At 45.4% G+C, this 143852-nt stretch overlaps 2 protein-coding genes and 1 long non-coding RNA gene across 6 annotated transcripts; 2 read left to right on the plus strand and 1 right to left on the minus strand.

The window, feature by feature from the left end:
- The first annotated feature begins 2895 nt into the window (after positions 1-2895).
- On the plus strand, positions 2896-31386 carry LOC123332753. Its single transcript, XR_006549756.2, has 3 exons — positions 2896-3468; positions 5257-5395; positions 31343-31386. It is a non-coding gene; the product is annotated as an uncharacterized LOC123332753 (long non-coding RNA).
- Positions 31387-32610: 1224 nt separating this feature from the next.
- On the minus strand, positions 32611-67592 carry SCARA3 (scavenger receptor class A member 3). Of its 4 annotated transcripts, none has more exons than XM_044939733.2 (7): positions 67291-67592; positions 64519-64664; positions 51397-51495; positions 49765-49884; positions 44722-44820; positions 42627-43670; positions 32611-34346 (listed from the first exon to the last, which is right to left on the minus strand). In XM_044939733.2, exons 2-7 carry the CDS (start codon positions 64577-64579, stop codon positions 33895-33897), a joined length of 1875 nt encoding a protein of 624 aa, XP_044795668.1. In that variant the 5' UTR covers positions 64580-64664; positions 67291-67592; the 3' UTR covers positions 32611-33894. The 4 variants fall into 4 exon arrangements, with proteins under 4 accessions (XP_044795668.1, XP_044795669.1, XP_006060319.2 ...); XM_044939734.2 differs by lacking the exon at positions 64519-64664 and adding an exon at positions 57692-57796 and having other exon boundaries at positions 67291-67584; XM_006060257.4 differs by lacking the exon at positions 64519-64664 and having other exon boundaries at positions 67291-67584.
- Positions 67593-83821: 16229 nt separating this feature from the next.
- On the plus strand, positions 83822-101336 carry CLU (clusterin). Its single transcript, XM_006060260.4, has 9 exons — positions 83822-83979; positions 88014-88130; positions 89410-89558; positions 91877-92047; positions 94079-94487; positions 96174-96275; positions 99736-99965; positions 100677-100846; positions 101081-101336. Exons 2-9 carry the CDS (start codon positions 88052-88054, stop codon positions 101088-101090), a joined length of 1320 nt encoding a protein of 439 aa, XP_006060322.1. The 5' UTR covers positions 83822-83979; positions 88014-88051; the 3' UTR covers positions 101091-101336.
- The last annotated feature ends 42516 nt before the right edge of the window (positions 101337-143852 follow it).

A 143852-nucleotide genomic window follows, 5' to 3' on the forward strand; every position in this document is an offset into this window, starting at 1 on the left:
AATTGCTTAACACATGCAGAAGATCCAAAAGGTGAAAAAAAAATAAACAGAAACATAGGTCTCCTGGCTACCTCTGTCACCTACTTCCCCACTACCTCTTTTCAGAGGAACTCCAATTATCAGACTTCTTTGGTTCCTTCCAAAGAGTTTGCAGCGTTTAAAAACTGCTATGTAAATATTGACATTTTTCATACAAATACCACACTCTACATGTTTTTTTGAACTATGCTTTTTACAAATTTTAACTTTTTGATTAAAAAAAAAATTATTCCTTAGTTGCAGCATGCAGGATCTAGTCCCTGACCAGGGATCGAACCCAGGCCCTCTGCAATGGGAGTGTGCAGTCTTAGCCAGTGGACCACCAGGGAAGTCCCTGGAAATTATTCCTTACCAGTTCATAGAGAACTGCCTATTATTTCTTAAAAGCCACCTAATTGTCTAGCTTCTAGATGTATCATAGTTTAACTAGTTTCCTATTATTGGGAGTTCAGGTTAATTTCCTATCTTTTGCTATTATATACTGCATACTGGGCAGTAAATATCCTTGAACATACATTACTCTGTGTATGTGTGTATATGTGTGTGTGTCTGATATGTATGTCTGGTGTGTGTGTGAGGGAATGGGGAGGACCTAAGAGTGGAGGTGGAAGATCAAAGGATATGTATGTTTTGAAATATGGAGAATGTTTGTTCCCTTCTTGAGATGCATGCTGGCTGATCACTTGTGAAGCCATCTGACTGATGGTAGAAAACAGATCAGAGATACCATTATATTAATCCATGCCCTTTGTTTCAGCTCGTCCAACAATCCTGTGAGGTGCGGAGGCAAGTCGTTCCTATATTTTGTCCAAGAAAGTGGAGTTCAGCAAGGTGCCAGCAATCCCATAGTAACCCAGTAACTTCAGATCAGTCTCTCGGGTACCCTAGCAATAGGAAAGGTTGCAAGTCTCTGGAGAAAGGATAGAGACACTAGGGCTTTAGAACTATGCATCCTTCATGATAAATAACCTAAATCAGCTTTCTGGTCCAAACTGGTCTTAGGCATGGGTGGGGGTCATCTGCCGGGTCCAGCTCAGCTTGAGCAAAGCTAAGAGAGCACACTGGGCCTGCTCCTGCCCCACCAGGTTCTGCAATGTCTTGGTGTCATGAGACAACCTCAAGGCTGGGTCACCCCCAAATACAGGATTCCCCAGATTCTAGAGCATTTGGGTATCTTTTGAGTGTCCAAACACCCACACCCAACCGCAAGAGGACTTTTGTTCTTTTTTTTTTTTAATTTTTATTGGAGTATGCAAAGATGGGCTTGATAAAGGACAGAAATGGTATGGACCTAACAGAAGCAGAAGATATTAAGAAGAGGTGGCAAGAATACACAGAAGAACTGTACAAAAAAGATCTTCACGACCAAGATAATCACGATGGTATGATCACTCACCTAGAGCCAGACATCCTGGAATGTGAAGTCAAGTGGGCCTTAGAAAGCATCACTATGAACAAAGCTAGTGGAGGTGATGGAATTCCAGTTGAGCTCTTTCAAATCCTGAAAGATGATGCTGTGAAAGTGCTGCACTCAATATGCCAGCAAATTTGGAAAACTCAGCAGTGGCCACAGGACTGGAAAAGGGCAGTTTTCATTCCAATCCTAAAGCAAGGCAATGCCAAAGAATGCTCAAACTACTGCACAATTGCACTCATCTCACACGCTAGTAAAGTAATGCTCAAAATTCTCCAAGCCAGGCTTCAGCAATATGTGAACTGTGAACTTCCAGATGTTCAAGCTGGTTTTAGAAAAGGCAGAGGAACCAGAGACCAAATTGCCAACATCCTCTGGATCATAGAAAAAGCAAGAGAGTTCCAGAAAAACAGCTATGTCTGCTTTATTGACTATGCCAAAGCCTTTGACTGTGTGGATCACAATAAACTGTGGAAAATTCTGAAAGAGATGGGAATACCAGATCACCTGACCTGCCTCTTGAGAAATTTGTATGCAGGTCAGGAAGCAACAGTTAGAACTGGACATGGAACAACAGACTGGTTCCAAATGGGAAAAGGAGTACGTCAAGGCTGTATATTGTCACCCTGCTTATTTAACTTCTATGCAGAGTACATCATGAGAAACGCTGGACTGGAAGAAGCACAAGCTGGAATCAAGATTGCTGGGAGAAATATCAAGAACCTCAGATATGCAGATGAAACCACCCTTATGGCAGAAAGTGAAGAGGAACTCAAAAGCCTCTTGATGAGAGTGAAAGAGGAGAGTGAAAAAGTTGGCTTAAAACTCAACATTCAGAAAACGAAGATCATGGCATCTGGTCCCCTCACTTTATGGGAAATAGATGGGGAAACAGTGGAAACAGTGTCAGACTTTATTTTGGGGGGCTCCAAAATCACTGCAGATGGTGATTGCAGCCATGAAATTAAAAGACACTTACTCCTTGGAAGGAAAGTTATGACCAACCTAGATAGCATATTCAAAAGCAGAGACATTACTTTGCCAACAAAGGTTCGTTTAGTCAAGGCTATGGTTTTTCCAGTGGTTACATATGGATGTGAGAGTTGGACTGTGAAGAAGGCTGAGCGCCGAAGAATTGATGCTTTTGAACTGCGGTGTTGGAGAAGACTCTTGAGAGTCCCTTGGACTGCAAGGAGATCCAACCAGCATTGTAAAGGAGATCAGCCCTGGGTGTTCATTGGAAGGACTGAGGCTAAAGCTGAAACTCGAATACTTTGGCCACCTCACGTGAAGAGTTGACTCACAGGAAAAGACTTCGATGGTGGGAGGGATTGGGGGCAGGAGGAGAAGGGGACGACAGAGGATGAGATGGCTGGATGGCATCACTGGCTTGATGGATGTGAGTTTGAGTGAACTCCGGGAGTTGGTGATGGACAGGGAGGCCCGGCATGCTGCAATTCATGGGGTCACAAAGAGTCGGACACGACTTATCGACTGAACTGAACGTAAGGAAGGGCTTCGGAGCTGCCAAGGAAAGCCTCTTAAACTACAGAGTTCCCCACACCCCTTTTTAAAAACTTGTGAACTATACCATACGTTCAGACAAGTACAAAAACACACATTTACAGTTTAAAACTAAAATTAATACCAGCACTCATGGAACCGTCACGAGGCAAAGACATACAATATTGCCAGTGCTCCAGAAGTCCGCCCTTGTGCCCCTCCCCCGCCCCCCACACTTGTCTATATCTTGTGTGGAAATTCAGGTAAGCGCTTTCCTGCTAAACAAACCTGAGAAACACTGAGATGTTTTTCCAGAATGCCCCGCCCCGCATACTCGAAGCATCCAATCACACACGGTCTTCTTGCGAGATGGTGACGCTCCAAGCCCTCCCCCCACACTCACAGCATCCAATCACACACGGTCTTCTTGCGAGATGATGATGCTCCAGAACTTAGCTCGTATCCGACCCTGCCTCCTAGTCCACTGATGGGTTAGGAAGAAGTGTTTGTAGGTAAGACAAAAAAAAAAAAAGCTTCCCAGATAGACTGTATGGTGAGGGAGAAGTGGTTTTCTATGGTAAATCTTCCCTTTGCATTTTTTTTTTTTTTTGGAAACTATTTTTTTGATTGATTGATTGGTTTTCGGCCACTATGGATGACTTTGACAGTTTTTTTTTTTTTTTTTCCTTTATCCTGTGTCTTTTCTCTCCCTTTCCTTCCCTCCTTCCTCGTCATATGTGATCAGCCATCAGGAGTACAACACAACATCCACTCTTGTAGATGAAAATACTTTTAGAGTGCAAACCGCACATAGGTCACTGATTACAGATACAGTGACTGGTCACAGAATCCAGTTCAGGCCATCATTTTTAGTTAGAATTCCTGAAGGACAGGGACATTCAATAAGTATTTTTTTTTTTAATTTTATTTTATTTTTAAACTTTACATAACTATTAGTTTTGCCAAATATCAAAATGAATCCGCCACAGGTATACATGTGTTCCCCATCCTGAACCCTCCTCCCTCCTCCCTCCCCATTCCATCCCTCTGGGTCGTCCCAGTGCACCAGCCCCAAGCATCCAGTATCCTGCATCGAACCTGGACTGGCAACTCGTTTCATACATGATATTTTACATGTTTCAATGCCATTCTCCCAAATCTTCCCAACCTCTCCCTCTCCCACAGAGTCCATAAGACTGTTCTTTAAATGATTGAAAGTTTCCTGAGTTGCTGTATCATTCCGGATGCACTCAGAAGCAGAAATCACACCGATTATTCAGATAGAATTTAATATAAGGAAGTGTGGACTGGTATAAAGTGGTCCATCAGAGAAAAGGCAAGAAGAGAACCCAAAGGTGTCACGAGGCAGCAACTTTAGAAAGCAGGGCTGGTGAACAAAGGGTCTAGACTGAATTACTGAAACGCAGAAACTTAAAGGAAGGGCCCATGAGGCTGAAACGCAGATGTTTGAAGAAAGGGCAGGGGGCTCGGCTCAGCTGACCTGGTATCTCCAAGCTCAGAGAAAAGGATCAAGATCTGTGAGAAGGGCCACCAGTTAGTTATCTGGTATCAGTGTTTCCAACAGGAGAGGGGAGGGGAATGCAATCAGGCTGTTTCTGTGTTGGACAAACTTTGAACTGGATTCAGCTGCTGTTACTGGTGAAGAAGGGAGATTCAAGAATGAAAGCTCACAGGAAGCAGATGGGGAGGAGAGAGTCTTTTCTCCTTCTCCAGACTTCCATTTCTGTCTAGTGACCCCTCTCTCTGGGCAGAGTATAACTGGAAATCAGGTGAGGAAGCGAGTCCTGGCATTACACAGCAGGCGTTGAGCAGAGTGCAGAGTTTGAAACAAAAAGACAACAGCTTAATAACTGATTCAGTAGGTCTGACAGGTAACTCAGAACTGACTCTCCTGAGACCACTGTGTGATGGTTTAGTCACTCAGTCATGTTGGACTCTTTGTGACCCCATGAACTGTAGCCTACTAGGCTCCTCTGTCCATGGGATTTCCCAGGCAAGAATGCTGGAGTGGGTTACCATGCCTTTCTCCAGAGGATCTTTCCAACCCAGGGGTCGAATCTGGGCCTCCTGTATTGCAGTCTCTTGCCGTCTCCCCCTACCCCATTCTCTCTCCCTCTTTCTCTTCCTCCCTTCCCAGAAAAAACGTGTTTTGTTCATTAATGTGCAGAAAAATTGTGGGGGAAGCTGCTTTGCAGAGAGGGAGTGTGGCTCTATTCAGGGATAATGACATTGAGATCAGGCTCTGAGTTTCTGCTGTCTTATGATGGCTTCTTTCCTAGGCAGGATCTTCTTGCATTTTCAGGCAAATGGCCCCAGCCACTCCAGGCTCTTCAGTCTTCTGACCTTCTGCTACCCCATAAAGAGAAAGTGCCTCTTTTCTCATATGTTCAGCAAAAGTCTGGGTGCTGATGCTGTTTGGTGAGTAAGTCCTGCCTGGGTAACATGTCCATTCCTGCAGAGGGTGTGTCCAGAGTAGTGGTATTCTCACTGGTCACACCTGAGTCACTGGTCCACTCTGGGGGGAAGGCGGGTGGTGTGGTCAACCCTATTTGAACCACATGGAGTGATTAAAGGTGTTTATCCAAAGGAAAATAGGGTGTTGTTACCTGAACAAGAGGCAGTGCATGCTCGGTAAACTAACACAACAGCTATATGCTCTCGGCAGCAGGGGTGCTGAATTTGCAGGTTGAAGCCACAGAGACCAGCAGGAAAGGAATTCTGGGAGAAAGAGATGGTAAAAGCATCAGTCTTGGAGGTGGGCTGGAGACAGTTTATCTAGCAGCCTGGGCCTCCATGATGGCTCATGAGGCCCCATAATGTCCAAGGAGGAGAAGGGCCTCTTGCCCTCTGTATTCTTTTTAAAATAACATTTTCATCATCATCACCATCACCATTATTTGTCTTTTAAGTTTTTATTAGCAAAGATTTTCTATTACTCAGCTGTAAAAAAGAAGGAAATAATGCCATTTGCAGCAACATGGATGGACCTAGAGATTATCATACCCAAGTAAAGTAAGTCAGACAGAGAAAGACAAATATCATATCATATCAGTTCAGTTCAGTTCAGTTCAGTCACTCAGTCGTGTCCGACTCTTTGTGACCCCATGAATTGCAGCATGCCGGGCCTCCCTGTCTATCACTAACTCCCAGAATTCACCCAGACTCACGTCCATCGAGTCAGTGATGCCATCCAGCCATCTCATTCTCTGTTGTCCCCTTCTCCTCCTGCCCCCAATCCCCCCCAGCATCAGAGTCTTTTCCATTGAGTCAACTCTTCGCATGAGGGGGCCAAAGTACTGGAGTTTCAGCTTTAGCATCATTCCTTCCAAAGAAATCCCGGGGCTGATCTCCTTCAGAATGGACTGGTTGGATCTCCTTGCAGTCCAAGGGACTCTCAAGAGTCTTCTCCAACACCACAGTTCAAAGGCATCAATTCTTCGGCACTCAGCCTTCTTCACAGTCCAACTCTCACATCCATACCTGACCACTGGAAAAACCATAGCCTTGACTAGACAGACCTTTGTTGGCAAAGTAATGTCTCTGCTTTTGAATATGCTATCTAGGTTGGTCATAACTTTTCTTCCAAGGAGTAAGCGTCTTTTAATTTCATGGCTGCAGTCACCATCTGCAGTGATTTTGGAGCCCCAGAAAATAAAAATCTGACACTGTTTCCCCATCTATTTCCCATGAAGTGATGGGACCGGATGTCATGATCTTAGTTTTCTGAATGTTGAGTTTTAAGCCAACTTTTTCACTCTCCTCTTTCACCTTCATCAAGAGGCTTTTTAGTTCCTCTTCACTTTCTGCCATAAGGTATTGCTTATATATGGAATCCAAAAACATGATACAGATGAACTTATTTACAAAACACAAATAGACTCATAAACATAGAAAGCAAACTCATGGTTCCCAGAGGGGAACTGGAGTAGGGGGAGGTGTAAATTAGGAGTCTGAGGTTAAAATATGCACATTCCTAAAAAAAAAAATGATAATCAACAAGGACCTACTGTGCAGCATGGGGAACTATACTCAGTATCTTGTACTAACCTATAATGCAAAAGAATCTTAAAAAAGATTTATATGTATGGATAATTTTAACTGAATCACTTTGCTGTAAACCTGAAACTGACGCAACATTGGAAATCAACACTATTTCAAGAAAAAATTTTTAAAAAATTAAAAAAAGAGAAAATTTCCAACATACACAAAGGTAAAGTGAATAGTGAACTCCATGTTCCCATCACCCAGTTTTCCAATTATCAAGTGTTTTCCCAATAGTGTTTGATTTGTCATATCCCATGGAGTATTTTAAAAACGTATTTATTTATTTGTTTGGCTGCTCCAGGTCTTAGTTGCAGCACACAAGATCTTCAGTCTTCATTGGGACATAAGACTCTTTGTGGCAGCATGTGGGATCCAGTTCCCCAACTAGGGATCGAACACAGGCCCCCTGCATTGGGAGCACAGAGTCTTAGCTATTGGACCAAAGGGAAGGCCCTCACATGGAGTATTTTAAAGCAAATCCAAGACATTAGATCATTTCACCTCTAAATATTTCAGATGTGTACCCCTGAAGAAAACCATAATCACAATATGTTATCACAAGTAATAGTTTCTTAAATGGTCTAATCGTAAATCTATGTTAAAATTTCTATGATTAAAAAAAAATGTCTTTATAAGTTGGTTAGTTTGAATTAAAATCTGAAGTCCATGCATTGCATTTGGTTGCTATGTCTCTTGAGTTTCTCTTTTCATTACACTTTGACTTGAAGATGAATTTGAAGTCTTTTTAAATCTGTAACATTTCCTCTTTGCTTTACTTTTCTTGAGCCATCTGTTGAAGAAGCTGAGTCATTCTGGCTTTGACTGGCCCGACATGTCAAGATGATGCAGATAATATTAACATGTGTCTTTAGAGCTATTGTATGTAATGTGGGAGATGGACCTAAAGGCTTGATTTTAATAAGGGTCAATTTTTCCCCTTTTCTTTCTACCTTTCTTGTTTTTTTTTTTTCTTTTTTGACAAGTTTATTTTATAGGCGGAACTATGTACTTTCTATTGCCTCGTATCAGGAGGTGTGTAATATCTGATTCTCCTAAAGGGAATAATTTCTTTTATTAAAATTTGTATTGGAGTATAGTTGATTTACAATGTTGTATTTGTTTCAAGTGTACAGCACAGCGAATCAGTTGAACGTATATTAAAGGGAATACTTTCAATGCAATCTTTATGAAAGATTTTGCTGTAGACTTTTCAGGGTAGATACTATCTTTTAGGTATAAAAGTTCCCTTTTATTCCTAGTTTGATAAGATTTCTTAAGTCAGGAATGGATGCTTAACTTACTAAACGCTTTTTCTGCATCTGTTTATCTATGTTCTTTTCTGGTTTTGGTAACAAGATTTTCTCTCCTCCTAGGATAAATTGAGGAATTCTCCCTATTTTTTCTGTTCTCTGTAAGAGTTTGAGTTGGATTAGAATTGCATGTTCTTTGAATGTTTTCATTGAATTTGCCTCTAAGTCTTTCTGCGTGGGCTGAGTGTTTTCTTTGGGGGGGGGTATTTTAAACCACTGAATCAATTTCTTGAATGGTTTCTGAATATTCAGGCTTTTGACTTCATAAGTCAGTTTTGGTGAGTTGCACTTTTCTATGAATTTGTTTGTTCCATCTAAGTTTTCAGATTTATTGGCATCAAATGTTCATGATACCTCCTCTTTATGTCACCTTCTTCATTCCTAATATTCTTTATTTATGTCTTCTTCCATTTTCCTTGATCAATATTGCCTAGTGTTTATCAGTTTAATTAGTCTTTTAAAAGATCTTCACTATTCAACTGTCTTTTTGCAATTTCATTAATTATTGCCCTTTATTATTTCTTTCTCTCAGGTGGCAAAAGTGATAAAGAACCCGCCTGCCAGTGCAGGAGACACAAGAGATATGGGTTCGATCCCTGGGTTGGGAGCATCCCCTGGAGAAAAAAACAGCAACCCACTCCAGCATTCTTGCCTGGAGAATCCCACGGACAGGGGAGCCTGGCGGGCTGCAGTCCATGGGGTTGCCAAAAGCTGGACACAATTGAGTGCATAACACACTCTTTATGTGTATTTCTGTGTACATCTTCAAACTTTTTAAATTGGACACCTGACTCATTAATTTTAGCCTGTCTTTTTTTTCTATTTTTAATATATGTTTAAGACGATTCATTTTCTCCCCAAGTATGCCTCAGCTACACTCCTCAACTTCTGAGACTTAGTCTTTTTATTATCAAATAATTTTAAAATAGTTTATTTCAGTCCAGTCTTTATTATACTTCTTTTTTTGACTCAGGTTTTATAAGTGAATTTCTACTTTTGTATGATTTTTTAAAAAATGAGTGTCAATTTACATTCAGTGAAAAGCACAGACCATGTGTATGTAAGTTTTACCAAATCCATAAATCTGTATAGATTACACATCTATCAATATATAGACCATGGCCGTGACAGCAAAAAGTTGCCTTATGCTTTTCGCATCAATACGTGCTCTTCCTCTACACAACATAAGGCAGCAACCCTTCTCATCTTTTAGCATCATACAGCAGCTTTACCTCTTCTAAAATTTACCATAAATGGAATCACACTGTATGGATTTTTTTTTGGTGTCTAACTTTTTTCTTCAATATAGCCTTTTTTTTAGTGTTCCTATGATGTTGCTTGTAGTTTTGTTTGTTTGTTTGTTTTGCTTTCCTTTCCTCCTTGTCTTAGTCCTCATCCCACGCCCTCTCTCCACTCCTTCTTTTGAGTGGTTTATATTCCATTGCATGAAAATACCACAATTTATTTATCCATTCCCCTGTTAGTGGATATTTGGGCTGTTTCCAGTTTTCAGCAATTATGATGAAGGCTGCTATGAATGTTTTTGTGTAAGTCTTTTTGTGGAATATGTTTTTATTTCTCTTGGGTAAATATCTAGGGATGGAGGTGTTGAGTCATAGAGTAAGTGCTTGTTTGCCCTTACAGGAAACTGCCAGTTTCCCAGAGATGTTCTTCCATGTTCACACTCCCACCAGGAACACCCTCACTAACACTGGATGCTCTAAGTCTTTTTATTTTTAAAAATGTATTTATTTATTTATATGTTTGGCTGCGCTGGGTCTTCGTTGCGGCATGTAGGCTTTCTCTGGTTGTAGCGAGCGGGGGCCACTCTTTGTTGCGGTGCTTGGGCTTCTCATTGCAGTGGCTTCTCTTTTCGCCGATCACGGGCTCTAGGGTGCGAGCGCTCAGTAGTTGTGGTACACGGGCTTAGTTGCAATGCAGCGTGTGGAATCTTCCCAGACCAGGGATGGAACCTGTGTCTCCTGCATTGGCAGGCAGATTCTTATCCACTGTACCATCAGGGAAGTCCCAGGCTTTTTAATTATTTTAGTGAGCAAGGTGTGGTATTCTAGTTATTTTTTGTAATCAGTTTTATTGATGTATGATTTGCATACAATAAAATGCATACATTTTTAAGTATATAATTTGATGAGTTTCAACAAATGTCTACAACTGTATCACCACCAACCCTAATAAAGATATACAATATTTCCATCACCTCACAAAATTCCTTCATGCTCCTTTTCAGCCAATTACACTCTATTTCTGCTCCAGATAACACTACACTGATTCCTGTAGCCTGCCAGGCTCTTCTGTCCGTGGAATTCTTCAGGCAAGAATACTGGAGTGGGTAACCATTCCCTTCTCCAGGGGATCTTCCCTACCCAGGGATCTAACCAGGGTCTCCTGATTTGCAGGCAGATCCTTTACCATCTGAGCCACCAGGGAAGCCCCAAGCTTATTCCTACCACTTTTGATTTGTTTTGCCAATTCTAGAATTTCATATAAATGGACGCATACATGAGATACTCTCCCTCTCTTTTTTGGTATGGCTTCTTTCACCCAGCATAATTATCTTCTTTTTTTTAATTGCTGAATGGCATTCCATTGTATGGATGAACCACAACTTGTTTATCCAGTCTCCTGAGAGTGGATATTTTGTTTGTTTTTACTTTTTGCCCTTCATAAATAAACCCTTTTATGAATGTTCTTGTGCAAATGCTTTTTGGATATATGTTTTTATTTCTCTTGGATAAATTCCTAGGAGTGGAATGACTGCACCATACAATAGGTATATGTTTAACCTTTTAAGGAACTATCAAACTGTATTTCAAAGAGATTGTATCATTTTATATTGCCATCCTAACAATTGACATGGCCTGTCTTTTTAATTTTAGCTATTCTAACAGGCATGTAGTGATATCTCATGGTGGGTTTACTTTGTTTTTTCCTAATCACTAATCATGTTGATCATTTTTTCATGAACTAATGTCTTTTGTGAAGTGTCTGTGCAGGCATTTCACCTATTTTTATGGGTTGTTTATCTTCTTGGTACTGAGTTACAAGAGATATGCATATATTTTTAAATTATTTGTCAAATATTTTCTTCCAATGTGTAACATGCCTTATTATTTACTTAACTGGCTCTATTAATGTGAGATTTTAATTTTATGAAACCTACTTTATTAGATTTTTCTTTTATGGCTAATGTAATTCTTTGGCACTCCAAGATCATGAAGGTTATTTTCCTACATTTTATTCTAGAAGCTCTATAATTTTAGTTTTGATCTTTAGATCTTGATCCTCTTGAATTAATTTTTGTATATAATATGAAGTAGGGGTGAAGATACATATTTTTTTCCATTTAGATATTCAACTGTTCCAGTACCATTGTTGAAGAATCTTTCTTTTTCTCATTGGTTTCTTTTGGTGCCTTTGCAAAAAAAAAACAACTCAGTTGACCATTTAATATTGAACTTTTTCTTGACTACTCTTGTTCTATTTGTCTGTCTATCTTTGTGCCAATACCATACTGTTTTGACTACTATATGTTCATAGTAACCACTGAAATCAGGCAATGTAAGCCCTCCAAATTAGTTTTTTTTCCCAATAATTTTTTCTCTTATTTTTTTGCTATTCTATGTTATTTATATTTCCTTGTATCTTTTAGCATCAGCTGCTAATTTGTTTGGGATTGCATTGACTGCATATCAATTCAGGAAGAATGTATGATATTGAGTCTTCCAATCTGTGAACATGTAATCTCTACATTTATTCTGGTCTTTTAAAATTTCTGTGAGCAACATTTTATAATTTTATATGTAGATATTTTATACATATTTTGTTAAATTTATTCCCAAATATTTTGTGTTCTTTGGTGCTCTCATAAGAGGTTTGTTAAATATCACTTTTCAATTTTTGGTAATTAGTCTATAGAGATACAACTGATTTTTATATATTGACCTTGTTACTGTGCCCTGATAAGCTTTTTTTTTTTTTTAGTAAAAGTAAAGGTTTTTCTTTTTTTTTGTAAATTCCTTAGGCATTTCTATAGATAGCATTGTTATGCTTATAAACAGAGACAATTTTGCTTCTTTTCTAATCTTTATATTTCCTTTGCTTATCTTATTTCACTGGCTAGGACTTTCAATTAAATGTTGAATGCAAGTGGTGAAGGTCTACACTCATGTCTTGTTTTTGATTTTAGAAAGGAAGCACTTGGTCTTTCACCTTTATGTATGTTGTTAGTTGAAGGATTTCCATTAGACTTAATCAAAATTTGAAGTTTCCTTTGAGTCCTGTTCTGCCAAGGGTTTTAATTTTAAATTGTTTTTGGATTTCAACAATTGTTTTTGCATCCACTGAGATGATCAAATGATTTTTCCTCCTTTTTTCTGTATGTATGATGAACTATATTAGTAGATTTTCAAATGTTGAACTTATTAGCATTACTGTGATAAACCTCACTTAGTCATGATAAATTACCTTCTTTATATATGACTAGATTTGATTTTCTAGTACTGCTAGTTCAATTTAAATTTTTTTGCATTTAAATTCATTAAATAAAGGAGAAATATTGGTCTATGATTTCATCTCCTTACAATACTTTATTGCTTCTCTCCTCTTTTGAAAAAGTCTGTGTAAGATTGATATTTATTCCTTAAATGTTTGAAATAAATACAGAAGAAACCATCTAAGCCCAGAGTATTCTTTAGATAAAAATTTAAACTATGAATCCAATTTTTAAAAATATATATAGTGCTATGGAGTTTTTTTTATTATTTTATATTAGTTTCTGTGGTTTTTGTCTTTCAAAGGATTCTTCCGTTTCACCTAGACTCTTGAATTTAGTGGTATAACCATGCTCAAAATATTCCTTTATTATCCTTCACTGTCTGTAGGATCCATAGTACAGCCCCTCTTTCATTCCTAAAACTCTTCATCAGTTTAACTAAGAGTTTATCAATTTTATTTATATTTCAAAGAACCAACTTTTGACCATGTTGATTTTCCTTATTGTTTGTTTCTTATTTTATTGATTTTTGACTTTAATCTTTATTGTTTTCCTGAAATGTCCTATGCTTTTACATTTCTTTTTCTAGCCTCTTAAGCCAGAGACATAAATCAATGATTTAAAAAGCTTTTTTTCTATCTTAATATAGTCATTTAAAGCTCTGAATTTCCTGCTAAGCACTGCTTTATCTGCATCCAACAAATGTTGGTGTGTTTGTGATTATAATATCAGTTCAGGATGCAGTGTTCTCATGTCATTGGGTCCAACTGGTGGATGAAAAGTGAAAATGAAAGTCACTCAGTCATATCCAACTCTTTGCAACCCCATGGACTATACAGTCAATGGAATTCTCCAGGCCAGAATACTGGAGTGGGTAGCCTTTCCCTTCTCCAGGGGAGCTTCACCAACCCAGGGATCGAACCCAGGTCTCCCGCATTGCGGGAAGATTCTTTACTAGCTGAGCCACAAGGGAAGCCCAAGAACCCTGGAGTGGGTAGCCTATCCCTTCTCCAGGGGATCTTCCCAACCCAGGAATTGAGCCAGAGTCTCCTGAATTGCAGGTGGATTCTTTACCAACTGAGCTATGAGTAGTATTGTTCAAATCTTCTATATTCTTACTGCTTTTCTTCTTATTCTTTTAAGGAATGTTAAAAGAGATAAGGATAAGAATAAAAGCTTTTTCTTTTAGGCTTTGGTGCTGTGGCTTTAAAGTGAGCTTACGATTAACCTACAGATGCCTGTGGATTATTGCCATGTGTATTCCAACCAACCACTCAGGGGAAACTGTGCAGATTTCTAGGGCTCCTTCTTTGCTCAGCTACCTCCTGCCCAGTACTCCTGTCTGGTACCCAACTCCAAGCTGCCTTGACAACCCCAAACCCTGACCTCTATTTCATCCACCCTATGGAACTACTGCTGCCCGTTTGGGCCCTCTTCTCTGGGGGGGTGGTTTGGAAAGCGTTCTGGGCAGGAAGCCTCAGTGAATCTGCAGCTCACCCTCCTGTACTGAGCATAGTACATGCAAGTAAGTAAGTGCTAGCACGTACAAACAGCTAGCAGCAGCTTGGAAATGTTGAATGAGTGAACAAATTCAGTGGGATGCCCACTCTGCCGATTCAGTTTCTAAATGTTTCTATGTCTGGAAGAAGGTTGCTCTGCGAAGCTGAGGTAAGAACAAGATGGATGATGGGGAGCAAGGAAATTCCAGTTTATAAACTTTGGAGTCAGGCTTTTGGGGGGAATTTAGAGGTTTTGACAGTTTAGAAAAAGAAGCAATTGTCAGGTTATAAATCTGGATACAATTATCATGTGCAGATTCTTTCTTCCTTTCATTTAAGGGAGCTCTGCCTCGTCACAAGGAACAACTTCAGAAACAGTAGAGTTGGTTTAGGGCAATGGTGTTCAAGTATTTTTTTTTTTAATTTTTTTTTTTTTAAAAAGGAAACTTTAAAAAAATATATAAATTTATTTTTTTTAATTGGAGGCTAATTACTTTACAATATTGTATTGGTTTTGCTATAAATTAACATGAATCTGCCACGGCTGTACATGTGTTCCCCATCCTGAACACCCCTCCCACCTCCCTCCCCATACCATGCCTCTGGGTCATCCCAGTGCACCAGCCCCAAGCATGCTGTATCATGCATCAAACCTGGACTGGCAATTCGTTTCATATATGATATACATGTTTCAGTGCCATTTTCCCAAATCATCTCACCCTCGCCCTCTCCCACAGAGTCCAAAAGACTGTTCTATACATCTGTGTCTCTCTTGCTGTCTCGCATACAGGGTTATCGTTACCATCGTTCTAAATTCCATATATATGCATTAGTATACTGTATTGGTGTTTTTCTTTCTGGCTTACTTCACTCTGTATAATAGGCTCCAGTTTCATCCACCTCATTAGAACTGATTCGAATGTATTCTTTTTAATGGCTGAGTAATACTCCATTGTGTATATGTACCACAGCTTTCTTACCCACTCGTCTGCTGATGGAAATCTAGGTTGCTTCCATTTCCTGGCTGTTATAAACAATACTGCGATGAACATTGGGGTACACGTGTCTCTTTCAAGTCTGGTTTCCTTGGTGTGTATGCCCTGCAGTGGGATTGCTGGGTTGTGTGGCAGTTCCATTTCCAGTCTAAGGAATCGCCACACTTTTCTCCATAGTGGCTGTACTAGTTTGCATTCCCACCAACAGTGTAAGAGGGTTCCCTTTTCTCCACACCCTCTACAGCATTTATTGCTTGTAGACTTTCGGATAGCAGCCATTCTGACTGGTGTGAAATGGTACCTCATTGTGGTTTTGATTTTCATTTCTCTGATGAGTGATGTTGGGCATCTTTTCGTGTGTTTGTTAGCCATCTGTATGTCTTCTTTGGAGAAATGTCTATTTAGTTCTTTGGCCCATTTTTTGATTGGGTCATTTATTTTTCTGGAATTGAGCTGCAGGAGTTGCTTGTGTATTTTTTGAGATTAATTCTTTGTCAGTTGCTTCATTTGCTATTATTTTCTCCCATTCTGAAGGCTGTCTTTTCACCTTGCTTATAGTTTCCTTTGTTGTGCAGAAGCTTTTAAGTTTAATTAGGTCCCATTTGTTTATTTTTGCTTTTATATCCAATATTCTGGGAGGTGGGTCATAGAGAATCCTGCTGTGATTTATGTCGAAGAGTGTTTTGCCTATGTTGTCCTCTAGGAGTTTTATAGTTTCTGGTCTTACGTTTAGATCTTTAATCCATTTTGAGTTTATTTTTGGGTATGGTGTTAAAAAGTGTTCTAGTTTTATTCTTTTACAAGTGGTTGACCAGTTTTCCCAGAACCACTTGTTAAAGAGATTGTCTTTTCTCCATTGCATATTCTTGCCTCCTTTGTCAAAGATAAGATGTCCATAGGTGCATGGGTTTATCTCTGGGCTTTCTGTTTTGTTCCATTGATCTATATTTCTGTCTTTGTGCCAGTACCATACTGTCTTGATGACTGTAGCTTTGTAGTAGAGCCTGAAGTCAGGCAGATTGATTCCTCCAGTTCCATTCTTCTTTCTCAAGATAGCTTTGGCTATTTGAGGTTTTTTTGTATTGCCATACAAATTGTGAAATTATTTGTTCTAGCTCTGTGAAAAATACCCTTGGTAGCTTGATAGGGATTGCATTGAATCTATAGATTGCTTTGGGTAGTATACTCATTTTCACTATATTGATTCTTCCAATCCATGAACACGGTATATTTCTCCATCTATTAGTGTCCTCTTTGATTTCTTTCACCAGTGCTTTATAGTTTTCTATATATAGATCTTTTGTTTCTTTAGGTAGATATATTCCTAAGTATTTTATTCTTTTCGTTGCAATGGTGAATGGAATTGTTTCCTTAATTTCTCTTTCTATTTTCTCATTATTAGTGTAAAGGAATGCAATGGATTTCTGTCTGTTGATTTTATATCCTGCAACTTTACTATATTCATTGATTAGCTCTAGTAATTTTCTGGTGGAGTCTTTAGGGTTTTCTCTGTAGAGGAACATGTCATCTGCAAACAGTGAGTGTTTTACTTCTTATTTTCCAATTTGGATTCCTTTTATTTATTTTTCTCCTCTGATTGCTGTGGCCAAAACTTCCAAAACCATGTTGAATAGTAGTGGTGAAAGTGGGCACCCTTGTCTTGTTCCTGACTTTAGGGGAAATACTTCCAGTTTTTCACCATTGAGGATAATGTTTGCTGTGGGTTTGTCATACATAGCTTTTATTATGTTGAGGTATGTTCCCTCTATTCCTGATTTCTGGAGAGTTTTTATTATAAATGGATGTTGAATTTTGTCAAAGGCTTTCTCTGCATCTATTGAGATAATCATATGGCTTTTATTTTTCAATTTGTTAGTGTGGTGTATTACATTGATTGATTTGCAGATGTTGAAGAATCCTTGCATCCCTGGGATAAAGCCCACTTGGTCATGGTGTATGATTTTTTTAATATGTTGTTGGAGTCTGATTGCTAGAATTTTGTTAAGGATTTTTGCATCTATGTTCATCAGTGATATTGGCCTGTACTTTTCTTTTTTTGTGGCATATTTGTCAGGTTTTGGTATTAGGGTGATGGTGGCCTCATAGAATGAGTTTGGAAGTTTACCTTCCCCTGCTATTTTCTGAAAGAGTTTGAGTAGGATAGGTGTTAGCTCTTCTCTAAATTTTTGGTAGAAATCAGTGTGAAGCCGTCTGGACCTGGGCTTTTGTTTGCTGGAAGATTTCTGATTACAGTTTCAATTTCCAGGCTTGTGATGGGTCTGTTAAGATTTTCTATTTCTTCCTGGTCCAGTTTTGAAAAGTTGTACTTTTCTAAGAATTTGTCCATTTCTTCCAAGTTGTCCATTTTATTGGCATATAATTGCTGATAGTAGTCTCTTATAATCCTTTGTATTTCTGTGTTGTCTGTTGTGATCTCTCCATTTTCATTTCTAATTTTATTGATTTGATTTTTCTCCCTTTGTTTCTTGATGAGTCTGGCTAATGGTTTATCAATTTTATTTATCCTCTCAAAGAACCAGCTTTTGGCTTTGTTGATTTTTGCTATGGTCTCTTTTGTTTCTTTTGCATTTATTTCTGCCCTAATTTTTAAGATTTCTTTCCTTCTACTAACCCTGGGGTTCTTCATTTCTTTATTTTCTAGTTGCTTTAGGTGTAGAGTTAGGTTATTTATTTGACTTTTTTCTTGTTTCTTGAGGTAAGCCTGTATTGCTATGAACCTTCCCCTTAGCACTGCTTTTACAGTGTCCCACAGGTTTTGGTCACATGGACTACAGCCTTGTCTAACTCAATGAAGCCATACTGTGTGGGGCCACCCAAGACGGGCAGGCCATGGTGGAGAGGTCTGACAGAATGTGGTCCACTGGAGTATGGAATGGCAAACTACTTCAGTATTCTTGCCTTGAGAACCCCATGAACAGTATGAAAAGGCAAAATGATAGGATACCGAAAGAGGAACTCCCCAGGTCGGTAGATGCCCAATATGCTACTGGAGATCAGTGGAGAAATAACTCCAGAAAGAATGAAGGGATGGAGCCAAAGCAAAAACAATACCCAGTTGTGGATGTGACTGGTGATAGAAGCAATGTCCGATGCTATAAAGAGCAATATTGCATAGGAACCTGGAATGTTAGGTCCATGAATCAAGGCAAACTGGAAGTAGTCAAACAGGAGGTGGCAAGAGTGAACATCATTCTAGGAATCAGAGAACTAAAATGGACTGGAATGGGTGAATTTAATTCAGATGACCATTATATCTACTACTGTGGGCAGGAATCCCTTAGAAGAAATGGAGTAGCCATCATGGTCAACAAGAGTCTGAAATGCAGTATTTGGATGCAATCTCAAAAACGACAGAATGATGTCTGTTTGTTTCCAAAGCAAACCACTCAGTATCACAGTAATCCAAGTCTATGCCCCAACCAGTAATGCTGAAGAAGCTGAAGTTGAACGGTTCTATGAAGACCTACAAGACCTTTTAGAACTAAACCCAAAAAAGATGTCCTTTTCATTATAGGGGACTGGAATGCAAAAGTAGGAAGTCAAGAGATACCTGGGGTAACAGGCAAATTTGGCCTTGGAATATGGAATGAAGCAGGGCAAAGGCTAATAGAGTTTTGCCAAGAAAATGCACTGGTCATAGCAAACACCCTCTTCCAACAACACAAGAGATGACTCTACACATGGACATCACCAGATGGTCAACACCGAAATCAGATTGATTATATTCTTTGCAGCCAAAGATGGAGAAGCTCTATACAGTCAGCAAAAACAAGACTGGGAGCTGACTGTGGCTCAGATCATGAGCTCCTTATTGCCAAATTCAGACTTAAATTGAAGAAAGTAGGGAAAACCACTAGACCATTCAGGTTTGACCTAAATCAAATCCCTTATGATTATATAGTGGAAGTGAGAAATAGATTTAAGGGACTAGATCTGATAGAGTGCCCGATGAACTATGGATGGAGGTTCATGACATTGTACAGGAGACAGGGATCAAGACCATCCCCAAGAAAAAGAAATGCAAAAAAGCAAAATGGCTGTCTGGGGAGGCTTTACAAATAGCTGTGAAAAGAAGAGAAGCGAAAAGCAAAGGAGAAAAAGATATAAAGCATCTGAATTCCGAGTTCCAAAGAATATAAAGGAAAGATAAGAAAGCCTTCTTCAGCGATCAATGCAAAGAAATAGAGGAAAACAACAGAATGGGAAAGACTAGAGATCTCTTCAAGAAAATTAGAGATACCAGGGGAACATTTCATGCAAAGATGGGCTCGATAAAGGACAGAAATGGTATGGACCTAACAGAAGCAGAAGCTATTAAGAAGAGCTGGCAAGAATACACAGAACTATTAAAAAAAGATCTCATGACCCCAGATAATGATGGTGTGATCACTGACCTAGAGCCAGACATCCTGGAATGTGAAGTCAAGTGGGCCTTAGAAAGCATCACTACGAACAAATCTAGTGGAGGTGATGGAGTTCCAGTTGAGCTCTTTCAAATCCTGAAAGATGATGCTGTGAAAGTGCTGCACTCAATATGCCAGCAAATTTGGAAAACTCAGCAGTGGCCACAGGACTGGAAAAGGGCAGTTTTCATTCCAATCCCAAAGAAAGGCAATGCCAAAGAATGCTCAAACTACTGCACAATTGCACTCATCTCACACACTAGTAATGTAATGCCCAAAATTCTCCAAGCCAGGCTTCAGCAATATGTGAACTGTGAACTTCCAGATGTTCAAGCTGGTTTTAGAAAAGGCAGGGGAACCAGAGATCAAATTGCCAACATCTGCTGGATCATGGAAAAAGCAAGAGAGTTCCAGAAAAACATCTATTTCTGCTTTATTGACTATGCCAAAGCCTTTGACTGTGTGGATCACAATACACTATGGAAAATTCTTCAAGAGATGGGAATACCAGACCACCTGACCTGCCTCTTGAGAAACCTATATGCAGGTCAGGAAGCAACAGTTAGAACTGGACATAGAACAACAGACTGGTTCCAAATAGGAAAAGGAATACGTCAAGGCTGTATATTGTCACCCTGCTTATTTAACTTATATGCAGAGTACTTTATGAGAAACGCTGGGCTGGAAGAAGCACAAGCTGGAATCAAGATTGCCAGGAGAAATATCAATAACCTCAGATATGCAGATGACACCACCCTTATGGCAGAAAGTGAAGAGGAACTAAAAAGCGTCTTGATGAAAGTGAAAGAGGAGAGTGAAAAAGTTGGCTTAAAGCTCAACATTCAGAAAACGAAGATCATGGCATCTGGTCCCATCACTTCATGTCAAATACATGGGGAACCAATGGATACAGTGTCAGACTTTATTTTTTGGGCTCCAAAATCACTGCAGATGGTGACTGCAGCCATGAAATTAAAAGACGCTTACTCCTTGGAAGGAAAGTTATGACCAACCTAGATAGCATATTCAAAAGCAGAGAGATTACTTTGCCAACAAAGGTCCTTCTAGTCAAGGCTATGGTTTTTCTAGTGGTCATGTATGGATGTGAGAGTTGGACTGTGAGGAAAGCTGAGCGCTGAAGAATTGATGCTTTTGAACTGTGGTGTTGCAGAAGACTCTTGAGAGTCCCTTGGACTGCAAGGAGATCCAACCAGTCCATTCTAAAGGAGATCAGTCCTGGGTGTTCTTTGGAAGGACTGAGGCCAAAGCTGAAACTCCAATACTTTGGCCACCTCATGCGAAGAGTTGACTCATTGGAAAAGACTCTGATGCTGGGAGGGATTGGGGGCAGGAGGAGAAGGGGACAACAAAGGATGAGATGTCTGGTTGGCATCACCAACTAGATGGATAGTTTTGTGAACTGCGGGAGTTGGTGATGGACAGGGAGGCCTGGTGTGCTGTGATTCATGGTGTTGCAAAGAGTCGGACACGACTGAGCGACTGAACTGAACTGAACTGAACAGGTTTTGGGTTGTTGTGCTTTCATTTTCATTCATTTCTATGCATATTTTGATTTCTTTTTTGATTTCTTCTGTAATTTGTTGGTTATTCAACAGCGTGTTGTTCAGCCTCCATATGTTGGAATTTTTAATAGTTTTTCTCCTGTAATTGAGATCTAATCTTACTGCATTGTGGTCAGAAAAGATGCTTGGAATGATTTCAGTTTTTTTGGGTTTACCAAGGCTAGATTTATGGCCCGGGATGTGATCTATTCTGGAGAAGGTTCCGTGTGCGCTTGAGAAAAAGGTGAAATCATTGTTTTGGGGTGAAATGTCCTATAGATATCAATTAGGCCTAACTGGTCTATTGTGTCATTTAAAGTTTGTGTTTCCTTGTTAATTTTCTGTTTAGTTGATCTATCCTTTGGTGTGAGTGGGGTATTAAAGTCTCCCACTATTATTGTGTTATTGTTAATTTCCCCTTTCATACTTGTTAGCATTTGCCTTACATATTGCAGTGCTCCTATGTTGGGTGCATATAGATTTATAATTGTTATATCTTCTTCTTGGATTGATCCTTTGATCATTATGTAGTGTCTCTCTTTGTCTCTTTTCACAGCCTTTGTTTTAAAGTCTATTTTATCTGATATGAGTATTGCTATTCCTGCTTTCTTTTGGTCTCTATTTGCGTGGAATATCTTTTTCCAGCTCTTCACTTTCAGTCTGTATGTATCCCTTGTTTCGAGGTGGGTCTCTTGTAGACAACATATATAGGGGTCTTGTTTTTGTATCCTTTCAGCCAGTCTTTGTCTTATGGTTGGGGAATTCAACCCATTTACATTTAAGGTAATTATTGATAAGTATGATCCCGTTGCCATTTACTTTATTGTTTTGAGTTCGAGTTTATCCACCCATTTTGTGTTTCCTGTCTAGAGAAGATCCTTTAGCATTTGTTGGAGAGCTGGTTTGGTGGTGCTGAACTCTCTCAGCTTTTGCTTGTCTGTTAAGCTTTTGATTTCTGCTTCATATTTGAATGAGATCCTTGCTGGGTACAGTAATCTGGGTTGTAGGTTATTTTCTTTCATAACTTTAAGTATGTCCTGCCATTCCCTCCTGGCCTGAATAGTATCTATTGAAAGATCAGCTGTTATCCTTAAGGGAATCCCCTTGTGTGTTATTTGTTGTTTTTCCCTTGCTGCTTTTAATATTTTTTCTTTGTGTTTGATCTTTGTTAATTTGATTAATATTTGTCTTGGGGTGTTTCACCTTGGGTTTATCCTCTTTGGGACTCTATGGGTTTCTTGGAGTTGGGTGATTATTTCGTTCCCCATTTTAGGGAAGTTTTCAACTATTATCTCCTCAAGTATTTTCTCATGGTCTTTCTTTTTGTCTTCTTCTTCTGGTACTCCTATGATTCAAATGTTGGGGCGTTTAACATTGTCCCCAAGGTCTCTGAGATTGTAATCATTTCTTTTAATTTGTTTTTCTTTTTTCCTCTCTGATTCATTTATTTCTACCATTCTATCTTCTACCTCACTAATCCTATCTTCTGCCTCCATTATTCTACTATTTGTTCCCTCCAGAGTGTTTTTTATACCATTTATTGCATTATTCATTATATATTGACTCTTTTTAATTTCTTCTAGGTCCTTGTTAAACCTTTCTTGCATCTTCTCAATCCTTGTCTCCAGGCTGTTTATCTGTGATTCCATTTTGTTTTCAAGATTTTGGATCATTTTCACTATCATTATTCAGAATTCTTTATCAGGTAGATTCTCTATCTCTTCTTTTGTTTGATTTGGTGGGCATTTATCCTGTTCCTTTACCTGCTGGGTATTCCTCTGTCTCTTCATCTTGTTTATATTGCTGTGTTTGGGGTGGCCTTTCTATATTCTGGCAGTTTGTGGAGTTCTCTTTATTGTGGAGTTTCCTCACTGTGGGTGGGGTTGTATGGGTGGCTTGTCAAGGTTTCCTGGTTAGGGAAGCTTGTGTTGGTGTTCTGGTGGGTGGAGCTGGATTTCTTCTCTCTGGAGTGCAATGAAGAGTTCAGTAATGAGTTATGAGATGTCAATAGGTTTGGAGTGACTTTGGGCAGCCTGTATATTGAAGCTCAGGGCTGTGTTCCTGTGTTGCTGGAGAATTTGCATGGTATGTCTTGCTCTGGAACTTGTTGGCCCTTGGGTGGTGCTTGGTTTCAGTGTAGTTTTGAAGGCATTTGATGAGCTCCTATCAATTAATGTTCCCTGGAGTCAGGAGTTCTCTGGTGTTTTCAGGATTTGGACTTAAGCCTCCTGCTTCTGGTTTTCAGTCTTATTTTTACAGTAGCCTCAAAACTTCTCCATCTATACAGCACTGATTATAAAACATCTAGGTTAAAGATGAAAGGTTTCTCCACAGTGATGGACAGCCAGAGAGGTTCACAGAGTTACTTGGAGATGAGAAGAGGGAGGAGGGAGATAGAGGTGACCAGGATGAGATGAGGTGGAATCAAAAGAGGAGAGAGCGAGCTAGCCAGTAATCATTTCCTTATGTGTGCTCCACAGTCTGGACCACTCAGAGATATTCATGGAGTTATACAGAGACAAGAAGAGGGAGGAAGGAGACAGAGGTGGCCAGGAGGATAAAGGGGAAGTCAAAAGGAGAGAGACAGATCCAGCCAGTAATCAGTTCCCTAAGTGTTCTCCACTATCTGGAACACACGAAGAGATTCACAGAGTTGGGTAGAGATGAGAAGGGGGAGGGAGGAGATAGAGGCGACCCGGTGGAGAAAAAGGAGAGTCCAAAGGGGGAGAGAGCGGTCAAGCCAGTAATCTCGCTCCCAAGTAAAAATGGGTACTGAAGATTGGATTCTTAAAGGTAGGAAATTGATAACAAATACCAAAAAGCAAAGATTAAAAATGTAGAGTAGAGGTTGGATTTTAAAAAATTCAATATTAAAGAAAAAAAAGTCACAAAAATTATAAAATATATATATATATATATATATATATATATATGAAGTTTGCTTTAAAAAATAGGGTCTCTCCCTCTTTTTGCAAAGTAATAGTAGGTTATAAAAATGAAAATTAAAAGAGTAATAGAGGACTTAAAATTAAAAAAATTAAAGAATGATCATAAAAATAGTAAAAATATATCTAGGACTTCTCTGGTGTTGTTGTGGGCAGTGTGGGTTCAGTTCATTTTTGGATAGTTCCTTGATCTGGTTTATATTTCTCAGATCTATAGGCCCCTTCCTATGCAGTCAGTACTAACTATAGGGTTTTAATCTATTGGACCTGTCACTTTCAAGGAAATTCCCTCTGTTTTAGCTTCTTCTGTTTGCTAGTCTCTTCAGTGTCTAATTTCTGCCCTGACACAAGGGGGCGGTGGTGAACACTTTTTTTAGGATCATTTGTTCAGTCGTGCTGTGGGGAGGGAGGGACGCTGAAAACAAGTAACACTGGCATGTGCTTGCAGTGTCTTGGCCACACTGGGTTTGCCCCCGCTCACGGTGTGTGTACTTTCCCTGTCTACACTGCTTATGCTCTAGGTTGCTCTGCTGGGAACTGTCTGAGGCTGAGCCCTGGGTTGTATGCACTTCCCAGGTCTAAGCCGCTCAGGTTCAGGTACTCCAGTAGTCCTCAAAGGCGCAGACTAGGTTGGGCCTGCATCTTGTGCCCTTCCCAGGTCTGAGCAGTTCAGGTGACCAGGTGTTTGGTGAGCACAGTCACTGCGACTTATTGCCTCCCTTGTCCCTGTGGCTCGGTTTTCTGGATGTACAACAGGCACACCTTCTCAGGCAGATGTTGACTGTCCAGAATCCCAAGAAGTCTTGGTTATCAATGAAGCCTGCTTGCAGTTTGGTAGATAATGCCTCTCTGGGGCCGCGATTTCCCCCTTCCGGCTCTGGCTGCCCTCGCCTGCCTATTACTGGAGGGGGATGGGCCGGTCTGCAGCTGGCTAGCTCTGCTCCGTCCTTTGTTCTGTGAGTGGGCTTGGTGGTGTCTTAGGTTAGGGCTTTTTGCGTGGTAGCTATCTCACAGTCTGGTTTGCTAGTCCAAGTTGGTTCCCTCAGATAGCCCTGGGGCATTCAGGCCTGAGCCTTACTCTAAGCAATGCAGCCTGTGCCTCCCTGCCCAGCCCCTGCTTGCTAGTGGCGGATGCAGGCGTCTGCGCTGCTTCTCTGCTGGGGGAGTTACCGCTGGGCTCGTAATCTGTGGGTTTTAGTTATTTATTTGTTTCTCCTGCCGGTTATGTTGCCCTCTGTGGTTCCAAGGCCCGCCACAGACTTGGAAGTGAGAGTGTTTCCTGGTGTTTGGAAACTTCTCTCTTTTTTAAGACTCCCTTCCCGGGACGGAGCTCCGTCCCTACCTCTTTTGTCTCTCTTTTTATCTTTTATATTTTGTCCTACCTCCTTTTGAAGATAATGGGCTGCTTTTCTGGGTGCCTGCTGTCCTCTGCCGGCATTCAGAAGTTGTTTTGTGGAATTTACTCAGCGTTCAAATGTTCTTTTGTTGAATATGTGGGGGAGAAAGTGGTCTCCCCGTCCTATTCCTTAGCCATCTTAGGACCCTCTCATGTTCAAGTATTTTGATCACACCCACCATTAATAAAAAAAAAATTGGAGGATCATTTATTTTATCTCCTAATAAATGTAAATTTATTTATGAATTATTTTCCATGTTTCTATTATTGGTTAATGTCTCAAACTAAAATTGCACTTAGAACGATGCTTATCATGAAGGATAATAAAGTTAAATTTATTTTCAAATCATATTTTTTATCATTTCATAGTTTTTTTGGTCAAATCTGATTGTGTGAAAACAAAGTGTGACCTTGAATGAACAAAACACAAGAAGAACATTGTTTAATATTTAAAAGTTTGTTCCTTTTCCCCTGGAGGATTTGGCTGGGCTCCCATTTTGGAGACCTTGGGTTTAGGGAAAAGGCCATAGGGAGGTTTCTGTGGATCTCTGCTTTCTCAGGCCCCACTGAATTCCCGATTTCGCCATTGTGTAAGAAGTAGCTCCGAGACAGGCTGGGACCTGGGTCCCTTTCCTGCAGTCCTTGTATGTGGACAAACATCTTCTCAAGGAACAAAATATAAAGAAATTATAAGAGACTAAAAATTACCTCATGCATGCACTGTTAGAGCAAATTCTGGACAAAAAGATACAAAAAGATAAAAAAAAAAATCCAACTTGCTTTCCCAGTGGCTCAGCAGTAAAGAATTTGCCTGCAATGCAGGAGCTGCAGGAGGGATTGGTTCAGCCCCTGGGTCGGGAAGATCCCCTGGAGAAGGAAATGGCTACCCACTCTAGTACTCCTTCCTGGAGAATTTCATGGACAGAGGACCCTGTTGGGCTACAGTCCACAGGGTCATAAAGAGTCAAACATGACTGAAGCAACTTAGCACTCATGCACGCCACTTCTGAAGAGCCAGGAGCAAAAACAAGGTTTTGGGAGCAAAAGCCAGTCATTGCAAATATCCCCGGCGCTCAACACCACCTGAGGGCTGGACAAACCAACTAAGCCACCCTCTAGCCTGACCCCTGAACACATCTCTATCCTTGCTCCATATGAGGAACCAGCTCACCCTCCTCCTTGGGGAGTGAGCAAGGGAAACTGTTGTTTGTTCTTGTTCCCTGCTGTTGCAGCAGGGACCATAAAAAAGTCTTGCCTGAATTTCTTGTCTGGCTTTTTGTCTATTTCTATTGCTTGGGGAAAGCCAAGAACCTTGGTTGATACCAGCTCGGCATAGCTGGCTTCCATTAATCCTGGGTTAGGATTCATATTACATCTCTGTGGCATTAAGCAATTTAGTTTTTTGAGGCTGGTTTTCTGACCTATTAAATGTAAATACATTTAGTTCCTGAGGATTAAATGAGGTACTGTAGTCAACTCATTGGAAAAAATCCTGATGCTGGGAAAAATTGAGGGCAGGAAGATGAGGGAGCGACAGAGGATAAGATGGTTGGAGAGCATCACCGACTCGATGGACATAAGTTTGAGAAAATTCTGGAAGATGGTAGAAAAAGAAGCAACTGTCAGGTTATATATCTGGATACAATGATCATGTGCAGATTCTTTCTTCCTTTCATTTAAGGGAGCTCTGCTTTGTTGCAAGGAACAACTTCAGAAACAATAGAGTTGACCTAACGGCAAAGGACAGGGAAGCCTGGCATGCTGCAGTCCATGGGGTTGCAAAGAGTCGGACATGACTTGCTGGCTGAACAGCAACAAATGCATAAATAAAAACATTTTTTCCCTTTCTTTATTTCTTGCATTCCTGGTTCTCAATTTTATATGGGGGCATCGGAATGCCCTAGAGACTTCTCTCCCTCATTCCTCCTATCCCACCCCATCTCTGTGGTCTTGAAGCAATGGGTCTGGGGTGCAGACCTGCAGTCTGCATTTTCACTGGTTGTCCCCACTGAGCGCACTGCACCAGCCTTTGTGTCTCTCCCATGCCATCAGACACAGAGCCTTGCCCTTTGAAGCGTTCAAGAGAAAATAAAAGGACTGAACAGGTACAGGCAAGGGAAATAAATGCCCAGGGAGTCTGCTCAGTGCACCGCCCACCTATGTGTCCAGGCAGCTCCTTGCCAGCTGGACCCACCCTGCTGGAAAGCACGGTATGGTCAGAGCGTGTTTGTCAGCTCTCCACTCTCCGCTCTCCTCTCCTGTGGTTCTGTTTTGACAGGTGTGTCCAGGGCTGGCATGGGAGATGTTGCCAGCTCAGCCCTGGCTGAGGAGAAGGAGCAGGAGGAAGGCCCCAAGGTTCTGCCCAGACCCCTCTGCTGCCCCAGCTGGAGGGGCACCTGCCAGGGAGAAAGGTGGGCCAGTCTGGGGTTTTTAGAGGTGCTCAAGTATGTGTCCCAGGCCTGTGGCCTCCAGGAAGGCTCTTGTTCTGCTTAGAAAAAGGCCTAGAGCTCCTCAAGGTTTTGTACATCTGGTGGCGATGAAAACAACTCAATGGCGAAGGCCATGATTCTAGCCCACTGACTGCACCCCACTGCCATCACCTCCAAGTCTGGATTCAGATTTTCCTGCCTTGGCCTTGGCCTTGGCTCATCCCAGGAGAGCAGCCATGCAGGGCAGGAGGAAGAGCCCTTGGTCAGAGTTGTAGGACAGGAATTGGGCCACATCTGGTGATTCCCAGATGGAGTTGAGCCCAGGATGCCCTCTTTGTTTCTGGATCAAGAAACTGGAAGTCAGAGAGAGCAGTGCTGGGCTGACAGTCCCCTGACACATGGAGGACCCAGCAGAGAACAAACACAACCCACTCCCATTCCACGTTCACTGAGGGACTCTATCATGAAGCACCACCCCCTCATCACCCCGCTGGATGCAGGTAGATCCATTTCCCAAAATTCACACACAGAACAACATATTGATTCACAGTGGTTGTAGCAAACTTTTATGATTCTGACTGCTGGCCCCACCAGCCCCTGTGGTTAACTCTTAGGATTTTTAGCAATATTTACAATGGTCCAGATGCCCTGAGGAGAGTGAAAAAGTTGGCTTAAAATTCAGCATTCAGAAAACTAAGATCATGGCATCTGGTCCAATCACTTCATGGCAAATAGATGGGGAAACAATGGAAATAGTGTCAGACTTTATTTTTGGGGGCTCCAAAATCACTGCAGATGGTGACTGCAGCCATGAAATTAAGACACTTGCTCCTTGAAAGAAAAGCTATGATCAACCTAGACAGCATATTAAAAAGCAGAGACATTTCTTTGCCAACAAAGGTCCATCTAATCAAAGCTATGGTTTTTCCAGTAGACATGTATGGGTGTGAGAGTTGTACTATAAAGAAAGTTGAGCACTGAAGAATTGATACTTTTGAACTGTGGTGTTGGAGAAGACCCCTGAGAGTCTCTTGGACTGCAAGGAGATCCAACCAGTCCATCCTAAAGGAAATCAGCCCTGAATATTCATTGGAAGGACTGATGTTGAAGTTTATACCCCACTACTTTGGCCACCTGATGTGAAGAACTGAGTCATTGAAAAAACCCTGATGCTGGGAAAAATTGAAGGCAGGAGAAGGGATGAGATGGTTGGATGGCATCACTGACTCAATGGACATGAATTTAAGCAAGCTCCAGGAATTGGTGATGGACAGGGAAGCCTGGCGTGCTGCAGTCCATGGGGTCGCAAAAAGTCGGACAAGACTGAGTGACTGAACTGAACTGAACAGAACTGAAATGAGATGCCCTGAAGGGCCATGTTAGTGGGGCGGGTGGTGGGGGTGCTGTTTGATGAAATGAGACAGAGAGAGGGATTGTGTGTGTGTGTGTGTGTGTGTGTGTGTGTGTGTGTAGGGGGGCCACTTTCTGGGGAATGTACATCATTTGCTGCCTGATGGATCTAACCAGCAGCCAAGTTGCTGAAAAACCTGAGACATGAGAAATTGCATTGCCCAGGAACCCAGACGCCGGAGTTCTGATCCCTGTCGGGCAACAAGCCCCTCAGGCCCTTTTCAGCCTTTGGTTTCTCACTTGAATAGCAAAGCCTTTGAGCCAAGTGAGTCACCAGCTCCTTCCTGGCTCTAATCATGCAGGGAAGGTGGGTGGGTGTGCGCGGGAGCTCATGTTCTGGCTGCTCATCTGCAGAGGGAAGTGGTGAGTAATGCTGTCCTTCAGAAAGCCTGGGTCTGTAGGATAAACACCAGCATGAGTTTGCCTGATATTTATGGGATGGTAACTGTCGCTGGGCCCCCGGCCCTGAATTGTGTCCCTGAAAAATCCATATATTGAGACCCTGACCTCAGTGTGACTGTACCTAGGGCGAGGGTCTTAGGATGTAATGAAGGTTAGCATGTGTGCATGTGTGCTCAGTCATGTCCGACTCCTTGCGACCCCATGAACTGCAGCCCACCAGGCTCCTCTGTCAATGGGATTCTCCAGGCAAGAATACTGGAGTGGGTTGCCATTTCCTTCTTCAGGACATCTTCCTGACCCAGGGATCGATCTGGGGTCTCCCGCATTGCAGCAGATTCCTTACCATCTGAGCCACCAGGGAAGCCCCCTGGGAAGCCCAGTGAAGGTTAAATGAGGTCATAAGAGTGAGGCCCTAATCCGATAGGACTGCAGCCTTCCAAGACGAGAAAGACAGCTCTCCCTCTGCCTTTCTATCCCTCTGAGTGTGTGTGTCTCTCTCCCCTTCCCCCATGCATCTCTCTACCCACCACCACATGATGGCCCAGCAAGAAGCCAGGAAAAGTGGGCACCTTGATCCTAGACTTCCAGCCTCTAGAACTCCAAGAAAATAAATTTCTGTTGTTTGAGCCACCCGATCTATGATATTTTGTTATGGTGGCCTGGGCTGACTAATTTGCTGGGAAACTGGCCAAGAGCATCATTTTATTTAATCCCCTCAGTGGCCTCTTGGGGTAGGTACAATTTTAACCCCTATTTTACAGGGGAGGAAACAGAAGAGAAGTTAAATTACCCAAGACTGAGTTTCAATAGAGATACATCTAAAAACTCATTAACTATGTGAGTTTAGGAAGCTAATTAATCTCTCCAAGCCTCAGTTTCCCCATCTGTAAAATGGGAATAATAATAATATAGATACAGTAAACATAGAGGGGCTTCCCAGGTGCCGCAGTGGTAAAGAATCTGCCTGCCAATGCAGGAGATACAAGAGATGCAAGTTTGATCCCTGGGTTAGGAAGATCCCCTGGAGGAGGAAATGGCAACCCACTCCAGTATTCTTGCCTGGAAAATCCCACAGACAGAAGAGCCTGGCCGGCTGCAGTCCATAGGGTTGCAAAGAATTGGACATGACTGAGTGACTGAACGCATGCACATACTCCATCAAAATGCTGGATTTTCTAACATTGCTCATAATGATTTTACACACAGTATACATAGAGACTACAGATATATAGCTACATTACACATTGTAGTGAGGGTTAAGTGAATTAATATGTAAAGTGCTTAGAATGGTATTCTGCTGCATGGTAACTCTTCAATCAGTGTTTGCTATTATTGTTACTGTTCAGGTTATTCTATTCCTCTGTTGCCAAACACAGATTTTGTGGCCAGTTTTGTTCATGGTAACTCTTGTTCTTGTACCTCTAATTTTTTTACAGACTGAACCCTCTCCCTCTGTGGTAAGACCCCTGAACGCATGGGGTAAGTGATCAGATTTTGCCCTCCTAAGGTTGGGAACTAGAAATTGTAGGGCTGGGCCCTTTGGTGGTGAGCAGTAACACTGATACACTGGGCCTCATGCAAACAGAAAATGCGGATCAGCAGGAAGGGGACAGCGAAGAGCAAAGGGAGGGGACCACTGAGAGAAGAGAGAGGAGACTGGTGTGTTCTCTGGAAGTGAAGATGGGGGCTTGAGACGCTGGCAGTTCTCCACATCTAGTCACCCCAAGACCGAGCTCTGCATCAAGTTTCCATAGGCTTGATTTTACCTGCTGCATCCTCCTGGGCATAAATTGCTGTTGTTTGGTCTCTAAGTCGTGTCTGACTTGGCAACCCCATGACAGAGCCAGGCTCCTCTGTCTTCCACTGCCTCCTGCAGTTTGCTCAAATTCATGTCCATTGTCATGAGTGCCCCCTCCCTATTTCCTTGCTGGAGCTTGAGAGGACTTCTGCGACCGGGGTGGCGGCATGAACTGAGTCCACGGGGGTGGCCCCAGGGATGGGCTCCAGGTGCCCGCCTCCACCCTGTGCTGGTGAACCAAGCTGATCCCCCCAAACCGCACGGCCAGGGACGTGTCGGTGGCAACTGTCCAGGACCAGGGGTTTTTCTTCTGTATTTCTGTTTATGTTCTGAGAGCACCTCAGTGTTTGATCCCTGCGGGCTCGTCTCTCATTCCAGCCCCCAGCTCATCCCTTGGAACTGATCCCGGATCTCACTTCCTGGATCAGGTCGGCTGACTCACAAGGACCCAGGTGTCCTTTGTTTCCTGTGGATGCTGGAGGGCCAGGCCCTCTGCGGCAGGTCTGGTCTGCTTTCCTCCTCCTTTTCTGCTTCATCTCCTCATCTTAGGGACAGGAGGAAGAAGCAGGTAACTGTTGGGTGTCGGGTCTTCTTTTCCAATCTTGTTTTAGCACAAGCGCTCCAGGACTCTGCTGCGAGATGAGTAAATTGATGTGGCTTCCACTAGGCTCTTGCTTGCTCTGGGTAATCCCTCAGCCATCTTGGCCCCTTGAGGACCACTGGGAAGGCCCAGGAGAGCTCAGTGTTTCCGGAGTGAGGGCTAAGGGTTCAGACCTGGACTCCAAAGTGGGACTGAATATCTAAGGGACATTTCAACCCCTGGTTCCCCTTCAAAGGCCAGGTGAGGTGGAAACTCTGAAGGCATCATGGCCCCCATCAGGCAGAAAGGACCAGAAGACACCTCCCTCCTGGAAACAGGTCTTTACTGAGTGGGTGATACTAGGTGGCATGATATCATATGTAGACAGGAGAACTACACGCAGTTGGGGTGGCAGGAGTGCAAGCCAGTTGCACCTGTTAAAGAAGGTGGGGGGGGTGGTCATCGATAAGGCTTCTGGATGGGGGAGAGGCCCATCTCTGGATGAGGTCGGGGAGGGGACAGCTGCAAGCACCCAGCCTGGAGGAGGGGTCGTTATCTATTAGGACACAAAGGGATGAGCTTCACTGGGAGCTCACCATTCTGGGGACGGCCCAGTGCTCCCTGCTGCCAGCTATGCAGGAAGTGGTGTAAGGGGTGACGTCAGAGGGATGTGACCCCTCCCCTCGTCTGGGGTTGCTGTCCCTGCAGAGAGGCCTTGGGCCAGTCTGGGTCACTGCGGGGTGAGGTCAGGGGGGTAGGAGGAGAGCCAGTCGGGGGGCAGCCCTCCCCTGGTCACCACAAAGAAGTCACCCCAAGATTGCAGTGGGGCCTCCTCCTTTGACAGAAAGTTCTAGGGGCTAGGAGAGAGCCCTGGTGCAGATGGAATTCCTGCTTGGTTTCTTCCTGGGATGCTCCTGAAGGCAGACACAAGGATGAAGCCAGGAAGTTTTCTGGAGGTGCAGGAAAAAAAAGGCTGAACTCCCGGGGATATAGTCCTCAGGGTCCAGGTGGAGATGCTCTGTCATGTGCAGGGCAGGGGTGGGCCCGGAACCCTGTTCCCAAGGTTATGGGAGAGGGTCTTGTGGTTGCCAAGCCCACCCTGTCCCTAGAGTTTGAACCATAATTCCCCACCTCCCTGCACCCTTCATCCCTCCTCAAATGTTCTCCTGGGTCTTTTCAACCCCTGGGAGCCTCAGGGAACTGCCGGCCAGCTAGAATGGGGTGAAGATGCTAGAAAGACTGGCGTTGGCCACCCATTCAGAGCCAGAGTCCAGACTGTCCCCCCGAGGTAGCCACCTCCCTGGCAGGCTCGTCACAGGAGAGGGCGCTTCTCTTAACCTCTCCTCCCGCCCAGCCAGGGAAACCCAGTCAGCTGCCCTGGCCAGCAGGGACATGCACGTGTGTGTGTGTGTGTGTGTGTGTGTGTAAGGGGCTGCTTTCTATGCTAAGTCACTACTGGGGAGCCCGGAGGTGCAGGGACAGGCCTGGGGGAACCCCCTTTGGGAAAGGGGTCAAAGGACCACACGTCTGTAGGTGTGGCTTTATAGGGGCCTCCCTGTGCCAAAGCCCACTCCCTGCCTTTTGCGTGGCAGTTTCCGGGACTGGACTTCTCAGTAGCTGCTCTGGCTTCCTGGTGGGCCCGGGGGCCCAGGGAAGCCAGGGGGACCCTGGATCCCTGGCTCGCCCTTCGGCCCCATGGGCCCCCGCTGGCCCGGGGACCCTGTCTTCCCAGCGATCCCTGGTTCTCCCTGAGGCCCCTCTGGCCCTGGAGCCCCCGGGGGGCCCTCTGGCCCTGGAGGCCCCATGTCCCCCTTGGGGCCTGGCTGTCCTTTTGCGCCCCCAGTTCCGAAGCTGCCCTTTGACCCTTTGAGGCCTGGGAACCCCCTGGGGCCAACTGGCCCCCTTTCTCCCACAGGCCCAGGCTCCCCGGGCTGCCCCTGGGGACCCTGGGGTCCTGGGGGCCCCAAACTGCCGGAGTCTCCTTTTGGTCCTTTGCCGCCAGCAGGCCCTTTCACGCCCACATCTCCCTTGAGTCCTCTGGGTCCTGGAGGGCCGGGGGCACCTAGGATCAGAGAGAAGAGGGCAGAAGTCAGTCTACAAGGACAGGTCTCCTGAGGCTGTCCCATGAAGTGGGCGCCAGCCGCTCTGACACCCAAGGGTCTGAAGTCCCAGGTCTGCCGACTACTGGCTCTGGGGGTTCAGGCTGCTGACATGACCCCTCTAAGTCGGCCTGGCCAGCTGTGAAGGGGGGCTGAGAATCTTAAGTGAGGCTGGGAGCCCATCCCGAGCTCACATGCATAGGTGTTTGGCACAAGGCCTGCACCAGGTGGGCACTCATAGTTCTAACTTCAGGATTGGGCTTGAGTTCCATGTGGGTGCTCAGGTGGGAGGCTGAGAGAACTGGATGGCTCTGGGCAAAGGCCATGGCCATCCAGGATCATCTGTTTTGCTCTGGAGACCAGCCTGGACACTAATACTCATTATGGACTTCAACTGCTGTGGTTCTTACCTTCTGCCCCAACCCCAGGCTTCACCTGTGACCTTTGGGCACCTGGGACGAGGAGTGGAGTCAGGTGACATGGAGGAGAAAGCCAAGAAAGTGATGTGTGAAGTGAGGTGTGAGAAGTAGATGCCTCCCAGTGTGAGTGAGTGGGAACAACAACAAACCAGAGAAAGGGCAGCTCCTCCAGGAAGCCCTCCCTGACCACTCCAGCCTCTCCTCTGAGCTCTTGGAGCTGCTACTTTCTGAATCTTTTATTTGACATGTAGGAAGAGAAGTCACAGTATAGTGAAAGCAAATCCTTGGTTTCTCTCTAGTGGACCCCACTGAACTGTGAGGCCCCAAGAAGATAGTGAGGACCATGCCTCCCATCACCCGCCCTGGGCATGGAGCTTAGGTACACAGCAGGGAATGCTCAGTATATGCTTGAAAACGGGGACGCACCAAACAGTTCTGGACCCCTAGCTCCCACCCAGCGTAGGGCCTGGGGGAGATGCCAGGATGAATTCCTTCCCTTTTAATTCATTTTTGTTTGGAGTATAGTTGCTTTACAAAGTTGTGTTAGGTTCCGCTGTATAGCAAAGTGAACCAGCTAGAGTGCTGGTGCTAAGTCGCTTCAGTCGTGTCTGCCTCTTTGCGACCCTGTGGATTGTAGCCGCCAGGCTCCTCTGTCCCAGGGATTCTCCAGGCAAGAATACTGGAGTGGGTTGCCATTTCCGCCTCCAGAGGATCTTCCTGACCCAGAGATCAAACCCAGGTCTCCTGAATTGCAGGCAGATTCTTAACCGTCTGAGCCACCAGGGAACATATACACATCTCCCTTCTTTTTTGGACTTCCTTCCCATTCAGGTCACCCACCACAGTGTATTGAGTAGAGTTCCCTGTGCTATACAGTAGATTCTCATTAGTTATCTGTTTTATGCATAGTATCAATACTGTATATGTGTCAATCCCAGTCTCCCAATTCCTCCCACCTCCACCTACATGCCCTTCCTTAAACAGCCCAGCCTAGTGCCCAAAGCAGGGGTCAGATGACCTTAACTGCCTATCTGCCTGCTGCGCAGATCAGAGTCACCACCTCTCAGAGCTGTACCCACCCTCCGGACACAGGTCAGAGTGTGGCCGTCAATCTGGCCTAAGCAGGTAGGATGCCCCAGAGCTAGAGGAGAGAGCACCCTCTGGCCTGATGAGGACATGAATTGCAGAGAATGGCTTTAGCCCCCTTGGGGTTAAGGCACAGCAAAGCCCTGGCTTTCTTCAGTGGTCTGGGCACCAGCTCATGGGTTGGGGGGTGGGGACAATGACCCCAGGGCTGAGAGGTGAATTCTCATGCCCATGCTCCACTCTCCTCAAGAACTCAGCTGTTACACCATTGCGTTTGCAAGGAATCCTGGAGTTTTTGAGCTCGATGGGGGCTAGTCCAATTCCTACATTTCACAGAGGAGGCAACTAGAGAAGTGACATGGTAGCCCAGGGGTCCCCAAGCAGAAACCAGAAGCTGGGTGGGCCCCTTGAAGAGAAGGGATCCTCTCTGCAGGAGCTGGGAACACTTCCAGGGGGCTCGACCCAGTTCTGCAGCCCTGGGGCCCTCTCCCTGCTAATGCAGACACTGCCTCTGTCTGTTCTGGCCTTCCCCCACACTTCCACCCCTGCTCATCTCCCTCTCGGAGGGTTTCTAAGTGGAGCAGAGAGTCATTGAACACCATCCTCCAATTACGATCTAAACTGGAAACCGGAGCCCAGACATACTCAGCCCCACTGGGGCCAATAAAAACCTGTTCCGTGCCACCTCCTGCCCATGCCCACCTCCCACACAGAGCAGGGCTGTGGCCTGTGTGGGCTCAGCTCACGTGGCCCGCCAGCAGTACCGGCTGGCATGCCGTCATCGGCTGGCTGGAGTGGGCGTGGGACGGGCTGGCGGTGGTGGTAGTGACCAGGGAACAGCTTGACCTGGCCTTCTGTCTGCAACGAACGTCTGCAGCACAGTGGCCAGAACAACAGGGCACAACAAGGGCACAGGGAGACGGCTGGCAGGGACCTCGCCCCTAGTCTGGCAGGAATGGATGAGAACCAGCCTGTCCTCACTCCCAGCTCTGCCCTGGGCACCTGAGGCAGCCGGGGCAGGGGTGGGGGCTGGAATAGCACAGCCATTCGGAGGTGGAGAGGCTCCTGCAGGTTGTTCACGTGGAAGGGAGTCTGAGGGCACAAAGCGACTCTGGGCAAGGCGCTGCCCATCTGTGCTCACATCATCTATCTCCCTGAGATCGCACTTGACAGTCCCCCAGGGCACGGCGGCTCCACCAGCAGCCCTCCTTCCGCTTTTGTCCCTCCTGCTCTAGGAACACGCTGCCCAGGGCTTGCCCCAGCTCCCTGGTCCCTCTCTCTCTCATCCTAGGATCTCTCCTCTGACTTCCACTCTTGTTCCCTGGGTGGATGGTTCCCAACCCCAGCTTGGACTCAGGAAATGCCTGTGAAGTCTTATCTGGACACAGATGCTCACAGATCCACCAGGAGCCCCCGCCCCTCCCCGGGACACCCCCACCCTCCTGCACCACCATTTTTAGTGCACGCCCTCTGCTCCCTGGCCCCTGAGGGCACAGCAGCCAGCGGAAGGACTTCTCAGGGTTTCTGTGCCAAGCAGGGGAGAAAGAGCAGAGAACAAAGGCTTCTGTTTGCTCCTCCCCTCCAGCCTCCTCAGGCGCCTCTTTCTGGGGAAGCTCCTGGGTGGCTTTCCCCTAGTAGGAAAGGCTGGGGGCCCCATGCCTAGGGTGAAGGTTGGAGCAGAAGCCTGAGTCTCATTGTCCGCTCCCCAGTGCCCCAGGACTGCAGCCCCCAGTGCCCGTGGAAGGAGGCCTGCCAGGAAAGGGTCACCTCCCTCTCCACAGTCTTTCCACGCCTGCCGCTGCTGACCCGTCTCTGAGACCCCATGGAGGGCTCCTATGTGGTGGCCTGATGAGGACACCCATCGGGGAGGCTCCACTGGGGGCAGGGCCTGTGTTACAGGCATTGGTCTCTCCCCATTGGGTCTGGTGTCCGTGTGCCCACTTTGGCCCCCACTCATCCTAACTTCTCTGAGACCCATTTTCTTGGGGAAGGGAAGGGCAAGGGAAACCGAGTCTCTCCTATGTCCCTGGCATCATACATTGAGATCATCACCCCATTTTACAGATGAGAAACTGAGGTGCAGAGAGTGACAACTTGCAAACCATCACCAACCAGGGAGGGTGGAGACAGGATGCAAACCCAGGCCCAAGAGGCTTGGGGCCTGTTCCCCAGACCCCCTCCCATAGCCAGGACTTCCCACTCTGTCGCTGCCCGGAGGAGGGGGCCCACTGAGCCAGGAAAGGGTCACCTTAAGGATTGTCTCCCTCGGGTGAGCCAAGCCTCCGCCTGTCCCTCCAGGGCCAGCCATGAGTCATGCGGTCAGAGAGGGAGAGCTGGCGGGGAGGAAATCAACAAGCAGAGTTCAGCAGTTAGCATGGCGGGGAGGGATGCAGAAATGGGCTGACCAGCGGCTCTCTGCAACAGGGGCCCCTCACCCAGCCTGTAATAAGATCTGGGTGTCTCAGGGATGAAGGGTGGGGAGCGGCTAAGAGCTGCTCTGAGCAGCGGGGGCACATTTAGGACAAAAGAGAAAATGGGAGCAGCAGTGGCCGAGATGCAGAGATGGGAGAGGAACGGGCATCCTGGAGACCCGAGGAGAGGCCCATAATTACTCAGGAAGCCCTGGGCTGTAATTAGGCCATCCCGGCACATTAGGGCAGAGCCGCACTGACTGCATGTCTGGGACAAGTAGGTGGTCTGCTCAAGGTCCGCACTGGGAGTAGGGAGGGGCAGGGGGGCTGAGCAGATGCACCAAGTTCATCAGCGTACAAGCACTGCCTACCCACGGGTAGGGGGGTGCATGGGCGGGGAGGGGGGCACAGCCCATCCCCCAGTCCAAAACAGGTGGAAGGAGACAGAAACAGAAGGGGGGAGCCTCTCGGGAGATTGGCCTGGTACCATGGAAAGCACAGTTCCCATATTAACAAACTGGGTGACTGGGGACATCATTTGGTCCTCATTGGACTGAATTCTGTCTGCAGGCTCCCCTTTGTTCAATGAGAATATCAGCCTGGGTCAGGGACACTCAATCCTGGTTCTTGTTACCTGAGGAGCATTGAAAAAATGCCAGTGGGTTTCCACGTCGGCTTATGACGGATTAATTTATATCGACTAAACCTCCCACTGAGAACAATTAGAACCATTAGGTACAATGCCAAGACATCCTTCTGAAAGTTTTGGAGAGAGATCAAATGCCAGAATCCCCAGGAAAGAGGAACTTGTTGAAGGAAGCCTGACTTTCTTTGCCTCTTTTCCTCTCAAGCCATTTGTTGACTAGTAAGTGGTTTGGGCAGAGAGGCTGAGAAGGGTTTCCAGCAGTTTCACTGGGGCTGGGGCTCAGGGCTGCCAAGGCCCAGGGCTAGGATTCAGGAGGAAAGGAAACTGTGTGGGCATTTGTGGTAAGGGCCAAGGGATGGAAACACTGAGCAGAGACTTAGGCTTCATCCCTTCAGCCATAGGTGGCTAAACCATAGGTGGTAAGCCCTATAAACACTCCTCAAGGATGGTGCCTGGGAAGTAACGTACCAGAAATAGGCCAGGCGTTATGGTAAGCTCCCTTGCAGGCACCAGCAGAAGATGGCATCATTCTCCTTTTCGCTGACTGCCCTTGTTGCTCGATAACAAGTAAACCTGCTAATCCTCCAGGCAGGCATTTTCCTCCCTACCCAGGGGGCTCAGTGGTAAAGAATCTGCCTGCCAATGCAAGAGACAAGGGTTTGATCCCTGGTTTGGGAAGATCCCCTGGAGGAGGAAAGGGAGGAAATACAGATTAAGAGGAAACATTCTATGAGAGGTGCAAAACATATGCAGGTACCAAAGGCTTTCTGGTTGGCAAAAGGAGACTCCGAATTCATCACAAAGCTGGAAGAGATCTCAGAGAACAACTGGTCTTATCCACTGATTTACATATGAAACAAAACAAAACAACCCCCTCCCCGTCCAAAAACCAGAGGCCCGGAAAGATTAAGTGATTCTGCCTAAAGACCCAGAGCAAATTAGAATCCAGGCTCTTTTCCCAGACAGTTTGTGAGTCCCAGCCCTTCAGTCAGCACTTGGCCATGGCTGTCCCTCTTCCTTTATTCTAGATAGCAGCTTGGCTCCAAACAGAGGGAGACCTCATTGCCAGCCCCAGCTTGAGAGCCTGGCAGCCCCTGTCTGTAGATGAATGAGTGAATTAATGATACTTCCTGTAGGAAGTGATGGACACTTTGTCCTTGAAATCTTCTTTCAGATGTGAGAGACTTTATATGTGGTGATTTAACAACCAAGAAGAATGTTAGCCAAAAGATAGCATTTAAATAAATATACAGAGGTTGAACTGAGAGTAAAATGCGGCTCAAAGTGATGTCCCACCTTGGTCTCCAGTTAAGACGAAGTTCTTTGATGAGAACTCTGGCATCATTAGGACAGGAGCAAATATAAATTTTCATGACTTGGATGAGGGTCTCAAATGGTTCACTTCTGATATTTTCAATACCATTTCCTTCTTTTCCTGTCTGTCCAACACATGACACCTAAGCAGGACCTCAGTGGAAATGCATTTTTTGGTATCTGCAAGCTCACACTCTCAGTGTCTCCTGGCTCATCACTAGACATTTGCGCCTCAGAGCCATGGTGGGTCAGGATCTTAATCACAGTGTGACCTTAAACTATCCCTTAACTTTTCCTCGTCTCAGGTCACCTTTCTGTAAAATAAAGACACGCCACCTGCGACACATGTCTTGTCCACAAAGGTTGTGAGGCTAGTGGGGAAGGGTGGAGGGGAGGGCTAGTTAGGGAGTTTGGGATGGACATGTACACACTGCTATATTTAAAATGAATCACCGACAAAGACCTACTGTATAACAGGGAACACTGCTCAACATCCTGTAATAACCTTAACTGGAAAATAACTTAAAAAGGAATATATACAAGTATGTGTATGACTGAATCACTTTGCTGTACACCTGAAAGTAACACAACATTGTCAACTATACTCCAATTTAAAAAAAAAATTAAAAAAAAAGATTGTGAGGCCAAACGAATAGGCTTTGTCACGAGGAAAGCTTTACATTTCGGTTGGTTTTAGATTGAACGCAACCTAAGAAAACAAGATTACTAGAGGATGAATCATGAGAACTATCTGCTAACACCTTCACTGGAACATTCTAGAGGTCATACAGATACATATTTTAAATGAAACACTGTGAGACTGTCTCAGTTACTAAGGAAATACTCAGTACCTGGCAATATGACACCAGGCAAACAAGATCTTACCTCGCCCCCAGCCCCTGCAACACCACTAATCTAGAGTAAAGAAAATATTAGCAAAAATGCTCACTGACATAAAATTGAAGGCAACACAGATTTGAACCTACATGGTTAAAGAGAACCAGAGAATCAGAGAGCTTGACTCCAGTCTGAGCTCCATGGAGACAACAATGCTGTCTGGGATAGTGGGTGCTTCCCTTCTGTCTCCTGGAGCTCCCTGAATGATCCCTGCCCACCTGCCAAATGGGACTGGGCTTCCCAGGTGGCTCAGCGGTGAAGAATCCACCTGCCAACAAAGGAGACGCGGGTTCAATCCCTGGTCCGGGAAGATGCCCTTGAGAAGGAAATGGCAACCCACTCCAGTATTCTTGCCTGGAGAATCCCATGGACAGAGGAGCCTGGTGGGCTACAATCCACGGGGTCACAAAGAGTCAGACATGACTTACTGACTGAACAACAACAACAAAGAAATAGGCATGGGTGCCAAGGTGATGAGGGATGCACTTGTGATAGTTCATTTTAGGTGTCAAGCTACCTGGGCCATGGGATACCCAGATATTTAGCCAAACATTATTCTGGGTGTGTGCACAGGGTGTTTGTGGACGACATTAACATTTAAATCAGTACCAAGTAAAGCTGATTGTCCTCCCCAATGTGGGTGGGCCTCACTGAATCAGTTGAAGCCTGAATAGACCCAAGGGCTGACCCTCCCCTGAGTAACAGCATTTCCTGCCTGACAAACCTTCAGTGGACACACTATCTCTCCCTGGTTCTATAGCAGCTTTCAGCCTTTGCACTTGAACTAGGACATCAGCTGCACAGATTTTGGGTTTGCCAGTCTCCACAATCTCACAAGCCAATTCCTTTTAATCTCTCTTTGTCTTTCATATTTCTCTGGAGAACTCTGCCTAAATGCAGGGGTGAGATGGGAAGAGCAGAGGGCATCAGAGTGGCGGGCCTCTGAGGGGCAGATGGTGGAGAGCACCAGTGAGGGGGAGGGAAGGGAAAAAACAAGAGAAGACAGAGTTTCCAAAGGATGAGCCCTGCCTATATCTCTCTGTGGACTCGTACATAGATCCACATATAAAAATCCAAATTTGTATGTCAGGCAAGTGAGGAGACTTGTGTGTGTGCTCAATCGCTCAATTGTGTCTGACTCTTTGGGGCCCCACAGACTATAACCCGCCAGGCTCCTCTGTCCAAGGGATTTTCCAGGCAAGAACACTGGAGCAGGTTGCCATTTCCTTCTCCAGGGGATCTTCCCGGACCAGGGATGTAACCCACGTGTCCTGCGTTGGCAGGAGGATTCTTCATCACTGCCATACACTTTTCCAAAAGAGGTTGACAAGGATGTGAAAGCTGCCAGTCATCCCAGGCATTTGCTGCAGGGCTGTATCAGCCCACCAGGATACCGCGCCCCAAACTAGGTCCTTCTGCGTTCCCCTCTGGGAGCTCCCTGGCAGGCTCCCCCTCCCACCCGCCTCTCACCTCGTAGGATGGTGACGTTCCGGAGGATCTCCCCGTGCCGTGTGTCCACTGCCCTCATTTCCTCCACAATCATGGACAGGTTGCGGACGTTGAGGTCCAGGCGGGCGCTGAGCAGGCCGAAGCGCTCCCGGAGCAGGTCGGTGGCGGCTAGCATGAGGGAGACGGTCTTGTTCAGGTAGTAGAGCTCCTCGGCCTGGGTGTGGAAGCCCAGGGTGCAGGAGAGCCGGACGTCGTCCAGGTACTTGAGCATGCTGTACACGTGGCTGTCGGTGGCGTTGATGTTGGTGAAGATGGTGCCAATCTCTATCTCGTGGGAGGCCATGCGTCCCTCCAGCGTCTCGAACCTCTCCACCGTGCGGTTCTGGGCGTAGCGCGTGTGGTACTGCAGGTCGTGCATATTCTCCTCGTGGTCATCCAGGAAGGACGAGATGTTATCCAGCTGCAGCTGCAAGCCCATGGCCTGCAGCACCAGGTCATGCAGGCTCTCGGAATTTTGGCTGATGCGCTGGGACGAGGCCCCCAGGGTGGCCTGGAGGCTCCTCACCGCTTCTCCGGTCTTGGCCGAGGTGGTGCGCAGGCTGCCGAAGAGCCGCGTATAGTTCTGCCAGTCGCTGACCATCTTCTGGAGGGTCAGGGTCTCCTCGTCCGTCTTCCGCCGGATCCCATGGATCCACTCGGAGGTCTGCCCCACCGTGAAGTTGATCTGGTGTACTGCCGCCTTGACATCGTAGCACTCCTGGGTGAGATCCTTCAGAGACAGGTCCAGGCCAGCAGTGGTGGCCTGCCAGCCTCTCACCTGGGCCAAGAAGAGCCCCAGAGATTGGTTGATCTGGTGGACGGAGAAGGAGCAACTGCCCATTTCCTGAGAGATTTGACCGCTGGTGGTGGAGAGCAGGTCGTGGGTCTGGGAGGTCTGGTGTAGCTGGACCTCCTGAGCTAGAAGCATCTTCTGAATTCCCTCCAGCTCCGCCTGCAGTTTTCTGATCTCTTGCCCCAGCAGCCCAGCCTCGTGGCAGAAAGAGCAGTTATTCGGGGCTTTCAGATCTTCAGGAGAAAGGGGCAACATTTTGAGTTGCTGAAGGCTCACAGGGCAAAGTTGCTTCTTTCAATTTAATATTTCAGAGCATCATGAATTGGCATGTGGCTGTCCTATCCCTCTTCCTTCCCGAAGACCTGCTATGAAATCCTTTTTGGAAAAACCTCACTATCCTCTGTGCCATCTTATTTCTACCCCAAGTTTTTATTCTTGAGGGAAATGTAGGCTTTAGGACATCTCCTCACCAAAGTCTTAAGAAAATATATCTTTGTAACTTTTCCTAAGGTTGCCAAGAACCTCCCATTTTATTTTTTAAATTTCTCCCCATATTTTAATATTTGGTTTTGAAAAAAAATTTTTTTTAATAAATATTTGTTTTTATTTGAACCTCTCATAAGCTTGTGGAGAAAAGGGTGCAGGAACGTTTTTCCCCTGAGACTTCTGAGAAATGAAGCTCAGAGAAGTGACTTGCCAAATATGACTCAGCTAATTAGTGGTAGAATAAAACTTTCTCTTTTCACCTAGCAGCCTCCCTCTAGACCCTTATATTATGGCTCTTTCTGTCTCATTCTCAGAACAAGATTGTCTTGTGAAAGCAAGAGATAAAGAGATTGTAAACCATGCAAACTTTAAGGCAGTGATGAGGAAAGGGCCAGTTTGTCAAGAGTGTTAGAAAAGCCTTAAAAAAAATATTGGACTGGCCAAAAAGTTCGTTTGTGTCAATGACCTTTTTGGCCAACCCAGTAACTTCAGATACATGAGAGCAAGTGGCCTGTCTTCAGCTTTCTGCTCTACCTGGAGGCTCTGGGCAGATCTGTGCCACATACAGAACTCTCAGCCCCAGTCCTGGGCATATCCCAAGGTAGCAGCCCTTGTTGGGTGGGTTCTCCATTTGGACAGGGAGGTAGGGAGCCATGACTGTCCTTCCCTTGAGCCTAGAAGCTTGGTGAAGGCTGCCCTGTTCCAGGGCACCATGGCCTGGGGAGATGCCTGGTCCCACTCCAAGTAATGCTGGCCTTCCTTCCTGGTCCTTAGCGCGCCTGAGCCCTGGACACTTACCCAGCCCTTGGAGACTTTTCTGCATAGACACGAGTTTCTTGTCATACATGGCCTGGGCCAGGGAGAGGTCTTCTGAGAGAGAGTCCACTTTCCTGAAGACTTCAGGGGAAACAGGGATGAGAAAAGGGGCTTAGGTCAGAGAAACAGCAGTCATTTGTTGAGAAGGCGTTTTTATCAGCCCCTCGTTAGCCAAAACCACCCACTCTTCTTCTAAGGGGCTTCCCAATGGCTGTAAGGGAAGATGTTTCAATGGCCAGAGTCTATCACACTTCTCTCAAAAACGTATCTGTGTATCTATATATCTATATCCAGAAGTCCCCTACATGTGAACCTTCAGGTTTCAAACTGTCAAAGATGCGAACGTGCGTTTGCATGCCCAATCACGTAAGCTAGTTCACGTGTCTGGCGTACACTGTCACACACGTGCATCCTCTACAAGTGGGTGCACTTTTGTGTAGCTTACTGTAGAGCGCTGTATAGAGCACGGTAGTATAATGTCTTTATTTCAAACCCAGGATGTCTGGAAGCAAGAGGGTAGATAGAATTGAGTCCCGCAAGGAGCAAGAGAGCCTGTTCCATCAGTGTCAGGCGTGAGTGAAATCGCAGCTTGCCTTCTGCCTCCTGTTGCTAATGACCCTCCAGCTCTACCGTCTCCCACCTCCTCTCCCTCCTCCAGTCAGTAACTCTTCTTGCCTGTTCACTCCATGCCAGCCCCTGTACGCCAGCTTTTGTACTGGACTACTGTACTTTCCAAGTTACTGTAGTGTAAGGTTAAAAATGTTGTATTTATTTTTTGTGTTTGGTTGTTTTTTATGTACTATTTGTGTGAAAAGTATTATACACCTATGACAATACTATACTATATAGCCGATTGTGTTAGTTGGGTACTTAGGCCAACTTTGTTGGACTTACGAACAAACCAGATTTACGAACATGCTCTTGAAATGGAACTCATTTGTATGTAGGGGACTTAGTGTATATCTATAGGCATAGATAAGGGATTCCCTGGTGGCTCAGATAGTAAAGCGTCTGCCTGCAATGCGGGATACCCGGGTTCGATCCCCGAGTCAGGAAAATCCCCTGGAGAAGGAAATGGCAACCCACTCCAGTACTCTTGCCTAGAAAATTTCATGGATGGAGGAGCCTGGTGGGCTACAGTCCATGGGGCCGTAAAGAGTCGGACATGACTGAGTGACTTCACTCACTTCACTCACTCACTCATAGGCATAGATAATCTCTTTACATATCTCCCTTAAGTGTATATATACATATGGGGGCATATATGTATGCATTAGAATATATAATACATAAATCATGCATGAAGTGAAGTGAAGTCGCTCAGTCGTGTCCGACTCTGTGCAACCCTGTGGACTGTAGCCTACCAGGCTCCTCCCTCCATGGGATTCTCCAGGCAAGAGTACTGGAGTGCATATACATATATAATTTCCATCCACTCAGATTTTAGAACTATAACCTGACCATAGGTTAGAATAGAGACAAATCAGAAAGAAATATAAAAAGAAAATAAAAGTTATTTCTAATCCTACCACCGAGATACAGCTGCCATCAACATTTTTGTGTATCTCAAACTTTATTTATCTCAGCCATTTTATAGCTACACTGTTGTTGTTGTTTAGTTGCTAAGCTGTTTCTGACTCTTTGCGACCCCATGGACTGCAGCATGCCAGGGTCCTCTGTCCATGGGATTTACCAGGCAACAATGGGAGTGGGGTGCCGTTTCCTTCCCTAGGGAATCTTCCTGACCTAGGGATCGAGCAAGTGTCTCCTGTATGGGCAGGCTGGTCTTCTACCACTGAGCCACCAGGCAAGCCCCTATAGCTACACAGATACATGGTTTTTTTAGAAGACAACAGTACAAAATTGGGATGTTCTGCACATCTCATCTATTTTATTTTGCTTTATTGGTATCCTGTCATGGACATTTTCTTATTGAGCCTTAAGTCACTTTAAAATCATTACTTTAATGTCTGTTTCATACTCTATATAAACAGTTCAGCAATTATATAAAAATTCCCTCCTGTTGGGAACACTGCAATGGCAGAGTTTGGTTTCGACCAAGTCAATACATGGTCTGAATTTACTTCCTAGCCCTTGACAAAAAAAAAGGTTGCGAACTGGACTCTAGATTATAAACCCCATGAACAAGGCTAGCACCATCCTAAGGAGTGGGGACACCCAGGCTGGAGGTGAAAATAAAAAGGAAAATCTAAAGTTCTCCTTTGATTTCTCAGAGACACTGCTCACCCCCAGTTCTTATAATCCTCAGCCTGTTCACCCTGGATCTTGGAGGAAATCATTTCACCTCCCATGCTGCCCTCTCGTCTGTGGAGTGGAGCCGGCCTCCCGTTTCGGAGCCTTGCTCAGAGGACTCATGAGCACCATGTATGGGAGAGCGCCTGACATGCAGGGGGCATGCAGTGGGCGCTCAGTGCTGCCCATCCTTCTGAGGGGCTCTTGTGCCCATACAGGCTCTTCTCTGTGTGCTGCTGGAGCTGTCCTAATGGTCCCGTGGGTGCTGGGAGCTGAGGCTCTCTGAGGGCCGACCAGGAACTGCTAAGGGTCCACTGGCCAGGTTGCTGGCTCTAAATGGCAGGGCTACAGTTCCTCACCCTCCTCTGACCAGGGATTTCAGCCACTTTCTGGATGGCCAGACTCTGTGATGTGATTTAGCAGAGAGAGGGGTGGAGCTGAGTGGGGGTGAGGGGCTTGGGAAGTTCATTTCTTTAAAAAAATTTGTATTTTTAAAATATTTATTTCTTTAGTTGGCTGTGCTGAGTCTTCGTTGCAGCATGCAAGATCTTTAGTTGTGGCTCTCTCTTAGCTGAAATGATGTGGGATCTAGTTCCCTGGCCAGGGATTGAACCCAGGCCCCCTGCATTGGGATTGCAGAGTCTTAGCCAGTGGACCACTAGGTAAATCCTGTGAACATGTTAATATGTTATTTATTATTTATCAATAACATCTTATTATACAATTGAAAAGTTAATATTAATGTTATAATTAATATAATAAGATAATAGTTAATAATAATAAACTTAATAATTATTAAGTTAATAGTTAACAATTAAAGTTATAATTAATAAATAAATAATATTATATATTAATATCTTATTGTGCAGTTATAATAATTTAATAAAAACAGGGAGAGTGAACTTTTAATAAATTGTTAATAACTATTATAATTATTTTAATAACTATTATTACTATATAACTATTATAATAGTTATTATAATATTTTATGATTAATTAGTGGTTTCCCAACCTTCCCACTTCATTGGGATCGCCTGGGGGCTTTCCTCTATGATTAAAAGCCTGGGTCTTACCCAGAGACTATGATTTCATTCACGTGGCAAGAAGGGCTCCAGCACATACATTTTAAAATGCCCTCAAAAGAATTCTAACCTGCAGACAAGATTGAGAACCACTCCTTTTGAGGATGAAATACAATGGACTCATCTCAGTGTTCTCAATACGTGACACATAGGAGGTGCTGGTTTGTGCTGAATTTCATTAACACCTTCAGGATTATTGGAAGATGATTCCAACAAGGATTTGTTTGTTCAAATCATTAACATGTGGGCCTCTCGCCTTCAAGCTGGGAAAGCCACTTACTGCATATCTCTAAGAGGGGTCAGGACGAAGCACCCCATCCTAGGGGTCATACAAGTGCAGGCTCGGCACCCACAGGGACCGTCCTCCATGTCTCCCTTGCCTCACCCGAGGCCCAGCCCAGTTGTCTCTAGTTTCTAGTCCACTGGAGCAAGCAAACCTACTGGCTTGCCTTTGTACAGAAGAGTTTTAAAGAATGAAGCTAGGAATGGAATGGGATTGCAGTAAGAAGCTTTCAAATTTGTTTTTACTTTTAAACATAAATGGTTAGCATCCAGAAGGCAGTTGTTGGTGGTGATGTTTAGTTGCTAAGTCATGTCTGACTCTTTGCAACCTCACAGACTGCAGTCTGCCAGGCGTCTCTGTCTGTGGGATTTCCCAGGCAAGAATACTGAAGTAGGTTGCCATTTCCTCCTCCTCCAGGGGATCTTCCTGACCCAGGGATCGAGCTGTCAGCTCCTGCACTGGCACGTGGGTTCTTTATCACTGAGCTACCAGGGAAGCCCACAGAAGGCAGAGGTTACTTGAATCTGGCAGGATGCAGACTGTCATAAAAACTGTTGAGTGTATGAGAACCACCAAGGTTCAGATCCCTGGGCTGCACTGGCAGGATTCTGATTTACTAGGTCTGGGTGAGACTAGGAATTTGAGTTTTAACAGATCCTGGGGGTGACCTTGATGCAGATAGGCATCCAACCTCACTTTGAGAAACATAAGGACCACGGAAAGGGCTTAGAAGTCATCTGATCTGGTAATCTTAAGCCTGGAAGTACACCAGAATAATCTGAAGAGCTTAAATACTGAATTAATTCCATCATCCAGGGTGGGGCCCGGGCATCATATTTTTTACAGCTCCCAGACAATGCTAACATGGAGCTGAAACTGAGAACTGCGGAAACGGAGTCCTATCCTGTCCTTTGTGCGTGTGTGTGCTCAGATGCTCAGCTGTATCTGACTCTGTGACTTCGTGGACTGAAGTTCATCAGGCTCCTCTGTCCCTGGGATTTAGGCAAGAACACTGGAGTGGGTTGCCATTCCCTTCTCCAGGGGATCTTCCCGACCCAGGGATGGAAACTATATCTCCTGCATCTCCTGCATTAGCAGGAGAACGCTTCAACAAATGAGCCACTTGGGAAGCCCATCTTATCATCTACCAGTAGGAAAACAGAGGTCCTGAGAGGGACCAAGGCCACACAGCTCATTATTGACCAGAAATTAGGAGCCAGTCTTCACAGCTTGAAGCAGGCATTCAGAGGCCCTAGCCAGGAAGATGCTGTTGTGGGTCCTGAGCTGCAGAGATCTGTGCTTGTCTTTTGGGGTTCTGGTGCCCAACAGACCCCTGATGAGAAATTCCCCCACAGCCCGGGGTAGAGAGCCCTGGACTAGCCAATGCTGCTGGCAGCCTGCACTCACCCAGAGAGGCCAGCACGGCCACGGCCACCAGGAGCAGGGCCAGGAAGAGGTAAAGAATCCTCACGGAAGTGTGCAAAGACAGGTTCTTCTGGCAGCGGCTGCAGCGGGGTCCCGGCTGGCCTGTGGCGGGTGGGGAGAGGTGGGGACAAAAACAGCCCAGTGGTGGAGGCTGCCACTAAAAGGGTCAGTTCCCCTGTTCTGGCCTGTCTCGGCACATTTGGAACCATCCTCGGAAAGGGGGCTGTCACTGGTCTCCATCTCCACCCACTTCACTGCCTTTTCTCGAGGTCCTGGAGCTTTTAGGAATGGGCATGTGTGCTAAGTCGCTTCAGTTGGGTCTGACTCTGAGCGACCCCATGGACTGTAGCCCACCAGGCTCCTCTGTCCATCAGATTCGCCAGGCAAGATTACTAGAGAGGGTTGTTGTGCCCTCCCACGGGATCTTCCCCACCCAGGGATTAAACCTGCGTTTCTTATGTCTCCTGCATTGGTAGGTGGGTTCTTTACCACTAGCACCATCTGGGAAGCCCACAGCTTTTAGGAATAGGTGAGACCATAGTCAGGGCCTTGGAAAAACACTGGCATCACGTTATCATTTGTCTCCATGGCATTGTCATTCAGCCCACATGGTAGGGAATCACCCCTGCCCCAAACATCAGCCTTAGTCGTGATCCGTACTACAGGGCAGCCAGCCTTGTCTCACCAGTGGGTGACCAACTCCTACCAGTTTGCCTAGGATGTTCCCGGATTTTAGCACTGAAAGTCTCTTGTTAAGGGAACTCCTCAGAATTGGGCAAACCAGGATGGCTCGCCAAGACTGTCTCAGTTTTAAAAATTCTAAGTCACACCTCCTGGGAAACCCCTCAGTCCCAGGCCAACCAGAAGGTCGGTCACTAGTCCCCAGACTTTGGGGGTCACTTGAAGTTCTCCTGGAATCCAAACGGATGGTTCCAGTGTGTCTGTCGGTCCCTCGTACAGAAGCGGGAGGGAAGCCAGTGTTCCTGGAGACCCTGGGAGGTGGTCACTGCCCAGCGAGAAAGCTGTGATGTTCCCGGTCGTGCAGTTTCTAAGATGGATCCAACTTCAGCTGTGCATTTTGTGTAACAAGAATTTTTAAAAACCCTGATGCCCATCCATGCCCCAGACTAAGAGATCAGAATTTCTGAGGGTTGGTGTCAGACATCCCCGGGTGATGACAATGGACAGCCAAGGCTGAGAATCCAGACTGAAACCTGCCAAGAAGCCCTATGCCAAATAACAGTTCACGGGGCATTAGTTTCTCATGCCAAGCTGGGTCCCGTGAGCTTGAGAAGGACAGACCACTTGAGCGGCATGATGAAGGGGACACTTCTGGAAGGTGGGCCTGGGAGAGATGGCAGAGGACCCCTGTAGGTCTCATGAGTAGCCCTGGAGACAGATGTCACATGTGACAAACTTTGACTTCATCTGTACTGCATAACCCAGGCCTGTGCAACTCCACCCTTTAAGCCTCCAGGCAGCAGTGGGGAAGGAACAGCCTGGACGGTGAAGCCATGTATATGGGCAAGTCTCTCCCCAGCCTGGGGCTGAGGGCAGGGGCGGGGTGGTTCTCAGCCCAGAGAGGGGATCAGAGGGGCGCTCTGGAGCCCTTACCCTCCTGTGTGCACGGGAAGGATGGCATGTCCTCGTCGTCAGCAGCCAGCTCCTCTTCTGTGACACACAGCGCATCTCCGTCACCAGCGGCTGACCTCACTGAGACGAAGCCAGCACCGTCAGACCCCAGGCTGGGGCCCTGCCACACCCACCCCTCTCCAGATGCCCCGTTCATTTATAGTTCCGAGCCCCTGTGCTCACCCTCACCTCTGGGTCCAAGTCAGCCCACCTGAGCTCCAGGTGACCTGATGGTAATCAGAGCAAAGGGGGATGGAGGGCAGGATCGAATGGCTAAGGGACCAGGACATCCCAACATCCAGAAAAGGAGAGTTCACGATCTCTGGCAAACTTGTAAAAATACACAGGCCAGCCCAGCTGCCCACTCTATCTACACCTTGCTCAGATACCTGGCATGAAATAAGAAGAAATGTTGGTGTTTAGTCGCTAAGTTGTGTCTGATTCTTTGCGACCCCGTGGACTGCAGCCCCCCAGGTTCTTCTGTCCATGGGATTTCCCAGGCAAGAATACTGGAGTGGTTTGCCATTTCCGTCTCCAGGGGATCTTCCCAACGCAGGGATCGAACCCACGTCTCCTGCATTGGCAGGCAGATTCTTTACCACTGAGCTACCAGGGAAGCCCAAGAAGAAATATAGCTTGCGTGGTGTGACTCAGCACACTTTCATCCCTGGCACGTGGTACTCAAAGCAGGATTCTGCTTCTGCAGGGACAAGGATGAATCTGGCTCCAGTACAGTCCCCATCAAGACTCTGCGTCCAGCCCAGCTGAGGGGTGGGAGGCACTGTGGAGAGGAGGAGGGGATGGTGTGAGGATACAGGATGGGCATGGCCTCTGCCTCACACGCTGCCTCATGCAGGACCTGCCGAGGGCGGACGGGACTGGGGCAGGAACAGGTCTCATGTCGGAAGGCTGATCTAGTGCTTGTTCCCTGGGAACTTGTGCTCCCTAAATAAGACCCAAGTGATGCATTCCTTCATTCAGAAGATTATTCCCCTTCCCCTAGACACAGCATACCCCTTCCTCCTTACCAGATCTGGTCTTTTTATGAATGACCAGAAGACAGATGCCCAAAACAGGCAGCATGAACACAAACATCCCAGTGAATGTTTGAGAAATGAGGTGGTCTGCACTGAGCTGACCAGGGCTTTTGTGATGGGACGTGGGGGTGCAAGCTGATGATAACAACCAAACTGCTTGGGAGATATCTGGTGGGGGATTTTATAAACCATGCCTGAACATCCAGAGGCAACAGAAGAAAAGATGAATACTTGTGACTACATTAAAGTAAAACAGTAAAGTAACACTTCTGCATGGCCAAAAAAAGCAAATGACAAGGAGAAAATATTCGCAACATACATCACCGATGAAGAATTAATATACCAAATTTATAATGAGCTTTTAAAAATAGAGGAAATAAAGGAGACACAAGCCTATAGAAAAATGAACAAAAGACCAGAACAATTATGAAAAGAGATATAAACTGGTACCCAAATAAATAAAAAGATGTTTAACTTTACTTATAAGATAAAAGTAGTTTAAAACTACACTGTGATAACATTTCTCACCCATCAGATTGACAAAAAAGCAGAGGCTTGACAATACACTCTGTTGGCCTAGGTGGTGGAGAGTTGGGGTCTGAAAGCAAAAATGGCCCAAGGCTTGTAGAGGGGGTTTAATATATGCATTTACCCTTTGACCCAGCAATCACACTTTTATGAATTTGTCTAGGATAAATACCTCCGACAATCTGAAAATATATGTGGCAAGGTTATTCATTACAGGATTATTTGTAATGTCAAAAACTGGGAACTATCTAAGCATGCAAGCACAGGAGACTGACTAACATCCAGTGGCATCCATACACACAGCAGGGCTCAGCACAGCAATGCAGTGAATAGAGAATCTCTATTAACTGACGTGGAGTCACTTCCGGGAGGTGTTACAAGAAAACAACCAAGTGCAGAGGAGCCCTATGATGTGCCACCCTTTTTTATAAGAAAGAAGGGAAAATAAGAAGGCATCCATATATATGCTTATCACTAAAAGAAGAAACGCAGGAACAGTCCCAACGAAAAAACAACACTGTTTTCTACAAGGGATGGACTGGGGGAAAAGACTACAGAAAAGTCACCATCCTCTCAGTCTAATTTTGTGTATAGTTTGGATTTCTAAAATTATGCTGTTTTTACATATTGAAAAATTAAATTTTATTAATAAAAATACTTGGAACCCGATAAGCCTTGCTTGCTGGAATGAATACAATAAATATACTAAGTGGAGAAACAAGGAAAAAACTAACCTATTATGACATACTTTGGACTGTGTAACCTCAGTCTAGGGTGTGATAGGGTAGGATTGGGGAAGAAGAGCAAACAAACTTGAACCTTCAAAGAAACTTATTCTGTTGTTGTAGCATGGGTAAAGCAATTTGGAAGTCATTTTAGATTAATTCAAGACTGAGCAAATAGAGTAAATGCATTGATTGGTTTGGACCCAGGGATCTCACTATGGAAAAGGGGATCAGAAGTATATAATGGAAGAGACAAGAAAGAACCCTCTGGGGATGGACTGAAGTTGAAGGTATCAGTGGGAATTCATAATTTCTAAAATGTGTTTATGTATGAATATATTTGTTTACATCCACATATACGTATAGAGGTATCTATATTTGTAGCTATGTGTAGACACATAACTTTGTTGAAATTTCCAGGAAGCAAAGATATCAAAATAGCATTGAGCATGCCTAGCAATCCAGATCTTGGTCTCTCATACCATTTCCCACTTAAAAGAACCAGGGTACCTTGAAGAAATGATTAATTCTACGGTGGGGCAGAAGGTAGACAGAAGATAAATCTGGAACATCTTGCTATTTCAGAAATTAAGGGACTGCTCAAAAAAAAAAATGATAGGGGCATGTCACAAGTATATAGAAACCAGCCTGAACAACTTGAGCACTGAAATATTTAAGTATAATTATACAATTATGAGTTCATTGAAAAAAAATAGGAATCCATACCACAGACAAACTGACAGGGAGAAGGGAGGGCTCTTATTACTTCTGGAGCTGGGGGATCAGCAATTATCATGGTCAAGACCAGATCAGGCAAGAACCATCAATGGGTGCCACCTCTTGGGAAAATTTTGATGAAGAACAGCATGTATGTCTGTTTATGTATAAGCCTTTACACACCACCTTAAAGTGTCTCCTTCCAGACTAGACTGCTTATTATTGCAGAGGAGGAAAAAAGCCTCAGTAATTATACATTGAGGAAACCAGGCAACACTGACCAGGAGAGGGACAGATGGACAGGGTATACCTTTAGATGTGACAGCTGAGCAGGACACACCAGCGTCTACAAAATTTATTGGCCAAGGATGCAGAACCCCAATTGAATCATGAGGTAATATGAGAAAAACACAGCATGAAAATTGTATTTAACAAGTTGGTGGGGGACTGTATTTTCAAAAATTTTAGAGTCTAAAAAGAGAACACAAGGTGAAAGAGACATGACAGCCAAATACAGTCCTTAATGTCAGAATGGATCCTGTGCTGGAGGGAAAAGGAAATCTATTGAGGGGATTATTTGATCAATGAACATCAGAATATCTATGGTAAATTAGATACAGAATTGAAGCAAATTCAGGAGTTCATGACTATACCCTGATCATCTTCCTGTTCCTAGGAAATCCACGCTGAAGTGTTCAGAAGTAAAGAACCATGATGTATGTAAATTACCCTCAAGAGCTTCAGAAAAAGTAAACAGGAAGGAAATCCAAAAAAGAGGAGATACATCTGTACTTATAGCTGATTCACTTTGCTGTACAACAGAATGTAAAACAACATTGTAAAAGCAACTACACTCTAATACAAGGACCCTGATCAGTAACAGTATCAAAACCTCCTGAATTTCCTGCTTGAGTTTCCTCTCCATAGTAACAGACTCCAGGTACCCTCTATGTGATGGAGTTAGTGTGTTTTCAGCTGTGTGCATGAATGTGTGTGTGTTTGTGTATGTGTGCATGATTTGACGGAGAGTGGGCACAGCGGCGGAAGGAAGGCTGACAAGGATGGGAACCCTTTCTACGTATCCTAAGAAATCAACCTCTTCAGCCCTGCTTTGTGTCTTGGGCTGCTATCCCATCATCAATGTGCCAAGAGTTTAAGAGGATAACTCTACCTGGGAGGTTACCAGCGCTGCCATCAGTTTTCCATAAAGCAGCGCCCCAGGCGAGGCGGTGCCTTCTGTGCTGTGACCACCAAAACCTCACCCTAACTAGTGGGGCCCTCTCACCCCCAACATCTCATCCAGAATGACGCTGTTGGATATACCGCAGCCTTTGGGGTCCCTTGGGGAGGTATTCCAGAATGACGCTGTTGGATATACCGCAGCCTTTGGGGTCCCTTGGGGAGGTATTCCTTCCATTCTTAGAGCGGAGACGCCTTCCAGGCCTTCCTGCCCGTTTCTCATTTCTCTCCTCCCCTGGTGGGGCTTCTCTGCCCACCCCCGTGATGAGGTCTCCTCCCTGTTCTGTTTCCAGGGTCAATTTCATCACTTTGCTGTTTATAGCCTTTGCAGGGAATCTGGGAAGGCTTAAATCAGGCAAGATTAGCACTAACCTTCAGCGAACACTCCCTCGGAAAGCACACAGCTCTGTCATAATTCTGCTGTCCTGTCGAGAGCTCCAAGATGGGCAGTTGTGAGCAAGTGGGAATTCACAGAGACTCATCTGATGCCTCGCGGGGTAGCCCACGTGAAGGGAACCACTGGTGGGCATGATCTCAGCTCTCTTTAGACGAGAGACTTCACAAGTGTTTGGCCCCATTCCCTTTGCTGACATCTCAGCTCCATAACTCACAGCACTGTTCCCCAGCGTCCCCAAAGAGATCTTCTCTTTCTAATCCTTCAAACTTCCTGTTAACTAGCGCTGAACCATGGACCCTGGGGACCCCTCATTTACCTACGTCTGGAAGGCTGTAGCAACTGTCCCAGCCCTGTTCCTCTGAATAAGAACATAATCCAAAGCATTTGTGAGGGTTTTAGAAGCCAAACTGTTCTCAAGCATGGACTCATTATACTCACATTACACCACGACTGAGCCAGTGAGAGGATGGGAGAGGAGACAGACCTAAAGAATGGAGCAGAGCTTGGCTGGAGGACACAAAGGCAATGACGGGCAAGATGATGGTGGATGAGGCAGGATCTGTACTCTCCCCTTGCACACTGGACCAAGTAGAGTCTGCGGAGGTAGGAAAAGAATCTCCTCCCCAGTCCATCTTCTGCACTGCCTGTTCCCACGCCTTCTGGGGCATGTCATTTAGTGTAGGGTGCCCTGGCTTTTCAGAGTTTTCAGAGAGAGGGGGAGTGGGAAGGGAACTTGTTAAGTCACAGAGCCCACTTACCATGTTACAAAGGCTCAGAGAGGTTAAGTGATCTGTTAGCTAGTCAGTGGTTCCTAAATGCCCCAAAATCTGAAAAGTCAAAGTGTTAGTTGCTCAGTTGTGTCCAATTCTTCATGACTCCATGAACTGTAGCCTTCCAGCCTTCTCTGTCTATGGGATTCTCCAGGCAAGAATACTGGAGTGGGTTGCCGTTCCCTTCTCCAAGGGATCTTCCCAATCCAGGGATTGAACCCGGGATTCCTATTTTGCAGGGAGACTCTTTACCATCTAAACCACCAGGGAAGTGATTTGAAGCAAGATGCAAATACACTTATGGAGTTCTTGCACAGCTACACACACGCACACACACACATACACAAGCTGCAGAGCTCAGAAAAGCCTTATCCATCGGGGCCCGGCATCTGTTTGCACGTCTGGCCTGCCAGCAGTTTCTCACCTCCTTGAGGTCAGGAAGTCTTTCCTGGGCCTCTTTCAACACAGGGCTGACCTCAAGCGGATATTCAAAAAAGATGGGTTTTCTGACCCTTTACGAAGGCCTGCATCCTTAGAGTATTGCTAACTTCTGCCCTTTTTGATTAAGAGCTCAGTTTTACAAAAAAAAAAAAAAGTTTAATGACTTAAAATATGGTTTAAACATGATCTATTTTTAGAGTTCTGCATGGCGAGGGAGTGCTGGGGAGTTCTGATGAATTCAGGATGCAAAGGCTTAAAGGAGCAGAAAGAATATACAGGGAGGGGCCTAATGTTTGGATTGAAAAGGAATGAAAGAGGGATTTGGAGGTGGTACAGCAAAATTTGGGATCTGCTTCCCGTCTCTTTCCCCAGAGCTGCGGCAAGGGTTATGATCTTTCACTCCTAAAGGCTAAAAAGACTCACTTTTTGTGGGAGAGGGGTTTAATTTTCTCCATCTGTGTCCAGTTGATCACTTTAGAATCCCACCAGCGTTTTTACGGCCCTCTCAACTCAGGCTGCAGTTCTCTCCTGCATCAAATGTAAACCATCCATGAAATCGAGGGCTTCTTGACATGCTGAAAACGAAGGAGCCCCATCGTGTCAAATATTATGGGCTGCCGGGTCCTGGGATGCTTGGAGAGGTAGCCACAGGTGTCTGAAACGAGGTCACCTTCCCAGGAAGGCAGACACAGGCTCTAGTTGTATTTTGTCTCTTTTTCATCCTTCTTTCATTTTGCTGACTCCAGGATAGAGGCTACTGGGACGGCAGCGAGTGGGGCTTGGGAAAGGAGTATACCCTTGGGATAGGGTAATGCCTGAACCCACGAGTATCTGGGAAAACCTCTCTTTTGGGCCAAACTGGGGACAGCCTGCTGTTCTGGGTACCAAACTTCAAAGACTTTGTATGTCCGTTTCAGCCTCCCCTGTTCTAGAGGGAGCTGTCATGAGGGAGCATCCCGCATGACCTACCCAAGGCATAACCGGCTCCACACTTCACCTAGAGATCTCTACCCAAATTCCAAGCAATGAACTTTACAAACAAATTAGCCTTCGAAGACAGCGCTGCAAGCTCAGTCTCATGAAGCAGTGGCAACCACTGGAGATTTGAAAGAGCCTGTGTTTCGTCCGTACCTACGGTCGTGTCATCCAACTCAAATATCAGAGGGACAGCCACAAGGGAACGCCCTTGTTTTTTCAAGCCTCGGCTCCCACAGGGCCACATCTAGAGAGTTTGATTTGAAGGTTCCTGACTGGGCACGTGGCTGGGTGTGCCTCCTGGCTCCGCTGAGGTTAGACCAGGTTCACCTCACCCTGTGGAGGCGGAAAATAGCCCCAACCTGCTAACACAACCGTGGCTGTCGACTCAGGCTCACTTTTGGTTGACCGAAAATGTGGAGTTAATTCACTCTTTGGCCTTTCTGGGACTGCAATCTCCCATCAGAGTCAGTGAGGGGGAGAGATTCGAGGAACTGAATAAAAGGGCTTTCTTCAGGAACTTCAAGGAACATATTTTGATGATTATCTTCTATGGAGTTCACAGAGTGGGTTTTCAAAACAGCCAATTGGGTTAGTAAAAATAAAGACTTCGGACTCTTCTCAGGAACCAAGGCTATATTTAAAGTCGCAGAGAAATTGTAGTTTATGGTGGGAGAATGCTGTAATTAAGGTTGAAAAACTGTTTTCCTTGGAAGCCTTCTGCCATGACCCCCTCGCCACAGTCTTCCGCTGCAGATGCGTCTATATTTGGGTGGGAATCCGTCTGTCCCTCTCTGCTCTGATGAACTGGTCCTTCCCTTTCAGATTCTCCTGCTCAGGAGGTATCATGCTCTGTTTCCCTGTGATAGTTGCCGCCTCTCTGCACCTTCTTTCCTAAAATCCACATTTGATGCTCTGGAACAGGCATTGTCTCTCTCCCTCTCCCCTCCCCACCACTTCTGCCTGAATCCTCAGAGCCAGCCCATGGCTCCCAGCATCAGCTGCCTTTTACAGTTCCCATAACCACAGAGGTTGTGGGAAGATTCCCTCTCTATCCTAAATTACCTCCCCTTTCTTGCCCTCAGTGTTCTCACTGGGGCACTCTTGGCATTTGGGTGGCATAAATTTCTACTACACAAGGTTCACCCACACTGTGCAGACATCTGGCGTGGCGACCCACGGAGTGCCAGAAGCAATCCCTGGTTATTTGTGATAAACTCAAAATGCCAACTTGGGGACTCCCCTAAGTGGTCCAGTGGCTAAGACTCTGCACTCACAATGACACAGAGGGCCTGGGTTCCATCCCTGGTCTGGGAACTAGATCTCACATGCCACAACTAAGAATTCACACACCACAGCTAAAGACCAGATGTGCTGCAATTAAGAGTTCACATGCCACGATGAACAACGATCGAAGATTCTAAGTGCCACAACTAAGATCCAGCACAGCCAAATAAATACAATTATTATACATACATATAGGGCTTCCCTTGTAGCTCAGTCGGTAAAGAATCTGCCTGCAGTGCAGGAGACCTGGGTTGGATCCCTGGATCAGGAAGATCCCCTGGAGAAGGAAATGGCAACCCACTCCAGTATTCTTGCCTGGGAAATCCCATGGACAAAGGAGCCTGGCAGGCTGCAGTCTACAGAGTCCCAAAGAGTCGGGCACGACTGAGTGACTAACACTGTCACTCTCATACATATATGTGTGTGTGTTTATAAAACAAACGCCGGTCCATATTCATGAGTTCCACATCCACAGATTCAACCAACCTCAGTAAGAAAATATGTATATATAAAAAAAAACTTTCCAGGAAGTTTCAAAAAAGCACAACTTGAACTTGCTGAGTGACCAGTGACTACTTACATAGCATTTACACTCTATTTACAACTATTTACATTTAAACTGCAATGGCACCCCACTCCAGTCCTCTTGCCTGGAAAATCCCATGGACGGAGGAGCCTGGTAGGCTGCAGTCCATGGGGTCACTAAGAGTCGGACACGAATGCGCTACTTCACTTTCACTTTTCACTTTCATGCATTGGAGGAGGAAATGGCAACCCACTCCAGTATTCTTGCCTGGAGAATCCCAGGGACCGGGGAGCCTGGTGGGCTGCCGTCTATGGGGTCGCACAGAGTCAGACACGACTGAAGCGACTTAGCAGCAGCAGCAGCAGCAGCAGACATCATAAGTAATCTAGAGATAATTTAAAGTATATGGGAAGGGAAATCCAAAACAGGGGGAATATATGCACCTGTGTGGCTGCTTCACTGCTGTGCCACAGAAACTAACATAGCTTTGTAAAGCAACCAAATGTGATTAGTCGCTCAGTTGTGTCCGACTCTTTGAGACCCCATGGATTAGAGCCAGGCTCCTCTGTTCATGGTATTCTCCATGAAGGAATATTGGAGTGGGTTGTCATGCTCTCCTCCAGGGGAATCTTCCCAATCCAGAGATAGAACCCAGGTCTTCTGCATTGCAGGTGGATTCTTTAACCGTCTGAGCCACCAGGGAAGCCCAAAAAAGAAACTATACTCCAATAAAAATTAATAAAAAACAAAACTGGAAGCTGTGGGTAGGTTAAAGGCTAATACTATGCCATTTTATATACAGGATTTGAGCATCCTTGGATTTTGGTATATCTGGGGGGTTTTGGAATAAAACCCCACGGATATGGGAGGCGGTGTTTGAGAAGAGCATCTTGATTATTAACTCAATACAGCAGAGCTCAACCCTCTCCCATCACATACACACTGGTCTCCTCTGTGGACATAGCACCTCCTCCACTGCCCTTGAAATCCACAAGTCCAGTGGATGGGAGGGGTGGGAATCATTAGTTTCTTGATCTTGACCATCATGTCTGGGCCTTCAAACCCCTCACTCTCTCTGCTTGTCACCACTTCCGGTCATGCTTTCTCTCACATGGGGATTCCCCTTCTGTCTCTGGGCTGTGTGTGCCAAATAGTGAGAAAACCATCAACTTCATGAGCTGCTGTAAAAATGAGACAACATGTGAAAAGTACCAGAACTTGATAAACGGGAGAATCAGCCATTTTTATTAGAATTATTTTTCTATCATGCTTGAACTCTGCTGTCATTTATTTCCCTTCCCTAAGGTCCGTCACACTCAGGACTGGTTTTCAGCTTTCAAAAACTCCAATTTTTCCTTTTCACTCAGCAATCCCCTTTCTAGGAATTACTTTTTAAAGGGATAAATATACCACTAGGCAAAGATGGACATGTAAAGATTATCACTGCATGCTGTGATAAATGCAAGGGAAAATGTATATACCTTAAGTGTCCATTGATAAAGGACTGGGCTTCCCTGATGGCTCAGACAGTAAAGAATCCGTCTGCAACGTGGGAGACCTGGGTTCAATCCCTGGGTTGGAAGAGCCCCTGGAGGAGGGCATGGCAACCCACTTCAGTAATCTTGCCTGGAGAATCCCCATGGACAGGCAACAGTCCACGGGGTTGCAGAGAGTCAGACATGACTGAGCAACTAAGCACAGCACAAAGGATTGATTAAATAAATTCTTATAAAGCCATACTATGGAATATCATGCAGCTGTTAAAAAAGAATGCCATACTATGGAATATCATGCAGCTGTTAAAAAAGAAAGCCATACTATGGAATATTATGCAGCTGTTAAAAAGAAAGCAGATCTATACTTATTGCCCAAGGAATATGTCTAGGTTCTATTGTTGGAATTTAAAAATACATATAAAAATACATATATAGTGTAATCTTACCTATGTGGAAAAAAAATCTGTGTGCAAATAAACACAGAAGAATTTCTGGAAGAATTCTCATCCAAATCTTATCAATTTTCTCTGAGGGGTAGGAGTTCATGTGAGGACCATTTTTTTTTCTCTTTTTTTTGTATTTTTCAAAATGTTTATACTGGGGATGGATGGTAAAAAGATTCAGTGCAACTCGTGATGCAAAAAACCTATGTCTACATCCTGGGGTACCATGAAGGCAGCCTTTCTTCTTTCTACAGGCAAAGCTCAGCCACTCATGTCTCCATCATCTCCAGGCCCCCCTCTCCCCTTTTCTTCTCTCCCCTGACCTTCCAATGAGCCGGCCAATCCCATCTTGAAAATCTCTTCACGCCTGGCCTGCTTCTTGCTTTAACTTCTTGGCTCTCTTTTTCTCAAACTTCTCTAACACAAGGCCTCCCTGGGTTTTTGTTTCAAATCTACCCACTCTTCTCTCGGTCTATGCCACCTGTTTTTTTCAGGATCGAATAACCCTGAGCAAAGCCTGTCCATCAACAGTCAATGCTGTTGACCATTTCTTCCTTCTTGGAACTTTCTCCTCTCAGTTTCCATGATATTACATCCTCCTTTGTCCCCTGTGTCCCTGACCGCTCCTCTTGGCTCCATCACAGGCTCATTTTCTTCTTCCTTTATGGCTTTCTCTAAAAGTAGAGATTTCCCAACGTGGGTGAATGTCATTAGAGAACTAGCAAGCAGGCCATCTTCTGACAAACCTGTTCAGGGCCTCTCCAAAGTCAACAGGACACAGTTGGAGTCCTTGGCGTGGTGCTCAAGGCCTCCTGGTTCTGTGGCTCCCTGCGTTTCTCTGCCAAACCCTCAACCTCCAAGCCAACCTCTCTGCCCATCACCCTTAAATACACTTGCCCAATGACAGCGCCTGCCCCTCCTGCCTGTCTCCTGCATGACCCCATCCAGACCTTGCTCACCTTCTACTACATCCTAAAGCCTTCCCCACCTGCCCCAATGTGAAAGGTTCTTTCTCTCCTCGGATTTCTATGGAATCTACTGTCTGTACCATTCACTGGTGCCTTCATGTCATCCCCCTTGATTACTTGGTTCTCTTCTGTTTTTTCTAACTTTTATTGGAGTATAGTTGCTTTACTATATTGCGTTAGTGTTTACTGTAAAACAATGTGAATCAGCTAAACGTATATATATCCCCTCCATTTTTGGATTTCTTTCCCATTTAGGTCACCATTGAGTAGAATTCCCTGTGCTATAAAGGAGGTTTTCATTAGTTATCTATTTTACACATAGTAGTGTATTTCTGTTATGCGGCTGGGGCCCTGGGATGTCAAGGGAGATTGTGGAAGGTTTCCCTAAACTGGGGGAAAGATATACAAGAACTGCCCCCAAAGGCCTTCACAAAACCTGCCAAAACGTTCACCAACATCCACTGAGAAGCAGAATTCTTTATCTCCTCTTCCAAATAAGCTTGAGAGGGGAGTCTTCAGTTTTTAAAATCACCCCAGCTGGAAGGCAAGGTGGCCAGCGTGCACCCCCCATCCCCCCACCCTCCCACCCCCGCATCAGGCCATTTTATTGACTCTGTGCACCTTTGCCATGTCAGACCCCCCTCCAGTGCCCTGCGGTCTGGGGATGAAGGTTGGGCTTCCAAAAGGGACCCAGTCTGCACGTCGATGAGTGGATACATCCCCCCTGCCAAGCAGCAGGAGGTAGATTTTCCAGGATCTCACTATTGTTTTCTGAGTCCCCCTGCCCTCCCGCCTGCCCTTTGCCTTCAGGGTGTGGGCACTGCTCCCCGATTCCATGCGGAAGGGCTTTTCCCCCAGGCTTGGGGGACAGCAGAATGTGGGTCTGCCCATCTATGGAAGCTAAGGCCAAGTCTCCCTGGGCACAGTGACCCATGCGGCAGGCCTGCCTCCAACCATCTCTCTACCAAGTCACTTCCGCTTGGCCCTCAGCCCAAAGCTCCTGGGCTGAGTCCCAGGGCATCAGGGCAAGATGGGCCTCGGGACCACCAGGAGGAGGAAGTTGGGCCAGAGAAGGGAACACTGACCAGAGCCTCACATGTGGCCAGGATCAGAGCCTGTGTCCTTGACTCTCAAATCAGTCATCTCTGCAGTGAATCGAACTACTCCGTGGGGACCTCATGTGGCTGGAAGGGGCTCTTGCCACTGGACCCTCTCACTGGAGATGTGGGAACAATTCCACGGGTGGCTGTTAAAGGCTCAGACAAGCCAGTGGGCAGCTCCAAGGTGGGCCCATTGCCAGGGGTGGTGGCAGCTGTGTGCCCTCAGGTGTGAGAGGGGCTGGACTGGGGGCCTGGGGCTGGCTCGCACCAAAAGATGCGGCTGCCTGGGAGGCCCGGCTGCCAGCCAGTGGGCAGGCGGGTGGGAGGCGCCTCAGGGTGGAAACAGTTTGGCTGGCAGAGCGGGCCTGGCGCCTGGCCGCTGGTGGCACTCCTTAGCAGACCTGTTTTCTTGTCTAAGTACCGTCCCCACCAACCCCCACAAAGCATAACATCACCTTGTTTAGCTTTGAGTGGGGCTGGTGAGCCTTTGCCAGCCCATGTAATCCTCAGATCCATGGCAGATTGGTGGGAGAGTTCGAAGCTAGCTTCCCCTGGGGAAGGGCTGTCCTGGAAGGGGCCGGGCCCGTTTTTCTGGCACTTTCTTTTTTCCATGTGGGAAAAAAAAAAATCTGATTCTTCACAGTCCACAGATTCCCCAAGGCCAAATATTGACTGCCTGGCCTGGCTTTTCCCTCTCAGGTAGAGGTGGTAGCTCTTCCTGGCTCCCGGGGAGGATGAGGGAGACAAAGAGGGAGACCCTGCATGGAGGCGTGATGGGAACACACCCGGCCTTCTCTGCAGCTCTGAGGCCCAGGCCCTGGGATGTCATGGGAGATCGTGGAAGGTTTCCCAAAACTGGGGGAAAAATATACAAGAGCTGCCCTGAAGGCCTCAGCAAACAGGAATGCAGCCCCCCATGGTGGTGAGACTGCTCCTTGAGAGAAAAGGGCAGGCCTTGGGCTCTTTACTTGGAGCCCACAGCCTCCCAGCCAACAAGCTGGTCCTCCTCAGAGACCTCCTCTAAACACCCATTCATACCAGCTCTTTCCTTTTCCTCCTCCACTCAGAGGAATGTTGTTGCCTCACTAACTTTCAGAAAGGCAGGTCGTGTGTTCCCAACTTCCTCCCCAGGAGTTGGGTGTGTGTGTTAGTCTTTCAGTCTGACTTTTTGTGACCCCATGGACTGTAGCCCACCAGGCTTCTCTGTCCAGGGGATTCTCCTGGAAAATACTGGAGTGGGTTGCCGTGCCCTCTTCCAGGGGATCTTCCTGACCCAGGGATCAAGCCTGGCTCTCCCAACATTTCAGGTGGATTCTTTACCATTTGAGCCACCAGGGAAGCCTCCCACCCCTACAAGAACTGGGTGTCTCCTCTATGTCAGAGGCGTTCAGCCCTGCCTGTCTTTCCCTCACCATCTTTTCTCTCCAAGTGTTCTTCTGGAATGTTGGTGGAGCCAAACCTCTTTGAGAACATGCGGCATCTCACCACCATCATCCACATCCATAGCAGCGTGGGCCCCGAGCCTGTGGTGAGAGGTGGTCTCAGATCTTTCTGGAAGCTTCTGGTAATGACCTCCCCGGGGTCGCTGACCAGGCACAGGACTGCACCACAGATGTGGGAGCCGATAACAGGAGACAGGTGAGGAAGGCCCCTCTCTATTGCTAAGGGAACTCCCTGGAGTTGGTGATAACCTGCTCGCATCATCCCAGGAAGCTCAAGACACGGTGAGGCTGCCAGGGAGCACAGACAGAGGGACCAGAGACCAGAGGGGAGGAAGAGGGATGTATGTATGAGCAAGCACACTGGCCTGCAGGGCAGGAGCTTTGGGCCAGTCCCCCTGACTAGCTGTGAATCTTAAGCAAGTCCCTTCTCTGATCCACACACCCAGCAGTGTAATTTGCACGTTCCAGTGCAAAGTAAAAATGCTAAGCTCCCTTGTTTAAAAAATTATTAATAATTTCAAGACAGGGGACTTCCCTGGCGCTCCAGTGGTTAAGACTCTATGCTACCAATGCAGGGGGCATGGGTTCGATCCCTGGTCAGGGAACTAAGATCCCACATGCCAAAAAAATATTAAAATAATAATTTTAAGACAGCAACAGCAGACCATTGAACCTCATGAATGGCCCTGGGACCTTGGGGGACTGCACAGGTGATCCAACCATAAGGCCAATAATCCTACCTGCTTGGGCCTCAGTTTCCCCAACCACACAGCATGGAGGCTGTGGTCAATCAGAGGTTTAGCCATGAAGCCTTTTCTTCACAGGAACCCTGAATCCTTCAATGGCAGACAAGGCTGCTTCATCAACACCCCACGAGAACATAGAGGAAAGCCCTGTGGATGACCCCCAAAAGCCCTTGGTCATTTTAACATTCAGTAAGTGGAAGAGGTGTTAGGAGCAAAAGCATCTGCCTGGCTCCTATGGAAGGATTAGCATGAAGTAGGTGAGAGAGGAACCATCCTCAAAGTTTCCAGACTCACAGTATGACTCCAGAGCTGGCTTCTCCCTTAGCCTGAGAATGAGCATGAAGCCTAGATGTCCACTCTCCCTGGCCTCAAGAAAGCCAGGGTCCAGGGATGAACATCTGGGACCAGGTCTGCTTCTTGTTTCCATCCCAGGAACCAGCTGCAAGGACCACTGTGGTGATGCTCACTGGCCCAGAGAGAGCTCAGGCCTGGGCCACTGATCTTCCACCGCTGCTCTGTCTCCAGGAGGTGAGAGGTAGGTCAGGCAGGGTTCAGAGGTTGGGAAGGGCAGGCCTGGGCTAAGAAACTCAGTCACAGCAGGTCTCTCCTGGGATTGAAACTCCCAGAGGAGGATCCCATGGGGTAAATGGCTAGATGGGGGCTGCAGCAGACTGAGATGCGTGTGCTAGATGAAGTCCATATTCCTAGAAGCTTTGGGCTGTAGCATCTTTCCGTGCTGACTGGTTAAAGGGATCAAAAACTTCTCTGGTAATTACAATGGCTTTTCAGGCAAGAGCAATGACAGATGAGAACGTTCTCCATTCTCCCTCTCCTCTCCCCTTCCTCTGGACTTTAGGGCTCCATCCTGTCCTCCTAAGACTTTTCTCCAGACGATACGAAAGGAGTAGGGAAGCCCCTGCCATCCTTCCCGGAGGAGTCCTCCGGTCCTCAGCCCGCCCTCCGAGAGATGCCCACCGCACCCGGTCAGGGTGGAGGGCCCCAAGGGGGCTCGCCTCGGAGCTCCCGCGCGCGGGCTTACCTTTCATGGTCCCCGCTCCGAGGCCTCAGGCGGGCCCGGTCGGAGGCGGCTCGGCGGCCGTGCGACCCCGAGTGAAGCCTGCGGGTTCCCGGAGGGCACCGAACGATCGCCTCCCTACGCGCCGCCCGCGGGAGTGGGACTCGGTGCCGGAGTCGCGCCGGAGCCCCGGCTGCGGAGGCGGCGCGCCGAGGGGAGGGTCCGCGGGGTAGCCGGCTGGGGGCGCAGCGCCCGGCCGCCCATCCCGCCGCGCGCTTCCCGTGGAGGCAGGCGAGGCGTGGACTGAGGCCGCCCCCGGCCCCGCGCGCCCGCCCTCCCGCCGCCCGCCCGCCCTCGCGCCCTCCCTCCTCGTCACTGCTTGGGCCCCGGCCCAGATCAACTTCCTTGCTCTTTTCAAAACTGCCGCGGCCCGGCCTCTTTGTGCGGCCGAGGGTCCCCGCGCCCCGCCCGGCCCCCGGAACCCCAGCGCGGCGCGCAAGTTCCCGAGCCCAGCTCGGCCGCAGCTGCACTGGAGAGGGGGAGAGAGGAGACCCAGGGAAGGCCGCCTGGTGCCTGGGGGCTCTGGATTTTCGTCCTGGACCTTTTTTCCTCACCCATCTGAGGGGTAGAGGGACTTGAGAAGTTAAGATTCCCGGGTGCCAGCCCTAACACCCCACATTGTCTGGGACTGTCCCCCTTTAAGCTCTGAAAGTCCCGCATCCCGGAGAGCCCCTTAGTCCCGGCGGGGGCAGACCAGGAGGGTTGGTCACGCCAGCTCTGCCACTCTGGGTGAGTGACTTTGGGTGGCCATTCCATGTGGTTTTCTGCAAGAGAATACTGGGCCCTGAGCCCTCCCAACGTCTGTGATTTTGTTCCTGGAGGGGCCTCTGGTGTGAACAGTGATGATGTCTGAGGGTAATGGGCCAGGGGCAAGGAGCGGTGATCTCCCCAGAGTCCCTCCTCCGGGAGCCTCACAAGTCATCCTCTCTGATGGGACACTTACTGAGTACCAGCCATGGGCCAGGTCCTGCCCCAAACTCTGGGAGTGTGGGGAACATGCCACACCGTCCAGGTCTCCCTGTGGTTGTGTGGTGTGAGGAAAGATAACAGTTTAATAAATAAAGGTGCTGAGGTGTGAGGAACGTGGAGATGGGACAAGCACGGTGGTTGGATGGGGCAGGGGGAGACCCACTATAGGCTGCAGACCACCTGGCCTGCCCTTTTTCGTTGTCTCCATCTTCACACCTCCACGCCCACCCCCATTTGGCCCTTGGAGTAAAAAGTGCGTGTATGCTCAGTCGTGTCTGACTCTTTGCGACCCCATGGACTATAGCCTCCCAGGCTCCTCTGTCCATGGGATTCTCCAGGCAAGAATACTGGAGTGGGTTGCCATTTCCTCCTCCTGAGGTTGGAGTAAAGTAGGTCAGGCCAAAGGGGCAGGGAAACTTTCTCCTAAGCCTAGGAACTGAGAAGGGGCCAAGGACTGTCTATTTGCAACCCAGCCCCGCCCCCTCCACCATTCACAAATCTGAGCCAATCAGAAAGGGGGATGCTCAGCTCTCTCTAATCTCTTCCACTTCCCAAAGGCAAGTTTCAGTTCAGGCAGTGCATCCTCTCCATGATTTCAGCTGAACTTCACCATGACCTTGAGAAAGGGAGCCAAGAACCTGCTGCCCATTTTACAGGTGAAGTGACCGAGGTTCAGAGAGGGTTTTGCCTACCTAGTAGTAGTCATGATGTTCTCCTGGGGCTTTAAATCTGGATTCCAAGTCTGCCACATGAACCGCAGTCTTCTACACTACGGCATGGATCAGGAGAGCACTTTGTAAACACCAGGGAGATAGACACCCCAAAGGGTCCTTTAGGTGGTTTACCTGTATATTAATGAGTTTAATCCTCATAGCAGTCCTAGGAGATAAGTACTATGATGGTCCTCATTTCTCAGAGGATAGATATTGCATTAGGTCGCTCTAAGTGGAGATGTCAGGATCTGAACCCAGGGAAGCTGCTGAATCCAGCATCTTTGTCCTTTGCCCCAGGGTGCACCATCCTGCCCCTCACAGAAGCTACCCAAATATTTGTTAAAAGAAAGAACAGAAAAATGGCCCTTGGCTTTCTCCATGCTTTCTTTAGTTGGCTAGATCCAAGATGTCTGGTGAGAAAAGGTCCTAACTCTGTATGCAAGAGTGCCCTCTCCCACACTTCCTTGCCCCCTTGGGATCAGAGGGTGTATGTATCCTGTGGTGTTGCTACGGTAATGCAGAAGCAGCCTCAGAGAAATGAAACATGCCGGTGTGTGACTATAGATGGGGCCTGGCTGAGCAGAGCTGGACCCAGCCCTGAAGAGGTTCAGAGGATGAACTCCTGCTCCAAAAGGACTCTGGCAAGAGGAGTCCAGCACTGTGGAGCAGTAGGAAAGAGCTGGAGACCCACTGGCCAAAGTACCAGAGTAGTTCAGAGAGGGAAGGAGGGAGAAAGAGGTCAGATGTGCCTGAGCAGCAGCAGCATACATGATATCATATCAGGTTTGTCTTTCTCTATCTGACTTACTTAAGTAAAGATAATACTCTCTAGGTCCATTCATTGGTTGCTGCAAAAGGCGTTCTTTCATTTTTTATGTCTAAGTTATAAGATCAGCTTAACATCTCCTTCAATCATAGAGGCAATCAGTCCTGAATGTTCATTGGAAGGACTGAGGCTGAAACAGAAGCTCCAATACTTTGGCCACCTGATTTGAAAAACTGACTCATTAGAAAAGACCCTGATGCTGGGAAAGATTGAAGACAGGAGAAGAAGGGGATGACAGAGGATGAGAAGGTTGGATGGCATCACTGACTAGATGGACATGAGTTTGAGTAAGCTCCGGGAGTTGGTGATGGACAGGGAAGCTTGGCGTGCTGCAGTCCATGGGGTCGCAAAGAATCAGACACAACTGAGCGACTGAGCTGAATATCTCCTTAAGTCAGTCGTCTGTTGATGGGAACTTGGGTTGTTTCACCTCAGTTCTTGAGCAATGTTGTGATTTGCTTGGAATAAAGCCTTACAGGGAGCTCCCCAAACACTTTCCTTTCTATTTTCTGCTTCAAGAAAAATCAAAAAAGAACAAAATCAAACAAACCAAAAAAATTCTTTCTCCTAAAACTCAATTCTCCACTAATGCCTTTGACCCCTTCCTCCCCTACCCACGCTCCTCTCAGCATTAGGATTTTGCTTCCACTTCTCCTTCTTAAAATAGAGCTTCAGCCCTCAGTGCTCACTGAAATTGCTCCCCTCCTTCTGGTTGCCAAATAGAATAGCCTTTTCAAAATCTTTTTCTTCTTCACCATTTTGTGGAATAACACTGTAGTAGTCAGGGTGCTTCAGGGACATGGAACCAACAGCTGGCATGCTGGAGACCCAGGGAAGAGTCGATGTTGCAGTCAAGTCCAAAGGCAGTCTGCTGGCAGAATTCCCTCATTTGTGGGAAAGGTCAGACTTTTTTCCTCTTGAAGCCTTCAACTGATTAAACAAGACCTGCCATGCAATCAAATTGCCAACATCCACTGGATCATGGAAAAAGTAAGAGAGTTCCAGAAAAACATCTATTTCTGCTTTATTGACTATGCCAAAGCCTTTGACTGTGTGGATCACAAGAAACTGTGGAAAATTCTTCAAGAGATGAGAATACCAGACCACCTGACCTGCCTCTTGAGAAATCTGTATGCAGGTCAGGAAGCAACAGTTAGAACTGGACATGGAACAACAGACTGGTTCCAAATAGGAAAAGGAGTTCGTCAAGGCTGTATATTGTCACCCTGCTTATTTAACTTCTATGCAGAGTACATCATGAGAAACACTGGACTGGAAGAAACACAAGCTGGAATCAAGATTGCCAGGAGAAATATCAAGAACCTCAGACATGCAGATGACATCACCCTTATGGCAGAAAGTGAAGAGGAACTCAAAAGCCTCTTGATGAAAGTGAAAGTGGAGAGTGAAAAAGTTGGCTTAGAGCTCAACATTCAGAAAACGAAGATCATGGCATCTGGTCCCATCACTTCATGGGAAGTAGATGGGGAAACAGTGGAAACAGTGTCAGACTTTATTTTGGGGGGCTCCAAAATCACTACAGATGGTGACTGCAGCCATGAAATGAAAAGATGCTTACTCCTTGGAAGGAAAGTTATGTCCAACCTAGGTAGCATATTCAAAAGCAGAGACATTACTTTGCCAACAAAGGTCCATCTAGTCAAGGCTATGGTTTTTCCTGTGGTCATGTATGTATGTGAGAGTTGGACTGTGAAGAAGGCTGAGCGCTGAAGGATTGATGCTTTTGAAGGATTGATGCTTTTGAGTGGTGTTGGAGAAGAGTCTTGAGAGTCCCTTGGACTGCAAGGAGATCCAACCAGTCGATTCTAAAGGAGATCAGTCCTGGGATTTCTTTGGAAGGAATGATGCTAAAGCTGAAACTCCAGTACTTTGGCCACCTCATGGGAAGAGTTGACTCATTGGAAAAGACTCTGATGCTGGGAGGGATTGGGGGCAGGAGGAGAAGGGGACACCAGAGGATGAGATGGCTGGATGGCATCACTGACTCGATGGACGTGAGTCTGAGTGAACTGCGGGAGTTGGTGATGGACAGGGAGGCCTGGGGTGCTGCGATTCATGGGGTCGCAAAGAGTCGCACACGACTGAGAGATTGAACTGAACTGAACTAACTGCCATGCAATAGATGGTATTCTGCTTGATTAATTGAAATGTTAATCTCATTTGAAGTACATTTTCACATCTAGAAGCAACTAGAATAATGACTGACTAAATATCTTGTATCACAGCCTGGCCAAGTTGACACAGAAAATTAACCATCACAAATCCTCACAAAGCAGCTCTTTCTTGAAATGCTCTTCTTCCCTAGTTTACTTACTTCCAGTTCTCCTTCTAAACTTCTTTGACTCCTTTTTCAATATACCAAATAGGAAAGGCTGTTTTCTGAATATAGACATTCCCTCTCCTTATATTAGTTGGTGTGAGTAACATTCCCTGATGTAACAACAACCTACTGTCTTAACAGGACAAAAATTTATTTCTCACATCACAATCTAGTGTGGGCTGGACACTTCCCTAGTGGTCCAGTGGCTGAGATTCCATGCTCCTGTTTGTTTGCCAAGAAAGTCCCTTACAACGGTACCACCCACACTGCACAGTAGCAAAATATTCTTGAAAAGATGAGAGGGTTAATCCAGTTAATTTCAGAACAGGGTTCAAGCAACATTGGTCATAAAGGAAAATGTAAAACCCATTTTCCTACTGGCCTCCATTTAAAGTAATAAACAAAATTCCTGGAGGGGGGTGGATGGGAATCTATCAACATTCTTGAGTGAAGACTTGTCTAGAGAAGCATTACTCTATCACGTTACCATTCCATTGAGGATAAGGCCTAATCTATCTATCCATTTCTGTTTATCATCTATCTATCATGTGAAAGTGAAAGTTGCTCAGTTCTGTCTGACTCTTTGTGACCCCATGGAGTACACAGTCCATGGAGTTCTCCAGGCCAGAATACTGGAGAGGGTAGATTTTCCCTTCTCTAGGGAATCTTTCCAACCCAGGGGTCAAACCCAGCTCTCCCGCATTGCAGGCAGATTCTTTACCAGCTGAGCTACCAGGGAAGCCCTCTTGTCTATTATATCTATCATCTATCACCTCTCTATGCTACGTGTGCTGTGCTTATTCACTAAGTGTTGTCTGACTCTTTTGTGACTCCATGGACTATAACCGACCAGGATCCTTTGTCCGTGGGATTCTCCAGGCAAGAATACTGGAGTGAGTTACTGAGAGAGTCATTTCCTAGGGAGGTTGATAAGAGGTATAGGGGTCCCCAAGGAGAGAGGGGTCTGGAATTCTCAAGGAGGAAGAAAGGACAAACTTTTTTTTCCTCTACATGACACAGGTTCATGACACTGTACAGGAGACAGGGATCAAGACCATCCCCCTGGAAAAGAAATGCAAAAAAGCAAAATGGCTGTCTGAGGAGGCCTTACAAATACCTGTGAAAAGAAGAGAAGTGAAAAGCAAAGGAGAAAAGGAAAGATATAAGCATCTGAATGCAGAGTTCCAAAGAATAGCAAGGAGAGATAAGAAAGCTTTCCTCAGCGATCAGTGCAAAGAAATAGAGGAAAACAACAGAATAGGAAAGACTAGAGATCTCTTCAAGAAAATTAGAGATACGAAGGGAACATTTCATGCAAAGATGGGCTTGATAAAGGACAGAAATGGTATGGACCTAGCAGAAGCAGAAGATATTAAGAAGAGGTGGCAAGAATACACAGAAGAACAGTACAAAAAAAGATCTTCATGACCTAGATAATCACAATGGTGTGATCACTGACCTAGAGCCAGACATCCTGGAATGTGAAGTCAAGTGGGCCTTAGAAAGCATCACTATGAACAAAGCTAGTGGAGGTGATGGAATTCCAGTTGAGCTATTCCAAATCCTGAAAGATGATGCTGTGAAAGTGCCGCACTTAATATGCCAGCAAATTTGGAAAACTCAGCAGTGGCCACAGGACTGGAAAAGGTCAGTTTTCATTCCAATCCCAAAGAAAGGCAATGCCAAAGAATGCTTAAACTACTGCACAATTGCACTCATCTCACACGCTAGCAAAGTGATGCCCAAAATTCTCCAAGCCAGGCTTCAGCAATATGTGAACCGTGAACTTCCAGATGTTCAAGCTGGTTTTAGAAAAGGCAGAGGAACCAGAGATCAAATTGCCAACATCCACTGGATCATCAAAAAAGCAAGAGAGATCCAGAAAAACATCTATTTCTGCTTTCTTGACTATGCCAAAGCCTTTGACTGTGTGGATCACAAGAAACTGTGGAAAATTCTGAAAGAGATGGGAATACCAGACCACCTGACCTGCCTCTTGAGAAACCTATATGCAGGTCAGGAAGCAACAGTTAGAACTGGACATGGAACAACAGACTGGTTCCAAATAGGAAAAGGAGTACGTCAAGGCTGTATATTGTCACTCTGCTTATTTAGCTTCTATGCAGAGTACATCATGAGAAACACTGGACTGGAAGAAACACAAGCTGGAATCAAGATTGCCAGGAGAAATATCAAGAACCTCAGATATGCAGATGACACCACCCTTACGTCAGAAAGTGAAGAGGAACTAAAATCCTGTTGATGAAAGTGAAAGGGGAGAGTGAAAAAGTTGGCTTAAAGCTCAACATTCAGAAAACGAAGATCATGGCATCTGGTCCCATCACTTCATGGAAAGTAGATGGGGAAACAGTGGAAACAGTGTCAGACTTTATTTTTCTGGGCTCCAAAATCACTACAGATGGTGACTGCAGCCATGAAATTAAAAGACGCTTACTCCTTGGAAGGAACGTCATGACCAACCTAGATAGCATATTCAAAAGCAGAGACATTACTTTGCCAACAATGGTTCGTCTAGTCAAGGCTGTGGTTTTTCCTGTGGTCATGTATGGATGTGAGAGTTGGACTGTGAAGAAGGCTGAGCGCCAAAGAATTGATGCTTTTGAACTGTGGTGTTGGAGAAGACTCTTGAGAGTCCCTTGGACTGCAAGGAGATCCAACCAGCCCATCCTGAAGGAGATCAGTCCTGGGATTTCTCTGGAAGGAATGATGCTAAAGCTGAAAGTCCAGTACTTTGGCCACCTCATGCAAAGAGTTGACTCACTGGAAAAGACTCTGATGCTGGGAGGGATTGGGGGCAGGAGGAGAAGGGGACGACAGAGGATGAGATGGCTGGATGGCATCACTGATTCGATGGACGTGAGTCTGGGTGAACTCTGGGAGTTGGTGATGGACAGGGAGGCCTGGCGTGCTGCGATTCATGGGGTTGCAAAGAGTCGGACATGACTGAGCGACTGAACTGAAATCATCCCATACCTATGACTTTAAAACAATTGAGAGGATTTGGGGGAATTACAGGCTACGGTCCCATTTGGATTCCAGATTATGGGGAACTTTCCCAGACTTGATATAAACTTACAGCTGAAACTCAGCAGGCCCAAACCGACAAACTGGTTTGGTCTCCAGATACTCAAAAGGCTTTTAAGGTTCTTCAGACTGCTCTCCTGCAAGCTCCCACTCTGAGCTTACCCACAGGGTCAGAATTTAATTTGTTTGTCACTGAAAGAAAAGGTATGGCCTTGGGAGTTTTGATACAACTCCGAGGGCCTCAACTGCAACCTATTGCTTATCTAAGAAGAGAATTAGTTGTATTTTCACGTGGGTGGCCCTACTGCCTAAGAGTAATTGGGGCAGTGGCTTTATTAGCACCTGAAGCTTTAAAAATATTTAATGGATAAAACCTTACTGTACTGACTTCCTATGATGTGAGCGGAATCTTAAATTCTAAGGTTAATATTTGGATGACAGACAGTAGGCTTCTTAAATATCAGTTGTTGTTGTTAGAAGGACCAGTAACTAAGCTTAAAGTTTGTGGAAATTTAAATCCTGCCACTTTCCTTCCTGAGAAGGAAAATGAAACATCTGATCACGATTGTTCCCAATTTCTAACTTTAAACTATGCAGCTTGGGAAGGTCTAATGGATACCCCATTAGACAATCCTGACATGGAAATATTTACAGATGGCAGTGCTTTTGTTCAGGATGGAAAGCATAAAGCAGGTTATGCCGTGGTGACTGCTGAACAGATTTTAGAAGCAAAATCTCTCCCCCAGGGAACCAGTGCTCAGTTAGCGGAGCTTGTGGCTCTGACCCAAGCTCTAGAGTTAAGAAAAGGGCAGTGGGTAAGTATCTACACAGATTCTAAGTATGTTTATTTGACTTTACATGCTCATGCTACAATATGGAAAGAAAGACAGTTTAGAACAACAACAGGAGAACCTATTACACATTTCAGAGAGATCGAGAAACTTTTAACTGCTATATATTGTCCTAAAGCAGTAGCAGTTGTGCATTGCAAAGGGCACAGCAGGGATGGGAGTAAAGTAGCCGAAGGTAATCAGTTGGCTGACTGTCAAGCCAGAAAAGTGGCACTTTACGAAACCCCTTCACTGCAGACGCCTTTGATCTGGACAGGTCCTGTGGAAGAGGGAAAACCACAGTATATTGAGGATGAATTAGAAAAATACGTGAAAAGAGGAGCAAAGATTACTGACAAAGGGTGGTCATAGTCCGAGGATGGACGACTAATAATTCCTGAAAATGCTCAGTGGAAAATTCTTAAAGGTTTACACCAGAGTTTTCATTTGGGTGCAGAGAGTACTTACCCGATGGCTTCTCGTTTGTTTGAAGGTAAAAATGTAATGAAAACTTTAAAGAACATTATCAAAAGGTGTGAGGTTTGTCAGAAAAATAACCCAAAGACTGAAAAGCTAGCAAAATCTGGATTACAACTAAGTGGAAAGTATCCTGCAGAGGACTGGGAAATTGATTTTACTCATATGCCAAAAGCTAATGGGTATTCTTGCTGACAAGTCTGGGTGGATACTTTTACTGGATGGATTGAGGCTTTTCCCTGTCGTAGTGAACAGGCTAAGGAGGTTATAAAGATTTTAATCCATGAAATTATCCCCAGGTTTGGGCTGCCACGGAGCCTTCAGAATGACAATGACTCCGCCTTTAAAGCTGCTGTAACTCGGGAGGTGCTCTTTCTGCCCCCTTCTGATGCCTATGTCAGAAGCTTTCTCTATCTCCTTTATGCTTTAATAAAACTTTATTACACTAAAACTCTGAGCGATCAAGTCTCGTCTCTGGCCCCAGATTGAATTCTTCTCCTCCAGAGGCCAAGAATCCCAGCATCTTTTCGTGGTTCAGCAACAACCTTTCATTACCATTCCCTTCTCCAGGGGGTTTCTCAACCCAAGGATCAAACCCGTGTCTCTTATGTCTCCTGCATTGGCAGGCAGTTTCTTTACCTCTAGCGCCACCTTGAAGTCCATCATCTCTCTATGTCTATTTATTTATTTATTTTCTGTTTATCATCTATTGTATCTATCATCTATATTACCTGTCTCCAATTCTATATCTATCTATTAATATCTATCTGATATTTATCTATCTATATCTAACTATACCCAATCTATACCATGCAATATTTGGGCATGTAATACATAATAGACATCTACCTAATGATTTTTATTTTTATTGAAGTATAGTTGACTTTATATTTAAGTCAATAATATTAGCTTCAGGTGTATAACATGGTGATACAGTATTTTTTACTGTCTATATTTTAGTAAGCAGAAGACATTCTTAAGCAAGACAGAAGACCTAGAAACTATAAAGGAAAGATAAGGAAATTTCACTACAAAAAAATGTAAAGAACCTCCCTTATGAAAGGTAAAAGACATGAGAGCTTGGTAAAAACATCTGCAATACACAGAGGATGACATCATTTATTTAAAGAGCTCCTATACATTGTTAGAAAAAGGGGTGCACTGTAAATCAACTATACTTCAACTTAAAAAAGGATGCCTAGCCCAACAAAACAAACAAAAAATATGAATAAGCAAGTCACAGAAAAGGAAACTTTATTTTAAAAGGAATAGCTGGAAACAATGAACACACAAAGAGAGTAAGAGAGCAAAATGTCAGTTTCACCCACCAGAGTGGCAAACGTTCAAAAGGATGACTGCATCCAGACTGATGGTCACGAGGGAATTGGGTTTTCTCAGAGACAGTGAGAGTTGCTGCTACCACCAGCCTGTATATGTTAACATTAAGATGACACATTCTCTTTTACCCTACAGTCCCAATTTCAGAATCTCTTATACCAATGAAGGATTAACAGTGAAGATAGTTTAAGTAATATTTGCCTATGTATAGGTCCATGATCAGAGAAGGCAATGGCACCCACTCCAGTACTCTTGCCTGGAAAATCCCATGGACCGGGGAGCCTGGTGGGCTGCAGTCCATGGGGTCGCTAAGAGTTGGACACGACTGAGCGACTTCACTTTGACTTTTCACTTTCATGCATTGGAGAAGGAAACGGCAACCCACTCCAGTGTTCTTGCCTAGAGAATCCTAGGGACGGGGGAGCCTGGTGGGCTGCCGTCTCTGGGGTCGCACAGAGTCGGACACGACTGAGGTGACTTAGCAGCAGCAGCAGGTCCATGATAAGCAACTCAAGAGAGACTAGCATCAGATCTTTTCCCAAAGAGATCCTATTTGGGAAAATAAGGGAAACACAGTGGATGGAGCCGAATTTTCCAGACTTAGGGAAGCCCTGAAAGCAGCATCAGCTCTAGGCTGATTTTATCACTTATGATTTTATTACCCATTATTTTTTTTATGACTGAATACACCCAAATTATAATTGGAGCCTGGAGGGTGACTCTTAATTATAGGCCATGGAGTATTTACTGCTTTCATCCTTTTATAGCTTGCTCCACTTACATCAGCGGTAGTTAAGCTGCTGGCACAGAGCTGGACCATGATGGTGGTGGTGGGGTGGGTGCATAACAAAGATACCACCGAACAGGGGACAAATGGTAGGTAAAGCAGAAAGAGATGAACAGCTAAACGTAAAGTTCTTTACTTTCTTCCTGCCTTCTCCCCATGGTTCCCCCACTCCAAGAAAAAAAATCAAGCCCCAAACCCCAAACCCCAAACCCAACCGCCTAAGTCTGTAATGGGAGAAAAATGACTAAACAGCAGCGTCTGCCAAAAAAAGATCAATTCTATATGAATCAGCCAAGTGACTCAGCAGCTGAATAAAAGCTTATCTTGAGTGTTTGTGCAAGAGAGCAGGTAGTCCTGCTCTGGCCTGTGGTCAGTCCTCACCTGTATTGGCAGGCCCAGAGCTCAAGAGAGGCAAGGCGCAGAAGGCCAAAGGGTTGGGGAAGAATTTGCAAACAGTGACAGAGCAGGCAGTGACAAGCCTGGGAAATGCTGGGAGAAATGAAATAGCCCTTGAAATAGCCCTTCAAAGAGCCGAAGGGCTACTAGCAGTGGGGAGATGGATTGGGTTTTCTCTGTGTGTCTCCAGATGACAGACCTGGGTCTGAGATTGTCCCTTCCAGGAGCCAGACTCTGACTTCAACAAGCTGTACAGACAACTAACTCTGTGGACAGTTTTCTAGATGATTTCATGCATGGAGGTAATGAGCGCTCAGTTATTAGGGGCATCCAAACAGAGGCCAGGGTGACCACCTGATGGGAATGTGGCAGTGGGGTGGTAGTTGGGGGCAGTTGAGAATCAAGTAGTGGAATCTAAAAATAAAAGGTATAAGGGGACTTCCCTGAAGGTCTGGTGGTTAAGACTTTGCCTTCCAATGTAGGGGGTAAAGGTTCAATCCCTGGTTGGGGACCTAAGACGCCATATGAGTTGTGGCCAAAACTCAAAACATAAAAGCAATATGGTAACGCATTCAGTTAAAAAAAAAACTATAAAATAAATATAAAAAGTATAAATGAATGCATTTACAAAACAGAAACTGAAATACAGATGTAGAAAACAAACTTACAGCTGCCAAGAGGTAAGGGGAGGGGAGGGATCAAAATTGGGAGACTGGGATTGACATATACACAGCATTATATATAAACTCGGTAACTAATAAGGACCCACTGTATAGCACAAGGAGCTCTGTTCAATAGTCAGTAATGACCTATATGGGTAAAGAATGTAAAAGAGTGGATGAAGTCAAGTGGGCCTTAGAAAGCATCACTACGAACAAAGCTAGTGGAGGTGATGGAATTCCAGTTGAGCTATTCCAAATCCTGAAAGATGATGCTGTGAAAGTGCTGCACTCAATATGCCAGCAAATCTGGAAAACTCAGCAGTGGCCACAGGACTGGAAAAGGTCAGTTTTCATTCCAATCCCAAAGAAAGGCAATGCCAAAGAATACTCAAACTACCACACAATTGCACTCATCTCACACTCTAGTAAAGTAATGCTCAAAATTCTCCTAGCCAGGCTTCAGCAATATGTGAACCGTGAACTTCCTGATGTTCAAGCTGGTTTTAGAAAAGGCAGAGGAACCAGAGATCAAATTGCCAACATCTGCTGGATCATGGAAAAAGCAAGAGAGTTCCAGAAAAACATCTATTTCTGCTTTATTGACTATGCCAAAGCCTTTGACTGTGTGGATCACAAGAAACTGTGGAAAATTCTGAAAGAGATGGGAATACCAGACCACCTGATCTGCCTCTTGAGAAATCTGTATGCAGGTCAGGAAGCAACAGTTAGAACTGGACATGGAACAACAGACTGGTTCCAAATAGGAAAAGGAGTACATCAAGGCTGTATATTGTCACCCTGTTTATTTAACTTATATGCAGAATATATCATGAGAAACGCTGGACTGGAAGAAACACAAGCTGGAATCAAGATTGCCGGGAGAAATATCAAGAACCTCAGATATGCAGATGACACCACCCTTATGGCAGAAAGTGAAGAGGAACTCAAAAGCCTCTTGATGAAAGTGAAAGTGGAGAGTGAAAAAGTTGGCTTAAAACTCAACATTCAGAAAACGAAGATCATGGCATCCGGTCCCACCACTTCATGGGAAATAGATGGGGAAACAGTGGAAACAGTGTCAGACTTATTTTTCTGGGCTCCAAAATCACTACAGATGGTGACTGCAGCCATGAAATTAAAAGATGCTTACTCCTTGGAAGGAAAGTTATGACCAACCTAGATAGCATATTCAAAAGCAGAGACATTACTTTGCCAACAAAGGTTCGTTTAGTCAAGGCTATGGTTTTTCCTGTGGTCATGTATGGATGTGAGAGTTGGACTGTGAAGAAGGCTGAGTGCCAAAGAATTGATGCTTTTGAACTGTGGTGTTGGAGAAGACTCTTGAGAGTCCCTTGGACTGCAAGGAGATCCAACCAGTCCATTCTGAAGGAGATCAGCCCTGGGATTTCTTTGGAAGGAATGATGCTAAAGCTGAAACTCCAGTACTTTGGCCACCTCATGCGAAGAGTTGACTCACTGGAAAAGACTCTGATGCTGGGAGGGATTGGGGGCAGGAGGAGAAGGGGACGACAGAGGATGAGATGGCTGGATGGCATCACTGACTTGATGGATGTGAGTCTGAGTGAACTCCGGGAGATGTTGATGGACAGGGAGGCCTGGGGTGCTGCGATTTAACCACCCTTAAGCCCCTAGACCTTTTTCTTAGGGCTCAAACATTCATGGGGTCGCAAAGAGTTGGACACGACTGAGCGACTGATCTGATCTGATAACTGATTCACTTTGCTGTATACCTGAAACTAACACAACATTGTAAAAAATCTACTATGTGCCAATAAAAGTTAAAAAGAAAGAGTCAACTACTGGGTGAGGGCTGCACCGATTGGTCTCCGTGATCTATTTAGACTATTTAAAATCTAGTTGATGCATTTACGGTGCACTTTTCCCCTTGAAGTTTCATCTTCTAAGCCTTGTGTGCTTAGTGGCAAGCTCGAGTCATCAAGTAATTGCTCCCAGAGGACCACAGTTGAGGCTGTGAATCATGTTATTTTCTCCCAGTCCCTTCTTCTCCTCCCTCCCCCTGCTTCAGCTGACTAAGGCAGATATCCTTGTCTTGTCCTCCAAAGTCTGATTTTAAAAAATATATAATTATTACAGATTTGTGCCTAATGTACCGGATGCTGGGGAGTCACAGAACAGAAAAGTTACAAGGACGGAACTCAAAGAGAATCCATCTGTCCTGGGGGCATTGATAGGATGCTGAAGAGGTGGCAGTCTCCATAGAAAATGTAGCTGTTACTGATAATTAGACTTTTTCAGGAAGATAAAGTGAAGCCTCAGAGGAGAAATACTGTTGCAAATTCTGGTTGGATTTTTTTTTTTTTTCTTCCTTCTGGGCTTCTCACACTTGGCCTTGCTCCTGGTGAGATTGAAGGGGACCTCAGAGATGATACATTCCAGATTCCTCATTGTCCAAACGGAAGAAACTTGAGAACTGAGGAGCCAGGATGAGGTGTGGGGGTTAAAATCTTCGAGCTGGCCAAGGTCACCCAGATCCTCAGGATGGAGCTGAGAGCTCCGTCAGAATTCTTTGCTACATCTCTCCCCACTCCCGCCCCGGCATACACTTTCTCCCTGTTTTTCACTTGCCTAGAAGCCTGGAAAATCCCATGGACGGAGGAGCCTGGTAGGCTGCAGTCCATGGGGTCGCGAAGAGTGGGACACGACTGAGCGACTTCACTTTCACTTTTCACTTTCATACATTGGAGAAGGAAATGGCAACCCACTCCAGTGTTCTTGCCTGGAGAATCCCCGGACGGGGGAGCCTTGTGGGCTGCCATCTATGGGGTCGCACAGAGTCGGACACGACTGAAGCGACGCAGCAGCAGCAGCAGAAGCTCCCTCTGTGCTCCTTCCCGAAAAGGGTGGGGTCCTAGTTGCCCCGGACCTTGGGCAACCAGGGACTGGGTCTGAAGGTGTATGTTGAAAGCTGTGAGCAGGAAAACTCAGCCCCTTGCCATACGACTCTCCTCTGTGCCCCTGATCTTGTCGGTTTTCAGTTGGCAAGTGAACCAAACTGTCCCCACCTGTCCTGCACACCCATCTTCCCCCAGCCAGGGCGAAAACCACCCTTAAGCCCCTAGACCTTTTTCTTAGGGCTCAAACATCCTGGATCAGAGTTCCTGACTCTGTTTTTTCCCCAGGAAGTATTAATTGCTATGCCTGTGGGGCTTCTGGGTCGGTCCCCTCCCTGCCAGGGGTGGCAAAAGGGCTCCCACCCCTCAGCCCCATCAAAGCCCCCTGCCACAGGGAGTCTGTTGGCGAGCTTCCTCCTGCCAGCAGAGGGAACTTGGGGCTGGTGGAGATGAAGGAAGGCCTTTGCAAATAGGATCAGCAGCATAATTTGTGAGGCCCTGGGCACAAGGAAAACGCAGGGCCCCTTGTTCAAAAACAATTGAGAATTTCAAGACTTGGACAGTAGCTCATCAAATAATGCACGGGGCATCAGGGTCCCATGTTCATGAAGCCCACCTGGTTTGGCTGAGTCTCAAGTGGATGGGGACAACATTTAGTTAAGGTCCAGGAATCAAAGAGTCAGGGAGGCCTTATGATTTCCCAAACGGATGCTCTGTTCATTCCTAAGAACCTGTTTCTGTTCCTGCAGCCTAGCAGGTCTGCCATGGGATCACCAGGTCACTGTAGTGGTTTGGGAAGCGGTTATTTCACACTTTCTGTGTTCCTTCTCTATCACAACATCCCTCTCCATTACAAACCCGTTATTTCTGATGCTTTTAAATGGAGCCGGAGGAGTGGCGCACGTGAAAAACTAACGTTCAATCGGGCAGCGGAATTGTGAGTTTTGATTCGGGAGTAGGCACCAGCCTGGGGCGCGGAGCATCCCTCCACTTCTGCGGAGCTGGGCGCTCGCCGTGCACGTTAATTCAGGCTCTTCCCTCCTGGGGGCGCCGTGCCCAAGCTCTGAGCCCCAAGGGTGCGATCCCGCACCCCAACGTCTGTCTCCGCTGGAGCATTTCGCGGTGCCAAAGCGCCCCCCTGCGCCCCCCGCCGAGTGCTGCACCGGACCTCCCCTCCCACCCAGCCAACTGCCCGCCCCTCGCATCTCAGCACCCCCTCCCGCGCCGGCTTCCAGAAAGCTCCCGGTGCTTTCTACGCATTCTTTGGGCGTGAGTCATGCAGGTTTGCAGCCAGCCCCAAAGTGGGTGTATACGCAGCGGAGCGCTATAAATACGGGCGCCTCACGGTGCTGTGCACGCGGCGTGGCCAGGAGGAGCGCGCGGGCAGCGTTGACCGGTGAGACGTCCCCACCCTTCCAGTTCCCTACGCAGAGCCCCGCTGCAGGGACGATGAGCGAGAGGGTGGGGGTGGAGGTGGCCGCCAGGCTAGGAGAGGATGATCACTGGTAGTTACAGGGCTGTCAGAGGGGTGCTTTGGGTGGAGTCGGGACATCAGGGAAGGCAGGTGACTGGAACCCCATCGCCTGTGAGCCTGGCGGGGTCCGAAAATTGCTGGGGTCGGCGCACAGGCAAGGACTCGGGTACCCTTTTGTTCATGAACTCCAATCACAGTTCTGTGGGGGTAAACAGGATAGTTGTAGTGAACCTCTTTTTGTAAAGATGGGGAAATTGACATTTGGAGGACTGCCGCAGACGCTGGAGGCCAGGCTAGTTAGTGGCAGAGCTGGCCCGAGAGCCTTCCTGCAGCATTTCCCTTGCAAAGGCGCTGATATCTCCACGGGTGGCAGTCAGCTTGAGCGCGTGAGTCATCTTTTTTGTTCCCTAATTCTCTAGTTCTCTGGCTAGTGTGTTTATAAGTATGATCTTTTGATTTAAGTATATGTTGTGTGCCTGCTCTGTCGTGTCCGACTCTGGTACCCCATGGACTGTAGCCTGCCAGGCTCCTCTGTCCATGGAATTCTCCAGGCAAGAATACTGGAGTGGGTTGCCATTTCCTCCTTCAGGGGATCTTCCCAACTCAGGGATGGAACCTGCATCTCTTGAGTCTCCTGCATTGGCAGGCAGATTCTTCACCACTGAGCCACCTGGAAAACTCTTTTTGCTTCCTAATGCACCAGAGTACATCAGAGAAACGTGTCACACAACCTCCATCAGATTTCAGACATCTGATTCAAAACTGTCACATTTTATAGATGAAAATCTGTAACGATAAACAGAAAGATAAATCTCCAAAGATAAACAGAAAATAGGTATCAGAATTGGGATTAGAGCCCAAGTCTTGACCTTCCAGAATTTCTGGACTTACTGAAAAAAAGAAGCTGATTATTACTATTTAAGAGTGACGTTAAGAATTAAGAGTAAGTGCAAATTCTATAAAAGGATGCCCTTCAGAGTGTTCGTTATAATAATAGTCAGAAATTAAAGACAATTTAAATGCTCAGGTTTGTGGAATGGCGAAACAAGGTACACCGGAAAAAGGACTATTAGCCACGAAAGTATGCTTTTACAGTGTATTTGAAGATAGTGGATGTAAAGGACCCAATTGTATGCAAATGCATAGAAAAGAGGAAAGATAAGCAGTGCTATTGTTTGCCTCCGGAGGGTGTGAATTACAGGTGAATTGTTTTGTTTTTCCTTTAGGTAGAGTTTACTTATTTGGGGAGGGAGTAGGAGAGGAGCTTGGGCTTTGAACTGTGCAGCTTACTCTGTCCATGGCTTCTTCTGGGGAAAGGAGGACCTTTGAGTGGCTGGTTTAATCAGAACAGTTGGCAACCAGGTGCCCTGGTCCGAAAATGGGAGGGAAGGGGAGTTAGTGCAAAGGGAGGGTAATTTGGCTGCACAGCCGCTGTTCTCGTACTGTCCTTCGGCTAGAATCAGTATTGCTACTGCTGCTGCTGCTAAGTCGCTTCAGTCGTGTCCGACTCTGTGTGACCCCATAGACAGCAGCCCACCAGGCTCCCCCGTCCCTGGGATTCTCCAGGCAAGAACACTGGAGTGGGCTGCCATTTCCTTCTCCAATGCAGGAAAGTGAAAAGTGAAAGTGAAGTTGCTCAGTCATGTCTGACTCTTTGCAACCCCATGGATTGCAGCCTACCAGGCTCCTCTGACAACGGGATTTGCCATTGCCGTCTCCGAGTATCAGTATTACCTGCAAGCTTTTTAGCGCAGCAGTCTCGGAATCAGAATCTGGTGTGATAACAAGACTCTTGGCTAATTCCCATGTACTTTTAAGGAGCCGATTGCTTCATTAAAGCAAAGCCTGCAGCAGGGAAGGACTGACTGCAGGTGGCCTCTGTGTGCCTGCTTCAGTTTCTCTGTCCCTGTCTCTACATGTAGGTCATGTCTCTACATGTCCTCCCACTTCCCTGAAAGATATCGTGCCAGTGCCCACAATTGGTCCTACGTCTATTTTTGAAGGAGTCAGAATTTCCTGTGATGACATAAGACCCTTGTGTTTACAGAACAAATTCAAATCTCTGAGGTCTGTATTAGGTCCATTTTACAGGCGGAAAAACTGAGGCTCAGATTTCAGTGACTCATTGTCAAGGAAAGAACACTGGACTGGGGGATTGGGAGGGCTGGGTTCTCAATCCTGGGGTTGCCACCTGCTTGTAGGCCTTGGGGGGCCCCATCATGTTTCTGGGTTCCGCCTCCCCTCTGAGGTGGAGGACTGAATGGGAGATAGGTCCCTGTCCCAGCTCTCAGTTCCATGGCTCCCATGGTCTCCAGGCTCCTGATGGGAGATCCTGTACTGACCCCTGGGTTTCTGGACTCCTCATCCAGTGCTCTTGCCTTTGACTTCCCTGACTTCCCTGCATCTCTTTTCCTTAGGACCCAATGCCTTGTCTTCCGGTCCAAGCCTATTTCAAAGGCTGGTATATGGATTTCTCAAAAGCCTTCACTTATGGGGGGTGCTCTGCTGAAGGGGTGTTTCTCTCTGGCTTTGTGTCTCTGGCGTGACAAAGCCTCTGTCTCTGCTTGAGGCGTTTCAGGCCTCAGTGAGCAGCTGGGGCAGTGCCTGGCGGACTGAAATAGCGCCCTGGCTCAGCCGCCCACCCACCATCTCTGGGGAGGTCAGTGACCCGCTCTCCTCTCCCACGCTGCTCAGGGACCACAGCCCGGCTGCCTTACTAATTGCGTCTCAGGAGAGACTTGCCTTATTCATGTTCTCCCAGGGTCTCAGCCTACGGAGCTGAGAGCAGCTTTGGGGTGAGCGTCATTCCAGGAAGCGGAGAGCCCCTTCCCATCTTGTTAGGGGAAGCGGGTGAGTTCAGATGATAAGTTGCGGGGAGGGGTGTGGGGGGACGGATGCAGGGGGAGGGGTTTCTGTTTTGCAACAACTTCAGCTTTTGGGAAAGGATCCATTGTGTAAGACCAGCTGGTCCAGTGTTCAGGCAGCCAGCCGAGTGTGGTGCAAGGACCTTGGCAGACGCTCTGCGGTGGGTTAAGAGAGACCAGCTGAGTGAAAGGGACCTGGCAGAGCAGAGAGGCGTTCCTCCCAGCAGGACTTCTTCTGGGGAGGCTCCTTGCCCCTCCACGTCCCCCTCCCCAATCCTTTGGCTTTGCCCCTCCCTCTCTACGCTCCCTGGAGACCACTGTCCTCGCCTTGCTGTACTCCCCCATCCACGCCTCCTGCCTCAAGTCTCACACTGGGGATGACAAATGGATTTATTTTCCTGTGCCAACCCAGAGGGTCTGAGGCTGTCCGTGCCTCAGGCCCTCAAAACAGCTTCAGACCCTCGAAAAGCACTTTTAGGAGGTGTCGCGACATGGCTGGGGACAGTGCTGTGATTGATTGGTGCTGCCTGCTTCGGGCAGGCTTGGTGATGTCAACAGCAGGGGGCTGGCTGCACTCTGGACTGCAGTCCCCACGTTAAGGGGATGGGATAGGCCGGATGAGTGACCCAAGAGAGGTGTATTCAGAGTTGAGTTTGATGTGAGCAGGTATCGTCAGATGGCTGTCCTCTCTGGATGCAGACAGTTCCTGTGCCTTTTTCGGGCACAGTCAGCTATGATGAGAAGGAGGAGGAGTAGAAACTGGGGAGGAAGGGGAGGACAAGGAGCAGGAGGAGGGTAGCTTGGACCTGAGTCCAGTGGTTCTGACTCCAGATCCTCGTTTCTTCTGTATGAGGCTGCTTTCCTGGGGTTCTTCCTGGTACCTGCTGCCTCCCACTTTGTTTTGAAAGTGCCCATTGGCAAGACTGATCCTTTCTTGTCCAGACCCTGGGATAAAAAGGCGGTGAAGCAAGCTAAGGACATAGCGGAGGGCCAGGCCTCAGCAGGGCTCCAGGAGAGCAGGCGGCAGGCTGGGCTGGAGACCAGCGGGCTGTCTAGCTGTTGCCATGACAGTCCCCTGTTCTCTACAAACAGAGGCGTGCTGGGATTCCAGAAGCGGAGAAGGAGGCAAGATGAAGACTCTACTGCTGTTGGTGGGGCTGCTGCTCAGCTGGGAGAGTGGCCGGGCAATCTCGGACAAAGAGCTCCAGGGTAAGTGACCAGGCCCCCAGGGGTCAGAGACCATTTCCTCCCTGTGTATTGGATCTGGTTTGCTCTGCTCAGGCCCCTCTCTGAGCCCTCTGTCGCCAGCCCAGGCTTTTTGTGGTCAAATTGTCTTCCAGGCACTTTCAGGTGGAACCCAAGCCCTTTCTGACTGCCGCATCTCCTTCAGCTGTTCCTTCCCAGTCCGCTTGGCCTAGCGCCCACACCTCCCCCATGACGCTCCTTGAAGCCTGGAGCACTGGGGCCTCTGTGGACTTGCCTTGGAGTTTCCATAAAGCTCACTATCTGTATCTGCCACCTTGCCACCTAGAAAACCAATGCTCTGGATTCAGGAAAGAGGAAATATCATTTATTAGGAGGGCTTGTCATCCTTCAGAGCCCGGCTTTTGCTTCCCCTCTTCTGCTAGGTCCTTCCTGACACTTGTCTTCCCTCTGCTTCACTCTCGTCCCGCAAGCTGACCAACTCTCGGGGGTAGTAGTTAGAAACCCTAATGTTGAGATAAGAGGTGGGTGGGAGTCTGTCTCTGCCCTCCCCAGCTGTTATAACCCTGGGTGAGTATCTTGACCTCACTATGATTCTCCATCCTCACTTGTGCAGTGGGGTGAAGGCGGTGTTGAGAGTCTTAAATAAAATGCACGTGAAGTGTCCAGTGTGGTGCTTGGCCCAGGATAAGCACCAGAGAAGCACGGGCTGTTACTTTCGGTACTTCGGTGACATTATCTCATTGTATTTGTCACACGATGTGGTGTCTGATCACAGTCTCACCTCCATGTCCCTTGTCACCTGATACCATCCGTCAGAACAAAGATGAAATTCAGATGTTTGCTTAAACTGCATTCCAGAAGAAATTATATCCAGAAGGATACAATTTGATATTTTGATGCTTAAACAATTACGCTTCCAGGATTTTTTTTTTCCTTGAAAATTTTCTTCTGCAGCTGGTTAGGCTGCTCCTCCAGCACCCCAGGAGCACACTAGGTTATTCCTCCTCTCGGGTGTGTCTGCTTCAGTGTTTGCATTTCTGAGCAGCTGGCTGTAATTGATTCTCAGGCCCTGGGTCTTCAGTGTGCCCTGGAGATGGAACACCAGGAATGGAACCCGGGTCAGGGTGAAGCTGGGACCCTGAAGGTGCCTTCCAGGGAGACCCCAGCCTTGGCATCCCCTAGACCCCCTGGCCTTTCTGACCCTTTAAACTGGTTCCAGGGTTGTATTCCCAGCACCATCCCTTCCTCTCACGTCATCCACCTGCCTGCCCTTTTCCTGCAGAAATGTCCACCGAGGGGAGTAAGTACGTGAATAAAGAAATTAAAAATGCCCTCAAGGAGGTGAAACAGATAAAGACCCAAATCGAACAAACCAACGAAGAGCGCAAATTACTGCTCAGCTCCCTAGAGGAAGCCAAGAAGAAGAAAGAGGTAAGGAAGAGCCGAGCTGCCCCTACCTTGATCCTCTGTGCTGGAGGGAGGGCATGGGGAAGCCCTGCCAGGTTGCCATGGTGACCCTCTGTCTTTCCTTCCCGGCTGTGTCAGCTGATACCCAGGGCTGTGGTTAACAAATAGGGAAGGTTTATTTGCTTTTGAAAGCTTCAAGGGGTGAGATTTTGGATCTGGTTTCATTTCAAGCCTGGCCTAGGGCCTGCTGCCCAGATTCATTTCAGTAGATTTTTCTAAACCCCGATTGTGTGCAAGCTCCAAGGTCGGCTTTGGGTAGGGTCTTTCATTGTCACAGGTTAGGAGGTGGATGTCACCCTACCTTCAGGAAGCTTATCTAGTGTGAGTAATATACCTTTGGGGTACAGCAGGCACACACTATTGCTCACATCTGAGTTCTGGACTACTTTGTAAGAGACATCTAGGTACACTGGTGAACATACAAAACTAAACTACTATTGTTCAATAAACAGCTTATTTACGCTGTGCTAAGTCGCTTCGGTTGTGTCCAACTCTTTGAGACCCCATGTACTGTAGCCCACCAGGCTCCTCTGTTCATGGGATTCTCCAGGCAAGAATACTGGAGTGGGTTGCCATTTCCTCCTCCAGGGGAATCTTTCTGACCCAGGGATCGAACCTGCTTCTCTTAAATGTCTTCTGCATTGGTAGGTGGGTTCTTTACAAGTGCCACCTGGGAAGCCCAGCTTTTTTAAAAAATAAATAGTCTCCTTGATGATATCCTCAAATTCTACTCCTATTGCTCCCCTAACCCTAATGACAGAGATTCTGAAATGGGGCCTGTGGTCCCTAATGCATGGAGTGAAATCATTATAAAGACTCAGAGAAATTCTGCAGTAAAGGAACATGTGTGACTTCATTCAACCCAAGTGGTTTCCAAATCCAATTGACCAGGGAATCCATTTATTTTTTTCCTGATAACTTGTAGCACAATTTCATGGAAGCCACTTACAGAAATGTTGGCCTGGGTGCAGCCCTTTCTTTGAAACTTAATTATCTTTCTTGGCATGAGTAGAAATTCCCACTATGCTATGAGAAGGCTCCTAGAGTCCACGGAGAAGTGGCAAGTCTTTTTCTTGAATATTTGTGCTACTCACTGGGATTTGATAGTTGATTTGCTATCACAATCTATGATAAAGCACAGCATGTTTGGAAAAAGACTCCATGACTTCTCAGGTGAGGAATATGGGAACAGGAAAGAAAGGAATTGCCTGTGAATTGGCCTAGTAGAAGGCATGTTGGCCTTCCCCATTTGGGAGCAAGAGGCAGTGGACATGGACCAGGGGGACAGGGAACACGAAGTAGGGGAAGATCTCACATCGCTCTTCCTGGTCAAACATGCCTAGTGTAGCTTCATTTGGGGGTATGGATGGTCTACTTAATTCTTTGAAGAGTAATACCCACATTTATCAAGATTTTAATACAGAAAAGCAGAAGAGGAAAAGTTTTTCCATAATCCTTTTACCTTAGGACAGTTCCTTAGGTATCTAAGGATACCTGCATTTGATCTATTTCTTACTACTTTTTCTCTTCTATACTTTTTGGATAGTGGCTATACTCAAACTCATGAATTTTTTAATGTGAGAAATGCTTATTATAATATTTAACAATTATTATAAACATCCTTGGTAATGCTATCCTGTTTACCATTTGTAGGTACCACAATTTCCTTAACTGGTCCCCTAGTTTTGAGCATCTGAGTTGACGCCAGTATTTTTTTTTTTTGGCCATTCATGAATATTGAAACATATATCTTCAGGCATATGAACTTCTCCTTTATTGCAGGAAATCCTTGGGATAGAGTCTTGCAGATTTACTGGATCAAATGTCATGGTCATGTTAGAGAGTTTTGGTAGTAGATGTGACCTTGATTTTGGAAGCTTACCTATTACCGTGGTATGCCAGGGGCCGTGGTTGCTGTAGAAAAATAAGATTCAGGGAAGCTTTGGAAGATGACATTGAAATTCCTGAAGTTGAGAGTAGAAAGTGGGGTATTTGGTGAGAGGGGGGATGTCTTGGAGTAAAGACTGTAGGTACAGCATCAGAGAAAGAAGTCCAGATGCGCTCTAGGGGCCAGAAAGGACTAAGGAGCAGGATGAAGATGGGAGGATGTTTAAAACCAGATGAGAAGGAACATCCAGGTGGCAAACATGAACCAGAGCAGGGATGGAAACAAGCACCCCATGTGCCCAGGTTTGGCAGAGGTGGGCGGGCCCACCCATGCCTACCTCGGGCAGGGGAAGCCTGTGGTTTCTGTGGCTAAGCCATCTTTTGTTATCCCCTAGGACGCCCTGAATGACACCAGGGATTCTGAAAACAAGCTGAAGGCATCCCAGGGGGTGTGCAATGAGACCATGACAGCCCTCTGGGAGGAATGCAAGCCCTGCCTCAAGCAGACCTGCATGAAGTTCTACGCGCGGGTGTGCAGAAGTGGATCGGGACTGGTTGGCCACCAGGTGATGAGGGCCCCGCCCCCTCAGCGCAGCATAGCTTGGGGTGGGGAGTGAGGAGAGCTGAAGATGCTTCTTTGATTCTGCACCGAGTTCCAAGCATGGGGGCGTTTCCCCACCAAGGGATTCTCCCACACCAGCTGGGTGCCCTGCAGTTCAGCTCAAGTTGGACCCCATCTACCCGGAGACAGCATCAGACCCCACAAGTTCAGGGCTCAGTCCCACAAGACTGTCCCATCACGCCCACCCCCCAACTTCAACAGCCAGTCAGAAGTCCAGGTGCTTCTGACTGACTGGCTGTAGATTAGAGAGTTCCATGACTGCTTCCTTTTGTTGCTGTTGATTCGCTAAGTCGTGTCCTACTCTTTGCAACCCTATGGACTGTAGCCTGACAGGCTCCTCTGTCCATGGGATTTCCCAGGCAAAAGTACTGGAGTGAGTTGCCATTTCCTTCTCCCAGGGATCTTCTTGACCCAGGCATCGAACTCAAGTCTCCTACAGGTGGATTGCCCCTGTAGGCAATCTCAAGCATTAATTTGCTCGAGAAGCTCACAGAACCCAGAAAAACATTTTACATAGTAGATAATCAATTTGTTATAGAAGGATATAACTCGGGGGATTTCCCCAGTGGTCCAGTGGTTAAGTATCTACCTTGCAGTGCAGGGTACATGAGTTCAAACCCTGGTTGGGGAACTAGGATCCCCCTTGCCATGGGGTAAATTTCACGTAGGTAAAATCTTTTTTAAAAAAGCCACCAATGGGTGACCAGCCCATTGGTCACCCATTAAAAAAATAATAAAAATAAAAGGATATGAGTCAGGAACAGCAAGATGGAAGAGATACCCAGAGCTAGGGATGGGGAGCGGTGGGGGGCCTTCATGGCCTCTCCAAGTGCAGAAGTCTCTTGCACCTCCTTGGTGCACGTGTCTATCAACCCAGAAGCTTTACAAGCCCATCCTTTTGGATTTAATAGAGGCTTCATTACACCAGCATGATTGATTAAATCATTGGCCATTGGTCACTGATTCAGTCTCCAGTCCCTCTCCCCTCTGTAGAGATCAGGGGCTGGGGCCCGAAAGCACTAGCCCTTTAATCGTGTAGTTTGCTCCCTGACAGTCAGCCCCCATCCTTAGTTGCTTTTCAAAAGTTACCTCCCTAACATAACAAGACATCTTAATTGCTCTTATCACAGGAAATCCCAAGATCTTTAGGACCTTCTTGGCAGGAACCAGACCATATATATATATATGACTGACTCATATCGTTTTATTTTTATTATTTTTTTAATGGGTGACCAATGGGCTGGTCACCCATTGGTGGCTTTTTTAAAAATGATTTTACCTACATGAAATTTACCGCGTGGCAAGTGGGATCCTAGTTCCCCAACCAGGATTTGAACTCATGTACCCTGCACTGCAAGGTAGATAAATCACAGTATCACAGCTTCATTTCGCATGCCAGTTGCAATTAATTAGTTCTGGCTGCAGTGTGTGATTGATTGGTAATGTCTGCTATGAGTGCAGTAATGTGGGAATGTGAAAAACACCTGTGCCAAGTATTTGCCATCTTAAAAGACTCTCATCCAGCTATTCTTAGCTGCATAAGTTAACAAATGGCTCCATGGTAGGGCAGAGCCCTGTGTCCTCTTTAGCAAAAGGAATTAAGAATTTTTAGTATGCTAATATTTATCTACCCTCCCCTGCAGGCCTTGCTCAATTAGGACTCATGAATTTTGCCCTTCCCCAGAGTCCTATTGGTTGGTGCTTGGCTGATTGGGGGTCAAAGAGGACAGAAGACTAGTCTCACCTGACGGGTCTTGTGACTTCCTTAGCCTCACAGATCTTCTTACTCCTCCCCGCTGGGGTCAGCAGAACTGAAAGGGGGCTGGCCTGGACATTTCAGAGATGGGGAGCCAGTCCCAGCCGGGCCTTCCGTCCCATGCTGTGACTCTGAGATGTCCCAGGTGCAGCTGGGATGGGCCTGGCCCCTCTTGACAAGGGGGAGGCATCCCTGACTATCCCCCATCTCCTGTCACAGCTCGAGGAGTTCCTAAACCAGAGCTCCCCCTTCTACTTGTGGATCAACGGTGACCGCATCGATTCCCTGATGGAGAATGACCGGGAGCAGAGCCACGTGATGGATGTCATGGAGGACAGCTTCACCCGGGCGTCCAGCATCATGGACGAGCTCTTCCAGGACCGGTTCTTCCTCCGGAGGCCCCAGGACACTCAGTACTACTCCCCCTTCAGCTCGTTCCCGAGGGGGTCACTCTTCTTCAATCCCAAGTCCCGCTTTGCCCGGAGCATGATGCCTTTCCCCTTGTTGGAACCCTTCAACTTCCACGATGTGTTTCAGCCCTTCTACGACATGATCCACCAGGCCCAGCAGGCCATGGATGCCCACCTGCAGAGGACTCCCTACCACTTCCCCATGATGGAATTCACAGGTGAGAAGGAGGGGGACAAAAACTCAGTCCTTTGAGATGCTTAACCCAGTAACTCAGTCCTTTGAGATGCTTAACCCAGTCAAACAGGCTGCGATGCTGAAGAGATGTATGAATAGCTAAGGAGCTAAGGAAGTGTGGAGGCAGGGAGCCTTAGATGCTCAGATCTGTGCCCAGGACTTGGCCTGTATCATCTGAATCCCCCAAGGAGCAACCTGGGGAGGGGGCTACCATCTCTGACAGGGAGTGTAGGAACATGCCCAAAGGTTCATGGACATCCCTATTGGCTCAGCTGTAAAGAATCCGCCTGCAATGCAGGAGACGTGGGTTTGATCCCTGGTTTGGGAAATCCCCTGGGCTGGTCAAATCTAGTCCTATAGGACTTGTAACTCTGGTATTCTTTTGAGTTTTCCGGGCTCCTTCCAACAACTGGTGGGCATGACACTATTTCCTCTAGGGTAGGGATTCCCAGCCTCTGGGATTTAATGCCTGTTGACTGAGGTGGAGCTGGTGTAATAGTAATAGACATAAATGTAATGTAATAGACATAAATGTAATGCTCTTGAGTCATCCTGAAACCTTCCCCTACCAACCCCCTCCCCGGTCCATGGAAAAATTGTCTTCGACAAAACTGATCCCTTGAACCAAAAAGGTTGTGGACCACTGGTCCTGAGGGCTAGACCTCTTTGTCTTGGGAACTCAGGTGCTTTATATGGATGCCATGCATATACTGGCAATGAATTATATGATCAGCTCACTATACAGTTAAGAAAGCTGTTTGTGGCTATAACCTTAGAGTCTGGTAGAGAATGGGCACATAGCGAGTATCTTTTGAATGAATGAACTCTAGCATAGACACGAAAAGCCAAAACTTTTTGAAGTGATTTCTTTCATTGAACCAATAGACACTGGTTGGCCAACCCCATCGCCTAAATGCTACAGTTAGACCAGCACTGGGTTTTGGCTTGTAATGGATTGGAAATACAGGAGAGTACTGACTTAAACAGTTTCCCGGTGGCTCAGTGTTAAAGAACTCACCTGCCAATGCAGGAGACATGGGTTCGAACCCTGAGTTGGGAAGATTCCTTGGAAAAAGAAATGGCAACCCGCTCCAGTATTCTTGCCTGGAGAAGCCCATGGACCGAGGACCCTGGCAGGCTACAGCCCATGGGGTCGCAAAAGAATCTGACACAACTTAGCGGCTAAACAACAAATTGACCTGAACAAGCATTTCCTGCATATCCATAAGGTTGTGGGGGGTGGGGAGTCGCCCTTTGTTATAAGGAGGTTCCAAGGTAAATCTTAACTCCTGCCTTCAAGGAGCTTGCTGCCTGGCCAGGGGGAGGGAAATGAGACAAGACAGAATGCAGAGCAAAACGGGTTATGATACCAAAGAGAAGTACACACAGCTAAGGGAGTGTGGAGGTGGGAAAGGTGTCAGCAGGCGAAGGTGGTGAGAGGGTGGCCATGCCCAGCTAAGGGGGGCCTGGCACCACCTGCTGGTCCCACTGCAGGGAGTCCCACTGCTGGTCCGAGCCTGGAGGACCAGCCGTCTTCAGGCAGACAGCCAGATGCCAACCTGCTCTGCCCGCAGAATCATCTCAAAGGGCTTGTCAGTGGTGTGGAAGGGCTCAGAGAGACGGGAGCAGCCCATGTTGCTCTGTGTGACTTGTCCCCGTGTGTTCCCAGAAAACAACGACCGCACTGTGTGTAAGGAGATCCGCCACAACTCCACGGGATGCCTGCGGATGAAGGACCAGTGCGAGAAGTGCCAGGAGATCCTGGAAGTGGGTGAGTCAGGGGCCCCCTGGTCTCCTGTGTCTTCAGGTCCCCAGCACCTCACTGGGGTTGCCTTTAGCGGGTCAGGTGGGTGGGAGTTTAATGCCAGCTCTACTGCCTTCAGCTGTGGCTCTTGGTGGGGGGACTGGCCTTTGCTTGGCTCTCCCTGGATCCCCATCTGGGGTTGAGGGTTAAGATGCAGAGTTGTCCCTGAGGTCAGGAGACAGAATACTTATCACATCAGCTCATGGTTAACAGGCTGACTGTGGGAGGGGTGCTTTCTAAAAAGCTGTCCTCCTGTGACTTCCTCCAGTCAGTCTGTTCCCAGGGGCCAAACCCAGTATACATCTTCATTTTTGGCTGCAGACGATGAAAATTTAGACAGTATGTTGTTGTTGTTCTGTTGTTTTGTCACTAAGTTGTGTCTGACTCTTTGCAACGCATGGACTGTAGCCCACCAGTCTTCTGTCCATGGGATTTCCAAGGCAATACTGGAGTGGGTTGCCATTTCCTACTTCAAGGGATTTTCCCAACCCAGGGATTGAACTATGGACAGGCAGATTCTTTACCACTGAGCCATCGAGGAAGTGCTTCAGCAGTACGGACTCTATTAAACAAACTCTTGCCGTGTGTTTATTACCAAACACCCTTCTTCTCAACACTTTACAAACATTTGCTCTTCTCTCTAGAATAACTGGGGTGGCTGCTTTTCTTACAGAGGAGGAGACTGGGTCAGAGAAATTTTGGTGACCTGCCAAGATTACTGGACGCCCCTCCTGGGGAGTGTTTGGGAGGTGTTCCCCACCATTGCTGCTAATGTTCTCTGCCCTGAACATATGGTCTCTCCTCGGGGTACCTTCGCTTTCTGGCCATCTTCCCTGTGGTTGGTTGGTCCCTGAGTTAGAGGAAATAGCTCTCTTCCGCTGTTGCTCTCTGTTTTATCAAGGGGACTGAATTCTTCCTGCTGCTGCTGCTGCTGCTAAGTCGCTTCAGTCATGTCCGACTCTGTGCAACCCCATAGACAGCAGCCCACCAGGCTCCGCCGTCCCTAGGATTCTCCAGGCAGGAGTACTGGAGTGGATTGCCATTTCCTTCTCCAATGCATGAAAGTGAAAAGTGAAAGTGAAGTCGCTCAGTCCTGTCCGACTCTGTGCGACCCCATGGACTGCAGCCTACCAGGCTCCTCTGTCCATGGGATTTTCCAGGCAAAGAGTACTGGAGTGGGGTGCCATTGCCTTCTCCGGAATTCTTCCTACTTGGAGGTAAACAGCTATAAAAGCAGTGACACACTTCCTGGCTCACAAAAGTCTATGCTTGGAAGGAAGGAGTTAATGATTTCCCTGTACTGAGTGAGTCGATCCTGGGGGGTGTTTGCTTTGTTCTTACTTAATTCTTTTGGGTGCCTGGGCAGCCCTTCAGAGTCTAGTTAAATATTCCTAGTCTCAGTGCTGTGATTTTAGAAGCCACTGCAAAAGTACGAGTGCTATATGAGGCTGATCTATGAAGGAGTGAGGTGAGCCCACACACCCGCCTCTTGGGTTTAGCCCATAACATACCATAGTTAGAAAGCCATAAATCACATAGTGCCTCATGGTGAGAAAGTCACCTTAGGGCCAGAAGAAGAGACCTACTGACGCCCAAGCTCAGATTGGTGCCCCTGATACTGATCTTAACCGTCACTGATCACAACTTCCTGAAACGCTGGTTTTCTTTTCTACATTGAGGAAGACTTGGGACCTCTTATCTAAGGTGCTTGCAGCCATTGGAGCATGTGTGTGCTGCCTGCGACCTCCAGACGGGACTTTTGCGATCTCCATTCTCCTGGCATTTTGAACCACATCATTCTTTTTTTTTTTTTTTTTAATGATAGGCTTCATCATTTTTTAAATAACTATTAAAAAATATTTTTATCTGGCTGCATTGGGTCCTAGCTGTGGCATGCAGGATCCTCACTGCGTCATGCATCGCAGTGGGTGGGCTCAGTAGTTGCGGCATGCAACGTGGGATCCTAGTTCCCTAACCAGGGATCAACCCCGTGACTCCTGCATTGCAAGGCGGATTCTCAACCACTGGGGAAGTCCCTGGGCCGGATCGCTGTTTGTGATGGGGCTGCCCTGTGCACTGTAAGGTGGTTAGCAGCATCTCTGGCCTCTAGCCCCTGGATGCCAGTAACCTCCCACCGCCCCCCGACCAGTTGTGACAACCAAAAGTGTTTTCAGACCTTGTCAAATATCCCTGGGGACAGCACCGCCCCAGGTGAGGGCCACTGCCCTAGGCTGCATCCTGGTTCCCAGTGGCTGTCCTTATTTTCAATGACTCCCTGGCACAGAGAGTGTAGTCCTTGTGCGTATTTCTCAACTCAGCTTATTGTTCAGAATCCTATGTCTTGCTCCACCTGACGTTTTATTTTAATAGAAATGATTACAACCAGCATGATGAAGCATGCAAAGAGCTCCTCCTTTTTCCCTGACTTGCTTGAGTTTCATGTGCTCTTTTGGGCATATTTTTCAACAATTAAGGGAGAGAAAAACAGAGAGAGAGTGCTTAAAGAGAGAGTGTTGTTTCTAGCTCTTGTCTATCTCACCATCTGTGGTGGGTGGGGTGGGGGTGGGGACCAAAAACAATGAACTTGCCTACTCTCTGGTGAGGTTGGTAGCCAGCTGCGGTGGGCAGGCGGGCAAACCTGGACCCACAGCCCTCAGTCCCTGTGTGCTTGTGGTCTGAGGATCCTGGCTGGCTCTTCTGCTACCTAGGTTCTTGGGGCCAGAATTTCCAACTCTATAGATATAGGCTAGCTTGGAGAAGTTTCCAGAGCCGTAGACTGAGTAGCAAGAGCCCAAGTTTAGGAGTTACGGCTCTGGGTTCACCATCCTGACCTCCCAAATCGTTCATCCTATGACTTTAGGCAAATGGTTTAGCTCTGTGATCCTCAGTTTCATTGCTGGATGTCAGAATACATCAGACTATTAATGATCACTGCTATCCAGAGTGCTTGGTAATGCCTGAGCATAAGCATAGCAGTACTGGACAAATAGCAGCTACAGATAACATCCACCACTTCTGGAAATGATTCCTGAGGGGACAGGGCAGTGAGAGGATCTCCTAGTCTGAGCACACGGAGCCCCGAGGCCATGCTTCATGAGGTGTGGGGCAATGCCCCTCCTTCCCCGTCTCCAGGGAGACAGGGTCTTGCACCCAAAGAGAAATCAGTGATGTCACCAAGACAGTTTACTTCAGCTGACACCATCTTCCAGAGCAAGACTTGATGAAGACAGCATGTACTGAGTCACACTCAGGGCCAGCTCTCTGCTTTGTCTTGGGCTGACCGCAGACGCTTGGTGGAAAGATGGCATTCTGAGTAGCTCTGGCTCAGGTCCTGGCTGCGTGACCCGGTTGCCATTTGTCTTCATCCCTGTTGAGCTCTCCCTTCACCTTTCTGTCATCTGTCTGTGTTCTTTGCCTCTCTGGGCAGACTGTTCGGCCAGCAACCCTTCTCAGATGCTGCTGCGCCAGCAGCTGAACGCATCCCTGCAGCTGGCGGAGAAGTTCAGCAGGCTGTACGACCAGCTGCTCCAGTCCTACCAGCAGAAGATGCTCAACACGTCAGCCCTGCTCAAGCAGCTGAACGAGCAGTTCACCTGGGTGTCCCAGCTGGCCAACCTCACGCAGAGCGACGACCAATACTACCTGCAGGTCTCCACGGTGAGTCCCCGCTGGCCGCGCACTGCTGCTGCGCCCTAGGTGCGGCCTGGAGGTCGTGTGGTCCTCCCCTGGGGGTGAAACGGGATCAAGATGTTCACGGGGCCATGTCTGCTTTCGATGGAGCACTTGTCCTACCGCAGGAAGTGAACCCTCAGGCACAGCGGTGCACGGAGGCCCTGTTGCCCAGTGAGGCGGGGTGTCATAGTCCCATTTTATGGGTGAGGAAAGGGCGCGGTTCAACAGCTTACCCCGCATCTCCCACCTGAGGGGTGATCACCCGTCCAGCTGCAGGGTGAGAGCTTTTTCTGGAGAGCTGCCCTGTCTCACATAGGGAGCCTCATGAACTGGCCCATTGTTCTCCTCCAGTGATAAGAAGCTTCTCTCTAGTACCAGGAAACGTTTCTTTTTCTCTCCCTGCTGCTATTTCTACCACCACCTGGCCAGTGGCTGCCCAAAGGAAGCAGGCGGCTCGAAACTATATTTTACTTGGTGGGGCCCCCCTGGACTGGCCCTTCGTGGAAGGCGTTTACCCCTCAACAGACTAGTGTGTCTGTGGGGTTAGGGCATTTGTGTTCCCCGAGTTGTATAGAAAGTGGAGGTGAGTGAAAAGCAAAGGGGTCCGTGGATCCGAATGAAGCCTGACTTTAGTTGCCAGCCGAGTCCGTGTTGACTCATCCCCACCCCCTCGTGACCTTTCTTTTCTCCTTCCAGGTGAATTCCCACAACTCCGACCCCAGCATCCCGTCTGGCCTCACCAAGGTGGTTGTGAAACTCTTCAACTCCTTCCCCTTCACAGTGACGGTCCCACAGGAAGTCTCCAGTCCTAACTTCATGGAGAATGTGGCAGAGAAAGCGCTGCAGCAATACCGCCGGAAGAGCCAGTGAGTGTGCGCCCCCTGTCCCACCGCGGTCCATCTGGGGGTCCAAAAAAGTGGGGGGCAGCCTGGGTATCACTGGAGCTGCAGCCACAGCCCAGGCAGGAAGTTGGGAAGCTACTAGGAAGTTTTTTCTTTCTTTGGAGGATGTTCTTTCTGGGTTGGTGAGAATCAAAGTGTTGATTGCTGCTTCTTAGGGAGTATCAGCCCTCACCTTCCCCTCCCCCACTTCTTTTTCAGGGAGGAGTGAGGCGTGAAAGTTGCTTTTGCAAGTATCGGGGCATCTGCACCCACTTGCCCCTGAGATGAGCTTCAGGCCCCTTTAGAGAGCTCTGCACGTCGCCAGATGACCAGGCCCTGACCTCGAGGTCCTCCTGACCCCACCAGCCTCTCCTTCCTCTGAACTCCTCTGAAACGCACTAATGCCTGCGTTTGCTGATCACGGGAAGAACTTGCTCGCATGCCACTAACTCAATAAACCACCTTGTAATCTGAATGCTCTGCTGTGTCCTTTTTTTTTTTTTTTGGACTGTGCCCTGAGACATATGGGATCTTAGTTCACTGTTGTTTATTTGCTCAGCCTCTATTGATCTCTATTACAGAACCTGGTAGCCCAACAGGTTCTTCTGTCCGTGGAATTCTCCAGGCAAGAATACTGGAGTGAGTTACCGTTCTCTTCTCCAGGGGATCTGCCTGACCCAGGGATCAAACCCACATCTCCTGCATTGGCAGGCAGATTCTTTCCTGCTGAGCCCCAGAGAAGCCCCTTTTAGTTCACTAATGAGGGATCAAACCCTCGCCCCCTGCATTGGAAGTGTGGAGTCTGGACCACTGGACCAGCAGGGAAGTCCTGGTGTGTCCTCCTTATGCAGGTTGTTTTGTTTGTTTGTTTTAACCCCCATATGTCTTCATTTGGATATGGGGAAAAAAAGAGAAAAGAAAAACCAATGTCTAAGATGGTATCAGTTCAGTTCAGTTCAGTTCAGTCGCTCAGTCGTGTCCGACTCTTTGCGACCCCATGAACTGCATGCAGCACGCCAGGCCTCCCTGTCCATCACCAAGTCCCGGAGTTCATTCAAACTCACGTCCATCGAGTTGGTGATGCCATCCAGCCATCTCATCCTCTGTTGTCCCCTTCTCCTCCTGCCCCCAATCCCTCCCAGCATCAGAGTCTTTTCCAATGAATACTAAAATGGTATAGTCTCATATAATTGAGAATAAAAGGAGTGGGATGATGAAGTTGGCTCAGTTAAGGATTTCCTGCTTTTAGGAAGAGATGTGCCCAGAAGCCAACTAAAACACGTTTCTGAAAAATGAACCTTTTCCATTTTATTATAAAGCAGATGTGTACTCTGAGGTTAGGGTGATCTCCTGAAGGAATACATTGAAAATTAGGGTGCATATGGGGTAAAAATAAGGCATACCAGTTATTTTAATACATAATTGATATTTTCCTTCGGGAAAATGTACTCCCCCCAAAAAGCAAAATGAGGTTATTTTCTTTTAATTGTGAGAGCTTAGAATCCCTGTGGGAACCTTCTTGACTGTGGCATTGTTTGGTTACTGTCTGTTCTATACACCCTTTATATCCTTCCATCGACCTTAAGAATTTCTCTTCTGCCTGGATTTTTCCTGATAACTATTCACCCCTCGGGGCTTCTCAGGTGTCTCAGTGATAGAGAATCCACCACCAATGCAGCAGATGCAGGTTCGATTGCTGGGTCAGGAAGATCCCCTGGAGAAGGAAATGGTAACCCACTCCAGTATTCTTGCCTGGAGAATCTCATGGACAGAGGAGCCTGGAGGGTAGCAGCCCATGGGGTGGCAAAGAATCAGATCCGACTTGGCAACTAAACATTTCATCCCTCTTTCGGAAATATAGCTGGTCTGCAGCACCCTCAGATTGCCAGCAGGTGGCACTGACTAACTGAGATACTTCTCTTCACAGTAAGAAGCCTTTCCATTTATGAACCTAAAGAATCCTGTTCAAACATACATCAAAGGAAAATAAAAACCATCTGGGTGCACCTCAGGTCTGTAAGAAAATCCACATGTAAATTACAAGCTTAAAATATTCTTAGTTTACTTTTCCTTGTCTCTCTTAAGTTACAAGCACCCTCACCACACAGACAGCAAGCTTATGTCCACAGAAGCTAGTACTTTAGTATTGCTATCAGGGAAATTCAGAGGAAGGTGTGTGTGATTCACTTACAGATACACATTAATTAGGGTTATGGTTCAGAAGGCATTTGCTAAAATGACTGTAACTGTAAATTATATATGATATTAATGTCACTTATTACATTTCACAAATTATTTTATTTTCCATGATGCTGCTGGATGTTGGAAGTCACTATACCCAATTGTTGCTTCTTTTTATGCAACCTCCTTTAAATTCTAGACTTGGCTCTTAAAAGACAGAGCCTAGGACTTCCTTGGTGTTCCAGTGGTTAAGAGCTCACCTGCCAACATGGGGAACATGGGTTGATCCCTGGCCCAGGAGATCCCACATGCCACAGGGCAGCTAAGCCTGTGCACCACAGATACTGAGCACATGTTCTTAGAGCCCATGCTCCGCAACAAGAGAAGCCACCACAATGAAAAACCCAGGCACCACAACCAGAGTAGACCCCACTTGCTGCAACTAGAGAGAGCCCACATGCAGCAACGAAGACCCAGCGCAGCCAAAAATACCACCTGGGGAAGACTGAGGGCAGGAGAAGAGGACCATGGCGGATGAGATGGTTGGATGGCATCATTGACTCCATGAACATAAGTTTGAGCAAGCTCTGGAAGTTGGTGATGGACAGGGAAGCTTGGCGTGCTGCTGCCCATGGGGTCACAAGGAATTGGACATAACTGAGCGATGGAACAATAAAAGCCAAAAAAAGAAACTGAATCTGACTCTGAGTTTCACTGGATGCCCCTTTACCCCTCCTGGTTCCCTCTTTGCATGGTGGCTTGGCTTGAGGGTCCTTGGATGTCCCTCCATCCCCGATAGAAATCTCAGCCTGAGGCCCTGGAAAGCCTCAGGCAGGAGATGAGGTCACCAAGGTGCTGGGTGAGACCCACTGGGGATCTTCCGGCTGGAGGTCTGTGGATAATGGGCTCTTGGTTTCTGGCTTCTAGGATCTTTGTGGCAGACAGGGAGCAGGACTTAATGTTCTGAGAAGAGAGGGCTTGACCTCCGCCTGGCAAGTGTGGTGGTGTGAACGACACTTTATGTCGACACTTGACTGCCTTCTGCCAGAAACTTGTGATAAGATATCATTTCTGATGACCGTGAGGTGAAGTGACACCAGATGCGTGCAGTGTGCAGCCTGGGCAACTGTAACCAGGACCCCGGGGCCAGCCACAGTTCTCTAACCCCTGGGCCAATTGTTCTGTGTAATCCCATGAGGCCTCCACAGTTACCTTGAGGGCAGTGGTTATTTCCCCCACAGCAGGAAAGTTGCCAGGGGTAGCTTTCATCTGAGAAGTGCCCTGTGACCAAGAAGGCCTAGAGGAGAGAAGACCACATCCTAGTTCCTTGTAGCCCACAGAGACTACAGGAGGGGACCCCGGGTTGCAGCACTGGCCTGAAAAGTAGCAGGGAATAGGGGAGCGGTGGGAGCCAAGAAGCCCTCCGGAGCGAGGAGGGAGAGAGAGAGAGAGAGAGAGAGTTGGTTTTGGACAGGAGAGTGACGTTCCAAAGTATTCGGATCCTTTTATTACCTGTGAGATTTTCAAGAAGTAGAACAATCTGCTCGAGCTATTATCAAGGGACAGAACAGTGGTCAGAATGAATAAAATTGCTTTTTGTGTGTGCCTCCAAAGGAATGGAAACTCCACAATAAACAGATTCCCAGAGTCGCATCCACAGCTGAGGAAGAGGTTCAGACAGGAAGTGGACCCAGGAGAGGTAATTGTGAGTGTGGGTGTAGATGTAAAGTGTGTGCCTAGTTGCTCAATGGTATCCCACCCCTTGCAGCCCCATGGACTGTAGCCCACCAGACTCCTCTGCCATGGGACTCTTCAGGCAAGAATACTGGAGTGGGTCACCATGCCCTCCTCCTCCAGGGGATCTTCCCAACTCAGGGACTAAACGTGTGTCTCTTATGTCTCCTGCATTGGCAGCTGAGTTCTTTACCACTGGTGCCACCTGGGAAGCATAGACATAATAAGAACCATTTATTTGCAGAAATGCAGAATTGGGATCAAACCCAAGTCTGACTTGGGGGTCCAAGGCCCCTGCCCCAGTGCCTTCTCACAATGAGCATTTGCCTGGTGTTTTCTTGCTGTGACAGGATGGGTTGGCAAACCCAGGAAGTAGCAGTATTAAATAGCTCTAAAGACAACTCGAGGACTCAGGTCTGCAGAACTTATTAACAGAACTGACGGTTACCAAATCCGTCAATAAGATAGCAAGTAAACAGTGGGCCCCGTGGAACAAATGCACCAGGTTAATAATGAACTCTTTGTTTGCCTCTGAGATATCTCAACCCCTCGTGCACAATCCTCCCAGAGGGTGACATTGATCAGAGTGGGGTGGGGGTGGGCCATGATGGTGCCTCCTGCCCCACCCCCACCACTCTTGCTCTCTAATGGTCAACACTTGCCTTCAGCCAGGTCAAGTCCATTGCAAAGGTGGGGAGAGGTATTCAGGCCACAGAAAGGGGAGGAAGACAGGTCAGCATATTTCTTGCCCTCACCTCTTGCCTCAGGGCTTCCCAGGTGGCGCTGGTGGTAAAGAATCCATCTGCCAGTGCAGGAGACTTAAGAGATGTGTGTTCTATCCCTGGGTCAGGAAGATCCCCTGGAGGAGGGCATGGCAACCCACTCCAGTATTCTTGCCTGGAGAATCCCATAGACAGAGGCACCTGGTGGGCTACAGTCCATAGGGTCGCAAAGGGTCGGACACAACTGAAGTGACTTAGCATGCATGTTGCCTCCAACATCAAAAGAATAAAGACGGTGATCTTCAACTGGTACCAGATGGTCTACAATCTCCTCTTGATCTCCAGACCCTTCGGTGCCCAATTCAATAAAAAAGAGCACTCGACCCAGTCTGACCACCAAGCAGGCACATCACAGTGGTGGAGGTGACAGATGAATTACTTACTCCAGCCTCATGTTCACAAAAAGACTTTTTCCCTCTTTGTGAAGGACTTTGTATACATGGACCACATCACAGAGATGCCCTGATAGCATCAAAGGAAAGTATCCGTCCCCCAAATTCAAGCCTGCGCCCCTTATCACCTGCCTGGAGTGAATGAGATATCATTCTTTAAAACAATATCCTGCGATTTTCTGGAGCCCAGCAAATCATTCTCTTACTTGGTGTGTGCGTAAAAGCATCCATTTGTGGGTGGCAAAAATTAAAGCTAGCCAACAGTTTGATAATTCTCTCTGGGAAGTTTCTGGAGATGTCTGGGCCTCTCTTGACCCTGTCACATGGAGGAGAAACCCAGGGTGAAAATGAAGATAAGCCAGGCTTGGGTATTTAAAGCAGCTTTACTCAGGCACTGCCTTGGATTCTTCCCTTTTAGCTCACGGGTTCCTCAAGGAACCATTTTTCATATTTATTTATCCAGCTTCCATTGTCCCATTCTTGGAATAGCTCCTGCCTTTGGCTTCATTTTTTGTGTGGCGCAAGTGGTAAAGAACCCGCCTGCCAATGCAGAAGACATAAGAGACACAGGTTCGATCCCTGGGTCGGGAAAACCCCCTGGAGTAGGAAATGGCATCCCACTTCAGTATTCTTGCCTGGAGAATCCCATGAACAGAGGACCCTGGCAGGCTACAGTCCATGGGGTCGCATAGAGCCGGACACGACTGAGCACACACGGGGACCTATGGGTCAGATCTTCCTCGTAGGAGACCCAGCGACACCCCTTCTAAATTTGTTTTCATTTTTCTACTTTTAATATTTTATTTGGCTGCACTGGATTTCACTGCAGCAGGCAGGATCTATTTCCTTGACCAGGGATAGAACCTGGGCCCCCTGCATTGGGAGCAGGGAGGGGAAGTCCTCCGCCCCTTCTCAATTTGAAGCCTGCTTCTGTCGGGAGAAATCTGTTCCCTCTTGCCCCCCACCCCGCCCTCCAGGGTTTGCTCCCTTTCCTGAGGCCGTCTGGTGGCATGGGCATTTGAGACTAGCCAGCTTCACGCCTGTAGAGTCAGCCTTGCTTGCTTGCTTGTGAGCTCAGTGTGTCTGACCCTTTGTGACCCCGTGTACTGCAGCCCACCAGGCTCCTCTGTCCATGGGATTCTCCAGGCAAGAATACTGGGGTGAGTCACCATTCTCTTCTCCAGGGGATCTTCCCAACCCAGAGATCAAACCTGTGTCTCCTGCACTGCAGGCAGATTCTTTACCACTGAGCCACCTGGGAAGCCCTTTAGGGTCAGAGAGGGAGGCTTCGTTCCTCTTGAGCTCGCACCTCGCAGGATCCCGACATATGCCACCAGGGGGCGCCATGAGTCTCTGTTTCGGGTCTGACAGTGGATGCTGACCTTGAGAGAAGGACCAGAGCTGTGCTGTGCTCCACAGATGCTGGGCTTTGCTGTGCTGCCCACTCCCGTCAGCTGACCCATCCTTTCCCTCGTCTGTCTTCCAGGTGGCCAGGTTGACTTGGTCAGTTTGGGGTTATCCCCATGCAGAGACAACTGCAAGTGAAGTGAGGGGGCATCATCTTGGCTTTTAAATGTCCCACATCTTGGCATTCGAGGAGGCTTTCTGAGCAGTAGTGCATCCTTCTGGGACCCTCAGAGGTCACCTGGAGCCCTGTCTGGAACCCTCCCTTTCTCGGCTGTGCACTTGCAGGCTGCAGGGGCTGGGCGGCCACCCGAGGGGAGAAGCTGCCCACAGTCCACTCACTCCACTTAGTGAAAATTACACGTTGCTTTTCAGCCGGTGACTGCTCACTCCAAATTCAATTTTGAGAACTGCTCAGGGCCCAACAGCCATGATGCTGGACTACGATTGAGCTTCACACTGGCCCAGGGGGACCCCTTTCCTCATCCTTCAAAGAAGCTGCAGATGATCACTGTTCACTGTTAGGAGAACAGGTTCTGAGTCTCAACAGCCATGATTATCTGAGTCCCCCGAGATGAGGAGAGTGTTTGCCTGAGGACAGCACTGGGAGATAGGGGAAGACAGCCAGTGGGAATTTGGATCAACAATAGCCAGGATGAGGCGAGGGAGGAGAGAAAAAGTGATTGGCATTAGCAGTGGGTTCAGGAGCCCAATTTATGGCCTCAGTATACACTCGATCTCAAAAGGACTCTGCAATGAGAATTTGGGGGGATAAGATGACCTTCAGGCTTTAAAAGTCTCAAATCAAAGGAAGAGTAAATTAGAATTCATTAAAAGCCTGATCTAGAAAGGGGCCTCGGGTTCTCTGGAAATTAGAAAGTCTATTTCCAGAATATTCTTTGGCCTCAACATTCCAGGAATTGAAGTGTAACTGAATCTCAAGGTTTTGGACTTAAGCCATTGCACTGTGTGTTCCTCGACCTGAACAGGAGAAGGGCTGAGAGTAACGAAGGTTGGTTCTCAACAGCCTAGTTCGGAAGAATGAATGCTCAATTACAGCTGCCAATTTGGTAACTATTTGTTGGATGGATAAATGAATGAATAAATATAAGATAAAAAGTAGGTGAGATGAGGTAAGAAAGGAAAATTCCATTTTAGATGTGTACATTTGAAGGCAATACAAAAACTATAGATGCAGTAGTTTTTGAGGAAAGTTCATGAAGGTTTGGAGGTTTGGATTTGGAAGTTGTTAGAGTAGAGATTAGGGAAGGCGATGGCACCCCACTCCAGTACTCTTGCCTGGAAAATCCCATGGACAGAGGAGCCTGGAAGGCTGCAGTCCATGGGGTGCTGAGGGTCAGACACGACTGAGCGACTTCACTTTCACTTCTCACTTTCATGCACTGGAGAAGGAAATGGCAACTCCAGTGTTCTTGCCTGGAGAATCTCAGGGACGGGGGAGCCTGGTGGGCTGCTGTCTATGGGGTCGCACAGAGTCGGACACGACTGAAGTGACTTAGCAGCAGCAGCAGCGTAGAGATAGTTTTTGAAGCAACAGAAGAATCTGAGACCACTCAACAAGAAGGTGTAAAGCTTAAAGAGGAGAAAGGCAGGGATACCAACCTTTGTGGGTATTTAAGGGGCAGACAGAGGAAGATTAGCTGGCAGAGAGGGGAAAGTGGCTGCAAAGAAGTTAGAGGATTGAGGGGTTTCCCAGCTGGTCCAGGGGTTAGGGTTCTCCATACTTTCACTGCAGTGGCCTGAGTTCAATCCCTGGTCGGGGAACTAAAATCCCACAAAAAAAAAAAAAAAAAAAAAAAAAAGAGGATTAGGAGGAGGTATATTTTGAAAATAAAGGAAAGAAACAGAAAAAGAGTGAATGTGTGTATGTGTGGGTGTGGGTATGACAGGCGGGTATTGAGAGTACGTTTTCAGTCTGAATTCTGAAATGTGTTCTACCAAACTCTTCTTTCTAACAGTTTGCCGGTAGATTTAGCTCTCTTTTAAGGTCGTTCCTGGTTCCTGACTGAAAAGCCAGGTCGACAGCATAAAGGAAGATAGAAGTCTTCCTATTTGCTGTAGCTGGAGGGCTGTACTTATTTCAAGTAAGAGCTATTTCAACTTACTTATACATGAGGTGGCCTAGGACATATTACCCCCATCCCTGCAGCACATGTCCTCTTATGGCACTTAGACTAGAATTAGCCTTGTTTGAATTTCTTTTTTACTCTTAAGCTTCCACAGCTTTTGAAGATACATTAACACAGTCCCCAGTAGATTCAAGGGTGTCCATCTCTCTTTCTGTGTGTGAAAATTATTATTTAAAAAAATTCTGCTAATGTGTTTGGCAAAGCAGAAAACTCATTTTAATTTTAATTTTGATTTCTACCCCAGGCAATGGATGGTTGTTGTCATTTTCAGATGGTTATGAAACATTTGTATTACTGTGTTTTTCTGTAAATTCTGTTTCGTATTGTTCTCCACTTGTATTTTGGGTCTTAGAGGTTTTTTGGATTGATACTTCTATATTCATTATCTATTAATGGCATTAATAACCCTTTGTTAATAATCATTTTTCCAAACAGTATTGATGCAGCAGTGGAAGGGAAGTGCTAACAGTCTTTAGAGCAGTCTCTCCATCAAGTTCTGAGGCTCACCAACCAGGCTTCTTGACCTCTGGCTCTTAATCTTTTGTTTACATTTCTGAGAGCCTCTCCGCCAGGCCCAAGAAGGTCTCCTTACAGAATCAGTGGCCCTTGAAAATAAAGGTGACTGAAGGCGAGCTTGTGGATTGTATCTGCTGTATGATTTAGCTTCCTTTCTTCTCTCCCAGAACCCAGGAAGATGTGCCTGGAACTATTGTGGCATCTGGGGTGTTGGGTTTCCTCATAGCTGAATGCCGGGAGAGCTGTTCTAAGGGCCCGTCTAAAAGGAATACCTGCATGTACTCTTGTTTGTTGGATAAACAGGAGTTCAGTTATTTAAATATAGGCCATATGACTTCCTTCAGGGTGTTAAATTCATTATCAGATGACTACGTAAAGAAACCAAATCTGAGCTCCGCTGGGGAGAGGAGTTTCCTGCGTAGCTCAGTTGGTAAAGCATCTGCCCACAATGTGGGAGACCTGGGTTTAATTCCTGGGTTGTGAAGTTCCCCTGGAGAAGGAAATGGCAACCCACTCACTCCATTGTTCTTGCCTGGAGAATCCCATGGACAGAGGAGCCTGGCAGGCTACAGTTCATGGGATCGTAAGAGTTGGACCCGACTTAGTGCTGTCTTTATTTCTTTCCACTGGGGAGGAGGGAGATGAGAGTTACTATTGTATCGTTTTTCAGACCTTATTTCCTTATAGTTTATTTTTGTTGTCTATTAACCTTGTTTACTGGTTGTTGTTGAGTTGCTAAGTCGTGTCCAACTCTTTGCCACCCCATGAACTGCAGAACACCAGGCTTCCCTGTCCTTCAGTATCTCCCTGAGTTTGCTCAAACTCATGCCCATTAAGTCAGTGATACCATCCAACCATCTCATCCTCTGTCTTCCCCTTCTCCTCCTGCTCTCAGTCTTTCCCAGCATCAGGGTCTTTTCTAATAAGTCAACTCTTCATATCAGGTGGCCAAAGTATTGGAGCTTCAGTTTCAGCATCAGTCCTTCCAATGAATATTCAGGGTTGATTTCCTTGCTGTCCAAGGGACTCTCAAGATTCTTATCCACCACCACAATTTGAAAGCATCAGTTTTTCAGCCCTCAGCCTTCTTTATGGTTCAGCTCTCACATCCGTACATGACTACTGGAAAAACCATAGCTTTGACTATATAGGACCTTTGTTGGCAAAGTGATGTCTCTTGCTTTTAATATGTTTGTCGAGGTTTGTAATAGCTTTTCTTCCAAGGAGCAAGCATCTTTTAATTTCATTGCTGCAGTCACACCGAAAAAAATGACTAGTAAATTTGATAAATTCATTTATTTGTAGATTGCCTTGCCTCTCACTCTCCCTCCTGCCCTCCCACCCTCCCCCCATAAAGCCTCTGACATGATTAAACAGATGGTCCCATACCCTCCCATTCCACCTTCCCCCATCCCTAAGCAAACAGTGAGCTACTTTATGAATTTATGGAGCTACCCATTCTGGACATTTCATGTTGGTGGAATTATAGAGCATGTAGTCTTCTGTGACTGGCTTCTTTCACTTAGCATGATATCTCAAGGCTCCTCCACGTTGTAGCATCTATCAGTATCAGTACTCTGAAGTGAGTAAAAGTCGCTCAGTTGTGTCCGACTCTTTGCGACCCCATGGACTACACAGTCCATGGGATTCTCCAGGCCAGAATACTGGAGTGGGTAGCCTTTCCCTTCTCCGGGGGATCCTCCCAACCCAGGGATCGAACCCAGGTCTCCTGTATTGCAGGAGGATTCTTTACCAGCTGAGCTACCAGGGAACTTTTTTATGCCTTGGCGAATTGTCATAATCTTTTTTTAAGTTTGAATCAGCTTTCAACATTTTATCCTTTGTGCTTTTAATGTCATGAAAGGTCTGAGAGTTCTCTTAACCTTAGCTTTTTTTTTTTTTTTTTTTACTGGTACGTTTTTGTCCCAGCCACTTTCATATCTGAAAGCATCATAACTACCTGCTTTAACTAACCCTTGCAATCTGGATTTGAATTTCACAGCAGCATCCTTATTTGTGCTAACACTTCATCAGATAGTGTAACATTAGTCAGTTCATGCCAACATATGAAATGATGGCAACTTTTACTGGCAGTGAGAAGTTCTTTTCTGGTCTCCCTTTAATTACTGTTTTCTTTTCATATGGCAGCTAACTTTACCATTTGGCCTGAATGCTGGCTGACCTGATTTGAATGATTTTTTCTTGCAGTCTCAATCCATAGTAGAAGTAGGTGCTCCATTTCAACCATAATTGGCTTTCTGTTGCTTCTACTGATATAATTTAAACTAAAATCTGTGGGAGCAACTTTACCTTGTTTTTTTATATTCATTGAGTCTTGTCACTATAGTTTAGACCAGAGCCTCATGGAAGCCTGGATCTCCTTTCTTTTGCCATTTTTCAGATCTTCTGCTGCTGCTAAGTCATTTCAGTCGTGTCCGACTCTGTGCGACCCCATAGATGGCAGCCCACCAGGCTCCCCCGTCCCTGGGATTCTCCAGGCAAGAACGCTGGAGTGGGTTGCCATTGCCTTTTCCGATCTTCTACTTGCAGCCAATTTCACTTTCAGTGTTACCACTTTTTGTTTCTCTCCTGCAGTTGATCTTTTTTTGTAAACTGCTTCATTAATTTGTCACTGGGAGACAAGGAGCCCATACAACTCTACTGTTTACTGTCTGTGAAATAAATAAGCAACGAATGTGCAGTGGCCAGTCACTGGCAGACTTGGAAAGAAGGGATGTGAGCGGTGGCTGAGTGTGACGGCCATCTGTTACGCTGCGATTTGTGGAGGGAAGGTTAGCAGCAAAGTTTGTATCTTATGCGATGACTTGAGTTACTAAATGGTGGTCACTGAAATTTGAATTGTTGTATTGAATGACTGATGTTGTTTAACTAAACCATAGTAACTGCAGTTTGTACATCTTGGGTCTGTACAAAACAAGGGATGCCTGAATTCGGTTTCAATGAATCACCCATCTTTAAACCTCATCTACTTGATAGTCTTGGGTCTTGAACTAACTGCTTTATTTGTGTCAGGCTCTTGAGGTAGTAACATTCTGACCTTTGGATTTAAAAATTATGGTAGAGAAGACGGTTCCTGGGATTATCATCTCAAAATGAGGGCTACCCTGGTCTCCTACCTCCACTAATGAGGCCTTCGAGCAGCTCTGCCTCTGACATACATTGTTTTATTCTGTGTATAAGACAGCAAAGTCTTCTCTATCTCTGATGTCTGCTGTCCTCTCTGTGTTTCTCTATGTTCTTGTGATTTAAAACTGCCTTCCAGAAACATATGGAAGTTTTGCCCAAACACCCACAGTGTCAGCCAGCTGGATGCTACCTTTCAAGTGAATAACTCATAAACACCGAAAGAACTATTTTCCCTAAAGAATGCCTCGTAGTAGCTGTAACAACCTCTCTTTCAAACCTCAGGCCAAACTGTTTTTTCCCCTGTTTAAGAATCTAAGTTTCAAAAGCTCTTCTGTAGTATTTTACATGAGTTTCAAAGGCTCACAAAGGAAAAAAGCTTTCTGAAGTTCTGTGTCTCTTTTTCCTTTGGCACCTTTGAGACATTTTCAGTGTGACAGATAGGTTTTAAATAGATCCGGAGAGATTCGTTGTGCTGCTTTTGTGTCTCCAAGCACTTAGAACATGGCTAGGCACATAGGAAGCATTTAACAAATGCTTGTCGCTTTATTGATTGAAATGACAAGCTACAGCCATACCTTTTGATTTACACCTAAATTTATTTCTGAAAATTGATTTTTTGAGGATAGGGAGGGAGACATGATACTGGATTGGCAGAAGGGGGAGAAAACTTGCCTTGAGAAAATTCGTAATGTGGATCCTCCTAACAGTCACAAATTCAGATGTCTTTTTGATGAGGCTTTGGAAAATGAGTAGTTTGCAGTCAAAATATCTTTTGTTTAAAATCATAATTTAAATATTTTCTTTAAATGTGATAGCTATCTATCAGTGAAAGACTGTTGCAGTCAAGATAAAAAGCTAGGGCCATGAGACTTGGGGAAAATGTATTGCGGCTTGTTCCCTGGAGGGGAAAAGCATGAACCCAATGCGAATTTCTTCTGGAGGAGTGCTCATGGCCAGGCTGTCAAGTCCTCTAACCTGTTAGAAGTTGAGGGTATTTTCCTTTTCATTTTGCCTCACCTGTGATAACTGTGAATTCAGCAGACACCTAATGTGTGTACCGTGAGAGTAACCTCCTCCCTTCTGCTGATTCTGAGCAGTCTCAGGGTTGTTTGCAAGTGTGGACAAACCCTCCAGGTGGCCTCATCTTTGTTTCCTCTAGCCCCTAGCAGAGAGGAGGACTGTGCATGCAGTTGGTGGCTGGAGGTCTTCACAGAGTCTTTAAATCACGCTCCCTTTATCAGTTTGTAAGATCTGCTCTGGGAGAATCAAAGGTCAGTTACATGACCGGTTCAGGGCCCCACAAGGAGAATCTGAGAGCTCATGGTGTCAGGTCATGAGGTTAGATTCAGGAGAAGAGCAAGACTCTAGAACTCCTCTGTGACATGGCTCATTACATGATTCAGATGGTCTAAGGGAAAATGGACCACGGCACACAAAGCCCCACGTAATACCAGCGCTAATTCCAACCCAAACAGCAGAGTCCAGGGCTTCCTCAGTGCTTACTTAATTTGGTTTTTGTTCATTCATGTTAGTTTATGTTTTAGATGAAAAGCTTCCAGAACGCAGGATTCAAGACTGTATGGATGGAACTGTAACCTCCCCCACAACCCGCCCAAATTCCTATGTTGAAACCATAACCCCCAGTACCTCAGAATGTGACTGCATTTGGACATAGAGCCTTCTAAAGATGTACTTAAGGTAAAATGAAGTTATGTGGGTGGGCCCTAACCTAAATATGACTAGCGTCCTTAAGAAGAGATTCGGACTCGGAAACGCACGGGGGAAGATCATGTGAAAATACCAGAAAAAGACAGCCATCTGTAAGCCAAGGAAAGAGACTTTGAAATAAACTAACCCAGTTGACACTTTGATCTTGAACTTCTAGCCTCTACAACTGTGAAGAAATAAATTTCTGTTGTTTAAGCCACCTCGTCAGTAGTATTTATTATGACAGCCCTAGAAAACAAATACAAGGTCTGTTTAAATTTCTGTGAATAGTATCAAGTCTCAAGACCATATGTAAAATAGATGGATTTAATGGAGCAGGCAAAAATACAACAGATGGACAGAACTTTTTTTTTCCCCTTTCACTGGCAGGTATGGCATTTAAAGGCTGGGAATTGAATCAGGCAGGATCAGGCATTATCTTTTCATTATGTTTTATTGTACATCTGAACATCTTTCAACTCTCCCAGAAGCAAGTCTCTGGTGGAATGTGGGACTTCCGAACCACTCTGATGCCATGAAGGATTTAGGAGAGATTGTGTTGAAAAATGACTTTGAAGAGAGGTTTAGAAATGATGACTATCTATTACTGTTTGGTCTAGGCTGTGGCACAGCTGATTACTGCACCTGGTTTTATCAACATCATGGGAGAACTGTTGTAATAATAGTGCATGCGTTATGTAGCTTTTGTTTTTTTGCCCCCGTTCACTACTGAAGGACCTTTTTCCTGCTACATCTTCTTACTCCGCCTCTTTGTTTCAACTGATTTCCGGGGAAAGATTCTTTTATATCCTTTTGAGCACAGACCTCTCATGATCTCTATCACTGTCTCTCTAATCACCTATCTATAGATAACAATTGAAAAAGTTGTTTGATATGTTTCATAATTTTTATGTTAACTTGGATGTTTTAATTTATTTATACATACTTTATGATGAGACTGATATAACCACAATAAAAGAAAGTTTGGAAGTAGATAAAAGAAAAAAAGTCACCCATAGTCTTATCATTCTAAGGCATTTTTTTTTTTTTTTTGGTGCATTTGATTGATTTTCCTTTCAACCTTTTAATCCTATGCATAGGAACTTTTCTCCAAACGTTGAGATTTTTATATATATATATATATATACACGAATTTCTATATGATGTAAATTGCATCATGAGCCTTTGCATGGTGCAACAAAATTTTCTTAAACATCATTTGAGTGATAATATAATATAGCATTGAGTTGACACAATAGTTTACTTATCAGTTTCCCAATTCTTGGACATTAGGCTGTTTCAAGTTCTTTAAAAATAAATAACTATAAACAACACAGACATCTTTGACAACGGATATGTTTGAACATACTTGCTATTTCTTTCTTGTTTTACATTTCTTCCTTAGAACACATTCCCATTTGCTGAATTACTGTTGGGTGAGGTGTGCTCTTTTTTTTGTGCAGAAGCTGCAAGTCTGTCTTGCTGTTGGTGGTAAGACTCCTTGTAGAGTATTTGTATCTTGGGCCACTCTTCTTCGTTTAACCTGTGCCAAGATCCCCGATGGCTTGAAGGCTCTGCTGCTGCTTTTGGGGAATCATCTACCTAGTTCATAGCTGGTGCATTTTGCCTAATATGTTGCATACTGAGTTTTACCAGTCTGATGAGATTTAAGAACAAGTAAATAAAGGAGACAGGACAGAATGGGTCTAAGACTCACACAAAGAGTTGGTTTAAGTGTCCTCAGACACCTCATATCATCAGTAACACTTCATATGTCAGTGAAAGAGTAGCGTGAGCACCATAAAGTGGGCACAGAGGAGCAGCTCTGTTGCACCGGCCAGGGAGTTGACACAAGAGACTGTGAAACAGGAGATTGTGTAGGGGACTCTCTAGCCATGTCACTGGGTCTTGGGTCTTGTCTGGGGAACAAGCCATCAAGTTTTCCTAGAGTTAGGGGAATGTGTCTCCCCAGCCTGATACTTTTCTGAAACATCTGACTGTTGCTCAGCTTCTTTGGTATCTTGACACCAGGATGGTGGCCGCGCACCATGTACCTCACAGTGTTTGCCTCTATTCTGGCTGCGAGGAGGCTACTCAAGAAAGAACACAGGACCCCCTGCTCTGCTTTGTGCGCTGACTTTACTCCCAAAGCCATCTTGCTTTCTTAATTTTATTTGCTCTTTGCCTCATCTTTTTATTTTGGATGTATTTTCTCTTATTAAGTGTTTGCATGTTTCTAGGTAGCCTTAACTTTGTTTTGGAATGAGTCATGGTTTGAATGCAGAAGGAGAGATTGGCTTTCTGGTTTAGGGATTGGTCTGGTTCTATAGTATGAGCTTGGCACTGAGAGATTGTGCATCTTGGGTCCAGTGTCTGCATCTGACTGATCTGCAGTCAGACAGTGGCTCCTGATGGTTCAACCTCAGCACTGTCCTGAGGTCCTGTCATTAAAAGTTCAGCCTCTCGGTGGGAATGTACATTGATCCAGCCACTATGGAAGACAGTATGCTGCTACTGCTGCTAAGTCGCTTCAGTCGTGTCCGACTCTTTGCGACCCCATAGACGGCAGCCCACCAGGCTCCCCTGTCCCTGGGATTCTCCAGGCAAGAATACTGGAGTGGGTTGCCATTTCCTTCTCCAATGCATGAAGGTGAAAAGTGAAAGTGAAGTCGCTCAGTCCTGTCTGACTCTGAGCGACCCCATGGACTGCAGCCTACCGGGCTCCTCTGTCCATCGGATTTTCCAGGCAAGAGTACTGGAGTGGGGTGCCATCGCCTTCTCCCAAGACAGTATGAGGATTCCTTAAAAAACTAGGAATAAAACCATTATGTGAAGTGAAGTTGCTCAGTCGTGTCTGACTCTTTGTGACCCCATGGACTGTAGCCTACCAGGCTCCTCTGTCCATGGGATTTTCCAGGCAATAGTCTTGGAATGGATTGCCATTTCCTTCTCCAGGGGATCTTCCCAATCCAGGGATCGAACCCGGGTCTACCGCATTGTAGACAGATGCTTTACCGTCTGAGCCACCAGGGAACAATACCATTTCTAGGCATATACCCGGAAGAAACCAAAACTGAAAAAGACACATGTACCCTAATATTCATTGTAAATATAGCCAAGGCATGGAAGCAACCTAGATGTCCATCGACAGATGAATGCATAACGAAGATACATAAATACAATGGAAATATTACTCAGCCATAAAAAGGAACACATTTGAATCAGTTCTAATGAGGTTGATGAACCTACAGCCTATTTTACAGAGTGAAGTAAGTCAGAAAAAGAAAAACAATATCATATTTTAACACATATATATGGAATCTAGAAGGATGGTATTGCCGAATCTGTTCACAGAGCAGCAATGCAGAGGCAGACATAGAGAACAGACTTATGGACAAGAGTGGAGGAGAAGAGGGAGCGAGTGGGATGAATGGAGAGAGGAGCATGGACACATATACACTAACAAATAGATAGCCAATGGGAATTAGCTGTATGGCTCAGGGAACTCAAACTGGGGCTCTGTAATAACCTAGAGGGGTGAGAATAGGCAGGAGGTGGTGGGGGGGAGATTCAAGAGGAGAAGAGATATGTACACCTATTCATGCTGATGCAGGACAGATATCAAACCTATATTTTAAACCAATCATCAATCAATTAAAAATAAATAAATACTAAAAAAAACCCCCAGATGAATGGATACAGAAGTTGTGGTTCATATATACAATGGAATATTACTCAGTTATAAAAAAGAATGCATTTGAGTCAGTAAATAAAAAGATTCTTACGCTCTTAGGCTCTATCCTCCTCCAATTTGTGTCCTTTTAAAATGGCAGGAGGTAAGACTGTATTTATTCGTGGGTTAAAAGCCTAGTTAACAGTTAATTATTCTTACCCCATTTGTCTTTTTTACTTCCTTATACATCTTCTATATTTTCAACCTATAGAAACTTTAATTTTGACTGAAGGAGAAAAGTGGATTTAGCTTTCAACCTGGATTATTCTGCTAACTAAATGTTATAATTTAATAATTTAGAATTTTGGAACATTCCTTTAAATACTTAGTATCTCTTATATCGTTGACTTTTTCAGCATTAAAAAAAATGAATTTACCTCTTCTTCCCCTAAGAAACTCTTGAAGGTAGGGACCGCTTGATTTTTGAAACTCTCACAAAACTGAAACCAAGTCTTTGCATAAAGCAGGAGCTCAGCACAAGTCTGTTAAACTGAATATTCTCACCTTTAAACAGGCTTGAGAAATAAAGATTATGGAAACTGTACCCTATGAAACAGAAAACAGTCATGCTAGCAAATATATATAGGATTGATCAATTTTACTGAAGACTGTTCTCAGTGATGTGAAAAAAGTCCCACCCGTCAGAGGTGCCACACCAGGTTTTGGTTTGAACTCTACTTGCAGTCAGAGGATCTTCAATTTTAAGGTCGAAAAGTACTGTATGAAGAGTATATGAAGATTGTGTTTTCTTATAATTTGGTAAATGTCATTTCTACTTCATTGTTTGAAATTAAATTTCAGTTTTTGTCATAGTGAGAAACAGTCAAAATATTTCACATATGGTGAGAATAAGACCCAAAGCTTGTGGTTATGGCAGGCCAAGAATCTTTGATTTAGGGTGAAAATGTCATTCTTTTGGAAACCCCTTCTAACCTTCCAGTATGTTTTAATTTCCTCCAAAGACTCAAATATTTTAAGACCATATGTAGGCCTAGCCATTTGAGCATTTTGAACATAATAGCTCTGCTTTGGGTATCTAGTTCATTACTGTGATGGTCCTTGAGAACAAAAGACACAGAAAAGAAATTTTTTTTTTAAAGGTGAATTGCGTTCAGTTGCATTAAATTCTGACTAGGGAACTAAAATAACCCATTTTCAGAGCTCTTCAGAGTGATTAGGCTCTGCATTTGCTGCAGAGTAGCCCTGGTCAGGAGAAAGGGTTTAAATAACCCTACTCGTGATCATTTTTTTTCCTCTTTTGCTTTTTGTTTTGTACTTTCTTATCATTATAACTGATGCTTTCTTGTCTCTATTTATTTATTTTTTAAAAACAAAACAGCATTTTTTCTTTTGGTGAAGGGGAAAGGGGGGCATGTGGCCCCTGAATTCCTGACAATGGACAAATATTCACTCACAAAAGCAAATTGGTCTGCCACTGGCAAAATGTCCAGTGAAACTGGACATTGAAGCTACGAGGCCTCTGCGACACATAAGGAACAGGCTCTGGAACACACAGAACGGGATGTGTGACTGTCAGCTGTGGTCACATGGGAAATGCATTCTTTAAGAACCATATTTTATGCCTATAACTAACCACTAATGGGGCAGTTGCTGTGATTGGAAGAGAAAATAATTCCGGGGTGAGACTAGAATGTTAGCCGCACATGTGAAATTCATTCACTGTCAGCCCAGCATAGGAGAGAATTGAAGTCAGCAGGGTGTAAAGTGCCACAGGAGGTCACTGATGTGGTTACTGTCGCAAATCATGGACTTTAATAGTAGAATCGTCTCAAACTTTGTGAAAAAGAGAGGGACCATGAAAATCTTTTATATCACAAGAAGTTTTCTGGTCATCTTGAGGCAAAGAATGGTCCATTTTAAAGATGAGTAATTACCAAAGTTTATTAAATATGTAATTAGTTTGAAATTTGAGTTAGTTTTTATCCACCAAGTAGTTGGGGTTATGAGTAAAACTATGCTAGTTACAGACAAAGCTGCAGAGCTACATTTTCTCAGCACATCTGAATATATGACATCTCTACCTTTGTATATTCTTTTGTTTAAAATGGCTAAAATTGAGTTACACATTTTTCTTTTTTAGCAAGTGTTCTAAATTCACTAACCTTTTCTGTGACCCTGGAAGCTCTTGTTTTAAATTTATTATCTTCAAAGCAAAGGTGACATTTTATCAATGAGAGAAAATACCTGCTTTTCAAAAGAATTCTTCCTGTGGCGAGAACATCTTGAAAATGGATGTTTGAAAATGTTTCAAACATTATATGATTTTGTTGTGGAAAATGATGTGCCTCAATCTCAAAAATTTCATACTTTTGTACTTCAGAGAACAGGATATTCTAACTGGCATAAAAATTTCCAACACATTGGAAAGAATAAAATACCTAGGAATAAACTTAACCAAGGAGGTGGAAGACCTATACTCTGAAAACTATAAGACATTTTTGAAGGAAATTGAAGGTGATACAAAGAAATGGAAAGACTACCTATGCTTTTAAACTGGAAGAATTAATATTGTTAACATGGCCATACTACCCAAAGCAATCTATAGATTTAATATAACCCCTATCAAAATACTTGTGACATTTTTCACAGAACTGGAGCAAGTAATCTTAAAATTTATTTGAAACCATAGAAGACCCTGAATTGCCAAAGCAAGCTTGAGAAAAAAGAACAAAGCTGGAGATATTACCTTCCCAGACTTCATACTATACTACAAAGCTACAGTAATCAAAATAGCATGGCATTGGCATAAAAACAGTCACATAAATCAGTGGGACAGGATGGAGAGCTCAGGAATAAGCCCGTGCACACATGGGTGACTGATCTATGACAAAGAAGACAAGAATATACAAGGGAGAGAACAGAGTCTCTTGGATAAGTGGTTCTGGAAACACTGGACAGTTACATGTAAATTGATGAAATTAGAACATTCTCTAACACCATATACAAAGAACCCACAAAACACTCAAAATGGATTAAAAACCTAAATGTAAGACCTGAAACTATAAACTAGTAGAGAACACAGGCAGAACACTCTTATACATAAATCCTAGCAGTGGTTTTTGGATGTGTCTTCTAAAACAAAAAAAATAAAAAGCAGAAGCAAACAAATGGCATCTAATTAAATTCAAAAGCTTTTGTACAGGAAAGGCAATCATTGACAAAATGCAAAGACAACTTGTGGAGTGGAAGGAAATATTTGCAAATGATATGACTGTCAAGAGGTTAATACCCAAACTACATAAACAGCTCATACAACTCAATGTCCGGAAAACAAGAACAAAAACAAAAACAAACCAAAACTCTAAACAACCCAATCAAAAATGGGCTGAAGACCCGAATAGGCATGTTTCTAAAGAAGACATACAGATAGCAAACAGGCACATGATAAAGATGCTCAACATTGCTAATTATTAGAGAAATGCTAATCAAAACAGCAGTGAGATATCACCTCATACCTGTCAGATGGTTATCATCAAAAATTCTATAAATAACAAACCCTGTCAAGAACGTGGAGAAAAGGACATTGTTGTTCACCGTTGAGATGTAAATCGGTGCGGCCACCATAGAAAACAGTATAGAGATTCCTCAAAAAAATAAATTCAGGAGTACATATGATCCAGCAATTCCACTCTTGGTTATATATCCAGAAAAATAGAAAACATTAATTCAAAAAAGATAATACACCCCAGTGTTCATAACAGCACTATTTATAATTACCAAGATACGGAAGCAACCCAAATATCCATCAGCAGATGAAAGAATAAGCAAGATGTGATTATATATATATATATATATTTGAATATTATTATATATATGTAATGGAACATATTACTCAGCCATAAACAGAATGAAATTCTACCATTTTCAGCAATGTGGATAGACCTAGAGAATATTATGCTTAGTGAAGTAAGTCAGAGAAAGACAAATACTATGTGATATCACTTACATGTAGAATCTAAAAAATTAACAAATGTATATTACTAAGCAGAAACAGACTCACAGATATAGAAAACAAATTAGTGGTTACTGGTGAGAAAAGGAAAGGGGGGAGGGGCAAGATTGGGGGTATGGGTTTAAGAGCTACATACTATAATGTATAAAATAGATGAACAGCAAGGATATATGGTATAACACAGTAAATCATCAGCATTATTTTGCAGCAACTTTTAATGGAGTATAATCTATAAAAATGGGCTTTCCAAGTGGCTCAGTGGTAAAGAATCCCCTTGTCAAAGCAGGAGACTCAGGTTTGACCCCTGGGTCGGGAAGATCCCCAGGAGTAGGAAATGGTAACCTGCTCCAGTATTCTTGCCTGGAAAAATTACATGGACAGAGGAGCCTGGAGGGCTGTAGTCCATGGAATCGCAAAGAGTTGGACACAGCTGAGGGACTGATCATGCATGCGTGCAATCTGTGAAAATACTCAATCTCTGTGCTGTGTACCTGAAACTAGTATAATGTTGTAAATCAACTATGCTTCAGTTGAAATTTCCAGAAGAGAAATTCAGGGGGTTTGATTGGTTTTGTAAGAACTGTTTGATATCAGAGAACACAGGAATTTATGAGCCTAATTTCAACAAAAGTCTTTGCATAATTGGTAATTGGGATTAAAAATTCATAATGTTGAAAATTCTGCCAATGATATGGCTTTTTCTTTCCCACTTGGACCTACTGTCATTATAACTTAGGCTTTCAGCTATGCAGGAAAATTAAACCAGCTATTATGTATGAACGTATCATCTGACATGATTTTCTGTGTCATTTGTTGTTCAATCACTAAGTCTTGTCCAACTCTTTGCGACCCCATGGACCACAGCATGTCAGGCCTCCCTGTCCCTTGCTATCTCCTGGAGTTTGCCCAAGTCATGTCCAAGTTTCTGTGTCATAGAGTTGAATTAAATCTATTAAAACAATGAATAATAAATAAATAATAAAATATAAATTTTTTTTTTTTTGAAGTTTTGAAAACTTTTATTTTATATACAAAGAGCTAGTATTATTTCCGCCTAAGGTTGATGTGCTGGATGAGCCATATTTTATAAATAATTTTGTTATGGAGAATACAAAGGTTATATTAATTATAATGTAAAAATATTTTAAATATCTGAATTCATTTAAATATTTGAAAAAGTAAAAAATTATGTTTATATAATTTATATACAACTATAAACATTATGAATATGGCTATGAACACAATTTGTAAATAAGGACACACCTATAGCATAGCTCATTTTATTGTGCTTTGCTTTATTGTGCTTCACAGATACTGTATTTCTTATAGATTGAAAGTAAGTGGCAACCTTGCATCAAGCAAGTCTATCAGCACCATTTTTCTAACAGCATTTGCTCACTTTGTGTCTCTTGGGTCACATTTTGGTAATTCTCGCAGTATTCAAACCCTTTCATCATTATTATTATTTAATTAATTGTTATGGAAATCTATGATCAGTGATCTTTGATGTTACTATTGTAGTTGTTTTGGGATGTCACACACTGCACCCTTATAAGATGATGAAGCTAATCAATAAACATGTGTGTTCTGACTGCTCCCCTCACTGGCCATTTCTGTCTCTCTCCTTTTCCTCCCGTCTCCCTATTCCCTGAAACAGTATTAAAATTAAGCCATTTAAAACCCTACAATGGCATCTAAGTGTTGACGTGAAAGGAAGTCACACTTCAAATCAAGTCTCTTGCTTTAATCAAAAGCTAGAAAGGAAGGCTTCCCTGGTGGTCCAATGGTTAAGAATCTGCCTGCCAATGCAGGGGACACTGGTCTGATCCCTGGTCTGAGACCACGACTACTGAGGCCAAGTGCCCCAGAGCCTGTGCTCCAGAACAAGAGAAGCCACCACAAAAAGAAGCCTATGCGTTGAAACTAGAGCGTAGCCCCGCTCACTGAAACCAAAGAAAGCTCACATGCAGCAATGAAGAGACAGCACAGTCAAAAATAAATAAATCATAAAATTTTTTTAAAAGCTAGAAATGATTATGCTTACTAAAGAAGGTTGCCCAGAGCCAAGGTAGACTGAAAGCTAAGCCTCTTGCACCAAATGGTTAGCCAAGTTATAGAGGCAAAGGAAAAATTCCTGAAGGAAATTAAAAGTGCTACTCCAGTGAACACCTAACAGATAAAGTGAAGCAGCTTATTTGCTGATACAGAGAAAGGTTTTTGATGGTCTAGACAGAAGATCCAACCAGCCACAAGTTTCTGAAGCCAAAGTTAAATCCAGAGCAAGGCCCTAACTCTCTTCAGCTCTATTAACGCTGAAAGAGGTGAGAGTGTTGGAAACTAGCAGAGGTTGGTTCATGAGATTTAAGGAGAGAAGCTGCCTCCATAATATGAATGTATAAGGGGAAGGATCGGGTATTGATGTAGAAGTTGCAGCAAGTTATCCAGAAGATACAGAAAAGATAATTAATGAAGGTGGCTACACTAAACAGAAACACACTTTCATAAACAGCGTAGAGGAAATAGCCTTCTACTGGAAGAAGGAAGATGCCATCTAGGACTTGCATAGCTAGAGAGAAGTTAAGGCCTGGCTTCAAAGCTTCAAGGACAGGCTGACTCTCTTGTTACGGGCTAATGCAGCTGATGACTTTAAATTGAAGCCAGTGCTCATTACTATTCACCAAATCCTAGGGCCCTTAAGAATTATTCTCAATCTACTCTGCAGGTGCCCTGTAAGTAAAGAAACAAAGCCTAGATGCCAGCACATCTGTTTACAACATGGTTGACTGAATATTTTAGGCCTACTGTTAAGTACTACAAGCGATGTGGGTTCAATACTACTGTTAAGTAACAGTAGTACTGTTACTACTCAGAAAAAAGATTTCTTTCAAAATATTACTGCTCATATAATGTACTTGGTGACCCAAGAGCTCTGATGGAGATGTATCAGTACAGTGAGATTCATATTGTTTTCATGCTTGCTAACACAACATCTGTTATTCATTCCATGGATCAGGAGTAATTTTGACTGTCAAGTTTTATTAGTTAAGAAGTACAAAGTTATGACCAACCTAGATAGCATATTCAAAAGCAGAGACATTACTTTGCCAACAAAGGTCTGTCTAGTCAAGGCTATGGTTTTTCCTGTGGTCATGTATGGATGTGAGAGTTGGACTGTGAAGAAGGCTGAGTGCTGAAGAATAGATGCTTTTGAACTGTGGTGTTGGAGAAGACTCTTGAGAGTCCCTTGGACTGCAAGGAGATCAACCAGTCCATTCTTAAGGAGATCAGCCCTGGGATTTCTTTGGAAGGAATGATGCTAAAGCTGAAACTCCAGTACTTTGGCCACCTCATGCAAAGAGTTGACTCATTGGAAAAGACTCTGATGCTGGGAGGGATTTGGGGCAGGAGGAGAAGGGGACGACAGAGGTTGAGATGGCTGGATGGCATCACTGACTCGATAGACGTGAGTCTGAGTGAACTCCAGGAGTTGGTGATGGACAGGGAGGCCTGGTGTGCTTCGATTCATGGGGTCGCAAAGAGTCGGACATGACTGAGTGACTAAACTGACTGAACTGAACTGAACATTTCATAAGACTCTAGCTGCCATAGATAGTGATTCCTCTGATGGATCTGGGCAAAGTAAACTGAAAGCTTCCTGAAAAGGATTCATCATTCTAGATGCCATTAAGAACAATTGTGATTCATGGGAAGAGGTCAAAATACAAACATTAACAGGAACTTAAAAGAAGTTTCCAACTCTCATGGATGACTTTTGAGACTGCAATGGAGGAAGTAATTGCATATGAGGTAGAAATAGCAAAAGAACTACAATATAAAAAAGTGGAGCCTGAAGATATGACTATAAACTTCAACAGATGAAGATTGCTTCCCATGGATGAGCAAAGAGAGTGGTTCTTGAGATAGAATCTACTTCTGGTGAAGATGTTATGAAGACTGTTGAAAAGACAACACAGAATTTAGGATATTACATAAATGTAGGTGATAAAGCAGCATCAGGGTTCGAGAGGATTGACTCCAATTTTGAAAGAAGTTCTACTGTGGGTAAAATGCTATCAAATAACATTGCATGCTATAGAGAAATCGTTTAGGAAAGGAAGAGTCAAGCAATGCCACAAGCTTCATTGTTATTTTATTTTAAGAAATTGCCAAAGCCACCCTAACCTTTAACAACTACCACCCTGACCAATCAGTCTTCCCAGATGGCGCTAGAGGTAAAGAACCTACCTGCCAATGCAGGAGACATAAGCAATGTGGTTTCAGTCCCTGGGTTGGGAAGACCTCCTAAAGGAGGGCATGGCAACCCACTCCAGTATTCTTGCCTGGAGAACCCCACGGACAGAGGAGACTGGTGGCTACAGTCCATAGGGTTGCAAAAAGTCAGGCACAACTGAAGCGACTTAGTGCATACACGCACACCCTGATCAGTCAGCAGTCATCAACATCAAGGCAAGACCCTCCACCAGGAGAAAGACTACGACTCAATGAAGGCTCAGATGATGATTAGCATTTTTTAGCAATAAAATTTGGAGAAGGCAATGGCACCCCACTCCAGCACTCTTGCCTGGAAAATTCCATGGACGGAGGAGCCTGGTGGGCTGCAGTTCATGGGGTCGTGAAGAGTTGGACACGATTGAGCCACTTCACTTTCACCTTTCCCTTTCATGCATTGGAGAAGGAAATGGCAACCCACTCCAGTGTTCTTGCCTGGAGAATCCCAGGGACGGGGGAGCCTGGTGGTCTGCCGTCTATGGGGTTGCACAGAGTTGGACATGACTGAAGCGACTTAGCAGCAGCAGCAGCAATAAAATATTTTAAAATTAAGATATGTACATTGCTTTTTATTTTTAAAATGTGTACAATGTTGTGTTGATTTATGCCATACAGCAATGTGAATCAGCCATAATTATACATATATCCACTTCCTCCTTAGCCTCCCTCTCTTACCCTCATCCCAGCCCTCAGGTCATCACAGAGCGCCAGACTGGACTCCCTGTGATATACAGCAACTTCTCACCAGCTATCCATTTTACACATGATAGTGTGTGCATGTCACCCCACTTATTCCCTCACCCACTGCGGCCACACGTCCATTCTCTACATCTGTGTCTCCATTCCTCCCCTGCAAAGAGGTACATCAATACCATTTTCTAGATTTCATATATATATGCACTAATATACTACATTTGTTTTTCTCTTTCTGACTTACTTCACTCTGTATAACAGGCTGTAGTTTCATCCACTTCACTAGAACTGACTCAAAATCATTCTTTTTTATGGCTGAGTAATATTCCCTTGTGTGTATGTACCACATCTTTATCCGTTCATCTGCTGATGGACATCTAGCTTGCTTCCACATCCTGGCTATTGTAAATAGTGCTGCAATGAACCCTGGGGTACTAGTCCTTTAGAATTGTGGTTTTCTCAGGATATGCACCCAGTAGTGGGCTTTCTGGGTCTTATATTTATTCCTAGTTTTTAAAAGAAATCTCCATATTGTTCTCCATAATGGCTGTATCAGCTTACATTTCCACTAACAGTGTAGGAGGGTTCCCTTTTCTCCACATCTTCTCCAGTATTTGTTGTTTGTAGATTTTTTGATGATAGCCATTCTGACTGGTATGAGGTGATACCTCACTGCAGTTTTGATTTGCATTTCTCTAATAATTACTGATGTTGAGCATCTTTTCATGTGTTGTTGGTCATCTGTATGTCTTCTCTGGAGAAATGTCTGTTTAGATCTTCTGCCCATTTTTTGATTGGGCTATCTGTTTTCCTGATATTGAGCTGTATAAGCTGCGTATATATTGTGGAGATTAACCCTTTGTCAGTTGTTTTGTTTGCAATTATTTTCTCCCATTCTAAGGGTTGTCTTTTAATCTTGTTTATTGTTTCCTTTGCTCTGCAAAAGCTTTTAAATTTAAGTAGGTCCTATTTGTTACTTTTATTTCCATTTCTCTAGGAGGCGGGTCAAAGAGCATGTTGCTGTGATGTATGTCAAAGAGTGTACTGCCTATGTTTTCTTCTAAGAGCTTTATAGTTTCTGGCCTTATATTTAAGTCTTTAATTCATTTTGAGTTTATGTTTGTTGTGTTGTTAGGGTGTTAGGAAGTGTTCTAGTTTCATTCTTTTACATGTAGCTGTCCAGTTTTCCCAGGACCACTTGTTGAAGAGGCTGTCTTTTCTCCATGGTGTATTCTTGCCTCCTTTGTCAAAGAAAAGGTACCCATGGGTGCATGAGTTTATCTCTTGGCTTTCTACCTTGTTCCATTGGTCTATGTTTCTGTTTTGCGCCAGTACCACACTGTCTTGATGACTTTAGCTTCATAATGTAGTCTGAAGTCAGGAAGGTTGATTCCTCCAGCTTGGTTTTTCTTTGTGAAGATTGCTTTGGCTATTCGGCATCTTTTGTGTTTCCATACAAATTGTGAAATTTTTTGTTCTAGTTCTATGAGAAATCCCATTGGTAGTTGGATAGGGATTGCATTGCATCTGTAGATTACTTTGGGTAGTATAGTCATTTTCACAATATTGATTCTTCCAATCCAAGAACATGGTGTATCTCTGCATCTGTTTGTGTCATCTTTGAAGGATATGTACACTGTTTTTTTTAAAGACATAATGATATTACACTCTTAATAGACTGTAGTATTGTTTCACATACTTTTTATATGAACAAGAAAACCAGAAAATTCATGTGGCTTGCTTTATTGTGATACTTGCTTTATTGCAGTGGTCTGGAACTGAGCCCATACTATCTCCGAGGTATGCCTGTATTTAAAGTGTAGTTAAACCTTTTTACTAATAAGGATGTACCATCAAAAAGTTGAGATGATTGTTTTATACGTATAACAAGAGTCTCAATCCCAGAATCCCAAGAAAGAGAAGATAATTGCTTTAGTTGGGGCAGTTTTTCATCTCTGATCCAGTCATCCGTGGCCCAGGAAGGAGGGTGGCATAATATGCCCAATATCTGAGTGGTTCTGATTCCAGTCACAACATTTACATGATTTCATGGTGAAGTAACATTTATCACCACGTGAAGATATTCTTCTACTTGTAAATTTGCCTCCTCTCAAGTATCTCTCCTGCTTCATGCTGGTACCTTTCTCTCCACTCAATACATTTTTCCCACTTCGTTGTTGAATACTGTAAACATTGATATTACACACGCAAACTCATTGTCAATAGGTTGTGCGGTGCAATCGTCATTCCTGGAAACATTTTAGGATTTCATAAAATTGAAGAAAATGATGTTTAAATATTGCTCAAATCACCCACAAATGAAGTTTGGGAAAGTTAGATAAGGCAACAATTGAAGAGAAAACCAATAAGGGTTATGACAAAATAGTTTTTCAAAGCAAAAGACTTGATTATAATATTGACACTGGTAAATTAATATGCCCTTGAGTATTTTCTTTGCAGAAATGACCCTGTTTATTTTGCAAGTAAATCCCACTTTTGTATTTTAAGAGCTTTTGTGATAGCAAAACACAACCCCACAACTTGTGTTCATATACCTCAATGCATCTTAGACCGGCCCCTCGCCCCGGCCATGTCATTCAGTGTTGACAATCCAAACAACACTTGACTTTGTTTACAGAATAGCAGCCAGCGGTCCTGCTCAAGAGGGGGTGGGTGCATAAAACCACCAAACTACAAAGGGAGAGTGATGTGAGTGGCATGAGGCATGCAGCCACCAGAATCCTGGGAAGTAGATGTGATATATGTTTTAGAGGATGAGATATATTGGTTGGGAAATGTGCTGTGTGTACTGGAGCAAAGAGAGGGATCTCTCTGGTGAAAAATAGCCTTCTGCTAGAGGGAGTGCAGGGGTGAGGGTCCAGGCAATTAGGCTCTAGCCCTACTCCATCCCCTCAGCTGCAGCAAACGAGACGAGGGGGGAAACGAGCCTGTTTATTATCTCACTACAAAAAGTGGCATGAAGTGAAGGTTATTATATAATGCTATTATACTCGTGTGCTCATCTTCTGCGAGAAATCCAAAATTACAACTCACTGCTGAACAACCATTGACAGAAGAATGTTGGATCCCACCATAAAAAGATACCCCACCTCCAAGGGCAAAGGAGAAGCCCCAGCAAGATGGTAGGAAGGGCGAAATCACATTTAGAATCAAATCCCATACCCGCCAGAGATGCTCAGAGCATTCTAACAAAACCTTGTGAATACGAGACCCCAGAGACCCAGAGACTGAGCCAGACCTATGTTTGAGTGTTTGAGTGTCTCCTGTGGAGGTACGGGTCAGCAGTGGCCTGCCGCAGGGGCAGGGGCTCTGGGTACAGGAGACCCGGTCACATTGCCTGTGGCATAAGCCCTATTGGAGGAGGTCACCTTTAACCCCACCATAGAGCCGCCAAGCAGACGACCCACAAACTGCAGAACAGTTATGCCAAAATTCTCACACTGTTAAGAAAGTTCTAGGACCCACAACAGATTTCCCAACCTGGGGATCTGGCAAAGGGATTGAGAAGCCCCAGGGAATTTGACTTTGGAGGCCAGTGGGATTTGACTACAGAACTTACACAGGACTCAGAAACAGACTCTTGGAGGATACAAACAAAACCTTGTGTGCACCAGAACCCAGAAGATGGGAGCAATGACCCCACAAGAGACTGACCCAGACTTGCCCGTGAGTGTCCAGGAGTCTCCAGTGGAGGCGAGGGTCAGTGGTGGCCTGCTGCAGGGCCGGGGGCACTGAGTGCGGCAGTGCCCGCATGGGAACTTTTGAAGAAAGTCGCCATTGTCTTCATCACCTCCACGGTAGTTTGGCCTCAGCTCAAACAACAGGGAGGGAACACAGCCCCGCCCACCAACAGAAAATTGGATTAAGGATTTACTGAGCATAGGCCTGCCCATCAGAACAAGACCCAGTTTCCCCCTCAGTCAGTCTCTCCCATCAGGAAGCTTCCATAAGCCTCTTATCCTTTTCATCAGAAGGCAGAGAGATGGAAAACCACAATAACAGAAAACTAATCAAACTGATCACATGGACCTCAGCCTTGTCTAACACAACGAAACCATGAGCCATGGTGCATAGGGCCACCCAAGACGGATGGGTCATGGTGGACAGTCTTGACAAAATGTGGTACACTGGAGAAGGGAATGGCAAACCACTTCAGTGTTCTTGCCTTGAGAACCCCATGAATAGTACAAAAAGGCAAAAAGATAGGACACTGAAAGAGGAACTCCCCAGGTCAGTACGTGCCCAATATGCTACTGGAGAAGAGTGGAGAAATAACTCCAGAAAGAATGAAGAGATGGAGCCAAAGCGAAAACAACACCCAGGTGTGGGGGTGACTGGTGATGGAAGTAAAGTGCGATGCTATAAAGAACAATATTGCACAGGAACCTGGAATGTTAGGTCCATGAATCAAGGTAAGTTAGAAGTGGTCAAACAGTGTTGCAATGAACATTGGGGTACACATGTCTCTTTCAATTATGGTTTCCTCGGTGTGTATGCCCAGCAGTGGGATTGCTGGGTCATAAGGCAGTTCTATTTCCAGTTTTTTAAGGAATCTCCACAGTGTTCTCCATAGTGGCTGTACTAGTTTGCATTCCCACCAACAGTGTAAGAGGGTTCCCTTTTCTCCACACCCTCTCCAGCATTTATTGCTTGTAGACTTTTGGATCGCAGCCATTCTGACTGGTGTGAAATGGTACCTCATTGTGGTTTTGATTTGCATTTCTCTGATAATGAGTGATGTTAAGCATGCTTGGGGCTGGTGCGCTGGGATAACCCAGAGGTATGGTAGGGGAGGGAGGAGGGAGGGGGCTTCAGGATGGGGAACACGTGTACACCCGTGGCAGATTCATGTTGATGTATGGCAAAACCAATACAATATTGTAAAGTAATTAGCTTCTAATTAAAATAAATAAATTTAAATTAAAAAGAAAAAAAAAGAAGTGGTCAAACAGGAGATGGCAAGAGTGAATATTGACATTTTAGTAATAGTGAAATAAAATGGACTGGAATGGGTGAATTTAATTCAGATGACCATTATATCTACTACTCTGGGCAAGAATCCCTTACAAGAAATTGTGTAGCCCTCATAATCATCAAAACAGTCTGAAATGCAGTACTTGGGTGCAATCTCAAAAACGACAGAATGATCTTTGTTCATTTCCAAGGCAAACCATATGAGATCACAATAATCCAAATCTATGCCCCAAACAACAATGCTGAAGAAGCTGAAGTTGAATGGTTCTATGAAGACCTACAAGAACATCTAGAACTAACACCAAAAAAAGATGTCTTTTCATCATAGGGGACTGGAATACAAAAGTAGGAAGTCAAGAGATACCTGGAATAACAGGCAAATTAGGCCTTGGAGTACAAAATGAAGCAGGGCAAATGCTAACAGAGTTTTGCCAAGAGAACACACTGGTCATACAAAACATCCTCTTCCAACAACACAAGAGATGACCCTACACAAGGACATCACCAGATGGTTAACACTGAAATCAGATTGATTATATTCCTTGCAGCCTAAGATGGAGAAGCTCTATACAGTCAGCAAAAACAAGACTGGGAGCTGACTGTGGCTCAGATCGTGTGTTCCTTATTGCCAAATTCAGACTTAAATTGAAGAAAGTAGGGAAGACCACTAGACCATTCAGGTATGACCTAAATCAAACCCCTTAGAGTTATACAGTGGAAGTGACAAATAGATTCAAGGGATTAGATCTGATATACAGTGCCTGAAAAACTGTGGGTGGAGGTTCATGACATTGTACAGGAGGCAGTGACCAAGACCATCCCCAAGAAAAAGAAATGCAAAAAGGCAAAATGGTTGTCTGAGGAGGCCTTACAAATAGCTGAGAAAAGAAGAGAAGCAAAAAGCAAAGGAGAAAAAGAAAGATATACCCATTTGAATGCAGAGTTCCAAAGAATAGCAAGGAGGCATAAGAAAGCCTTCCTCAGTGATCAATGCAAAGAAATAAAGGAAAACAACAGAATGGGAAAGACTAGAGATCTCTTCAAGAAAATTAGAGATACGAAGGGAACATTTCATGCAAAGATGGGCTCAATAAGGACAGAAATGGTATGGACCTTTTACAAAATGGTTACAAAATGGTAACAGAAGCAGAAGATATTAAGAAGGGGTGGCAGGAATACAGAGAAGAACAATACAAAAACAATCTTCACGACCTAGATAATCACGATGGTGTGATCACTCACCCAGAGCCAGACATCTAGGAATGTGAAGTCAAGTGGGCCTTAAGAAGCATCACTATGAAAAACGCAGGTAGAGGTGATGGAATTCCAGTTCAGTTCAGTTCAGTCACTCAGTCATGTCCAACTCTTTGTGACTCTTTGGACTGCAGCACACCAGGCCTCCCTGTCCATCACCATCTCCTGGAGTTTACCCAAACTCATGTGCATTGAGTCAGTGATGCCATCCAACCATCTTATTTTCTGTCATCCCCTTCTCCTGCCTTCAATCTTTCCCAGCATCAGGAGGTGCTGGGAAATGAGTCAGCTCTTCACATCTGGTAGCCAAAGTATTGGAGTTTCAGCTTCAACATCAGTCCTTCCAATGAACACTCAGGACTGATTTCCTTTAGGATTGACTGGTTGGGTCTCCTTGCAATCTAAGGGACTCTCAAGAATCTTCTCCAACACCACAGTTCAAAACCATCAATTCTTCAGTGCTCAGCTTTCTTTACAGTCCAACTCTCACATCCATACATGACTACTGGAAAAACCATAGCTTTGACTAGACAGACCTTTGTTATCAAAGCAATGTCTCTGCTTTTTAATATGCTGTCTAGGTATATTGGTCATAACTTTCCTTCCAAGGAGTAAGAGTCCCTTTTAATCTTATGGCTGCATTCACTATCTGCAGTGATCTTGGAGCCCCCAAAAATAAAGTCAGCCACTGTTTGCACTGTTCCCCCATCTATTTGCCATGAAGTGATGGGACCAGATGCAATGATCTTAGTTTTCTGAATGTTGAGCTTTAAGCCCACTTTTTCACTTTCCTCCTTCACTTTCATCAAGAGGCTCTTTAGTTCTTCACTTTCTGCCATAGGGATGGTGTCATCTGCATATCTGAGGTTATTGATATCTCTCCTGGCAATCTTGATTCCAGCTTGTGCTTCTTCCAGCCCAGCGTTTCTCATGATGTACTCTGCATATAAATTAAATAAGCAGGGTGACAATATGCAGCCTTGACATATTCCATTTCCTATTTGGAACCAGTCTGTTCCATGTCCAGTTCTAACTGTTGCTTCCTGACCTGCATACAGATTTCTCAAGAGGCAGGTCAGGTGGTCTGGTAGTCCCATCTCTTTCAGAATTTTCCACAGTTTATTGTGATCCACACAGTTGAAGGCTTTGGCATAGTTGATAAAGCAGAAGTAGATGTTTTTCTGAAACTTGCTTGCTTTTTTGATGATCCAGAGGATATTGGCAATTTGATCTCTGGTTCCTCTGTCCTTTCTAAAACTAGCTTGAACATCTGGAAGTTCACAGTTCACATATTGCTGAAGCCTGGCTTGGAGAATTTTGAGCATTACTAGTGTGTGAGATGAGTGCAATTATGTGATAGTTTGAGCATTCTTTACCATTGCCTTTCTTTGGGATTGGAATGAAAACTGACATTTTCCAGACCTGTGGCCACTCCTGCATTTTCCAGATTTGCTGGCATATTGAATGCAGCATTTTCAGAGCATCATCTTTTAGGATTTGAAATAGCTCAACTGGAATTCCATCACCTCTACTAGCTCCACTAGGAATTCCACTAGGAATTGATGAAAGTAAAAGAGGAGAGTGAAAAAGCTGGCTTAAAACTCAGCATTCAAGAAATGAAGATCGTGGCATCCAGTCTGATTGCTTCATGGCAAATAGATGGGGAAACATTGGAGATAGTGACAGACTTAGTTTTGGGGGGCTCCAAAATCACTGCAGATGGTGACTGCAGCCATGCCATTAAAAGACACTAGCTCCTTGGAAGAAAAGCTATGACCAACCTATACAACATTTAAAAAAGTAGAGACATTACTTTGCTAACAAAGGTCCACCTAGTCAAAGCTAAGATTTTTCCAGTATGGACATGAGAGTTGGACTCTAAAGAAAGCTGAGCGCCGAAGAATTGATGGTTTTGAACTGTGGTGTTGGAGAAGACTCTTGAGAGTCCCTTGGATTGCAAGGAGACCCAAGCAGTCAATCCTAAAGGAAATCAGTCCTGAATATTCATTGGAAGGACTGATCTTGAAGCTGAAACTCCAATACTTTGGCCACCTGATATGAAGAGCTTACTCATTGGAAAAGACCCTGATGCTGGGAACGACTGAAGGCAGGATGAGATGGGGACAACAGAAGATGAGATGATTGGATGGCATCACCAACTTGACGGAGTTTGAGCAAGCTCCGGTAGTTAGTGATGGACAGGGAAGCCTGGCATACTGCAGTCCATGGGGTTGCAAAGAGTTGGACAAGACTGAGCAACTGAACTGAACTGATTATACTCTTTGTTTAAAATATATGTCCCCTAACATAAATATTTGAGTTGTTGAAAAATGTAGTATGTAATCATGCCAATTAGAATCTAAATTAAAAAGTAAGAGCAAATATATCTTTTTAAATTTTAATTTCATTTATTCAAGATAAAGCCCTAATCTAATGCTCTCCTGCTGTTTACTGTAGGATTTTTTTCCCTATTTGAGGCTCTGATACTCAGTTTATTGTTTCGGGCCCATCCTCCTGAGAGCTGTGGGTGCGAAGGGGTGTTCTGGACCCAGTCCTTTGCACCTTCTTTAATGAATTCCTGATCATTTACCTCTTCAAACCTGATCCAGTTTGAAACCTAATCCTTCTCTTTCCTAGTGTCTGATTTGTTCATGTGAAAAATTAATTTGAGCCGAGGTGCTTCTAAAAGACCATATAATTCAAAAGGTTATTCTTTCTTCAAAAGACCATTGCTTGACTAGCAGCCCTCAGTACCTAAAACCAGGAGGGACGAACAGGAGAGGTTTGGAGGTTGAGAGAGATTAGAGGCAGGGAGTCCTTTTCTCCCACATGCCACCTGTAAGTGCTTTGTCTTCACCCTTTGCAAAAGCCCAGCTCTGCTGTTTGGTTGTCTCTGTACCATCAACTCCAATACTGTGTGCCCCCGAGGTGGGATCTTTGCGCACAACCCCCCGCATTGGCACTTTGGCCGTAACCCTCCCACAGAAAAAGAATGCCAAATGCAAATAGATTTCTTTGTTCTAGATTGTGCTGTGGCAGTGACATTTCTGTACCACATCAGGAAAGTCGTTTATCACTATTTCGCTTTTGAGTGTTTACTATGGGTTCTCATGACACCAGCATGCATTTTTATGTACGTGCCTATGAATGACTGTGCATATAAGATTAGTAGCACTATCTTGCTGTACATACAATTAAATGGCTCCTTTCTCCTACCGCTTATGCTAAATACAATTGATTGCCTTAAATGGAGTCTTATTTTCATTAGAGAGCACCAGGTTAGGAAATTGTCAAGCATCAAGCTCTAGATGCAAAGAATATTTCACATTTGGTCATTCATCCTTTAAAACATGTTTGGAGTAGACATTTCTGTACAGCTCAAGCTTAGGGAAGATATTATCATTTTTTCCCCCTGTCATTTCCAACACGATGTGCTTTTATACCTGCTGTACTGTCAGGGAAATTTGAGCAGCTTTCAGAGTTAGGAGCTTCAGGGACAATTCTGTTAGGAAAAAAAACCCAGGGGGAAACAGTAAGGGCTAAAGACCCTTATTTTAGCCAATACACACGAGAACATGAGGAAATAAAGGTTGCTGTGCTTTTATTAGATGCTTGTTAGCTGTACACGTGAGTCCCAAGGTCCTTATAGGAACAAGGTCTCATGACATGAAATCTTTTTAAAGCCTGTGCTCTCAAGGGGCCATCTCAGAGCACTATTGTGGTTAAAGTAATACAGTCCAGCATTTAAAAGTAGTTTCTAAAGGTCTCAGCCCTTAACTTGCCTTTCTTGAACTCTGCAAAGGGGGATAAGGAGACCACAGTCATGTATCTTTAACATCTCCTTTTCTCTTCCGTCTATTTCCCTTACACTGAAGCAGCTCTGCCATCTCCCTCGCCAGCTTCCCTCCAACAAGATCCCCAGACCACCCCACCAGCTCTTGCCCCCATGCCCCTTTTCATCCTCACCAGCTCCTTTCCTCTGAATTGCAAGGCCTCAAAAGAGTTTATTTAGCAAAGCAGGACCATCCCCAGCAGGGAGATAGAGTGAGGAGGGTCAAGATGGAATTCTCTTAAGTGTCAGAAGGAAGAAAAAGTCCGGGAACCAACATACATGAACTAGTTCCCTCTTATCAGTCCATCCCTCTTATCCGTCTTATCTTCCCGTACACCCCTTAGAGATTCACTCTCAGATATTGAGTCTTGGGTTTTTTTGCAGTGACTGGGAAAAGAAGGAATGGATGGCAGCTTTCACACTGAGCCCTCTACAGGGTCTCTTCCACTCCTCACCTGGGTCTTTGGGATTCTATTGCTCCTGCTGTGTGATTGTGGGTTGGAAGCTGTTGATCTGGGCCACATGTTCTAGTAACCGGCTCTGGGTGCCTACCAATCAGCTCCTGAGGTGCCTTTGCCATGGCCTTTCCCACTGCCATTAGGGGATGTCCCCTCTAGATGGCACTTTGGGGATGGCTATCTTTCTTTTCCACTCCTCTGATGCCCTCTTCTGGAATGGGTCTTGAGTTGGCACATTCAGTTGGTAATTTAGGTCCAAAGTCTATTTTATTACATTGTGAGGCCTTTTTTATCACATTTTATTACATTCAGAGGCACCAGTATTCATCAGAACTACCGAGCTTCACTAACTAGTCCATCGCCTTTATAGCCCCTGCTTTGTGTTGTCCTGAGAGTGGCCTTTAAGCCCAACCTGGACCTCACTTCAGGCTACAGCCTCTCAGGTGGGTGTTCGTGTCCTCTTCACTACCTTCACCCCCAGGTTCATGGGGATGAGTATACCTTTTAGTAGTTCTCTCTTCTCAGGGAAATTGCCCTTTGTCTGCTGTTGCTTGATCTCAAACTTTTTCTTTCTTTAAGCGAAATGTTTTCTCTCATCATATGTGGAAATCAGAGATGCATACTCACTATAGAAATTAGAAAAATACAAAAAACTGTGAAGACAAACCACCCACTGTCATCCACCACCCTCGAAAGAACCACAGACAAAGTTTGGTGAATTTGCTTTGTTTTCACCTGATTCAAATAAGCAGCATATGCAGGTCTATATTTTTTCTATTCTCATCCCAACCCTTAGCAAAGTCATGACGCTGTCACTGCGTTGTTATTTACATGTGTGTCTGTGTGAGTGCACTTCCCAGGGGCGCTAGTGGTAAAGAACCCGCCTGCCAATGCTGGAGACAAAAGAGACGTGGGTTTGATCCCTGGGTTGGGGAGATCCCTGGAGAAGGGCATGGCAACCCTCCAGGATTCTTGCCTGGAGAATTCCGTGGACAGAGGAGCCTGGCGGGCTACGGTCCATGGGGTCGCACAGGGTCAGACACAACTGAAGCGACTTAGCACAGCACTGTGTAACTACATACACACACTGTTACTAGTATCTTTGGCTAAGGTACTGAACTCCTGGCCACTCTACCGCCTGATTTACAACACTCTACATTTTGGGCTCCTTTTACTAAACTTACTTTTTCCTCATCCTTTGAGTCATCCCCCTTCTCGACCTTTATATACATACATATATATATGTATGTATGTATTCTGGTTGATTAAAGAAATTATTATACAGTGTCTAAAGCCTGACTTTAAATTGTGTAACAGGTAATACTATGGACACAAAGAGGGAGTACCACTTTTTCATAACTTTCTATCAATCTATCCCTTTCGCATTTGGAACCTCAGTTTCCACTCTCCTCAGGTTAAGCTCAACAGCTTATTCCTAAGAGCCCACAGCCCCCGTCAATTGCTAGGAAACAAGGTCTGAGCATCCAAGGAGAGTTTCCTGTTGTTCTCTTGTAAAACGATGACAAGGAGATTTGATAAAAGCTGAATGAATTTTTAGTCTAGGATGTTCTGTTCTTAAGCTATAATTGCTGTTTTCTTTTTAATTCTAGAAGTGATTCTGCCAAACAAAAGAAACTTTAGACTTCGTATGTGTATTCTTATTATTTTATTTAAAAAATTCTCTTTTAAATGTGTAATTTAAAAAAAATTTCTGCCTCATTAAAGGCAATTTTCTTCTGTCTTGAAACTGGTTTTATATGAATATCAGAGGGGAAAGATTCACTTTAAAAGTGAAACTTCTTCACAAAGTGAGATACATCTTGCAGTGAATATAGAGAAGACCATGAAATAGCCAATTTAAAAATAATTTTATAATTTAAATATGCTAAATCATTGTTGTTAAATGCTAAATCAATGCTAAAAATCTTGGTTGTTATGGTGTCTTATCTAAATGATGTATATTTTACTTCTAAAATTTAATATCACTGAAGGTAGCATAAGAGAGTAAGGATGAGATGATGTTTGGAGGGATTTGAGTTAGACCTTAGCAGTTTTGCAAAATTCAGAGAAACCAGTCTGTGGTCATAGACAAGAGAAGCCTTACTTTGAGGTCTGCTAATAAGAGAGCGGGCAATCTGTCTTCTGGTGTGGTGGTGGTTTAGTTGCTAAGTCGTGACCAACTCTTGCGACCCCGTGGACAGAGGAGCTTGGCAGGCTACAGTCCATGGGATTCTCCAGGCGAGAATACTGGAGTGGGTTGCCATCTCCTTCTCCAGGGGATCTTCCCAGCCTTGCATTATAGCCAGATTCTTTCACCAGCTGAGCTACAAGGGAAGCCCTGTCTCCTGGTATTACCCTTTAAAGAATCAATGTCATGAAACAGGAATGCCTCTTTCCAATCAGTCTGCCTGCAGGTGACTGTGAGTCTTGGTTTTGAGTATTTTAACCTGGATGAGGGATATTGTTGTCAGATTAGTAGAAAATAAATATGGTTTCATAAGCTGCATTTTTCTTTCTGTCATGTATGCCCCAATAAGCTAAATTACTTCAACTTAATTCCAGTGGAAAGGTCAGACTCAGCACTCACTACATGAATAGTCATAGGGTGTTTATTGTCTGTCATATTTTCCTTCTTTGTGCCAGAACTGCAGCTTGATGTGACTGTTGAATGTATGGCTGAGATACCCAAGAAGAGATAGCCCAGGGCAACAGTGCGTGAACTTGAATGGGAGTCAGGTAGAGGGGGAGACAGGAACACTGGCTGTACTGATTCCTTGCTTACTGCTGTTCCAGGTGGTGTTGGTCCATGAGGGTAAAACCTTTCTTTTTTTAAAATTTATTTATTTTAATTGGAGGCTAATTACTTTACAATACTGTGGTGGTTTTTGCCATACATCAACATGAATCAGCCCGGGGTGAAGCCCCCTCCCACATTCCTCCCCACCCCATTCCTCTAGGTTGTCCCAGGGCACCAGCTTTGAGTGCCCTGCTTCATGGATCGAACTTACATTGATCATCTATTTTACCTATAGTAATATACATCTTTCAGTGCTACTCTCTCAAATCACCCCACCCTCACTTCCCACAGAGTCTAAAAATCTGTTCTTTACATCTGTGTATCTTTTGCTGTCTTGCATGTAGGGTTATCGTTACCATCTTTCTAAATTCTACATATATGTGTTAATATACTGTATTGGTGTTTCTCTTTCTGACTGACTTCACTCTGAATAATAGGCTCCAGTTTCATTTACCTCATGAGAATGGATTCAAATGTGTTCTCTTTTTTATAGCTGAGTAATACTCCATTGTGTATATGTACCACAACTTCCTAATCCATTCATCTGCTGATGGACATCTAGGTTGCTTCCATGTCCTGGGTATTATAAACAATGCTGTGATGAACATTGGGGTACATGTGTTTCTTTCAATTCTGGTTTCCTCTGTGTGTATGCCCCTCAGTGGGATTGCTGGGTTGTACAGCAATTCTATTTCCAGTTTTTAAAGGAATCTCTGCACTGTTCTCCATAATGGTTGTACTAGTTTGCATTCCCACCAACAGTATAAGAGGGTTACAACAGCAGTTCTTGGGTGCAATTTCAAAAATGACAGAATGATCTCTCTTCATTTCCAAGGCAAACCATTCAAGATCACAGTAATCCAAGTCTATGCCCCAAACAACAATGCTGAAGAAGCTGAAGTTCAATGGTTCTATGAAGACCTACAAGACCTTCTAGAACTAACACTGATAAAAGATGTTCTTTTAATCAGAGGGGACGGGAATGAAAAAGTAGGAAGTCAAGAGATACATGGAATAACAGGCAAATTTGACCTTGGAGTACAAAATGAAGCAGGGCAAAAGCTAATAGAGTTTTGCCAAGAGAACACACTGGTCATAGCAAACACCCTCTTCCAACAACACAAGAGAAGACTCTACACATGGACATCACCAGATGGTTGATACCGAAATCAGATTGATTATATTCCTGGCAGCCTAAGATGGAGAAGCTCTATACAGTCAGCAAAAACCAGACTGGGAGCTGACTGTGGCTCAGATCATGAGCTCCTTATTGCCAAATTCAGACTTAAATTGAAGAAAGTATGGAAGACCACTAGACCTTTCAGTTCAGTTCAGTTCAGTTCAGTCTCTCAGTCGTGTCCGACTCTCTGCGACCCCATGAATCGCAGCACACCAGGCCTCCCTGTCCATCACCAACTCCCAGAGTTCACTCAAACTCACGTCCATTGAGTCAGTGATGCCATCCAGCCATCTCATCCTCTGTTGCCCCCTTTTCCTCCTGCCGCCAATCCCTCCCAGCGTCAGAGTCTTTTCCAATGAGTCAACTCTTCACATGAGGTGGCCAAAGTACTGGAGTTTCAGCTTTAGCATCATTCCTACCATTCAGGGATGATCTAAATAAAATTCCTTAGAGTAATACAGTGGAAGTGACAAAGAGATTCAAGAGATTAGATCTGATAGACAGTGCCTGAAGAACTATGGGAGGAGGTTCATGACATTGTACAGGAGGCAGTGACCAGGACCATCCCCAAGGAAAACAAATGCAAAAAGGCAAAATGGTTGTCTGAGGAGGCCTTACAAATAGCTGAGAAAAGAAGGGAAGCAAAAGGAGAAAAGGAAAGATATACCCATTTGAATGCAAAGTTCCAAAGAATAGCAAGGAGAGATAAGAAAGCCTTCCTCAGTGATCAATGCAAAGAAATAGAGGAAAACAACAGAATGGGAAAGACTAGAGATCTCTGCAAGAAAACTAGAGATAGCAAGGGAACATTTCATGCAAAGATGGGCTCAATAAAGGACAGAAATGGTATGGACCTAACAGAAGCAGAAGATATTAAGAAGAGGTAACAAGAATACAGAGAAGAACTATACAAAAACGATCTTCGTGACCCAGATAATCACGATGGTGTGATCACTCACCTAGAGCCAGACATCCTGGAATGTGAAGTCAAGTGGGCCTTAGGAAACATCACTATGAACAAAGTTAGTGGAGGTGATGGAATTCCAGTTGAACTATTTCAAATCCTAAAAGATGATGCTGTGAAAGTGCTGTGCTCAATATGCCAGCAAATTTGGAAAACTCAGCAGTGGCCACAGGACTGGAAAAGGTCAGTTTTCATTCCAATCCCAAAGAAAGGCAATGCCAAAGAATGCTCAAACTACCACACAATTGCACTCATCTCACATGCTAGTAAAATAATGCTCAAAATTCTCCAAGCCAGGCTCCACCAATACACGAACCATGAACTTCCAGATGTTCAAACTACTTTTAGAAAAGGCAGAGGAACCAGAGATCAAATTGCCAACATTCGCTGGATCATCGAAAAAGCAAGAGAGTTCCAGAATAACATCTATTTCTACTTTATTGACTATGCCAAAGCCTTTGACTGTGTGGATCACAAGAAACTGTGGAAAATTCAGAAAGAAATGGGAATACCAGACCACCTGGCCTGCCTCTTGAGAAATCTGTATGCACGTCAGGAAGCAACAGTTAGAACTGGACATGGAACAACAGACTGGTTCCAAATAGGAAAAGGAGCACGTCAAGGCTGTATATTGTCACCCTGTTTATTTACCTTCTATGCAGAGTACATCATGAAAAACGCTGGGCTGGAAGAAGCCCAAGCTGGAATCAGGATTGCAGGGAGAAATATAAAAAATCTCAGATATGCAGATGACACCATACTTATGGCAGAAAGTGAAGAACTAAAGAGCCTCTTGATGAAAGTGAAAG

Source organism: Bubalus bubalis, chromosome 3 (assembly GCF_019923935.1).
Source record: "Bubalus bubalis isolate 160015118507 breed Murrah chromosome 3, NDDB_SH_1, whole genome shotgun sequence".
Lineage (NCBI taxonomy): Eukaryota > Metazoa > Chordata > Mammalia > Artiodactyla > Bovidae > Bubalus > Bubalus bubalis.

Coding starts and splice junctions, on each gene's coding strand:
- SCARA3 (XM_044939733.2), bottom strand. CDS start 64,579: ATGGATCTGAGGATTACATGGGCTGGCAAAGGCTCACCAGCCCCACTC. Junction 49,885..51,396: donor CTTCCCGTGCACACAGGAGG/GTAAGGGCTCCA, acceptor CACCCGCCACAG/GCCAGCCGGGACCCCGCTGC. Junction 43,671..44,721: donor GAAAAGTCTCCAAGGGCTGG/GTAAGTGTCCAG, acceptor TTTCTCCTGAAG/ATCTGAAAGCCCCGAATAAC.
- CLU (XM_006060260.4), top strand. CDS start 88,052: ATGAAGACTCTACTGCTGTTGGTGGGGCTGCTGCTCAGCTGGGAGAGT. Junction 94,488..96,173: donor CCCCATGATGGAATTCACAG/GTGAGAAGGAGG, acceptor GTGTGTTCCCAG/AAAACAACGACCGCACTGTG. Junction 96,276..99,735: donor CCAGGAGATCCTGGAAGTGG/GTGAGTCAGGGG, acceptor CTCTCTGGGCAG/ACTGTTCGGCCAGCAACCCT.